Source organism: Schistocerca cancellata, chromosome 1 (genome assembly GCF_023864275.1).
Source record: "Schistocerca cancellata isolate TAMUIC-IGC-003103 chromosome 1, iqSchCanc2.1, whole genome shotgun sequence".
In the NCBI taxonomy this organism is placed as follows: Eukaryota; Metazoa; Arthropoda; class Insecta; order Orthoptera; family Acrididae; genus Schistocerca; species Schistocerca cancellata.
The window spans coordinates 1276643238-1276787416 of NC_064626.1; positions in this window are offsets into that span (position 1 = coordinate 1276643238).

The window sequence follows — 144179 nt, forward strand, 5'->3', positions numbered from 1 at the left end:
ATAATGGTTATTTTGTAAAAAGAATTTTGTGTATGTGGTCAATCTATTGTTAGTCTGATAAGTAGACTGCCTGAAGTAGATATGGGCCTTAACAAAGAATATTCGTTGTTAGGCGCTACCTCAGAAAAATCTTTCATATTTTTCTTTTAGCTGAACTACGAGAGGTGCCGTCGGTTAGGACGATTAATTTTATTTCAGATCCGACGAGACCGGAGGCAGCTACTGATAATTTAACAATTTTATTTACAGATTTTCTTTATAGAACGAGATAACATTCCAGGCAGAAAAGGTCTGGTCACAGTATTCCATTTCCGTTATAGGATTTCATTTGTAGATGCTATTCTTGTTATGTTACATTGGGGAATCGAGAGGAAACCACGATAAGTTACGTATTGCAGTAGTGTTCATCGAACAGACTTGTCAAATATTCTTTGGTGCAATAAGCGCACGACTTCCCACGAACCTGGAACAATATCTCTTGTGTTGGGAAATAAGAAAAGGACAATTAACTATCGACGATTACGCTACTACCCTGAGAACTGAGCTAGTTTACTGAGTGCTTATACACGTCGGGCTAAATTACGCAACGTATTACACTGTTAATAATATTCCTACATTAGTTATTTCTCTTTTATGCTGGGCCATTGCATTAATGTGTGTTTCTCTTTTGTGTAAGTCACGGCTCATATTTTATTTTATTACATTACAGTAATAGTTACAAAACAAATAAAAAATTTTATTTTACTACATTACAGACCTTAGCAGGGGGAGAGGAGCACGCGCGAGCGAGGGTGAGAATTCGGATAATCGACGCTGTATTATATCAGCTGAAATACTCTAACTCCTGAGAGGAGTGAACGCTATGGCTCTCAGAGCCAGTAACGTCAGAGTGGGCTTGAAAACTAGCTTACCAGTACTTGAAAATTGACTGGTCCCATTGATGTGCATTTATATTCAAAATGAAATTCAGGTGCACATTAACGATGTTATTTTTTTATTTAATAAAATTCCAGCCAAATAGCCATATACAGTTACTTTGCTTAGCATTTTACATTTACATTTTACATTTTTGCACATTCATTTATCGATTTCACTCCTTTACTCCACAGTTCTACGTGATATCGTTCACAGGCTTCGTTACACAGTTCACATACACATGTTGTGGTTTTGTTTTTGCAGATTAGATGATCAAAGCCGTGAATAGAAAGTCTAGTTACGACACGTTGCTGTTCGAAGTTTGGTGCTGTCCATGAGCGGTTCGTCATTGCTTCGGTGCCATAGAACTCCGGCCATCTTTTTTCTCGTTTGTCTTCCATGATCTTCAGTTGCTTTCTGGAAGGCCTGGTGTGTGGCATCATATATCGAAGTTTGATGTCTTCAATTAGGAATGTCTCTCTCGCTAGCTGGTACACTAGTGTTGATCTTGTTGTCTTTGAGAGACCTAGTGCTCTTTTTAGATAGGTCGATTTTACCTTTTCTAGTGTTTCCAGATATTTTTCTGTCAGGTGGTCCCATATAACCTCCATCCCATAGGCCAGGATTGGCAAGATTTTTGTGTTGAGTAATTTCATGGCTGTTTCTAGACTGAGTAGGCGGATGTTTTTGATGTCCTGTATTGCTATTATTGCTTGGGCTGCACGTTCTGTTGTATGTTTAGTGAAGCTTTTGGCTGTTGGTTGCAATGCCACTCCTAGGCATTTAAAGTCTGATGAGATATTTATTTTTTGTCCTCTGAAGCTTATTTCCGGGTTCAATTCCCGGCGGGGTCAGGGATTTTCTCTGCCTCGTGATGGCTGGGTGTTGTGTGCTGTCCTTAGGTTAGTTAGGTTTAAGTAGATCTAAGTTCTAGGGGACTGATGACCACAGATGTTAAGTCCCATAGTGCTCAGAGCTTATTTCCGCAGTCTTGGGTGTGCTTCCTCATTTTCTGAAAATTACCATCTCTGTCTTTGTTATGTTTATGTGTAGTTTGTGTTCACTGCAAAAATGTAAAATGTAAATGTAAAAATGTTAAGCAAAGTAACTGTATATGGCTATTTGGCTGCAATTTTATTAAATAAAAATTAACGATGCTATTAACTCTCTCTGCAGAAGCATATTACAGAAGACACACGTTGAGAACTCCTTGCCGCGGGTCCATCGCTCAATGTCAGACCGGGAGCGCGGTATTGGCTCATTCGTTGGGGGAACCTCGGCACGTCGCCGTGTGTGCTGCGCCGGTGGGACATCAGCAGCAGCAGCGGCGGCAGCAGCCATACGTCACACGGGCGGCCCCCGCAGACGCGTGCACCAGAGTCCCGCAGCAGAGCAGAGCAGGGCAGGGCGTTCTGTATTCCGCGGGCGAGTAGACGCCTGCTGGGAAATCCGGGAGGCGACGTCTGCGTGGCGCGCCGAGCCGAGCCGCGGTGTGAGGTCTCACCTTTCCTCCGCCGCCTCACGCCTGCGTCATGGCGGTGGGGGGGGGGGAGGGGGGGAGGTGGCGCGTGAGAAATGCACTCCCTGCCGGCACCTACCGAGGCCGCGCCGCCGGCGCTGATATACGGAGGCGGGGATGAGGGACGGCAGGCGGGCTGCGCGCGAACATCCCGCCTCCGGCGGCAGGCGGGCGGCTGCGGGTATCAGTTAAAACTACAGCCACTGTAATGCAGAAAACACTCTGGAATCTAACTACACCAGTCTCGGCTAATCTTCTACTCATTAAGCATATTTTTCTCTGCTGGCAGCTTCGGCCATGCGAATCATTCCTCTTTTTTCCTTCTGTTCTGAACTGTGTGATCTACTAATTACATCTTATCCTTTCTACACCATCAAAATCACTGTTTCAAGATGGATTTTTCTAGATTTCGGGAAAGCTTTTGACACCGTTCCTCACAAGGGACTTCTAATCAAGCTGCGGGCCCATGGGGTATCGTCTCAGTTGTGCGACTGGATTCGTGATTTCCTGTCAGGAAGGTCTCAGTTCGTAGTAATAGACGGAAAATCGTCGAGTAAAACTGAAGTGATATCAAGTGTTCCCCAGGGAAGCGTCCTGGGACCTCTGATGTTCCTGATCTATATAAATGACCTGGGTGACAATCTGAGCAGTTCTCTCAGGTTGTTCGCAGATGATGCTGTAATTTACCGTCTAGTAAAGTCGTCCGAAGACCAGTATCAGTTGCAAAGCGATTTAGAAAAGATTGCTGTATGGTATGGCAGGTGGCAGTTGGCGCTAAATAACGAAGAGTGTGAGGTGATCTACATGGGTACCAAAAGAAATCCTTTGGAATTCGATTACTCGATAAATAGTACAATTCTCAAGACTGTCAATTCAACTGAGTACCTGGGTGTTAAAATTACGAACAACTTCAGTTGGAAAGACCACATAGATAATATTGTGGGGAAGGCGAGCCAAAGGTTGCGTTTCATTGGCAGGACACTTAGAAGATGCAACAAGTCTACTAAAGAGACAGCTTACACTACACTCGTTCGTCCTCTGTTATAATATCGCTGCGCGGTCTGGGATCCTTACCAGGTGGGATTGACGGAGGACAACGAAAGGGTGCAAAAAAGGGCAGCTCGTTTTGTATTATCACGTAATAGGGGAGAGAGTGTGGCAGATATCATACGCGAGTTGGGATGGAAGTCTTTAAAACAAAGGCGTTTTTCGTCGCGGCGAGATCTATTTACGAAATTTCAGTCACCAACTTTCTCTTCCGAATGCAAAAATATTTTGTTGACCCCAACCTACATAGGTAGGAATGATCATCAAAATAAAATAAGAGAAATCAGAGCTCGAACAGAAAGGTGTAGGTGCTCGTTTTTCCCGCGCGCTGTTCGGGAATGGAATGGTAGAGAGATAGTATGATTGTGGTTCGATGAACCCTCTGCCAAGCACTTAAATGTGAATTGCAGAGTAGTCACGTAGATGTAGATGTAGATGGAAAGTTGTTTATTGCTTCACTACTTCCTGTACCACAGAGAGTAGTGGAGCGATGTCTGGATTGTTAAAGTACAGAACGATAATCGTCACATTTGTTAATGAAGCACATAAAATTTGTTAGTAAAAGTTTTTGAGGAACGAATTAGTAACAGAGAAAAACTGTTCACATAAATGCAATAATACAGTAAACAGCAGTGTGTAACAGGCCTGGGATTGCAAATGGGTGGGGTACCTTAAACTGGTTGTCGTTTCTTGACCGTGCGCCGTATCCACACCACGTACCTGAGAATCCCGCAGCAGTCGTACCATTCTGCTCCACAGCTGGTTTGGCTGAAATTATCTATCGAAATACGCAAGCGAGTTAGGGGAGCCACTCAGCGTCAAAACACAACACTGTTCTACGTCTGGCATCAAGAACTATATTCTGAGACGATAAAAGGAAGTCGACGGTTGCACTGTTTACATTCTAATTCAGAAGTGTTATCCCAATTAATGGATGATTAACAGTCCACAACGGTTAGTTTCGGACGATCGTACGCGTAAGCGACACGACGCGGGTGATTGTTGATGATACGGAAGCCGAATGATCGCACGAAAGTTCTTACGCTCGTCACGCATGCACAGATATTTGGTACCAGCCCTCCCAGTACCTCTACCCTGCATCAATGCTAACTTCTCACATCTAACATCCATCACTGCTGGCCGTTCACCTCCAACTGCCCAACACTACTGGCGAGTAAATTTCAACAACGAGTCCAAGCAGCCACAGAGTCTCTTACAAAGAAAGCGCAGTCAGAGATCCAATACAAAGCGCTGGCAGTAGTAATGATTTTTTTAACACTATTCGTAAAGTTAATTTTTCAGTTCTCAGTTCTCACTTGTACGAGCGTGCGCGTAACCGTCGCGGTGCGGTTGATTGTTGATGATGCGGAAACGCGATGACCGAACGCACTTTCTCACGTTCGCTGCAAGACACTGGCATTGAAATGCTCTCTTTTGTGGTAAATAGTATTACTGATTCACATTAGTTCATTCTTGGAGACCGAACACGGCGCGGATGATTGATACAGTACGGTACGAAACGCAACGAGAGGATACACAAATACGTTATCAGCAGCACTGCTCATTTTTAAATTACTTCTTGACGCACTTTCCTCTGAATCATTTAATTATTTTATCACTTTACTGTAATAACACTTGTAGCAACACTTCAACTTCCATACTAACAATGCCTCTCACATGCAGAGCTACACACTACACAACACATCAGTGCCGTGTCCCGTGCTCGACACGACAGCCGTGGCTGCCCACAGAGATACTCCGCAACCAAGCCAGCGGTATGGCAGTACGCTTACAAGTGGTAGGTGCTTACAAGAGAAACTCCTCTACTCATCCCTCCTCACATAAAGTGGTAAGATGTCCCAGTGGATAGTCCGTCTAAAACTGAACAAAGGTCAAGCTTGAAAACAGGAAGAAAGTGTGCTGGACTGTGAGAAAAAAGCAAAATAGAAACAGTGAACGTCCAAGAACAAGAAATGCAATTAAGAGCAGCCTCAAACAGCAACGGCGTCGTGGTTAAGTGGTCATGGTGTTAGTGGGCTGCTTGTGTGTTGGCAGCGCTGTGTAGCGCTTTTCATTGGATCTGTGACTGCGCTTTCTTTGTGAGAGACACTGTGGCTAGGTGGACTCGTTGTTGGAAGTTAATCGCCTGTAGTGTTGGGCAGTTGGAGGTGAACGGCCAGCAGTGATGGATGTTAGATATGAGAAGTTAGCAATGATGCAGAGTAGAGATCTGAAGTGTTAGCATAGGCTACCGATCTGTACATGTTAGACTTGGAGATTGAATATTATCTATGATTATATACCTTTGTAATAAATGTCAATGACTATTTATATTCGTGTCTGAACTGGATGTCATATTATTAAGGTAAAAAAAATACATTATTCAGTTTGCAACCAAATCTTTCCTTTCCTAACCACATGCCTACTAGTAGTTAGTGTCTTTAGAAGCTAGAATCTTTTATTTAGTTGGTAGTACCGACGCTCGCTGTATTGCAGTAGTTCGCGTAATGAAGATTTTTGTGAGGTAAGTGCTTAAAGAAATGTATAGGTTCTCGTTAAGATTTCTTTTTAGTCAGGGCCATTCTTTTGAATTAATTATTTGAAGTAAGGTTGTAATTTTTTTGAGCAGTCGGATTGCGTTGCGCTAGAATATTGCGGGCCAGTGTTGACATGATAAGAAAAAGTAAAGACAAAGTTGGTTCACTTGCATTCAGTTTCACTCAGCAGTTTAAGTAAAACATTTAATAATGAAGTTTCGATGGTGTTGGACTGTCAAGCGGACGAGCCATGTTTCTAATTCTCCACGCCATTTATTTTTTTCACAACTTTATGAAATGTCTGTCTGGTCATTGAAATGTTTGTTTTCTTTCTGTAGCCTTGGCAGTTGTCTTAGTTTACACTGGTTACAGAATATGAGACATCTTGTAAGGAAACGTTCCCGCTACAAGTAAGTGTGACGAATACCCAGCGTTAGCGAGGTACCACATAGAAGTCTCACGGAAATGAGACCAGCGAACGGGAGTGAACAAAATTACGACAAAAGAATTCAAGGGTCAGTAATTCTAAAAAGGAGCACAACTTCAAAAACGTTAAAAACATAGGCTATGTTTTAACAGAGGACAGAGAAACTGTGTGATTGTGAAAGTGTTGCTTTCATTTGTTGTAGCTTAAGGGAGGTAGGGTGTCAAACGGGCCTACTTGGAGCAGGAGAGGCACCACATGACATTTTAATTTACACTGTCTATACTTTTATAACTAAATACATAACACTTTGTCAACATTACCAGGAAGGATTCAGGATTCACACTCAAAGCAGTTGAAGTTCAGAAACATAACAAAATATTTTTTTTACATGTGAAACTTCATCATTTTTTCACTTACCATTGGCTGCATGTGTTGCTATAGATACACTATTCTTCATAAGTAAGAGAGACGCTTCGATAAATTTTGTACAGCATACAAACCATACTTACAGGTGTATGAAACTCTAGAATTTTCCAAATCAATTAGATACTTTGGTAGAAATTGAGATAATTAAGTATAAAATTTCAGATTTTTCTAAACACGAAGTTTAAAAGGTAACAGCTCATTCATTTTTTCATAAATTAAATAAATTGTATAGTTTCATACACCTGTAAGTATTGTTTGTACGCTGTGCAAAATTCATCGATGAATATCTCTTACTTATGATGAAAAGTATACCTATACCATCAAATGCAGCCAATAGTAAGTGAAAAAATGATGAAATTTCACATGTAAAAAAATTATTTTATGTTTTTTAACTTCCACTGCTATGAGCGTGAATCCTGAATCCTTTATGAATTTATTTGTAAAAGTGTGGGGAGTGGAAATTAAAATGTCCTGTGCTGCCTCTCCTGCTCCAAGTCGGGCCGTTTGACGTCCTACTCCCCTTAAGTGACGAACTATATTGTTTTCATCATTTCCTTGAGAGTTACCACATTCTCATTCATACGAACATCCATATCGGGCAAGGAGGCATATCTCTCACTCAGCAGTCCTGCAAATTAGGTGCATCGGTAAGAGATACTTATCATATGACACACGTACAGACACTAATGCCGTGTATGACACACGAGACGTGTTTCCCGGTGGAGGATTCGGTTGACATCTACATCTACATCTACATCCATACTCTGCAAGCCACCTGACGGTGTGTGGCGAAGGGTACCCTGAGTACCTCTAACCGTTCTCCCTTCTATTCCAGTCTCGTATTGTTCGTGGAAAGAAAGATTGTCTGTATGCTTCTGTGTGGGCTCTAATCTCTCTGATTTTATCCTCATGGTCTCTTCGCGAGATATACGTAGGAGGGAACAATATACTGCTGGACTCTTCGGTAAAGGTATGTTCTCGAAACTTTAACAAAAGCCCGTACCGAGCTACTGAGCGTCTCTCCTGTAGAGTCTTCCACTGGAGTTTATCTATCATCTCCGTAACGCTTTCGCGATTACTAAATGATCCTGTAACGAAGCGCGCTGCTCTTCGTTGGATCTTCTCTATCTCTTCTATCAACCCTATCTGGTACGGATCCCACACCGCTGAGCAGTATTCAAGCAGTGGGCGAACGAGTGTACTGTAACGTACTTCCTTTGTTTTCGGATTGCATTTCCTTAGGATTCTTCCAATGAATCTCAGTCTGGCATCTGCTTTGACTTGTAACTTTGTCACCAAACATTTGCGGTTCCCACGCGAAAGTCACTCCTTTGCGGCTGCTAATGCAGTATTTGTGCAGAATCAACTGTCATTATAGGTACCTACCTTCCACCTAGCTTTTGCACGAATAGACATTAATTTTAATAAAACTAACAGCGAAGAAAAAAAAAACGCATCGAGGTTGGTTTGAACACGGCTCGCTTACTTGGCAATCCAACACCCTTTCTTATTTACGTCTATGCTCGGTATTGTTATTTGCGTTTGGTCTGGGTGAACGTTAGAGTACATCCGTTCAAGTTGGTCGTTGATTCATTGACTGAGGGTTTTTATTACAGAGGCCAGCCAGGCCTCTGACTGAACACGCTGAGCTACCGTGCCGGCGACCACTCAACCATGACGGTATTTTTCTTCGGTGATGCTCTGTATTACACTGCTTATTCTTCGACCGTCCACTGTTTCTATTTTTCTTTTTAACAATCCAGTACAACTTCTTCCTGTTTGCATGCTTGTTCCGTGTTCAATCTTTGACGGTGTGTCCACTGGGCCCTCTTACCACTAAATCTGAGGGGGTTTCGATAGAGATTTCCTGGTTGGACGGAGAGTGCGTCCACCTGACGGAAGTCGTCACTACTTAAAATCCATACTGACCACTCAGTTACGGGTCATACAACAAAATGAGTCTGGTATTCTGAAAAATAAACAATATTAGCATTACCAAGACAATTCTCATCGGACTAACTTGCACCTGTGGCTGTTAACTTCCAAGACAAAGATACTGTAACCCAGTCACAACCTGAGGTTAATCTCTTCAGAAAACAGTAGAGAATTCACAAGCCATGATCCATGAAATAATTATTATATACAAGAGAATATACCTTAAAACAAAACTCACTCAGATCAAGGCTCAAGATTGAACCGCCTTATCAAGAAAGTAACTTAAAATAACTCCTCATTAAATTACTATAATGAGGAACCTCACATTCTAAACCCCCAAAGCAACCAGGTAAATATGAAATAACTCATAAGTTGAATTGCTAAGCACTACAAGACACCTCTCAGAATGTAATAGATAAGACTTCTATATCAGATGGTTCAAATGGCTCTGAGCACTATGCGACTTAACTTCTGAGGTCATCAGTCCCCTAGAACTTAGAACTAATTAAACCTAACTAACCTTAGGACATCACACACATCCATGCCCGATTCAGGATTCGAACCTGCGACCGTAGCGGTCGCTCGGTTCCAGACTGTAGCGCCTAGAACCGCACGGCCACTCCGGCCGGCCACTTCTATATCACCCTTGGCGACCACTGTGATCCATAATGTTGAATTAGTTTAATGCAGCAAGCTCCAGAGAAAGTGTTTACGTCAACATACTACGTCTTACAATAGACAGCATTAAGGCCACAATGGAAACAACTTCACAAACACAAGCACCCATGCCCAGCCAGTGACGTCTCTAACAGCCATTACCAAACTGGATGCGTCGCCTACGAGCTCTGAACAAATTTTTTTATGTAAGCGGAACCACACAAGTTTGGAAAGGAAGCCTCAGAACAGCCAGTATGAAATCTACACTCCTCGAGAAGGTGTACAGTCGAGCTCAGTACAGATTGAACAAGCGATTGCTAGGTAAGAGAAGTAACGTACAACCTGCAATTCCGGCATACGCCATAGCTGTGCACTCTCAGGAAACTGGACACTGAGATCTCTTCTCCAGCCTCCGTATGTGCCCGTGTCAGGTCACCTGTGGTAGAAAGGACAGCGCCAGGGGGAGACTGAACATCATTCGTGTTGTGAACTTTCTCTTTATTTTAACAGAGTTAAGTTAGATTTACTAAACATGTATAGGAAAACCAACTCCAGTGGTATTGACTACTAAGAACGAGAATAATTTATCACAAAGTTGTACCGGTGTGACTAAGATCAAACAGATAAAATACAGCAATAAAAAATGTAACAGTAAAGAGCCAAAAACCCTTTCTCAAAAAAAAACTTTAAGATTTACAATCCGAAATATAAGTACTTCGCAAATAGGCACCACTCGATAAAATTACCATACCACCGGAGAGCGGAGGTGCGCAAGGCTCGCAAGAGAAATAACGGAATGAATTTGATGCTACACATTGCGTCCTGAATGCTACAAATAGTCAGTGAGACCTTTCACGAAATTAAAACATGTTAAATCGTTTATGGTCTGGTCAGCTGTAAAAACAACACAAAATACAAGGAGTAGCATTAATAATCAGTCAGCTAATCTAGCCACATTTGCATAAACACATTTAAGTAAATAAATCTAGTAATTAAATTAAATTAAATTAAAAATAAAGAATGGAAGGAGAGCTCCAGTAAGAGTACAGTGATTAAGACACAAAGAAATACATCGACGTGCTATACAACCTTGTTTTGGTGACGTGTAATGGGCGCTTAAAGATTACGTCGTGCAGGAACACCTGCACCCGGTTGACCTTTCGTGCCCGCATCTCGTGGTCGTGAGGTAGCGTTCTCGCTTCCCACGCCCGGGTTCCCGGGTTCCATTCCCGGCAGGGGTCAGGGATTTTCTCTGCCTCGTGATGGCTGGGTGTTGTGTGCTGTCCTTAGGTTAGTTAGGTTTAAGTAGTTCTATGTTCTAGGGGACTGATGACCATAGATGTTAAGTCCCATAGTGCTCAGAGCCATTTAACCATTCATTTGACCTTTCGTTCGAGCGCAGACTTGGCTCCGCTTTCGGACGCTGCGTCTGCTCTATCAATGAAGCAGATTTCAAGCAAGTCTCGCCGAAAGAAAGACAAATGTAGCCTAATTAAGAGAGAAATGCAGAATTTAGTACAGGAATGGAGCCAGGTCTCTACTACAGAACGAACGTCACTGCACGACAGTCAAGATCACAGCAACAAGAAAAAGCAAGTAAACAATTTTTCAGTAACTTAACGGAGTCAAATTAACGAAATTTGTAAGGTGATAAAAATGTCAACACAGTTTCTGTTGTGGGTTGGCAAGAGAGCTAACCCGGTACTACTAGAGGAAGCCGAAAGGGACGCGTTTTAGCTCACGCAGGCTGGCGTGAGGTCTGGAACAGGACAAGGAAATTAGACTTCAGCAAAAAACGTACGTTGCTGCTGGAATACTTAACTTTAATCCATAAATGGTGAACATCGCTCTTGACGGTACATGTTTTACAGCATCAATAGTAACTGGTAATGGCGCCTTGCTAGGTCGTAGCAAATAAGGTAGCTGAAGGCTATGCTAACTATCGTCTCGGCAAATGAGAGCGTATTTTGTCAGTGAACCATCGCTAGCAAAGTCGGTTGTACCACTGGGGCGAGTGCTAGGGAGTCTCTCTAGACCTGCCGTGTGGCGGCGCTCGGTCTGCAATCACTGATAGTGGCGACATGCGGGTCCGACGTATACTAACGGACCGCGGCCGATTTAAAGGCTACCACCTAGCAAGTGTGGTGTCTGGCGGTGACACCACAGTTTCTAATACAGTTACGGAGCAGAAATTTCAACTGACAACCACTAATTCTACCAAAGTTGCGCCAATTGGGCGAAGGGTAAACAAGTAACAGCCAAGTGGAGCGGAACAGTAAACCCTTAATCAGACGCGTTTGGTTGGCTAACAAACCCCTGAGCAAGAAAAGACAGAACACAACCTTTAGAATAATATTACAAAAAGTGGCTATGAGCACTATGGGACTCAACATCTGTGGTCATCAGTCTCCTAGATCTTAGAACTACTTAAACCTAACTAACCTAAGGACACCACACACTTCCATGCCCGAGGCAGGATTCAAACCTGCGACCGTAGCTGTCGCGCGGTTCCAGACTGAAGCGCCTAGAACCGCTTGGCCACACGGGCCGGCAGTAATATTACAACCACGCGTAAGATAGTAGTAGCAAAAGCAATATAAGGTACTCACTGAGAGAGGCAATAATTAAAATTAAGAGACCCCAGCCTTACAAACAATAAAAAAAACACAGTCGAACTTGATAGTATGAACACCAAGATAGGCGAAACTGTGCGCTCCAGTAATGGTACATGGAGGACGCGGACCATGAAATTAATCCACTTCATGTATAAATTCGCTCCGACATTAATACGACACTTTATGCACCCAACTAAGAATTTGACACCGAACCTGACAAACAACACTCAGTTTGGAGCATCAAATAAAGAAGCAAATTCACTAGTTCTATAGGGATGCACACACAACTTTCCTGCCTAGAGACAAAAGCACCCTCAGTAACCAGTAATCTGCTATCGAACTGGACGTGAACCCCAAACAAACAACCGGAAAACTACCGAAGTATACATTGACGAAACAGTTACAGGAAATGACAATTATAGTTATGATTGGTATCAATGCTCGGTTCTTCCGCATCCGATAAACCAAATCGAAAGCTCACCAGACATACCCGTACAACGAACCAGGAAGGACGGCGTGGAGCCAAAAATGTTCAAATGTGTGTGAAATCTTATGGGACTTAACTGCTAAGGTCATCACTCCCTAAGCTTACACACTACGTAACCTAAATTATCCTAAGGACGAACACACACACCCATGCCCAAGGAAGGACTCGAACCTCCTCCAGGATCAGCCACACCGTCCATGACTGCAGTGCCTCAGACCGCTCGGCTAATCCCGCGCGGCGGTGTGGAGCCGACACACAACTCCAACAAAGCGGCAATCCGCCGGCCGCCTCAAGGTCGGGTCGGTCGTTGTACCAGACAACAACACGCTCTTTCTCTCGGTACGCGCCAGACACGTCCAGTGGTTTGCAGCTGGCCGCGACCGAGGTAATAATGGTTCAAAATCCAAGAACCCACCTGAATTTCTTCCTGGCACCGCTGCCGCGCTCAGAGCCTGTGACTCTTGGCTGCCGAACTTCTACCAGCCATCAACTGCCGACGTATTACACGTCTCGCCACCAGTTTCCAACAGGGCTGCTTCACCCCAAGCGAGCGGTTTCACCTTCTTGCTCTCAATTGTAACGCCGGAAATGCATATCCTCCTATTTCCATCTATTGTACTATAAATTTGTTTTCCTTATTTTTGTTACCTAAATATATGACATTTCTGTGTCTTTACATATTGTAATTGTTTTACTATTTGTATATATATATTTATGCATTTATGTCGCTGTATAATTGGTTTGTTTTGTAAATATTATTTTTATTTTTACGATGGGTCTTGCCTAGGGAAAACTGCAATCGAACGATTACATCGATAGGTCGTGTGAAGAATCAAAGTGTGTAGGATCTTTGGTAGTGTTAACTCTGCCGCGTGGAGCGCGGGCTGAGAGCAGAGAGAGTCTGGCTGGAGTAGTGCAGTGGAGCAGGTGTGTTGTGTGAAGCTCCCGCGAGTTGCCGCGCTTTCGGGGTTTGGCAGAACGTAATTGCGCTCGACTTGTGATGATAGTTTCTTAAATGGTGTCGCGGACGGGAAGCATTAGCTGGCGCACATCAAGAGCCCGTTTCGTCTGGTGACCGTGTCGAGAAGAAGGCGCGCCAACATCCAGATTCAGCAACAGCGACGGCCGACAATGAGTGACTTCGCCACCTCCTCGATGGACGGCTTCAAACCTTCAATCAGCCAACAAGGAAGACTGGAAGCACGTAAAGTTTTAGAACCGTATGGCAGACCTCAGCTTTTCAAACTTTCAAAATTGTTGTATCACATAATTACAGCAACTTAGCATGAACTTTTGTTGCTCATTGTCCCAATTACATTGCCAAGCAGGGTCCCTTCCTTTTCCGGAATGAACCAGAGTGTCGTTGAAATTCAAACGCCAGCTTCATTCGATTTCACTGCTTTAATTTCAAAGTTCAATTAAGGTATTCCTAGCTGGCTACAATATTCAGATTACTCGAGCACAAATGAAGAGTGCGAGTTTTGTTACCGCATTTTAGCTTACCTGTGACTGCAGCTCAGCTTGGTACGTACTAAATTTTACTGTTGTTAATTGTTCAGAATCATTTAATTCAAGTTCAAAGTTAAATCCCTTATTTCTAAATTGCGTAGATTCAAGTAGCTTTAGAAATGATTGTTGAGGTAGTCCGAGACTAACCGTATTTTACTGAATTTCGATGTGCTTCAGAAAGAAAGCTCACTATTAACTTCAGTCACTAAATTAACTTTCGATTTTACGGTTTTATTAATTCTTTTGCTAAATTGAGTCAGAGTTTAGCGAAACTTATTACTTCTGACAAACTTTCAGTTTTCACACTACATGTGTCAACCTTCAGTTGCCACGCTTCTAGTGCTAATTATATGTGTAATCACCTTTCTTTTTCAGTTACTATAGTAATTGTCCATAGGACTGGCGACCGTGATTTCCCCCAAATCTCAAATATCTAATTACCGCTAGTTAATTGTTAACGTAACGGCCGCACATTTACTTTCTTTATTAACTTAACCCCTTTTCAAAATAATTTCCACCAGTTTCATTTGCATTTTTCCTTTCATTTAGATGTAACCCTTTCCTCCCTCTTTACCGACAGATTAACTTCGGTGACGATTGCTTTTCCCAAATTTCCATTAGGTACACGCGGTTTCATTTTTCACTGTCATTAAGGTCGATAAGTGAGGGGGAGGTTACACAATGTCACTGCCTAAGGCCTCCAATCTCTGTGCGAAACACGCTCTACTAAGGTAAAGATGTTCTAGCAGAGGACGTGGCGTGACCTATCGATCGCGCAACAGTTCAGACTTTCCTGAGATAGGCCACTTCACGAAAATGTGAATCAGTGTTCTCCACTGCAGTTACAGGTGAACTTGTGAAACGTGTGGGAGCTGTTACTAGCGCATCTTAATGATCAGTCCTTGTCCGCACATCTCGAAGAACGCAGCATCCTTTTCCATCAACTAAACCTTCAGGTAACTCTAATGTATGAAGAATGACTACAGCCACACATATCCTCGGTACCTGTTTATCTGCTGAGATGTACATTTCTTATGGCTGACAGCCCGAACATGTGCTTTCGATATGTGAGTGTTGGAAATTAAGTAGTCGCAACTATTTATTCACAACCGATACATAAGAGTTAGTTGTTTGCACCTGTTACTGTCCTTGAAAGTAGTCACCAGCGTTGTGTAGAACCCGTTGGCAGCAATGTGGAAGGCATAGTATACCGTTAGCAGAGCCTGTTCTGTTGATGGTGCGGATGCAGCGGTCTACTGCCTGTCAAATCTCTAGAACAGTTCTGAAGCGAATGCCACGAAGTGGTTCCCTTATCTTCGGAATCAAATCAAAGCCACAAGGACTTAATTCCGGAAAGTATGGTGGATGATACAGTACGTCCCAGTCACATCTATCGAGCACGCCGCGGTGGCCAGTCCGGAACCGAGCGACTGCTATGGTCGCAGGTTCGAATACTGCCTCGGGTATGGATGTGTGTGATGTCCTTAGGTTAGTTAGGTTTAATTAGTTCTAAGTTCTAGGGGACTAATTACCTCAGATGTTAAATCCCGCAGTGCTCAGAGCCATTTGAACCCATAGATCGAACAGAGCAGCCACAGCTTGCGCTGTATGCGCCCGCTCATTGTTGTGCAAAATGATGGTTGGGTTGCGCAGAAAGTGTCGCCGCTATTTTCGCAAAGCTAGTTGCAGGTCATGCTCCAAAGCCATAGTATGTTGAACGTTATGGTGATTCTCGTGTACGACTGTGATGGTGTTATCCTAACCCATTACGCTCCTCCACGGCAGACCGTCAATGCACAGTATTTCTGTTCGTTTTTGGAGCATCACCTGCGACCAGCTTTGCGAAAAAAGCGGCGACAGTTTCAACGCAACCCACCCACCATTTTGCACGACAATGCACGGACGCATACATCCCAAGTTGTGGCTGCTCTGTTCGGTCTATGGGACTGGGAAGTACTGTACCATCCATCATATTCCCCAGACTGAAGTCCTTGTGACTCTGATTTGATTCCGAAGGTGAAGGAACCACTTCGTGGCATTCGCTTCAGAACAGAGTTTCGACAGGCAGTAGACCGCTCAATTCGCATCATCAACAGAACAGGCTCTGCTAACGGTATACTACGCCTTCCACATCGCTGGCAACGGGTTCTACACAACGCTGGCGACTATTTTAAAGGACATTAACAGGTGCAAACATTAAACTCTTTTGTATCGGTTCTGAATAAATAGTTGCCACTATTTAAGTTCCAACCCTCATATATGTACGATCTGACCTCAAACCCAAATTCTTAAGCACGTTAATCCCCAAGGAACCAGAAGTGCATAGCCAGTGAGGTCATTAAGCCACTGAAAGTCAGCGCGGAATCATCCCTGTATTCGGAATTACATTCAGTTCAGTGCCAATATCAGCACGTCATTGTAATGAGAGACATGATTATAGACTTGTCGACAGGAACGCTCTTCATCATGTACTTGAGAAGACTGATTCCGACAACTAGCCCATTCGTCCATTGCAACCCACAGTTCACACGATAACCCACAGTCCACACGATATACGGCTCTTATAGAACAAGTCACAAGACAAGTGATTGACTGATTATGACACATGGGTCAAATTTCGGCTGCATGCCTCTCAGCACACGATGTCATATTTACGGTCTATTCCTTAAAAGTCTCAGAGGTAAAATTGCAACACGTAACTTGTAGGAACATAAAATATACAGTTCCTTACGCTCTAACAGCTGACTGCTCAGAAACCCAATGGCATAAAGTAATAAGAATGCCCACAACTGATAGCAAAATTGTTCAAGATATTGATAAAATCACGGCTCTTCACTGCAAACATCACCTATAAGAAGAATATGACTAAGCAGAACTCCTGGTTCCTATTTGACAATCGAACTACGTCAAATGATGAACACCAAGGTTGCCGACAGGCAGTTCAAACGAAATCCGAAACCTGAATATTACGACATAGAGAAAGGTGGGAAATATAGTGGCGTGTAGTGGAAGTCATCAGGCGCGCGACGCCACCCGCGAAACATCACTGCTACGCGGGCTGCAGCAGGCACAGCCCCAGCGGCGCAATGATTCCGGAGTCCAGAGAGCCCAGAAATTTTCAGCTCGGCTGCAGAGAGCATTTGTGTACACCAGACACGATAACTGGCGGCGCGCACAACCACGACAGGGGTCACTCTTGCTGTTGACTTTTTGCTTCATCCGCCGTATCACGCGCGGCCAATCGAATGCTAGAGCTAGTGTGTAGGAACACGCTGGCTCCAATTCAGGCAGTTCCGCCGCAGCCAGCCAACTGATACCTCCCGCTTCGCACCCAACACTGTTTCCGATCACGCCCCACCTTTGCCTCCAGCGCACAGCGCGAAGTTTGGCGGCGTGCTCGCGGGAACTGTTGGATTCATTCGTTACTGTCAGATTCTTCCGGTAAGGCTGAATGGACTTTGAAATTATACCGGTCTCGTCGGAACCTTGAGTCTCATTCTGTTCAGTCTTACACTTCCCAAGGGAAACGTGCACTCAGAGATTTCCGAGCGGTCAGTCAAGTGGGACGATCTTATCACATCTTAAAGAATATTATTGGGTGTTCCAGTAACAAACAGATTGTATCATCAAGCACTTTGTGAATTTCCGTTTAGTTTAAGGTTCTGCTCCAAGTAATTGACATGTTTGCACTTCCTCTTGAGATTCAGCAACAGTCAAAGAAGACCATCTGTAAATAGTTGAGGAAAATAATTTTGTTAAAAAATGGAGACAGACCCTACTTTTCTATGTTTTCTTGTTGGAGTGTTCCGAGCCCGGAACACTTCACAAGGTAGAGAAATGCGTTTGCAGTGCCACGCTCCACCTCATGATGCAACTATACGAACCGTGGGACCCAATCTGGCCAAGATAAATAATTTTATTTATTTATTTATTGCCAATTTATAGACCTGTTACCAGATGTTTTAAAACTGGTCGTACATCTTACAGTTTTCGTTTTTCATCTCTTTAGAGTTTTCTTTCCTTTTGATCTACCTCCAACATTTACAAAGAAAGATACTTTTCGAAAAAAAAAACAATAACTTAAGGTTGAAATATGAACAAATTTTGTTATTTTTTAAGAAGAATATAAAAAGATGATAGGGCATTGGAGAGATTTCCTAGTACCTTCACCGAATGTGACTGATGGTGAATACCTCGGAATGGTTTCTTCGAGCCGTTGACCGCCAGTCACATACACACACACACACACACACACACACACACACACATATACACACACACACACACACAGACACACAGACACACACACACAAGTAGTTATTAGTAGAGAAATAGTATTGCTTATCCTATTTATTACTAATCTTATGTATTAAATTTAGGCGCCCATCCTTGTATAGCATTTGGTGATTTCCTGGCTGCCGCGCGGGATTAGCCGAGCGGTCTAAACTGCTGCAGTCATGGAATGTGCAGCGGGTCCCGGTGGAGGTTCGAGTCCTCCCTCGGGCATGGGTGTGTGAGTTTGTTCTTAGGATAATTTAGGTTACGTTGTATGTAAGCTTAGGGACTGATGACCTTAGCAGTTAAGTCTCATAAAATTTCACACACATTGGAACATTTTTTTTTCATTTCTTGGCTAGATCGCCAACACCTTATACTTATTTACTGTGACATCTCGGCTTCCTCCTCCTGTTCCTCCTCACTGTCACTATTTTCGCTGTCAATGTGGGTATCGCTGTCCACCCACTGGAGATTGTAGTTACGTTGCACATAGGCATGTCTGTTATGTCGTGTCCGCATGTACTCTTCATGTGTTATTTTTGATATACTGTTTGTCAGTACGTTTAATTGTGGCCATTGTTCTTCATCTCTTATTGAAGTGTATATATCTATGCCTGTATCTGTGTAGTCTAAGTGTAGTGTATGTCTATTCTTCGCGTATTGCCAGCAAAAAAAGACAGTGTATTCTAGGGAAACTTCTTCTCCGCAGATGCATGTCGGTGTCTACCTCAGACTCACGCGGTTTGAGTGCGTGTCCGGTTAAAAAATGTACCATATCGCGGCTAGGATCGATATGTTTCATTCTCAACGGCTTCCTTATGTCTGGGAGGAAGTCGTGCTATCTACGTCCCTTATCACTCACATCCCACTCACCTTCCCAAAAGCCAACTTTTAAGGTGACGTATCGTCTCTATCGGCACACCGGTTATTGTGTGTACGTTATCTAGTCTCCACATCTTAAACCAGTACCTTGCATCTCTTTATTTGATCGTGATATCTATTCGGCATATTCCAAGCACCACGCACAGTGCCGACCGCTGTGGCCGAGCTGTTGTAGGCGCTTCAGTCCGGAACCGCGCGCTGCTACGGTCGCAAGTTCGAATTCTGCCTCGGCCATGGATGTGTGTGATGTCCTTCGGTTAGTTTGGTTTAGCTAGTTCTAAGTCTAGGGGACTGATGACCTCTGATGTTAATTTCCATAGTGATTAGAGACATTTTAACCATTCTGAACCACACACAGTGCATCCGCTGAGGTGGTGCCGAAGACTCCAGATAGCCTAAGCAGGGAACTTCTCTGTCCTCGTCTGACCGATGCTTTGTTGGTGACCGCTTTCAGTCTATGTGTCCACGTGCTAGCTGCGAAGCTGATTCGAAGAGCGCACAGTGGTATGTCCGTATGACTGATAGAGGTAATCTGTACTGTTTTGAATTTAGCCTCACCAGTTTGTGTAGTATTTTTTCTGCTTTGTCTGTTGTTAGCCTTATGTGTACGTGGAAATTCGATTTTTCATCTATGTGTACCGCAAGATAGCGCGTTACGTGTGCTCGTCTGATGTTTGTGTCCCCAATTTTAAGCGAAGGATTCCTTTGGAGTGATCCGATAAATAATTCAACAAGTAAAAGTACACATTGATGAGCTTAAACGTTATGATCAGCTGATTAACAACATGGTTGTCCGTCTTTGGAATAAAATATGCCATTTATTCTGTTTATCAGGGACCGACTGTTAGTTGGTAGGTTTTTAGAGGTATGTGGCGTTAGATGATTACGGACAGGTCATGTAATTCGCATGAATAACGGACCACTTATTTGCGTACGCGGTGAACGAGCAGGACGGCGACTCATATGGGTTGCATAGGATTTACATTAGGCGAATCTGGTCACCGAGACATGAATTTGAGTTCATTTAAATGCTCTTCAAACTATTTTACCACGGTTCTGGTTCCGAGACATAGACAATTATACTGCTGAAAGACGACATTGTTGCCACGGAAAACATCAAGCATGAAAGAATGCAGGTGGTTCGCAACTGTCAGCGTGTTTTCGATTACTGAACCGTGAATTTACTTTCAAAACCTTTTCTTATTAATTTACTTTATTAACTAGCGATTCATCAAGAACATTACACATTTAATAACACTATGTGAGCGTGGAAGTAGTTGCAGCGGATAACTGATGAAAACAAATTAAATTTCTTTCAACAAACGGAAATTTTATTCCTAAAACACCTTTTTTTAAAACAGATTTAAAATTGTAATCAGAACGCACCCTCTAACTATCAAGTTACAATCTATTAAAAGGCATAAAGAACCAATTTTGACAGTATGAGGTTTCGGGGTGAGAACCTTGCCGCTTCCTTTTGACATGGCCGTAGTCACGACGGCTCACAACAACCGCTGAAAGACTACACTGGTGCAAGTCTGCAGCACACCAGATTACTTGAAACTAAAATTTGAACAACTCATACAAGCACACAAAATATGCACCCCGTAGGAGGGATGGAAATGGTACAAAACACTAACATTAAAAGATTAACTTGTAACCTCCCCCTCACTTATCGACCTTAATGACAGTGAAAAATTAAACCACGTGTACCTAATGGAAATTTGGGAAAAGCAATCGTCACCGAAGTTAATCTGTCGGTAAAGAGGGAGGAAAGGGTTACATCTAAATGAAAGGAAAAATGCTAATGAAACAGGTGGAAATTAATTTTGAAAAGGGGTAAAGTTAATAAAGAAAGTAAATGTGCGGCCGTTACGTTAACAATTAACTAGCGGTAATTAGATATTTGAGATTTGGGGGAAATTACGGTCGCCAGTCCTAAGGACAATTACTATAGTAACTGAAAAAGAAAGGTTATTACACATATAATTAGCACTAGAAGCGTGGCAACTGAAGGTTGACACGTGCAGTGTGAAAACTGAAAGTTTGTCAGAAGTAATAAATTTCGCTACACTCTGACTTAATTTAGCAAAAGAATTAATAACACCGGAAAATCGAACGTTAATTTAGTGACTGAAGTTAGTAGTGAGCTTTCTTTCTGAAGCACATCGAAATTCAGTAAAATACGGTTAGTCTTGGACTACCTCAACAATCATTTCTAAAGCTACTTGAATCTACGCAATTTAGAAATAAGAGATTTAACTTTGAACTTGAATTAAGTGATTCTGAACAATTAACAATGGTAAAATTTAGTACGTACCAAGCTGAGCTGCAGTCATAGGTAAGCTAAAATACGGTAACAAAACTCGCACTATTAATTTGTGCTTGTGTAATCTGAATATTGTAGGCAGCTATGAATACCTTAACTGAACTTTGAAATTATAGCAGTGAAATAGGATAATGTTACTTTAACGCTGGCGTTTGAATTTCAACGACACTCGGGTTCATTCCGGAAAAGGAAGGGACCCTGCTTGGTAATGCAATTGGGACAATGAGCAACAAACGTTCATGCTAAGTTGCTGTAATTTTGTGATGCAACAATTTTAAAAGTTTGAAAATCTGAGGTCAGTTCTAAAACTTTACGTGCTTCCAGTCTTCCTTGTTGGTTGATTGAAGGTTTGAAGTCGTCGATCGAGGAGGTGGCGACAGTCACTCATTGTCGGCCGTCGCTGTTGCAGAAGCTGGATGTTGGCGCGCCTTCTTCTCGACACGGTCACCAGACGAAACGGGCTCTTGATGTGCGCCAGCTAATGCTTCCCGTCCGCGACACCATGTCAGAAACTATCATAGCAAGTCGAGCGCAATTACATGCTGCCCAACCCCGAAAGCGCGGCAACTCGCGGGAGCGTCACACAACACACCTGCTCCACTCGCACTACTCTAGCCAGCTCCCTCTGCGCGCGCTCCACGCGACAGAGTTAACACTACCAAAGATCCTAAACACTTTGGTTCTCCGCACGACCTATCGACGTATTCGTTCGATAGCATAGCTTTCCCTAGGCAAGACCCAGCGTAAAAATACAAATAATATTTACAAAACAACCAATTATACATAGACATAAATATATATATATATATATATATATATATATATATATATATATATATATATATATATATATATACACAAAAACATTGAAACAATTACAATATATAAAGAGACAGAAATGCCATATCTTGAGGTAACAAAACAAGGAAAAGATTATAGTACAATAGATGGAAATAGGAGGATATGCATTTCCGGCGTTGCAAACTTACCACCAAAAGAGCAACTTGATTAAAAAAAAAAGCTCTTACGGTGGAAGGGTGGCAACTTAATATACTAAAATGACCACTTAAATAAAAACCCATGAAATGCAGTCTTATATGAAATATACAGGGTTGGCCAAAGATTCTATACATTACACATATACCGCCTCTTAAGATGATAGGCAAGATAAAAACATATTTCAGGAATTCGGCTGTTACACTTCAAGCAATAAATTCGTTAACACCGAATCCGACAAACATAACATAGGCAGCTATTAACGTACTGCAGACCGACAGGCAGACAGCCAGCCAGACACTAACTGCCTAACAAATGCGGACGGGAGACTGACCAAGAAAACAAGTAGAATTTAACAAGTAAATCAAACAACATATCACGAATCACTGAACTTATAATAAACTGCGATGTCTGGCGAAGACTTGGAGCAGCACCCCCAACGCTCTCCCGAACCGTCCGCTGCCAGCCGCTTCAACGGACGCAGGAAGGCGCGCCGATCTCCCGTCTCACGGCGTCGCAGCTCGCCCCGGCCACAACGTGTCGTGGGTTGGCTCCTGTTGCTCTCGTGTCAGCCGCGAAGCCACTACCCCTCGCTATACGCCGCGGCCCACTGGACTCATGTGGCGACCTCACATGCGCCGACGATCAAGACGGACAAGTCATCTGGTGTCTCAGTGCGTGACCGACCAGCATATCGATCCAACCGCCAATGCCCATTGCCCGAACCAACTCGAGCAGACTGGCGGCCTAACACATACTAGCACTCCGGACGACAGACAGTCACTCCTGTCCCATACTGACCCGGTTGACCAACTGACCAGACTCGATCTTAGCGAGCTCATAGCGCCCCTTAGATGCACATGAACAGCCTACCTTTCCCCTTTCCCACCAAAGGGAGACACGAAAGCTGCGATTGCCACAGCGGCGTCACCGCCAGAAACGGAGGGCGACTGCTTCACACTACGCGCTGCGGCGCGCTCTTCAAAACAGCAAATTTTACCACGGCTCAGGTCCCATGCAAGCACAGAAGAATGTGGCCCATTACACAATACTGCTCCTATCAGCCTGCAAGCGTGACATTCTACACGTTTCCACCAAATGTTCACTTCGACAGCGGCGTTTGTGGAGAAGACCAGAAACCTATTGTAACAAAAATGCGATTTACACGTGAAGCCGACAAGTCTCCGTTGATCGACAGTCAAATACCGATACTCCTGTGTCCACTGAAATCTTGACTGACGGCGTCGCTGAGTCAACACGTGAACACGTAGGGGTGTTCTGCTACTGAGCTCAATGTTTAACTACGCACGATGAACGGTGTGCTCTGGAACACTCGTGGGTACACCAGCATTGTACACTTTCGACAGAAAAGCCGCGTATCACCATCTATGCTACTTTGGAGAGCAGAGAAGCCTGCGAACCCCACGTTCTGCTAAGAGTCGTGGGCGTCCAGCTGCTTAGCAGTTAGTGGTAGTCTCACTGTCGGATTCTGTAGATGCTCACGACAGCAGCACGACAACATTCTACTAGCTTCGCCGTTTTCAAGATACTTTTAACAATCTCTGTGTAATTATGATCTGCCCTCTCTCAGACACGCTTATCTCAATGGATTTCCCCATTTGCAGCTCATATCCTCGCTAGGGTGATCCCCCGTCCGTGTCGCTCCGTTTATATACTGTCGTTTCCGGGTCATGTGATCGCAATGCCACCAGGTTGCAGCCAAAGTTGCGGTGGACAGTTGTCATAATGTTTTGGATTCTGGCTTATCAGTACACACTGGGTGAGCAAAAACTCTTGCCCTGATTATAACAATGTATTACAGAATAAGCGTTTGACATAACAGTATACATTTGATGCCGTTACATAGGTTACTGCTACTAGTTTTTTTTTAAGACCACTTACGTTAATGAACCTCAACGTGTGCTCCCTCGGTAGCTCGTACAATGTCGAGGTGGTATTCCCGTTCCTACCAGGTGTTTCGTAAAATGTGTTCTGTCACAGTACCCACAGCAGCTTGTATCCTAGCCTTCAGTTCGTCGACGTCAGCAACTGGTGTGACGAAGGCTCTGTACTTGATACAGCCCCAGAAAAAAAAGTCAAGGGGTGTAATGTCTGGAGAGCGGTGTCGCAAGGGTGTTGGACCGTTCCTTCCAATCAACCGATCCGCAAATGTTTCATCCAAGAAATCACGTACTATCAAAGCCCATTGGGGAGGGAGAGGGTGCTCCATCTTGCTGGAAAATTATCCATGGTTGATATTCTTTTAACTGTGGGGCAATGAACGTTGCAAAAGTCTAAGTAAATGTTAGCGGTAATGGATTCTTCCGCGAAGGAAAACGGTCCAGACACCTTTTTATGAATGAGGCCGCACCAAAGATTCACTTTTTCGCTGTCTCACTGTAACTTTACAGTAGCATGTTGAGGCTCTGAACCCCATATACGGACATTATGCCTATTTAACATTCCAATGATATGAAAGGTGGACTCATAGGTAAAGCATATGCGATTTAACTAATCGTTAGCGCCATCAACCCTGTTGACAATCTCAGTTGCAAATTCAGCTCGTGTCAGAAAAACATTCGGTTGCAGGGCCTGCATGATTTGCACTTTGTAGGCATGAAACCTAAGCCTTTCATGAAGAATTTTCACCGCACTTGCTTGCGATATTTGAAGTTCACGTGATGCTTGACGGGTTGATTTAGACGGACTCCGTTGAAACGATTGCCGAACACGATCAACAGTTGCATCACTCACACGAGGCCGGCCACTTCGAGGATGATCTTCAACGCTGCCGGTTTCGTTAAACTTTGCATACCATCGCTTTATTGATTTAACGTCAGGAGGGCTGCGTCTCTAAGAAGCCCGAAATGTACGCTGAACACTGATCGGCGATTTCGTTTCGTGAAACCAAAGCATACATTGCGCTTTCTCCTGCTTCGACGCCACTTGGCCAGCAACTAACGTGACCTAACAGACCGCGTCGGTGTTGTGGAGCACTAGCGCCATCTATTGGTGGTCACAACAACTAGTAACACTAACCTATGTAACGGCATCAAATATAACTTATTGTATCAAATGGTTATTCTGTTATTAATTTTTAAAATCAGAGCCAGACTTTGTGCTCACGCTGTACATCCGTCGGGATGTGGGTTCTTGTCCGTATATCGCTCTCTGTACAGTTTCGCTGCCTGCGTAGCATTGCGGCTACCTTCAACAACAAAAATAAAAGAAACGTTATGTCGATGCAGTTTGTAGGTAGGATAGCCTTTTCTGTATGCCTACTGTACACAACAGTGCTTAAAAGGACTTATAACACTACCGCGTGTCCGCAGCTCGTGGTCGTGCGGTAGCGTTCTCGCTTCCCACGGCCGGATGTGTTCCATTACTCCGAGTACCTGCACTAAGCGCTGGGGGCGTCAACGCCAATGTTGTGTTATGTAATTAATAACGTTGTTTTTCAGTGAATGGTACACTGTGATACATTTTTGAATAAGCCTTTAGGAGAGGAAATGAATTACCGAATAAAAAATTCAGGGAGCCGTTTAAAAAAGTCATGCCGCTGTTGATATCTTGGTAAAAAAACAAAGCTACAACGAAGGCAATTGATGTCCCCCTGACGGCTAAAGAACATTTGCTTGACACATTTTGTAAATTGATACTGGACAAACAGTAATTTAAGTTGGTCAAGGTAAATGGGAAATATACAGTCCTCAGGCTTAAACCGAATCGCCAATGAACAAAGAATCACTAAGCTCCAGAAGGCCTATTAGTTAACATGGACGCATTACAACGAGATGTGCATTTCAACAGAAGCAAAATTAAGACACTATAGAACAGTGATTCTTCCAGAAGCACAGTCTACGAAATTGAAACAATGGTGATTGATGGTCATTCAAAAATTAGGTAGACAGAAAAGCAGGAAAAATTTCTCTGGAAGATTGACGGGGCACGCAACAAGAACGGTATTTCGATGAAGAGACCAAAAAACGAGCACTATGTTGAGACCAAAACAAAATCGGAAAACGCAGAGTCAAATTTTGTACGCATGTCTACAGGATGGAAGACTCCAGAACACCAGCGAAACTTTTCAATATTATAACGAAGAGTAAATGTAGCAGAGAATGGCTGAAACAAGTCCAGAGGGATCTGCAGCAGATGGACATACAAAATCTCGAAGGCCGCACTGAGTGCCGGAATAAAAACACAAGTGTGAAGTTTGAGGAAAGAACATCGCGCCAGCCTGCTAACAAATGGACAGAAGAACATAAGAAGGAGCATTCTGAGAATTCTGAGAGGATGAACAGTTTTTGGGAAGCAAAGAAGGAAAACGTCCGGAGATTAAATTATGAATTTAAGTTGAATCGCTCTCCTGAAGGGGGAAAATCGTTTTAATAATAATAATAATAATATATACAGAGAATGTAAACCATTCACTGTTTATCAGTGACGCCGGTAACGCAAAACGGCGTGTGGCAACACTTTGAAGAGGTTAAGACAGCAGCTGCCTACTACAACGAAAGGGGGAGTGGAGAAATTCGGCTATTCTTACTGTCGAGCATCTGCTTGGTAAATTTGTTCTTCCGCGTGCTGTTCAAGCTGCCTTCAAGAGGTGATCTTGCTCTGTTATTATTACAGGCGAGTGAAAAAAGAATCCAAGAACACTTAGCGCCTATCTAGATATGCAGCATAAAGTAAACTGAGGTCCGTTTGAGGCAGCGAAGGAACTGCAAGCAAGAGACAGTTTTGTATCCGTAGCTTGTTTCACAATGCCTAAACAGAGCTTGAGCGGAATTCTGTCTTCCTGACACAGCATAATTAGAATAACGAGTTGTTGCGGAGGAACGGGCGTTAGTCCTAAAGTATTCGTTTGATTTATGTACACAATAAATGAATACAGTTTGGAACTAAATGGTTGTAGCTCTATCATAAGTTGCATTAAGAAGTGTCTCTTTTCTGATTTCATGATGGTGACTCGTTTCGAACACCTGTGTCGAGCAGGCCGGAGTGGCCGAGCGGTTCTAGGCTCTTCAGTCCGGAACCGCGTGACCGCTACAGTCGCAGGTTCGAATCCTGCCTCGGGCATGGATGTGTGTGATGTTATTAGGTTAGTTAGGTTAAAGTAGTTCTAAGTTCTGGGCGACTGATGGCCACCGAAGTTAAGTCCCATAGTGCTCAGAGCCATTTGAACCTGTGTCGAGTTTCGAACCATCTGTAAGTGTGGTAGATACAGGTGTTAGCACACGTGCAAAAACTGTGCCTGCAGTGTTCACAGCGGTGCCATGGCTGACTCAGCAGCAGCAAACTTCACAACACAGATCGGGCATTTGTTCTCTAACGCCCATCCTTTACGGTGAATTATTCTGTCGCAGAGTCGGCCATAGTAACGCTGTGATCACTGCAGGGGCAGTTTTTGCGCTTGTGCTATTGCCCCTATTTGTCACACTTCCGGATGGTTCAAAAATGGCTCTGAGCACTATGGGACTTAACTTCTGAGGTCATCAGTCCCCTAGAACTTAGAACTACTTAAACCTAACTAACCTAAGGACAGCACACACATACATGCCCGAGGCAGGAGTCGAACCTGCGACCGTAGCGGTCGCGTGGTTCCGGACTGAAGCGCCTAGAACCGCTCGGCCACAGCGGCCGGCCTTCCGGATGGTTTGAAATTGGACACAGGTGTCCGAAACTAGTCACTAGCAAGTAATAAAAACAAGGATAGTTTCTCAATACAACTTTTGACGAAGCTACAACTATTTATTTTAATTATAAGACAAGTTGAGGACCCATCTTTCATCTCCAGCACGCTCCAAGTTCGTGATTACAGTTTTCTTCGAATGAAAATAGTTTTCCTATAATTCGGGTAAAAAATGACATTATTAGTGCAGACTCAAAAAGGAATCGAATACACTCGCTGTGAAAAGCGAGCCCTGAGAAAGCCTACTTGCCAAGTAGAACCAGCATTAAATGATGAATTTAGGAACATACTACAACACCCTATGTGTTGCCCTCATAGGTACGGCGAAGAGAAGATTATTATAGCACGCACGGGGGCGTTTAATCATTCTTCCTGCTCTCCAGACGCAAATGGAACAGGAAGAAACTGCAATAACTGGCACAATGGAAATGCCCGCTGATATTCAGTGCTCAGTGATATGCCGAGTGCGGATGTCGATACAGATGCGTGTGCGCGCCTCGACTCCACGTCCTTGTGGCGATGTGCGGGGCGTAATACGAATTACCTGCGGTATTGCACCACTGGTGGTTGTAATTTCTTTTTGTAGTTTACGGGTTCTTAATTGTGAGACAATCAGCGCCCTTACAAATATTCAAAGAAACGAATGCGCATGAAAGGGCTGAAAACGTTGTCAAACCGCGAGGAGTGAACGTAGAAATGACGCTCACTCATCCCCGTCTTAACCACGTCGGTCCACATAATCACTCCATCTCACATGCCGTAGGAGAATGGAGAATTTGTGAAAGGATCTTGGATTAAAACGAAGAAAACGTCCGAGGAGCTAAAATAACAGCACAGGGAAATGCAACTTCCAAGAAACAAGGGTGAGTCTGGCTGTACAAGATCTTCAAGGTGCTAAAACTACAAGTAAAATAAGAAACACGAGAGAAGAGCTAGGATAACAGCATAGGAAAACGAAGCCAGTCACTGCCCGTCTTCTAAAAGTATCTTAATGAAAGTCGTCAGTCTCGCTATACCCCACGTTAAGATGGTGAAACTGTCACCATTTCTGTGCCAGTGACAAATGTCCTGTAGTTATTTAGCTGCATACAGAAACATATCAAGATCGGACTACTGGAGTCGGAAACGTACACCGCTGCCACCACACAGCCTTCCAGTGGTGCTCGTAGCTTCCGCAGAAATCTTGACAAAGACAAAACACTGTCAAAGGTGTATACGACGAGACTAGCACCTGTAACGCCGGAAATGCATATCCTCCTATCTCAACCTATTGTACTATATATTTTTTTCCTTATTTTGTTACCTGAAGATATGACATTTCTGTGTCTTTATATATTGTAATTGTTTTGCATTTATCTCGATGTATAATTGGTTTGTTTTGTAAATATTATTTGTATTTTTACGCTCAGTCTGGCCTAGGGAAAACTATGCTATCGAACGATTACATCGATAGGTCCTGTGGAGAACCAAAGTGTTTAGGATCTTTGATAGTGTTAACTCTGCCTCATGGAGCGCGAGCAGAGGGGTCTGGCTGGAGTAGGGCGGTGGAGCAGGTGTGTTGAGTGACGCTCCCGAGAATTGCCGCGCTTTCGGGGTTTGGCAGCATGTAATTGCGCTCGACTTGCTATGATAGTTTCTGACACGGTGTCGCGAACGGGAAGCATTAGCTGGCGCACATCAAGAGCCCGTTTCGCCTGGTGACCTTGTCGAGAAGAAGGCGCGCCAACATCCAGCTTCTGCAACAGCGACGGCCGACAATGAGTGACTGTCGCCACCTCCCCGATCGACGACTGCAAACCTTCAATCAACCAACAAGGAATACTAAAAGCATGTAAAGTTTTAGAAATGTATGGCAGACCTCAGCTTTTCAAACTGTTGCATCACAAAAATACAGCAACTTAGCATGAACCTTTGTTGCTCATTGTCCCAATTGCATTACCAAGCAGGGTCCCTTCCTTTTCCGGAATGAACCCGAGTGTCGTTGAAATTCATTCGACAGCATTAAAGTAATATCATTCCATTCCACTGCTTTAATTTCAAAGTTCAGTTAAAGTATTCTTAGCTGGCTACAATATTTAGATTACACAAGCAGAAATAAAGAGTGCGAGTTTTGTTACTATATTTTAGCTTACCTGTGACTGCAGCTCAGCTCGGTACGTAGTAAATTTTACTGTTGTTAATTGTTCAGAATCATTTAATTTATGTTCAAAGTTAAATCCCTTATTTCTAAATTGCGTAGATTCAAGTAGCTCTTGAAATGATCGTTGAGGTAGCCCAAGACTAACCTTATTTTATTGAATTTTGTTGTGCTTCAGAAACAAAGTTCACTGTTAATTTCAGTCACTAAATTGACTTCCAATTTTCTGGTTTTATTAATGCTTTTGCTAAATTAAGTCAGAGTGTAGCGAAATTTATTACTTCTGACAAACATTCAGTTTTCACACAGCACGTGTCAACCTTCAGTTCCCAAGCTTTTAGTGCTAATTATATGTGCATCAATCTTTCATTTTCAGTTATTATAGTAGTTGTACATAGGACTCGCGACCGTAATTTTCCCCAAATTTCAAATATCTAATTAACGCCAATTCATTGTTAACGTAACGACCGGACATTTACTTTCTTTATTAATTTTACCCTTTTCTTAAAATTAATTTCCATCAATTTCATTCGCATTTTTCCTTTCATTTAGATGTAACCGTTTCCTACCTCTTTAGCGACAAATTAACTTCGGTGACGATTGCTTTTCCCAAATTTCCATTAGGTGCACACGCTTTAATTTTTCACTGTCATTAAGAACGATAAGTGAGGGGGAGGCTACACACCAAATCATTGTATGCTTCTTCCATAGATCACAGATGCATTTAATTAAGTCAATTACACCTCCCGAAGAACATCTTTCCTATAACCCCCACCTCCAGGTACGTGGTACGAGATATCTGCTAAGAAATCAGTTATAACGGGAGTCTACTTATCATGGAAGCTGGAAAATCTTACGCACTTTTTTGCGTAACGAAGTTTTATACAAGAGGAAATAGATTTAATGTGGTATACCCGCCTATTGAAAGGTTCAGTCCCTTTATCAATCGATCCATATTATGAACTGGAAATACTATCACGCTCTACATCTGGAGAAATGGTAGTGCTATAATTTCGAGACACATGAACAACAACCTGCACAACATTTACTAACTTATGCGCTGATTGTTTCAACTAACCAACTAGCCTTGAATATTCTTTGTAAATCCACTGAAACGTCCTAAAATAGGGGAGCTACGAGGACGATAGTGAGAAAGTGTGCAGAGTTAACAAATTTCCGCGCTTAACAGTAACTGACAGGATACACTGATGTGAAAGTAACGACACTCATTTCGTGCCGTAGATATTAAACATCACAGTTCCAGCAATGCTTCCTATCTCTATTTTGGGATTCTGTGATGCTCATAACTGTCTTTTATGAGATGATCTATGCGAGGAGCTTTGAGAGCAGTGTTTTGTTATACTTCAGGACCATCACTTTGTGCATAAGCCGTCAGCTGATATCATTCCCTGCCATTTTTACTTGCGGGGTTTCCATAAGTATAGATCAAATACACTGGGCGACAAAATTAAAGGATCGCTTTCTTCAAAATACTGTCATTTGCTGCAGTAGCGCCACAGCAGTTCGAAACGTGCCTCAAACGGTGCGAAAGCGTGACGCACTGCGACGTCACCATCGTTCTCTTCAAGCGGGGATGTGTCGGAACCAGAGCTCAGGTGTTCATGTGAGGTGTGAGATAGGTCAACGATGTCACATTGACACTCAACGTCATCACAGTTCTGCGGCGTGGGTTAGAACTGCGACGCCCGTCGTTGAACTCGCGCAGTTTTCTCACGGGCGAGCGAGGGAAACATTTCGGACACACCAGTGCTCAAAAGCGACTCGAAAAAGTCTCACGAGTTGTCATAAAGTGCGTGAATGGAACCACCCCGTCCCTTGCAGCGTTCACTTGCACTCATTTCGTGGTCGAAAATAGTTTTCAGTGAAATGCGCAAGAGAACGACGATGTTGACAATCTTTGACACTGTTGGGACCCTCGGCGAATCAGCCCTTCTCTAACGACAACACAGGGCTGCAGTCCCATTGAAGATGATCTCTTTGAGTGTAGTGTGTGTCCAGTGTTTTCTCTTCTGTACAGGGTAGAACCACTAGGAGTCTTTTAAAATCATTCAACGAAATCTGAACAGGACCTTGCGTAGGAGTTTATGCTCTTTCATACCTCGTTTTCCGCGCCCTTGTGTGATGCGTCCAAGGGGAAGTGCGAAAGTGATACGCACGTGAATAAAACGACAGAGGGTCTTTGCATGTTCGGCAACACTTGTGGTATCAACGGCGCACCTTTGTTGGTCACTTTGAAAATGTTTCTGCACGCAGATGCCCATCCACCAATCGTACTCGCCGGCGAGATCGGCAATCGTTTCAACACTGGCGTTTGCTCCTGGGTGCATAAAGTGTTCCCACCTCTCGCCTAAGGAAGGCAGACTGGGCGTCAGAGTGCGTTAGTTGTGGGACCAGGCCTGGTAGGACATACAAGAGGTTTGGACGGCGTCAATTGTTGAGTGATTACTGTAAAGGATATGAAGATGCCGTATATTCGTATGAGCCAAGGTTACCAGTACCACAAGAATTTGAGGAACCTCACTGTGGATCTCCATTTGGCCGGCTGGTCGAATAGTTCAATATCCAGACTTGGGAGGCATTCGGCTGTGACAGTGGCTCGATGTTGAATTGCATGGGAACTTCAGGGCACGAATTCAGTGTCAAGAATAAGGTCGAGCTCGCCTGACTCTTACAACGGAAGACCCCCCACTGTCCACTGAGAACAGTGTAGACCGTTCACATTTCCGCCTGCTGTTCGAGAACAAGTAACGCACTCCGTGTAACATTATGTGCCATTGCGGACCAGTGGTCACAGACTGGCAGCATCCGGATTAGCCAGTTACCGTTCCACGCGAAGGCAGCCGCAAAAACGGCTACTTTTGGAGTGGTGCTTTGAGCAGGAAACAAGGCCTTTTTTTGAATGGCATCACTCATATGTTCAGCGACGAATCGCTGATGACCATCTTCAGATGTATAGGGCTGACCTATGGAGAGTCTCATTCTTGCAATGTTTTGGGCATGCGTCCTTGGAGTTATTGTGTGGGGAGCCATAGGGTAGTGACTGACGGAAGTCTGACGGCAAAACGGTACGCTACAGACATCTTGCGTACTCATGTACACGGTGTTCCACACGAAAGGGGCCCAAGAAACAAACATTTGCTTAATTAACACTTAAAGACACTGCATAGAAGTCAGGAAATGAAATGAAATCAACATGTCATACCTCGTTCAAGGGAAATAATGGTGAATCACAAAATGTGCTGGAAGTGACCGGCCTCGACTTGTAAACACAGTTAAACACGACACTGCAGATTCTTGAACGTTGCTGCCAGAACCTCTGGTGTCACTGCCTGGTTTCACGGATGACGTTCTCTCCTTCCAAGTTGCGCGGTTTGTTCTTGTAGACCTTACCTTTTAGGCCATCCCAGAGGAAAAGTCAGGTAGTGTTAAATCAGGTGCCGGCCGAAGTGGCCGTGCGGTTAAAGGCGCTGCAGTCTGGAACCGCAAGACCGCTACGGTCGCAGGTTCGAATCCTGCCTCGGGCATGGATGTTTGTGATGTCCTTAGGTTAGTTAGGTTTAACTAGTTCTAAGTTCTAGGGGACTAATGACCTCAGCAGTTGAGTCCCATAGTGCTCAGAGCCATTTGAACCATTTTTTTGTTAAATCAGGTGACCTTCCGGGTCACAATCGTTTGGAAATAATTCTGCGTGGGAAAAATTATTTGATCTCAGCCATGGTCACTCGAGACGTTGGTACCAGCCGAAGAGAAGTTTTTCATCCTGCAACTGAACTGGTTCACAAAGTGCCGAAACATTTCGATGTAAAGTGCACTTTTCACAGTAGACTCGAAGAAACTGGTCCAGTGATGCGACGCCGTGATATTGCACAGAACACGCCAATATTTCGCTAATGCTGGGGTTGCTCGACCTGTGCACGTGGATTTTCATTGCGTCACAAATACGTATTCTGAGAGTTTACATAGCCAGAGACGTGCAACCACGCCTCACCACTGAACCAAGTGTGCTACAATATGCCTGGTCTCTGACCAATAAACTGCTGAAACCAGCATCTAAATGTTTGTCTTTGTCATTGACATGTGCTGTGTGACATTTCACATTCCTGAGATTAACGACAGACAACTTTGCAGGAAAGGCCAGCAGTCTTTGTTTGATCTCAGTCACTTTTTCTTTTGAGAATGGCGGCCGCCCCTGCCGTGAAGATCCAACACCGTTTACGATCTTTGGCAGTGTTAACTCTGTCGCGTGGAGCGAGGGCAGAGGGGAGTCTGTCTGGAGTAGTGCAGGGGAGCAGGTGTGTTGTGTGAAGCTCCCGCGAGATGCCGCGCTTTCGGGGTTGGCCAGCATGTAATTGCGCTCCACTTGCTATGATAGTTTCTGACATGGTGTCGCGGACGGGAAGCATTAGCTGGCGCACATCAAGAGCCCCTTTCGCCTGGTGACCGTGTCGATAAGAAGGCGCGCCAACATCCAACTTCTGCAACAGCGACGGCCGACAATGAGTGACTGTCGCCACCTCCTCGATCGACGGCTTCAAACCTTCATTCAACCAACAAGGAATACTAAAAGCATGTAAAGTTTTAGAACTACATGGCAGACCTCAGTTTTTCAAACTGCTGCATCACAAAAATACAGCAACTTAGCATGAACCTTTGTTGCTCATTGTCCCAATTGCATTACCAAGCAGGGTCCCTTCCTTTTCCGGAATGAACCCGAGTGTCATTGAAATTCATTCGCCAGCATTAAAGTAATATCATTTCATTTCACTGCTTTAATTTCAAAGTTCAGTTAAAGTATTCATAGCTGGCTACAATATTTGGCTTACACAAGCACAAATTAAGAGTGAGAGTTTTGTTACCATATTTTAGCTTACCTGTGACTACAGCTCAGCTTGGTACGTACTAAATTTTACTATTGTTAATTGTTCAGAATCATGTAATTCAAGTTCAAAGTTAAATCTCTTATTTCTAAATTGCGTAGATACAAGTAGCTTTTGAAATGATTGTTGAGGTAGCCCAAGAGTAAACTTATTTTATTGAATTTCGTAGTGCTTCATAAACAAAGCTCACTATTAATTTCAGTCACTAAATTAACTTTCCATTTTCCGGTTTTATTAATTCTTTTGCTAAATTAAGTCAGAGTGTAGCGAAATTTATTACTTCTGAGAAACTTTCAGTTTTCACACTACACGTGTCAACCTTCAGTTGCCACGCTTCTAGTGCTAATTATGTGTGTAATAACCTTTATTTTTCAGTTACTATAGTAATTGTCCATACGACTGGCGACCATAATTTCCCCCAAATCTCAAATATCTAATTACCGCTAGTTAATTGTTAACGTAACGGCCGCACATTTACTTTCTTTATTAACTTTACCCCTTTTCAAAATTAATTTCCACCAATTTCATTCGCATTTTTCCTTCCATTTAGATGTAACCCTTTCCTTCTTCTTTACCGACAGATTAACTTCGGTGACGATTGCTTTTCCCAAATTTCCATTAGGTACACGCGGTTTAATTGTTCACTGTCATTAAGGTCGATAAATGAGGGGGAGGTTACAAGTTAATCCAATACTGTTTCACAAGGAACGCGCGCTCTTCAATAGAATAGTGATACGTTTTCACTAAACACTGAACACTGAGCTCCAGCCACAGCGACGCGCGGAAACACTGTTGAGCCATGCATGGCTCGTGTTCATGCCGTTTATTGCTTGTCATCTTGTCTTTACCGTTCGGTCGCCTCGTTTCTTATTCGATGTACTGACGTCACTGAGTTACCGGCTTGCCTGTCTGAGAGTGGCAGCAGCAGCACTTATCGATAAGAGCACTGTCGTATTATCTTTGGAACGACCGCTAGTATTTCTATGTGTCGAGAGTTGAGTCGGGATGGGCTTCCAGTGACGTCTGGACAGCCAGTACTCACCCGGCCGCTGGGGTCACACACATGCAGTATCCGACGGAAGGAGGCTTCAGCGGCGACAATCGTTGGTTGGTCGCTGGGTCAGTCGCATCACCGGACGACGTGCATTTGGTCGCACGCACGCACTGTCGGATCGTGAGGCTTTAGCTGCGAGAGTGACAATTTCGTTGCCCACCGAACCTGAACGCTGAAGTTGAGTGATCAGTTGATCTGTTATGAAACCTCAACTATTGTGACACCTCTTTGTTCATTTGCGGGTTGTTGCCCCCTTGGCCGTTCGAGCTAGCAGCATCGTATGATGTGTTGGAGGAGGAGGAGGAGGAGGAGGAGGTGTTTAACGTCCCGTCGACAACGAGGTCATTAGAGACGGAGCGCAAGCTCGGGTGAGGAAAGGATGGGGAAGGAAATCGGCCGTGCCCTTTCTAAGGAACCATCCCGGCATTTGCCTAAAGCGATTTAGGGAAATCACGGAAAACCTAAATGAGAATGGCCGGAGACGGGGTTGAACCGTCGTCCTCCCGAATGCGAGTCCAGTGTGCTAACCACTGCGCCACCTCGCTCGGTATGATGTGTTGGATTCGGCGAAATCTTGCAGCTGTCTTCCTGTCTTCCTATGTTGTAATTAATTATTAAATTGATTGCTACTTATCAGTGAAGTGCACCACCGGTATTTTCTGCCCTGTGGCCTTTAACGCCCCAGTTACCTGCCGTGGTCGTTAGCATAGTTTTCTGGCAGTGTGCCTTCCCTCATCGTGTTGATGCTGTCCGCAGGCCGTCTAGTTCGATAGCCCATTAAGTTTCTTGGTCCATATTTGCTTAGAGTGGTTATTGTTGCCCTGGCTGTTTTTAGACGCCTGTATCTGGAGGCGTAGTGCTGTTTATATCCTCGTCTTTGGCCGATATTCTCCATCATCGTGCCGTAGGTCGGATGGAAGGGAATTGATTAAATTGTTGGTCGATTTATGGGCCGTCCCTAGTCTAGGTTGCCATCCTATTACGTAACTTCAACTCTTGGCTACCTGTCTCACCTCACCTTACATTCGAGCTACCTTCTCTGGCAGACCCTTGGAACATTTCTGAGTACCACTTGTTCTGTTTGTTTTAAATTGTGATTTTCATTTTAGTTGAAGTATTGTGTGAGGCCTTTGGCTGTGTATTAATTCAGTTTGTTAAAATCTTACACAAAGGCCTTCAGCCATGTTAAATTAAAATTTTGAGCATTAATTGTTTTAGAAAAAAATTGTTCTTAGAATTTGTTCTGTATTAATTGTTTGTGATCCAGGCCCTAAGCTGTTAGTTGTTCCATGTGTTACGTGTGGCCTTCAGCCGAGAATTTGCATGAACCCATTAATAGGGCCTTCAGTTGGGTGTGTTATCTAAAGCATTTTTTTTAAAATAATAAGCAAGGGGTTTATTCTAAATTATTGTACAGGATGGGCGTATGGGCAGGCGGTGGGCGTTATGGAATGAATAGGGTAATTTTTAGATAAAGGCCATTTATTGGCGAAAGCATGATGATAGGGGCTACATAGGCCTAGGGAAGTGAGGGTGAGCCAGAGTGTAAAGTATGGCAAAACATAGTTAGCGAAGCTAAGGAAAGTTGTTGTCTGCCAAAACTAAGTCCACAGTGCCGCAGCACCGGGAGATGTTCAATGCTACAGGGCGCGCATCCGACTCGCTGGTGAGCAAGAATACAAGAGAGCGGGCCCGGCGACGGGCGGCCGGGTATATTCGACGCACCACGCGGCTTCCTCCGCCCTGACTGGTCAGGACCGAGAAAACCGTGCGGGCGGCATGGAACTTCCCAGACCATTGCATGCTAAGCGACGCCTGGGGTGGCGTTACCTCGTAAGCACATGAGAGAGGTGCGTAGCCAAGCTGCCCTTCCTCGGTGCTGACTTCCTGTTACTAGACCGTGTGACGGAAGAATTTACAGGCAGCTAAGACTGCCGGCCGTGGCCTGGCCGTAATGGAAAAATGAAGTTACCGTTTGAAAGCTCATATAATAAAGTAAAATCTCCTACTGTCTGGCTCATCCTTCACATTATTTATCTGACTTGTTGTTCAGGCCTTCAGATGTTGTTTCAGATTTGTTTGTGGCCTTCGGCCGTTCAATAAGTTAATCAGGTTTCGGCCGTTCTGTTGTACGAGATTAAAAAGAAATTTTATTGCTTAAAAAATTGTTTACTGATGTGCCTTAATTATAGTTGTCCTTCAGATGTGTAGTGTAGGCCTTCAGCCGTGAATTGTGTGGCGTTCGCTGGGTTATTCAGTGGTTTGGTATTTAACTAATTTGTAAATGGAAATGATAATCTTATTTTGTTGTCTGTAAGTTGTGTAGGTGTCACTAAATCACAGTTCATACAACGGATTCTATACAACTATGGATTATGATGGAAACAGTTATCTTCAGCAAAATGATCATTAAAATCACCGAATATCAGCCGCGCACAACACTCACGTATCTTACCTGAAATAATATTCTTCGCAACTCGTGCGTAATTAATTTCGGCTCCATACATCAGCTAGAAAAGTTTGTTATAACGTTCGTGCTATGAGCACTGTTTTTTAAGAACCAATCTGATTCGAAGCATTTTCATTCAGATGAGTTCGGGACCAACGGTGCACATTTATTTTTACACATTTGTATTAGGTTCGGCATTTATGTCTGCAGAGTTCCGTAATTTGAATATGCCGCTGTGATAATTGTTAAGATGGCGGCAGACAATTGATAGAAACTTTCTATTGTTAGAGCAAACAAGTAAATATTTAAGATTTTTATTAACCGCTATAAACTATACTTTCATATTGTGCAGTATTTAGACCTCATCAAGCAAACATTTGATTTGTTTCTAAGGAAAACACAGACAAAAAACGTGATACAAATCGCTATCATCAATGGCTGCGCTCGTTGTAGCGGAAAGAAATAATTAACACAGATAATGCTTACTGGGAGAGGAATTAAAGTCACACATAATTATTCAGTTATATTTATAATAATAATGAACTCTATTTTCAAGTAATAATTAACAAATAATTACAATTTCTCAACAAACCTCAGTTTGATATGCGTCTTGCGTGCTGAACCTACAAAAGCCATCCAACAAAAGGTAAAAACAAAGGAAGACAAACGCAGATCATAAAAGCAATTTACAATTATCATTGTCTTTGTATGATACACATCGATATGTCCAATTACATTTTTTCATATGTCGAATAGAATATGTTTATAACTGTTACAGGCATAATTTCCTCTCGTCGCACTGTAGCCAAAAATTTATCACGTGGATGTTACAATTGTTTTCATTGCATGGTGTTTTTAATTTACCTTCTATTTTAAATTTCTTTTGATTTCTAAGCCGTTCTTGTGTTTGCTGTGTGGCTTTGGGCCTATCTCAAGTTTTCTTAGCTAGGCCTTCAGCCATATTGTTTAAGTGTGATCTTTTAAAGTGGTTCTTAGAAAAATAAAGTTGTGTGTTTGATTGTGCAACTCACAGTAACTATTTACGTCCCCATCCACAACCTTAACCTTATCCTGTGCGCTCCCTGACTACCTACCAACCAGGTTTCAACAGTGTTGCATCAAAAAATGTTGCACAGTGCAGTGTTGTCACGTCAAACGTCACAAATTGCACGGTGCAGTTTCAGTGGAATTACTACACATGTCAATGGGGCCTCCTTCGAGTGGCACACCGTTTATAAAACTTTAGTCCATAAAAGGTACGTGCCTGTATGAAGAGTCTGCGCGATGCTGAGGTAACCCCCGTGGCCCGCAAGGTGCCCAGATGAGTCGCCGAGAGAACACGTGTGGGACCAGATCGCGGGTCAACTCTGCAGCTGTGTCAAGGATCAGTCAGAACAGTTGTGGGCATGATTGGCTCAGGAGAGTACACAGTGGTTTTGTGAAACTCTTCCCAACCATATATGTATATGCACTGGTGTGTAAAATACATGATTTTTTGGTATGATGACGTCTACTCCACATACGGTCTGTCACCTTTCGGACTATAAAGGAACAGTCACGGAGTTCAACAGTATCCGCTACGGATAAAATTCATTCAAATGTGTTACTGTTGTAGGTAGAAATCAGAATGTCATTCATAACGAGGCGAAATCGTCAGGTATAAAAAGAGATCGATGTCGATGCAGATACTTACAATACACGTCAAGTTAGTTATCAACATTCCTTCTCCATACTCTAAAACAAATACATTGTTATGTTTTCAAGTTTCTTATTTTTCATCTGGAGTATGATGTCCCAGAAGTTCAATTAAAAACAGTTCCCATCCGTCAGTTCTGACGAAGGTATTCGGGATGTTTCCCTTGGTTGCTGTGTAAATGATGGTAATTTTCAAACACCTCCCATTCTTTCCCAATACTGGGAATCCCTCTGCCACACTACCACTGGCTGCGAGATACTCCAACCGGCCACATCTCAAGCATTCCGATGTCTTCAATTAGAAAAGGGAATTTGCCAGGGATATATACTGAAGATCTATAAAAAGCACACATTGGTGAGACTGAGGAAAAAATGGAAGCCCCCCCCCCCCCCAAAGGGGATAAGGAGACGAAACTAAACATCGCAGGTTGACAAGTCATGTGATGTTATTTCAGTGATTAAAAAATCGAGTCAAATTTATAAAGAAGTCAGCAACGTGAGCACAGTTGCACCCCCTCTGGTGTGGGTGCTACGGTGTAACATGTCGATAGTATAGGTTAGCATTTGCCACATCTGACCATTCAGGCCGACGAAAGAAGTTCGAGCAAACCGGAAACGTTGTTTCATGTAATTCACAAGTGTGGGATATCCCACTGTGCGCGATCATCTTTGTTACAAATGCAGGTGGGGAGTAAAAGACGTCAGGCCCGGACATCGACAAGGCACGACGCCGACTAAAGCTCTCCACCTGCTGTGGCGGAGCATTTGTTGTACTTTGGGCTTCGCGGCTTGGCGGTGCCTTTGAGGTCACGGAGCAAAGGACCCGGTGAATGGAAACGACCGAACAACTTAAAGACGCAGAGGAGAGATTTCTCTCTTTGAAATGTCATATCGATACATACACGTGTTAAGACCTACTGAGAGCTACAAATTAACGAAAGATCTGTTCACAGCAGATTGTAATCAAGATTGTAAATTCTTAAGATTATATTGTAAATACAGAAGAGTTTGCGCAAAAGTGAATTCGTCGTTTAGTAATTTGAATAGATCATAGCTTTCTCCGTACATCGCAACAGGGTGAAGAAGTGCAACCATACAGTTCGATGGCACTGCATAGCAGGTCCACTACAATGAATAATTTCAAGAACAGCGGCGGAAGATATTTTACAAGTTAAATAAATAAAAGGATATTTATTCGCCACATGTCCATTTTCGTGCTTGCGCCCATCCTTAGGTGTTTACACATTCATGTACATGCTAATATTGCTGGAGATCACTGTTTAAATACAAAAAAAAAATACTGGTGACTAAACATATACAGTCCGCCCTCGTGGTCTCGCGGTAGCGTTCTCGCTTCCCGAGCACGGGGTCCCGGGTTCGATTCCCGGCGGGGTCAGGGATTTTTCCTGCCTCGACATGACTGGGTGTTGTTGTTTCGTCTTCATCATCATCATTCATCCCCATTTCGGTCGGAGGAAGCCAACGGCAAACCACCTCCATCAGGACTTTGCCTAGTAAGGCGGTGCGCATCGTTCCCCTACGCTCTGTAAAGAAGCATGGGACTTCATTTCCAAACATATACAAGTGGGACCACTGTAAGTGATAAGGCAGCATTTGTCGAAAATATATCTGTACTTACGTTAATATGAAGCATCATTATTACAGTTACGCTGTGGTGACAGTTTTTCCACTTAGTTGCACACTTACGTTTACACGTCCATATTTCAATTTTATAAAGTTTAGCTGCGTATTTCACTATTACGACGTGCACTCGTGAAATACACTGTGTTTACATACAAACATGTGGGCTATGGTCAAAGAACTTAGACGTAGCAGGTGTAAAGACGTTGCTCTTACAGAAATACAGTATGTAGGTCAAGGAACTTAGCCACAGGAAGGGCAAGGGTGTTGCACGTGTAGAAACTTAAGAAGCTATTACAGACTGCGAAGTGTTTTTATACACATTATGAAATTTTTTGATCCACATTTTTGTCGGAGAACTTAGCTCTAGGAAGTACAATGATGTTATATATATGAAATTACTAAAAGCTATTACAAATTTTAAAAATGGCAGCTAGACCTGTTTTGAGCCACACTGTTGTCAGACAACTTAGATCTAGGAAGTACAGTGATGTTACGCACATGAAATTTGAAAGCTATTACAAATTATGCAATGACAGTTACAGCTTGTGTTTAGAATATGATTTTTACCTATTATGATAATGACACTTGAACTGTTGTCTGAATGCTACATCGAAATTCCGTAGAATATTACTTTTTTTATTATATCAGAGGATAATAAGTTTTTGTTTTTGAATATTTTGTGAAATATGTGAAGATAACATTTGTTTGCAAGCTCCACCTGTTCGTTGAGAATAAGGTCTGGTGAGTTAGAGCTGTGCATATAAATTTCTGGCTCTTCGAGCAGATTCATTTTCTTTCCTTTGTTCACAGTGTGTAGTATTTGTAGGTTATTTTTAATGGCTGTGGCTGAGTGACCATGGTCTTATAGATGCATTGCAAATGTGGATTTATCAAAGTTATTTAGCCAGAAGGCATCCATATGTTCACAGTATCTTACAACGAAACTCCTTCCAGTTTGGGCTATGTAGAACTATGTGCAATTGTTACATAAAAGCTCGTAAATACCGGATTTGTGGTGGCATTGGTTGTTTGTGTGCTGTTGTAGCTTGTTGTTAGTGCTGAAAGAAATTTGAATAACAGTTTTCCGAAAGAAGTTGGCAATTTGGTATGAAATTTTACCTATAAAGGTCATGTGAGCGAATGTGTTTTTTCCTTCTGGTGAATCTGATTTGCGCCGGCCGCGGTGGTCTAGCGGTTCTGGCGCTGCAGTCCGGAACCGCGGGACTGCTACGGTCGCATGTTCGAATCCTGCCTCGGGCATGGGTGTGTGTGATGTCCTTAGGTTAGTTAGGTTTAAGTAGTTCTAAGTTCTAGGGGACTTATGACCTAAGATGTTGAGTCCCATAGTGCTCAGAGACATTTGAACCATTTTTTAATCTGATTTAGTAGGTGTGCATTGCACCTTTTTGATTTTGTTGTTAAGTTTATTAATTGCGTCTGGGTTGTATCCATTTCTACGTAGCAAATTTGGTTCGCTATTCCACATGCTCGTATGTTATTCACAGAGCATTCATAACCACGACGGGCCATTCTAATTGCCGAAAGTACGAAAAAACCGGGAACTGGGGAAATGCAAAATTTGTTGGAACGCATTCCCTGTGTGAGGAAATCTACAAGCGCATTTCCCTCCTTCCATATAAACACAGCTCGCGGCGAGCGAATAAAATGGGGCGACAATTTGACTTTTCGCAGCAGCGCGACGTGGTGACGTCACAGTCCCTCTCGTACACGGTGGTTCGACGAGAGGGCTTCCCCTCAAATCCGGTGACCGCAGCCGGTCACTTCAGGAAGGCAGCCTTCAGGAGCGGAGACGGCGGCGCCGTGCCGTCGGTGGGACAGGGAATTTAATATCGGCCTGGCGCACCATAGCGGCGCCATGAAACGCAATATGGCGGCTCGCTACACGGCAGAGAACAGTCTGCTGGAACATCTTTATTGCCCCTCGCCTCGCTGAGATAACTCGCCTCCTCTGCCCTCACAACACATACACACACACACACACACACACACACACACACACACAGCAGCCTGCTGACATTTCCGCACACACAAAACTCACCACAGCAAGACCCGAATTCCTGTCAATAAAGCAGGTGCTTCTACTGCTGCCTGAACGTCCAAACTTAAGGTACCTGCCAGCTTTCACATTTTAACACTGCTCAATAGTGCCGGTCGCTGTGGCCGCGCGATTCTAGGCGCTTCAGTCCGGAACCGCGCTGCTGCTACGGTGGCAGGTACGAATCATGCCTCGGGCATGTACGTGTGTGATGTCCTTAGGTTAGTTAGGTTTAAGTAGTTCTAAGTTCTAGGGGACTGATGAAGTCAGATGTCAAGTCCCATAGTGCTTAAAGCCATTTGAACCATTTGAACCACTGCTCAACATTCACAAGTGGCACCCATTTTTTTTTTACCAAATGTGAAAACACGAAAGTGTTGAGGTTTTCGTGACCACGTGTTTGTGTTGTGGCTGTTTGAGTTCATCTCGGAATCTTACGCCTGTTTGTCTTATGATTTTTCTGCTGTGTTGCTGACTTGGTTGGCGAATATTTGGAGAAAACATTCAACAAACATACGCGCAAGATCCCGACACGAACGGTAATGTTCTCTCAGCGTTACTAATCAGTTTTATTCCTTTTTTGTATGCGTGATCTCTCATAATTATTGGCGTAAGCGAATACAGCTTACAGTACACGATAGTAGAAAAAAAAGCGTCTCACTATTAATGGGCTCTAGAACGAATACATTAAGAGGTATGAGCATTTCTTCATCTTCAGTACTGTGAAAGAAATTTCTTCTCCTGCAGGGTCGCTGTATTCCATATTTTGGGAGGAGGTACTATGTACCTACTAGGGAAAGAAAAGAGCAGTAAACGAGAGCTCAAAGTGCTATGAGCACTTAAAAAGTAGAAACGTGTTTTGCAGTATTTCTAAGGTGAACAAGTGTTGATAGCTCTTAACGTATGCACTCTAGAGCTCATGTTTACTGGACAATTTTCAATTTTCTTTGAGAGGCACCCACATGCCTTGCTCATACTGTGGTATCAAGCAGTCGGGCATGCAAGATGAGTGGTCTGCTAAGCGAGTGGATTTATTCTTATTTATCGAGTAAAATCAGTGACTGATTATGAGCTCCAGTACTCACAATTAAGCTACAGATTATTCTCCTGTTTGAATATTACACAACGGAAACGGATAACGCAATCTGACTATTAGTAATTTACACAGCTCTCATTGTTCACTACGCACTGGCAATACCACATTTTCTTTCTTACCCAACGGCTTTGATCAACACGTGGCCATCGCACTGAATGTGAATGGCTCACACATTATAAATTCTGGATATCGTGACTACACACTGTTCGAAGAACAAGGTCACCAATCTTCTTCTTTTCACTATCTTTTTTATTCCGATAAATTTTATTATGATTTAAAGATAACCTAAACACACCATTACATTTTATACAACAATTACACATAAGAAACTCCGCCCAGTGGGCATGGCTTTACATTGGTGATTCTCTATCTTATGGTCTCGTAATTATTTAATGCTACAGTGCACTTTCTGGATAGGATGGTGGATCTTTTGCTATATCTCACACTTCGACTCTCACACCCATCATCACGAAAATTTCCTCCAGACCGAGCAGTACAAAAGGAACATGCATAACCCACTGCTTCTGAACCTATCCTGCTACTCTCCATGCAAACCACACATCCTTAAATTACATGAAATACATCACACTGACAACATACAATACATCACAAAGAATAGTCACAACGTTAGAATCACTTCACTTTCAGCTTTCCCATTTCAATTAGTATTCATCCCAGTTTCACATGACACTGCCCCACTTCGTAACTTTTCTTTCCTACTACAAACTCTGGAGGATATATGCACGTCTTCCCGTGCAATGCAAGCCAAGTGGCGTTGCTGGATAGACGGCTGACTCACCTTGATTCTCTCTCAGAGTATCAGAGTTTGAATCCAGCGTCACACGGAAACATAACACTCAAAGTAATACTGAGATCATATTCGTCACACACGCGAGTCCTCAACTGATACCTTGGACGAGTACTTCTCTTTATCCTTTGTCTCATACACAGATTGAGACTCACACAGTACTCACCACGTGGAAGTGCTCGTCTCTAATTTCAAGTCCTGCAGACGCCATTTCTTAAATATTTCCAACTTATAGTACACACGCTAGTAATTCAGCTTAACTTAAGCACTCAGAAGTATTTCAACTTATTGCTACATGTGGTTTCACTGTGACCGTTGGTCACTTCCAAAGATTACTACGATCCCCTTAATATAACCTGCCTGTCATTTAATTCTCCCCCCAAAAGTTCCTGAAATAGAGAAATAATTATTCCAAACTACTCTCAAGTATTTCACATGCATACCATTTTCTCCACTCTTTTGTCTTTACGGAGCACACCTACGACAGGTCCTACCAACACAAGATCCAGCGCCAGAGTGCTGAAACATGGCCGTTCTTCAGGTCATCTCGCACCTCCACCGAGGTGGGGGAGCACCTTGCTACCGTATTGGTCAGCCACATTTCAGTCGCTCAAAGCTCAGGTAAATTTCATCTCTTTGGTTCCACCAAAGGTGACCAAAAGACCTTCTCAAAGATGATCATATATTGCACATTCACTATCTGCGGTTAGCAGATGAACATACATTCATTCATTTCACAGATCTCACCAAATTGGATGTAGGGATTTATTTTGTGGGAGTGCACATGTGATCAATTAAATAAATAAATTGTCCTTCTTTCCTACATTGGTATCTGGCTTCGGTGTATTAAATGAAATTGAGTTATTGTTACAAAAAATATGTTGTTCCGACAAGAATAACGAAGAATGTTGTACCAATTTCAATGTCGGGCGGTACTGTACCCTTTCATCTTTTGTTTTGGTCCATACAATCACCTATTAAAAATGGAAGGTAAAGAGCTTTCAGTAATAAATACGTGTTACACAGTGTCGATGATGAAGAATTGCTCATACGTTTTAAGATATGCGTTTTAGAGGCCATGGCTGCTGAGATTTTTTGCTTCTAGTATTATGTACTTTCAACTGTATGCGTTTACCGCATTAGTTATGTCGATTATTAAGTTCAGCAATCACTCTCCCTGTAATTATCACCATACGAGTCTCGTAGAACTCAAAACATGTAGAAACTTTCTTTGAGAAAACGTAGTCCATATGATAAGCAATCCAATCACATCATGGGGCGACCATGTCATTGGATTCTGCGGAAACTGCACAATCATGTATTCGACTTACTCCACCTACAGGAGAACAACCACTGTAGATCAACATCACCTACCTGACATCCAATCTCTGCTAAAGGTAGGTAAGCTAAAGCAACCGTTTGAATTGCTGGACAAGTACAACGTAAATATAGCAGGACTGATAGAGACTCACTTTACGGAGAAGGGGAGAGTCCGACAAATATCTAGATGACTAATCCGCAATTCACAATTAAGTGCATGGCGGAGGCTTTATCGAAGCACCTATAAGGTATTTCTCTACAGTGCCACTCTCGAACTCGCGCTGGAAAAACGAATACTTAAATCTTTCCGTGCTAACCCTTATTTCCATGTTTTATTACAATGATCGTTTTCTCCTTATGCAGGTGGGAACCAACAAAATATTTTCGCATTTGGTGACTGAAATTTAGTGAGAGGATCCTGCCGCAACGAAAATTGCCTTTATTTTAATATTGCCAACCCCATACGTTGTCAACCCAATTCGTGTTTCCTATCTGTGGCAGTCTCTCTCCTATTCACGATAGTACAAAATCAGCATTAGGCAACGGTTGACTAGAACAGGGGAAGTGAATACAGCAGGGGACGTATGGATAGCTTTAAGAGATGATATAGTTAAGGCAGCAGAGGATCAAATGGGTAAAACGACGTCGCCTAGCACAGATCCTTGTATAGCACAAGAGACACTGAATGCAACTGACGAAAGAAGAAAATTCAAAAATGCAGCAAATGAAGCAGGCGAAAGGGAATCCAAACGTTTAAAAAATTCAATTGACAAGAAGTAAAAAATTGCTTAGCAGGAATGGCTAAAGGACAAATGTAATGATCTAGAAGCATGTTTCACTAAGAGGAACAGAGATATCGCTCACAGAAAATTTAAAGAGGCCTCTGTGGAAAAGAAAAGCAGCTGTATGTATATAACAAGAGCTCAGATGGCAAACCAGTCCTAAGCAAAGAAGGGAAAGCTGAAAGATGGGAGGAGTACATAGAGTGTCTATACAAAGGAGATGAACTTGAAAGCACCATTCTAGAAAGAGAAGTAGGTATAACTGAAGATAAGGTGGGAAATATGATACTGCGAGAAAAATTTGAGAAAGCTCTGAAAGGTTTAAGTCGGAAGAAGGCCCCGTCTGTAGAAGATCTCCCGTCAGAACTACTGACAGCCTTCGGAGCGCCGGCCATGCCATCTGGTGCGCGAGATATATAAGACAGGCGAAATATTTCAGACTCTAAGAACAATGTAGTGATTCCAATTCCAAAGAAAAAAAAATTCTGACAGTTACGAAAATTATCGAACTATCAGTTTAATAAGTAACGGTAGCAAAATACTAATAAGAATTCCTTATAGAAGAATGGAAAAACTTGTAGAAGCCGACCATGGGGAAGACCAGTTTGGATTACGGAGAAATGTAGGAGCAAGGGAGGCAATACAGATCCTACAACTTATCTTAAAACGTATGTTAAGAAAACACAAACCTACGTTTTTGTAGAAAGCTTTTGGTAAAGTTGTCTGGACTACTCTATTTGCAGTTCTGAAGGTATCTGGGGTAAAATACAGGGAGCGAAAAACTATTTTCAACTTGTGCAGAAACCAGATAGCAGTTATAAGGGTCGAGGGGCTTGAAATAGAGGAAGCGGTTGAGAAGAGAGTGAGACAGTACTGTAGCCTATCGCCTGTGTTATTCAAAATGTACACTGAACAAGTTGTAAAGGAAACCATAGAGAAATTTGGAATAGGAGTTAAAGATGAAAGAGAAGAAATAAAAACTCTGAGTTTTGCCAGTGGCGTTGTAATTCTGTCAGAGACAGCAAAGTACTTAGACGAGCAGCCCATGGGAATGGACAGCATCAACAAAAGAAAAACATAATGGACTATAGTTGAATTGAATCAGGTGATGCTGAGAGAATCAGGTTAGGAAACAAGACAGTTGTAGATGAGTTTTGCTATTTGGGCAGCAAAATAACTGATGATGGGAGTATATAAAATGTAGACTGGCAATGGCAAGAAAAGCATTTCTGAAGAAGAAAAATTTGTTAACATCTAATATAGATTTAAGTTTTAGTAAACCCTTTCTGAAGGTATTTGTCTGAATTGCAGCCATGTATGGAAGTGAAACATGGAAGATAAACAGTTTAGAGAAAAAGAGAACGGAAGCTGTGGAATCTCGTGCTACAGCAGAACGCTGAAGATTAGATGGGTAGATCATGTAACTAACGAGGAAGTACTGATCAGAATTGGGGAGACATGAAATTTGTGGTACAACTTGACCAAAAGAGGGGATTGGTTGATTGGACGTATTCTGAGATATCAAGGAATTAGCAACTTAGTATTGGAGTAAAGTGGCGGAGCGGGGGGGGGGGGGGGGGGAAGTCGTAGAGGGAGATCAAGAGATGAATGTAGTAAGCACATTCAGAAGGATGTAGGTTGCAGTAGTTACTCGCAGATGAAAAGTCTCGCATAGGATACAGCAGCACGGAGAGCTGCATCAAACCAGTTTTCAGACTGAGGAACACAACAACAACAACAAGTAGATATAGACTTATTTGCTAAAATTTAAATTATTTATAGTTTGGTTCCAAATATTTAATCATTGAATCATTGTTATTAATTTCAAATGTGTAGTGATCTTACTGGTATAAAAGCATTTTTTTACCAGCTGATAAATAATATGCTAATGTGCCAAACGCACAGGTAGAGTGTAGCTTCTCGGTTATCACTTACGCTTGAAAGTCTTTGGACCTTTGTTTAAGTATTTTCCAGGTGAAAGGGGACAGTGGTCACCGTTTTGTGCAAAAATTAATGTGTTTATACAGTTTCAGGATCCCCGGTTGACTCGTAAAAGGACCAAATAAGTTGACCCACTGGATGTTGTGCGGCAGTGTGAAATTAAAGGAGTAGTAATCGCGAAAAGTATTACATCACCATTGTACATGAAAGTAACTCATTGTTCTATCTACTCGTGATTCTGCAATCAATTCTTCTTCTTAACTGAAGGGTAACGCCACAAAATAGTGCTGCAAGATATTAATAGTTACAAATACAAGGAACGTATTAATGGAGTGATCTACCCACTACTAATAGTTCCAACGGCAAAGACAAAAGTATGCTGAGTAACGTGTTTCTTAAAGTTAAGAGTTTGATGAGTAAGTACCCCTAACGATCGGAGCATCCTACCCTTTTCAGTGAATCCTGTTCATACAGTACATTTACTGTATGTCTTGAGAAAACTTTAGTATACAATGTTTATTGTGAAATTAGTAATGAATCCATTTGCCATGTGTTAATTGTTCGTAAATAATGTTTTCAATTTTTCCTTCAGTTACTGCCTCCCTAAAAGGATTAGTTACAGAAGTGTTGTGATCTGCAAAAAGGACACACTCTGCTTTTACATGTTAAGGGTGGCGATATCTTTGTGATATACAGGGTGGTGTTGCTAAGTTTTGTACAAAGTGCAGGACACGATTCTTGAGGGGGTAAGGAGCAAAGAATTTAGTACGGATATTTGGCCGGAAATTCCTTACAAAGGAGGTACACTAACATAAAGCTGGAGCTAAAAGATCTTTGAAGTGTAGGTTGCAGCAATCGAAAGCAAACGTGAGAACACACCAGGGAAGCGTTCTGTCTGTACTAGTGTTTCTGCTCCACACTGAAGAGTGGCAGTGAGTCGAAGCGTCATCGTGAAGTAGCCACATTACCTTTCGTACCGCCAAAGGTATCACCCACAGCAAGTGCAGCTGCTCCTCTCGTGTAAGACGTTGTGGAAACGTTAGTGGTCTCACCAGGTGATAGGCAATAACCACCTCCCGTACATTGAGGCTGAGTCGGCGTTAATGGTCCGCTGCCCCAATACCAAGGGAATGCTACGTAGCCCACAAGTACGTATTATGACAGGCTGATAATACTGGCCTTCATAAAGATACCTCATCTGTGAATAGCAGGGATGATACAGATCCCAGCACCGTAGTGGTCTGTGCGACGAACAGCAAAGAAAGGGGCGACGCAGATGGATGCTCGTAGGTGATATGGTCTGCATGCCTTGTAACTGATTCGTATAATGGCAGTTGTCGTGCAGAATGTTCCACACGATTGTTTGGCGTACCCCTTGCTGGTGGGCTACTTTCCTGGTGCTGATACTAGGGTAAATGTCAAAGATACAGGGTGTTTCAAAAATGACCGGTATATTTTAAACTGCAATAAAAACTAAACGAGCAGCGATAGAAATACACCGTTTGTTGCAATATGCTTGGGACAACAGTACATTTTCAGGCGGACAAACTTTCGAAATTACAGTAGTTATAATTTTCAACAACAGATGGCGCTGCGGTCTGGGAAACTCTATAGTACGATATTTTCCACATATCCACCATGCGTAGCAATAATATGGCGTAGTCTCTGAATGAAATTACCCGAAACCTTTGACAACGTGTCTGGCGGAATGGCTTCACATGCAGATGAGATGTACTGCTTCAGCTGTTCAATTGTTTCTGGATTCTATCGGTACACCTGGTCTTTCAAGTGTCCCCACAGAAAGAAGTCACAGGGGTTCATGTCTGGCGAATAGGGAGGCCACTCCACGCCGCCTCCTGTATGTTTCGGATAGCCCAAAGCAATCACACGATCATCGAAATATTCATTCAGGAAATTAAAGACGTCGGCCGTGCGATGTGGCCGGGCACCATCTTGCATAAACCACGAGGTGTTCGCAGTGTCGTCTAAAGCAGTTTGTACCGCCACAAATTCACGAAGAATGTCCAGATAGCGTGATGCAGTAATCGTTTCGGATCTGAAAAATGGGCCAATGATTCCTTTGGAAGAAATGGCGGCCCAGACCAGTACTTTCTGAGGATGCAGGGACGATGGGACTGCAACATGGGGCTTTTCGGTTTCCCATATGCGCCAGTTCTGTTTATTGACGAAGCCGTCCAGGTAAAAATAAGCTTCGTCAGTAAACCAAATGCTGCCCACATCCATATCGCCGTCATCAATCCTGTGCACTGTATCGTTAGGGAATGTCTCTCGTGCAGCAATGGTAGGGGCACTGAGGGGTTGCCGCGTTTGAATTTTGTATGGATAGAGGTGTAAACTCTGGCGCATGAGACGATACGTGGACGTTGGCGTCATTTGGACCGCAGCTGCAACACGGCGAACGGAAACCCGACGCTGCTGTCGGATCACCTGCTGCACTAGCTGCGCGTTGCCCTCTGTGGTTGCCATATGCGGTCGCCCTACCTTTCCGGCACGTTCATCCGTCACGTTCCCAGTCCGTTGAAATTTTTCAAACAGATAGTTTATTGTATCGCTTTTCGGTCCTTTGGTTACATTAAACCTCCGTTGAAAACTTCGTCTTGTTGCAACAACACTGTGTTCTAGGCGGTGGAATTCCAACACCAGAAAAATCCTCTGTTCTAAGGAATAAACCATGTTGTCTACAGCACACGTGCACGTTGTGAACAGCACACGCTTACAGCAGAAAGACGACGTACAGAATGGCGCACCCACAGACTGCGTTGTCGTCTATATCGTTCACATCACTTGCAGCGCCATCTGTTGTTGAAAATTGTAACTACTGTAATTTCGAAAGTTTGTCCGCCTGAAAATGTACTGTTGTCCCAAGCATATTGCAACAATCGGTGTATTTCTATCGCTGCTCGTTTAGTTTTTATTGCCGTTTCAAATATACCGGTCATTTTTGAAAAGCCCTGTACTTCATATCCACCTTCAAGTAGTGTACTTCGCTTGGAACGTATTTGTGGCCACATTTCCAAATGTCTTTCTTTGGTAGTTGTCTTATTAGTGACCGTTTCCGGTAGTTTTGTTCCTATGTAGCAAAATCACCCCGTCTGTACCACACAAAAAGAACCTTGCGAAAGTCTATTTTTGTTTCCTCTACACTGAGTCACTGTGAATACGGGGCTCGCTTTCGGAACCACTCTCTTGGTGTGCTGACAGCGCAGTACACGCGGCTCGTCAGCTCGGCTGAGCCCCGCTTCTGACAGTGGTGCGCACGGCAGCCCAGTTGCCAGTTTGGAGTGGACCCACCCACTGGGCGGTGGTGAGTCCGGCAGCGCCGCGCGCCGCCCTGCCATCTCATCTCGCAGGTTACCGCCCCCGCCGCATGCGCCTCCGCAATCAGTGCCGCAGGCGGGAGTGGTCACAGGTGCTGCCAACACGCCGCCGATAAATTGCCCACTACAGCATATTGCGAGATGACGCTGCCTATTTGCAGCTGCCGGCGCCCTACTCACGGAATTAACATCGACAGCTATATTTCCTGCACCGCCATGGTGCACACTGTAAAGGCGACATTTGTCATGAACACGGAATGCGACAAACATGAAACTAGCATGAAGAGTACTACTTGCCCAGGTATTCAAATCATTAGCATTTCAGCGCAGATTCGTAAAGAGGAATTTACCTCTGATCCAAGCCAACTTTTTTTTTGTTTTTTTTTGTTTTGTTTTTTCAGTCTACTGACTGGTTTGATGCGGCCGGCCACGAATTCCTTTCCTGTGCTAACCTCTTCATCTCAGAGAGTAGCACTTGCAACCTACGTCCTCAATTATTTGCTTGACGTATTCCAATCTCTGTCTTCCTCTACAGTTTTAGCCCTCTACAGCTTCCTCTAGTACCATGGAAGTCATTCCCTCATGTCTTAGCAGATGTCCTATCATCCTGTCCCTTCTGCTTATCAGTGTTTCCCACATATTCCTTTCCTCTCCGATTCTGCGTAGAACCTCCTCATTCCTTACCTTATCAGTCCACCAAATTTTCAACATTCGTCTATAGCACCACATCTCAAATGCTTCGATTCTCTTCTGTTCCGGTTTTCCCACAGTCCATGTTTCACTACCATACAATGCTGTACTCCAGACGTACATCCTCAGTAATTTCTTCCTCAAATTAAGGCCGGTATTTGATATTAGTAGACTTCTCTTGGCCAGAAATGCCTTTTTTGCCATAGCGAGTCTGCTTTTGATGCCGTCTTTGCTCCGTTCGTCATTGGTTATTTTACTGCCTAGGTAGCAGAATTCCTTGACTTCGTGACCATCAATCCTGATATTAAGTTTCTCGCTGTTCTCATTTATACTACTTCTCATTACCTTCGTCTTTCTCCGATTTACTCTCAAACCATACTGTGTACTCATTAGACTGTTCATTCCGTTCAGCAGATCATTTAATTCTTCTTCACTTTCACTCAGGATTGCAATGTCATCAGCGAATCGTATCATTGATATCCTTTCACCTTGTATTTTAATTCCACTCCTGAACCTTTCTTTTATTTCCATCATTGCTTCCTCGATGTACAGATTGAAGAGTAGGGGCGAAAGGCTACAGTCTTGTCTTACACCCTTCTTAATACGAGCACTTCGTTCTTGATCGTCCACTCTTATTATTCCCTCTTGGTTGTTGTACATATTGTATATGACCCGTCTCTCCCTATAGCTTACTGCTACTTTTTTCCGAATCTCGAATAGCTTGCACCATTTTATATTGTCGAACGCTTTTTCCAGGTCGACAAATCCTATGAAAGTGTCTTGATTTTTCTTTAGCCTTGCTTCCATTATTAGCCGTAACGTCAGAATTGCCTCTCTCGTCCCTTTACTTTTCCTAAAGCCAAATTGATCGTCACCTAGCGCATTCTCAATCTTCTTTTCCATTCTTCTGTATATTATTGTTGTAAGCAGCTTCGATGCATGAGCTGTTAAGCTGATTGTGCGATAATTCTCGCACTTGTCAGCTCTTGCCGGCTTCGGAATTGTGTGGATGATGCTTTTGCGAAAGTCAGATGGTATATCGCCAGACTCATATGTTCTACACACCAACGTGAATAGTCGTTTTGTTGCCACTTCCCCCAATGGTTTTAGAAATTCTGATGGAATGTTATCTATCCCTTCTGCCTTATTTGACCGTAAGTCCTCCAAAGCTCTTTTAAATTCCGATTCTAATACTGGATCCCCTATCGCTTCTAAATCAACTCCTGTTTCTTCTTCTATCACATCAGACAAATCTTCACCCTCATAGAGGCTTTCAATGTATTCTTTCCACCTATCTGCTCTCTCCTCTGCATTTAACAGAGGAATTTCCGTTGCACTCTTAATGTTACCACCGTTGCTTTTAATGTCACCAAAGATTGTTTTGACTTTCCTGTATGCTGATTCAGTCCTTCCGACAATCATATCTTGGTATGGATTAATAATTGTAAGCTAAAAGGAACAGTAGCAAAATTGAAATGAAGTTGACTAGACGGCAAAATCCAGTTGTACACAATCATTTTTGAATCAAGAGCGTCTGCTGAAAACTCGTCAACATGTAACATGCTTCTTGTTATGATAAATAACTGAGCACTTGTCTGTCGTGTTGGAGTGAACGAGAATGAGACTGAGAAATGACTGAACAGTCTAGCACTAGCCTTTTGTATTGTTAAATAACTTATTTGTAAAACAGTATTATACACTGACACCACATAATACTGTCAGTAAATTCACATTAAAGTAAAATCTTTCTGACGTACACGCTCAGTCACTCAAATAATTAGGGTCAGATTATTGTCTGAATTACATAAATTTACATCTGTTGGAGTCAGATTACCTACTAGACAATTTTTGTTAGTAATTTACAAGCGTTCTCTCCTACACAGAAGCTTCAGTTTGTCACTTTCATTGAACAATGGGCTACACGTATTTGTTAAAATGGTTCAAATGGCTCTGAGCACTATGGGACTTAACTTCTGAGGTCATCAGTACCCTAGAACTTACAACTACTTAAACCTAACTAACCTAAGGACATCACACACATCCATGACCGAGGCAGGATTCGAACCTGCGACCGTAGCGGTCGCGCGGTTCCAGACTGAAGCGCCTAGAACCGCTCGGCCCACGTAATTGAACGAACAGTGATAACAGAAGTCACTCTTTCACCATTATATACACACATCATCTTCAGCTACATAGGATCGACGTTTCTCTGAACTGAAAATATGCTTGCATAGTGGTCGATTCACGCTTGACGAAACGAAACGTCCAGTCAACCAATAATGCATTTCAAAAAGCTTCATCCACACTGGTGTACGAAGAAACAGGACTCGAAGCTCGTGGTTTCTTGAAAGGAAAGTTTGGACGTTGACGTTCGTGAGGGAGAGAAGGGGAAGGGGGAGGCGCCAGTGTCGTCATGTGCTAACATCAGAAGTTAACATATTCTCCCAGCGCTCACTCATGTTATAATAGTGAGTTTCGTACTTTTGCGTCTTCTTAGGATATATTATTTTGCACTGACTTCGAGGAATGATGCAAGTATTTCATCAAGACTGAATCTGTCATACGAGAGACACAGATGTCTGTAAGTGAAAATTGATTTAGATTTTACTTCACTGTAATTGTACACGATTATCAAGGGCTCAGATGACGAGCCACTGATAAGCAAAGAAAGGGAAATGTGACCGGAGGCATTCCCGAGGTATGTGTCCTTTCCAGGGTTCTCGGATGTCCAGCTGGATGCGATCGTTGAAGTCCCACGATATTTCAGCGAATAACCTTTCCCCCATCATCAGGTGCTTCCATCAGAACCACCTGCTGATGGCGGAAAGGTTGTTCGCCAAAATATCGTGGGACTTCAACGCTCGCATCCGGCTGGACACCCGAGAGCCCTGGAAACAAAGAAGGGAAAGTTGGAAGGAATATATAGAGAGCCTATGTAAGGGAAACAAACTTGACGACATTAGTATAGAGCGAGAAGAGGAAGGAGGCATAGCTGATACGGGAGATTGGATATTGCGAGAAAAGTTTGACAGAGACTGAAAAACCCAAGTGAAACATGATCTCTGAAGTAGACAACATTCTCACATAATTACTGAGATCCTTGAAAGTTCCACCTATGTCAAAAATGATCCACCTGGTGTGCAAGGTATGTGAAATAGGAGAACTATCCGTAAACTTCTGGAAGAATGTAATACTTCCCATCCGAAAGAAGACAGTTGCTCAAAGTGTTTGCACTACCGAATCACTAGTTCAACACGTGGCCTTTCCAAAATATTGACGGGAACTAATTACAGAAGGATGGAAGAAACTGATGGAAGGCGACCTCAGAGTATATCACTTTGGGTTCCCAATAAATGTAGGAATACGTTAGGCGATACTGAAACTACATCTTATCCGAGAAGATAGTACGAAGAAACGTAAATCTACATTTATAGCATTTATAAATTTTGAGAAAACGTTTGACATCGTTGATTGGACCTCACTCTGAAATTTTAAAGGTAACAAGCATAAAATACAGTGAACGAAAGTTTATTTACAGATTGTACAACAAACAGACAGCAGTTATGAGAGTCGAACGACATGAAATAGAAGTAGTGGTTGAGAAGGGAGTGAGACAGCGTTTTAGCCTGTCTCCGGCGTTATTCCATGTTACATTAAGCAAGAAATAAGAAAAACCAAGAAGAAATTAGAAATGGGAATTAAAATCGAGGGCGAAGAAATAAAAATGGCGTTGCAGTTTCATCAGTGACAGCAAGGAATTGGAAGAGGAGATGAACGAGATGGACAGTGCTATAAAAGAAGCTGTATAATAACCGTGAAGAAAGTAAAACAAAGACAGAGAAATGTAGTGTAATTAAATCAGGAGATGCTGAGGATATTATATTGGGAAACGAGACACAAAAAGAAGATAATAAGTTTTGCTGTTTGGGCAGTGAGATAGCTGATGATGGACGAACTAGAGAGGAGACAGTCACTAGCAAGAAAAATATTGCTGGGAAGGGGGAATTTGTTAACATGAAATATAATTTTAATCGTTAGAAAGTTTTGTATTTATGTGGAGTGTAGCCATGTCTTAATATGAAACGTGGATGCTAAGCATTTCAGGCAAGAAGATAACAGAAGCATTTCGAAATATCGTGCTACAGAACAATGCTGAAGATTAGATGGGCAGATCCAATATCAGATGGGATTTATGACACAACTTGACTCAAAGAAGGGTTCGATTGAAAAGCTACATAACTATTTCCTGACGTATCAAGGAATCGTTAATTCGATAATGGAAGGAAATCAGTAGCCACTCTTTCTAATAAATATATATTGATATAGACAAGGCAAAAGGGGTTAGAATAAAAAAAAATTGTTCGAAATGTACTTGAGTAGTAGCTGAAGACACAATGGATGAACATGTGTTGCTGAAAGTACAATCCTAACAGCATTTACTTTAATCGTAATTGTAAAAGTCACTTAGAAAACAAGTTAATGCTGTGGTGCACAATTTTCACTGCGCTGGATAGCTCTTACGATCTCTTCTCTGATGTTTTCAATGAGTCGTAACGTTGCAAATGCACACGGGGCACAAAATCAATAGGGAGTGTCAACTGCAGTGCACTGAATGCATTTGTAGCTTCAAGACTAACTGACGCGTCCATTAACAGCTATCCACAGCAGTGAACACTGCGCCACAGGGTTAAGAGAGAGACAATGTAAAGTGCTTTAGCAAAAGAACAGGCAATGGAGAACATTCATGTAGCCCAAACCAACTATTGAATGACCAACTGTTTGCTTTGCTGATCGGTTACGTGACCATAATGCGCCCAAACTGTGCTTATAATCTTGACTGATAATTAACATAAGAAATAGAGATGAATAACGAAAACGCTCAACCCGCAAAGCATTTAGTTGTTGCGCAACATGGCCCCACAAGCTCGCTGCTACAGTAAGTGGCTAACGACAAACCTCTAGGGACAGTACGTTCGTATCACAAGGAACCTCGGCATTCGTTCTCTTTTGTTAAATAAGAGGCAGGAAGAAGGCCTCTAAAACCGTGTACAAGAATAATGAAGATTTTCGTTTCCAACTACACCGCTTGTGAAAAGTGGGGTAATAATTGTAGAGGGACACCAATGTTCGAGTACAGTAAGTAGGTAGAAATAGATTCAGGGTGCGGTAGTTAAGCGTTGTGGAGACTGTTTTGCAGTATAAATCAGCGTGGTGAGCAGCATCAAACACGTTTTCAGGCTGAAGACCACAACAACAACAACACCAACAACAACAGGACGCAGGAAAAGTCTCTGCTGTATGTAAATTAGAAAATTTGTTGATAAACCAATGTTCATTAACAAACTTTGTTTAACAATGAAAAATGCATCTGTCCTGAAGGAGAAGGAAACAGTTATTTTTTATGTTATTTGATACTTTGGATAAGATAAATAGGCTCTTCATATTACCTTATAAATATAGTTTGATATGTTTGTATAAATATGTTGTTGTTGTTGTGGTCTTCAGTCCTGAGACTGGTTTGATGCAGCTCTCCATGCTACTCTATCCTGTGCAAGCTTCTTCATCTCCCAGTACCTACTGCAACCTACATCCTTCACAATCTGCTTAGTGTATTCATCTCTTGGTCTCCCCCTACGATTTTTACCCTCCACGCTGCCCTCCAATACTAAATTGGTGATCCGTTGATGCCTCAGAACATGTCCTACCAACCGATCCCTTCTTCTGGTCAAGTTGTGCCACAAACTTCTCTTCTCCCCAATCCTATTCAATACTTCCTCATTAGTTATGTGATCTACCCATCTAATCTTCAGCATTCTTCAGTAGCACCACATTTCGAAAGCTTCTATTCTCTTCTTGTCCAAACTATTTACAGTCCATGTTTCACTTCCATACATGGCCACACTCCATACAAATACTTTCAGAAATGACTTCCTGACACTTAAATCTATACTCGATGTTAACAAATTTCTCTTCTTCAGAAACGCTTTCCTTGCCATTGCCAGTCCACATTTTATATCCTCTCTACTTCGACCATCATCAGTTATTTTGCTCCCCAAATAGCAAAACTCGTTTACTACTTTAAGTGTCTCATTTCCTAACCTAATTCCCTCAGCATCACCCGACTTAATTCGACTACATTCCATTATCCTCGTTTTGCTTTTGTTGATGTTCATCTTATATCCTCCCTTCAAGACACCATCCATTCCGTTCAAGTGCTCTTCCAACTCCTTTGCTGTCTCTGACAGAATTACAATGTCATCGGCGAACCTCAAAGTTTTTACTTCTTCTCCATGGATTTTAATACCTACTCCGAATTTTTCTTTTGTTTCCTTTACTGCTTGCTCAATATACAGATTGAATAACATCGGGGAGAGGCTACAACCCTGTCTCACTCCCTTCCCAACCACTGCTTCCCTTTCATGTCCCTCGACTCTTATAATTGCAATCTGGTTTCTGTACAAATTCTAAATAGCCTTTCGCTCCCTGTATTTTACCCCTGCCACCTTCAGAATTTGAAAGAGGGTATTCCAGACTACATTGTCAAACGTTTTCTCTAAGTCTAATAAATATAAGTCTAATAAGTCTAAGTCTAATAAATATATTGTCGCTAACAAATAAATTTCGATGTTTCGAAATAAAATGGAAATGTCGTGTGGCTAGGGCCTCCCGTCGGGTAGACCGTTCGCTTGGTGCAGGTCTTTCGATTTGACGCCACTTCGGCGACCTGCGCGTCGAAATGTACACTCTTCTTGTTTTATCATTTCTCAGCAGCTTACCACACCGACATCATCTAGAAGATCCATTGTTATGTTTGCTTTCGTCATTAACAAACATTACCATTATTATTTTGCTTCTTATTTTGCTACTGCTTTTATCCCGCATTGTGCGCAGGGTCGTCAAAATTAAGGACGGATTTGGCGTGGTTAATTTAAAAGGGGTGGCGGTGGCCGGATGCCCTTCCTGCCGCCACCCCATACCCCCAGGACAGTATTAGTGTACCCCAGCTGCCTGCCTTTTGTGTAAATCGGGAAACAGTGTGAATGTGTTTCAGATGTCTGCGAGTCGTGTAACTGAGACGGGACGTGGGGACCAGCCCAGTATTCACCTAGTAGGACGTGGAAAACCGCCCGAAAACCATATCCAGGCTGGCCGGCACAACGGTCGTCGTCGTTAATCCGCCGGGTGGGTTCGATCCGGGGCCTGCGCGCCTACCCGAGTGCAGGAAGCAGCGCGTTAACGCTCTTTTTTTTTTTATCGTTGTGTTTGGTCGTTGCGGACGTCACATGACATCCAGTCTAGTTCGTTTTGTTGATCCTTTCACTCAGTTTTTTTTATTACAGAGGCCAACCGGCTCTCTAACCGAACACGCTGAGCTACCGTGCCGGCACACTCTCGGCTATCCTGGCGGGTAACAAACATTACCATTATTAGTCTCTTAATTTTTGTCCTATCTACAACTTTTGTATCACGAATGCTATGTCTTAACCTTAGTTTCACAGGTACTGGGCGAAGCGATGTGAGGTCGTGGTGATATTCTGTCTAGACTGGAGAACTCAATATTTGACGTTCCGTTTCGTTCTGTTCTGTTGGTCTCCAAGCATTTAATCGACGTTTTACAACGGTATGGGAATAGTGGAGAATGTGTTTCGTAGCTTTCGGCCCAGGTGTGTACGGCGCAACACGTTCCATTGTCGTCGCCGTGTTTTGGGTGCTGCAGTGCCAGGTGGACCTCGGCTTAGGCCTGCAGGCCGCTGGTGACGCCACCACGCTGCCCCTCCCCCCTCCCGCCGCCCCTCGCCCCATCGCTGCTGATTAATGCGATTTAATTCCCGGGCAGCGCAGAGCGGCCGGCGGCGCACCGACCCGGAGGGCAATTTGTCGGCGCGGCGTTGGCAGCACCTGCGGCCAGATGAAGCCGGCGGGCTGTCCCGGCGTGATTGCGGCGTCCGCGCTGAATAGCAATCTGGCGTCTGGCGTCTGCCGGGCGGTCCGCTCCACTGGGGAGCCGGCAGACGCCAGCCGCCAGCCGTCACGGCCACCTGCGGTCTGCCGCGCCACACCACACCACTGTGCACCCACCACCTGCTGCCGCCTCTGCGGATCTCGCTACAGCGAAAGTAAAATCGGCGTCCCCCGAGGGTGGGTATAGTCACAGACAAAGATATCCAGACGGGCAACCTCCGTAAGGGCCTGTTGACGCGGACAGGGGTGCGGGACGGGGGGTTACAGCAGTTCTGTCAGATGACACGGGATGGCGCTGGGGTGCGAAACTGCTCGGACAGCGGGCAGCAGGTAACTGCACACGAGGCCGTGGCAGTGGAAATCCCCACCACCACTTCCCCTCAAATGTCGGCACAGGGCACCATCCAGTTCTGAGACATTTAGTCGCTGCGGAAGGTTACGTTATCGCTACCGAGTATTTTCTGGAACTGCACACTGTCTCTGTTAGAGGCTAGATCAACATAAAAGCGAGCATTAGCCAATGTACAAGACTCGGAAAACGAATTAGTTAAATGCCCAGACACCTAACTCAGTCATTAGCAACGATAAACACACTCTTCGTAACAAACCGAACCTAAAATCATTCTATGAATCGGCATGAGCTGACCAAAGGAGCGATTATTTGTGTAATCGTATTCAAGCAGATTATTGATCCTTATGTGACTGATCGGCGTTTTTATTCATTTTATATGTCCTATGAAATGAGGATAAAGTAGATGTCATTAATTGCAACGCATGTTACTGCCGCCAGTTGCAGCTGTATGCAGAATTATGCAACAGAATTGTCTTTTGAGACTATGTTGTAACGTCTGTTATAGAAGGCCAGTTTTCAGCATAAAACCTAGTTATGAATATTGGCTCATCACGGCTCCCTATTAGAGAATCAGCCAGCTGCTACAGCCAAAATTGCGCACAGCGGAGAAGCGCAAAATTTTGTTGCGGCGCTCCTTTCCATTATTTGGCAAATGGCTCTGAGCACTATGGGACTCAACTGCTGTGGTCATAAGTCCCCAAGAACTTAGAACTACTTAAACCTAACTAACCTAAGGACAGCACACAACACCCAGCCATCACGAGGCAGAGAAAATCCCTGACCCCGCCGGGAATCGAACCCGGGAACCCGGGCGTGGGAAGCGAGAACGCTACCGCACGACCACGAGATGCGGGCTTTTCCATTATTTGTTAGAAGTATTTTCCAACATTGCTTATTTCAAAATGTCTGTCTTCACGTACTGTGAAGAACTTGTCTCAGGCTTTGCTGCCTCAGGTAGGGCCCATAGTGTCTGCGCAGAACTGCTCCGATCAGCGCAATACGTCGCCGTCGAGAAGCTCGGCACAGTTCGCGCGCACTGTTACGTGTTGGAGCGATTAAGTTTCATGTTGTTGCTGTTTATTTTTGCTTCTTTCGAGTTCGTTCGTTATGTTTGACATTAATAATGCCGAATTGTCCTACGGCTGTGTGTGAAAACTGTAATCAGAAGACTAAAAGGCAGTAGTATTACTTGTAATAAGTTCCCTCGAACTCCTGAAACATTTGCTCAGTGGATTCAGCTCTGTAGCAGTAGTGACAGCATTAATATTAAAAATGCTACTGCCTGTAGCAAAAACTTTAGAGAGGACGTTTGTTTACAGTATCTACAAGCTGAATTAAAGAAACTTCAACCAAAATAGGTTTTAAAGCCGACTGCAAATTCTATAAGCTTGTGAAACTCGTAAACGTGCACTTAACATGCTAGAAAAAGTAGATCAAAGCATAGAATCAGAGAAGGTATTATCGAGGATGAAATAAAAAAAAAACTTAATGAAGAATTATCACCATTGAGCGAAAACAATTCAGCGTTTAATTTGCTTTTCGTTCTCAGTATATTGTTATCCGCTATTACTGTTCCACGCGTTAAGCAAAGAGAGGAAGTAATGCAAAGCATTAAGTATCTACACAGTGCTGACGACTAAAGTACACAAACGTTTTGCTAAAAGCACTTCACGAGTAAGCAAAAAACAAGCTTAAGTGAAGCAGAATATTTGTGTGTGTTGAGCATTTGATGAAATGATTGGCATATGCTACGACTAAGAAAGTGACGCCATATATGGACCACATAGCCAGGTACAGGTTGTGAGACCTGAGTTTCTCCTGGCGTATACAACTTTCAAATAATTTCCGGGAATTCAGCCAGGTAACACTTTCAGCAGTTTGCCTTGAAAATGGCGGGGTGTTCTGCCGCCGAAATATCGGTGGTCGCTGAAAGTGTTACCTGGCTGAATTCCCGGAAGTTATTTGAAAGGTACAGGTTGTTATTGCATGTGGTTTATATGGAGCCTGCAAGCAGTCTGTATACTGCTGGTCACGAAAGAGACGCAAAAATACATCACTGGATGTATTTTTTCCAGATCCGACTCCATAGAGCAATCACTTGGATATCATAGTGACAAGATAATAGTAATATCAAAAGGTCCTATAAGCTCTGCGGCAACTGAGGAACTATCTCGTCCTAGCTTAATCGTCTCTTCAAACGCAGCTCTCTGTGTAAAGAAGCAGATGTGAATAAAAACCTGCCAAAACTTTTAATCGGAAGCTTCAAACTATTTCTCAAGAGATCTCCGCAATTTACAATAAGATCATTACTGTACCTACATCCGGATAAGGCACCTAACACGTCGGCAAAGACAATGAGGGCTAAACAGCTGCAGAAAGGAGCACACACATGGAGAGCTTCCGCAGTTCATTCCATATGGGATTAAGGTATTTAATTTGTTGTTGTTGAATTGTTGAAGTACGGCGATCAATACTGAAGCTTCAGAATCATCAAACGCAGAAATGACAAGTAAATGGAATTATATCATTTCCTTTCTACTTAATATCTGCACGAAAAAAAAGCTATACATCTGCCAGGAAGTTTCATATCAGCGCACACTCCGCTGCAGAGTGAAAATCTCATTCTGCAAACATCCCCCAGGCTGTGGCTAAGTCATGTCTCCACAATATCGTTTCTTTCAGGAGTGCTAGTTCTGCAAGGTTCGCAGGAGAGCTTCTGTAAAGTTTGGAAGGTAGGAAACGAGATACTGGCAGAAGTAAAGCTGTGAGTACCGGGCGTGAGTCGTGCTTCGGTAGCTCAGATGGTGGAGCACTTGCCCGCGAAAGGCAAAGATCCCGAGTTCGAGTCTCGGTCGGGCACACAGTTTTAATCTGCCAGGAAGTTTCATATCAGCGCACACTCCGCTGCAGAGTGAAAATCTCTTTCTGGATTATTTGCTGTGTTTGTATTTTATGTTCATCTGGTAAATTGTGACGCACTGAAAGTACTATTAATTTCACAGCCGTTTATTCCTTCATTAATAAAATGTGATATCTTTACGTATTGCTGAGTCTGGAATTACCGTTTTAAAATAAAAGTGTGTAATTGCAAAAGAGAACCAATAGTAACTGATTACGGCCCCATCCACAATCGTAACCGAATCCTGCCTTCCTTGACTACCGGATTTCAACGCATGAAGAGCTACGTTTGCGTGCGACAAGTTGAAGCGAAGCGTTATCTGGTGATGTCCATGGCACCACCCATCGAACGATGGCGAATTCTGCTGAGAGACATGCTCACCTCGGCCATCTGGCATGCAGTTTACAAGTTGCATCTTCGACGGAGATGCGCCTGCATGCAGCGCGCCACGTGCGATAAATAGAGACGCCGCCGCTCCTGCACTCCCCTCTCAAACCTGCACCGAGTGTTGCACGGCGTCATCGCGGGCGACGGCGCAGGGAAGATGTGTGGCAAGGTGCAGTTGAAGAAGCTGGTTGTGCGCGATGGTACACAGCGCCAACAAATCCTCGCCTGAACATCAGCTTTGCAAATCACAGCGAATATCTGCCAGAAAACCAGAGGTAAGACAGCAGCGCAGAGGCACAGTCGGGTGCTGCAATGGCGCTCGTGTGGACGCCGCAGGCTGCACAGCCGAACCGGGATCGATGTCTGACTGTCACTGTGAATAGCTGTGGATGCTGTAACTGCGGCAGCAGTGACGTAGGCAGGCAGGAGTCGAACTCCGTGTGAGAACGTCTGTACAGCCATGTGCCCCAACGTGAAGCACGAGCAAAACCTGCTCAGAGGCAGCAGTCTGGGTTACAGGCAGCGTTTCTTGTAACCTCCCCCTTACTTATCGACCTAAATGACAGTGAAAAATTAAACCACGTGTACCTAATGGAAATTTGGGAAAAGCAATCGTCACCGTAGTTAATTTGTCGGTAAAGAGGGAGGAAAGGGTTACATCTAAATGAAAGGAAAAATGCAAATGAAACTGGTGGAAATTAATTTTGAAAAGGTGTAAAGTTAAAAAAGAAAGTAAATGTGCGGCCGTTACGTTAACAATTAACTAGCGGTAATTAGATATTCGAGATTTGGGGGAAATTACAGTCGCCAGTCCTAAGGACAATTACTACAGTAACTGAAAAAGAAAGGTTATTACACATATAATTAGCACTAGAAGCGTGGCAACTGAAGGTTGACACGTGTAGTGTCAAAACTGAAAGTTTGTCGGAAGTAATAAATTTCGCTGCACTCTGACTTAATTTAGCAAAAGAATTAATAAAACCGGAATACCGAAAGTTAATTTAGTGGCTGAAGTTAATAGTGAGCTTTGTTTCTGAAGCACATCGAAATTCAGTAAAATACGGTTAGCCTTGGACTACCTGAACAATCATTTCAAAAGCTACTTGAATCTACGCAATTTAGAAATAAGAGATTTAACTTTGCACTTGAATTAAATGATTCTGAACAATTAACAATAGTAAAATTTAGTACATACCAAGCTGAGCTGTAGTCACAGGTAAGCTAAAATATGGTAACAAAGCTCGCACTCTTAATTTGTGCTTGTGTAATCTGAATATTGTAGCCAGCTATGAATACCTTAACTGAATTAAAGCAGTGAAATAGAATAATGTTACTTTAATGCTGGCGTCTGAATTTCAATGACACTCGGGTTCATTCCAGAAAAGGAAGGGACCCTGCTTGGTAATGCAATTGGGACAATGAGCAACAAAGTTTCATGCTACATTGCTGTAATTTTGTGATTTGAACAGTTTTAAAAGCTGAGGCCTGCCATACAGTTCAAAAACTTTACGTGCGTCCAGTCTTCCTTGCTGGTTGATTGAAGGTTTGAAGCCGTCGATCGAGGAGGTGGCGACAGTCACTCATTGTCGGCCGTCGCTGTTGCAGAAGCTGGATGTTGGCGCGCCTTCTTCTCGACACGGTCACCAGACGAAACGGGCTCTTGATGTGCGCCAGCTAATGCTTCCCGTCCGCGACGCCGTGTCAGAAACTATCATAGCAAGTCGAGCGCAATTACATTCTGCCAAACCCCGAAAGCGCAGCAACTCGCGGGAGCTTCACACAACACACCTGCTCCACTGCACCACCCTAGCCAGACTTCCCCTCTGCTCAGCCCGCGCTCCACGAGGCAGAGTTAACACTACCAAAGATCCTACACACTTTGGTTCTCCACACGACCTGTCGATCTATTCGTTCGATAGCATAGTTTTCCCTAGGCCAGACCCAGCGTATAAATACAAATAATATTCACAAAACAAACCAACATAAATGCATAAACATATATATACAAACAGTAAAACAATTACAATATATAAAGAGACAGAAATGTCATATCTTGTGGTAACAAAAGAAGGAAAAAAAATTATAGTACAATAGATGGAAATAGGAGGATATGCATTTCCGGCCTTACATTCTGAAACATGTTAAACTACATCAGAGTCACCATAATCAAGAATGCGAAGCCGTCGATGAGTGCCTTTTGTGACCAGCACGGTTTAATGAGCTCGGCCTGTCGCCTGAGTGGCGGTGCTAGATTCCTAGTTGTGATGTTTGTTACGGGCCGAGATAAAGGATTCTGTCTTTTGTGTGAAACTTCGTTCTGAAATTGGAATCTGATGCAGTATGTCCGAGTCATGTCGACCATGTAACAATTCCGCTGGCGATGTGTCGTGAAAGACTGCGACAGGTGGTGAGAAACATCAACAAATCATTTACCCTCGAATGCGAAACCTTGAAAGTTTGAACAAAACTTTCAGCATCACCGTTCGACTGAGGTGAGAACGGAATCGTTCTGATACGTTAAATTCCCTTTTATTGGCAAATCTGTTAAAATTCTAACAGAGAAAAGATCGGACCATTGTCCCAAATAATGATTTTTGATAAGTCCTCCAAACAAATTACAGAAGCGAGTGCTTTTATAACAAAAGTGGTAGTTGCCAAAGTGTCTGGAATGACAGATAGAAATCTACCGTATACATCGAGGATAATTAGCCAAGAGTGTTCCAGTAAGGACCAACAAAATCAATGGACATTTGTTGCGAAGGACCATCATGTCGAGGCCAATTGAGAAACACCTTGCACGGCACTGTCTGTCTGTCTGCGCCTGCGTGACTGTGTACAATCTGTTCAGTCTGTTTGGCAAGACCGAGCCACGTGCAGTGCTGGCGCGCAGGTTGCTTGGTTTTAACAATACGCCGATGTTCTCTGTGCACAAGTTTCATAATATTGTGCTGCAGTGAAGAGGAAATTACGACATTAGTTTACTCATTAGAAGTACGCAATAAAAGTTCACCATTCTGAAAAGAAAAGCTGTTGCGTTGAGAATGTTGTTGTCGTACTATTGCGTCGGTAATCGATTTTGGATTACGACGCCAACCCAGCTGAATGCACTATTTGAGCAATCGTAATGAGTAATCCTGTTCTGTAGCTTGTGCCAAATCAGACGCAAAAGCTTGCAGTGCTTACGAATCAGACTGATCAATCTTAAGGCAAGAAACTTCTGATGCATCGAATTCCGCATCCCTTCGATAGGCATCGAGACAGAATGTCTGCATTTGCATACTGTACCGTAGGGCGATAACGAATATTATACAGATAATTTGGGTTGAGTGGCCAATAATTCAGCGGTTATGCTTTAGGATCAGGCACGTTTATCGTCGGATGAAAAGAGCGATAAGTGGCTTGTGGTCAATCACGAGAAAAAATTTTCCCTTATGAAGTCATTCATGAAATTTCGTGACGCCAGAATTCCTTTTCTAGCTGAATGTAGTTGAGATGGAACTTCTCGTTCGTCTTAGACGCAAGTGCTATCAGAAACTCTGTGTTTCTAATCTTGTGAGACAACACTGCTCCTCGTCCATGTGACGAAGCATCAAATACTAGTTCATGTGGATAGAAATGAATAAGATGTGGACGCTAATAAATGTGTTCCTAAACTTCTGAAATGAACATTTAAATTATCTAGTTCACTGGAAAGGAACATTTTTATGCCGGAGGCGATGTAAAGGAGCAGCAATTTGCACTGATTTCGGGATGAATTTTACGTAGTAAGTTAATTTTCCAAGAATTGCTTGTACTAATAGTCCCCGTACATTTTGAGGAGAAGGTGTCCTCGAAATGTCCTCTACATGCTTCGTAGAGATTCTAAATTTTTGAGATGCTGTTTTGGTGTTCGGACACAACGATTTCATCCAAGTAACTTAAAAAGGACCGTTGAAATAAAACGGCAGGAATGTGCTTCCGAAGGGTAGGCGCTAGTATTGGTCCAAGTGGAGATGCATATTAACCACCATAAATGTTTTCGTTTCCTCATTCGGGGAAGCATTGGGTAAATCAGTGTTAGAAAAGAACCGACCACCTGCTACGATAAAATTTTTAATACATCGAAGCGAGAAAGAATCAATAACTGTTTGAAGGTCAACCGTTGCTTTAAAATCCACTCTAAGAATGATTTTTCTGTTCGATATTCTTGCGATAACAAGTGACGATGTGCATTTACTTGTAGAAATCTGTTCCAAAACCACCAATCGTTCAAACCTGTAGTGTTCAGAAACAACTTCATCACGAACGGCGTGAAATACTGGCCGTACGAGATACAACTGATTATGCATCGTCCTTAAGAGTAATGTAATTATTTTTTGCATGATCCAATCTGCCATCGCACAAATGTCCATATTTTTCACACAGATGATGGCAAAAATCAATATCGATAGCATGCAGGGTTAACTTGATTCTCCAATCCAGGCAAATCAGATGAATCCATGCCAAAAATATTGGAAGCAGAGTGCGATTGAACTACCAGTAATAAATCTTATGTGGTCGTATTTCTATATTTTCTTGCAAAGCGCATGTTCCAAGAACAGAGATACTGGCGCCATTGTACGATGAAGGGTGAAAACATGATTTTTTGCAGTATGAAAGAACAAAAAGTCTTGGCTGTTAAAGAGTATTTTTATTTAATTTATACAAATAACTCTGCATCCTATGTGTTTAACCCCGTATTTTGCTAGCCAATCTTAAGATGTCCTGTATAAGGCGAAAAGCGTCAATGGAGGATAAATAAAGTAAAAAAGTCCAGTTTTGCAACCAAGACTGTTTGCTCTTTCATATTTTCACCACTAGTTGCTGTATCACACCTCTATGGGCTGAAAAAAGTTCTACGATTCTTTGCAGTTTTGGGGTGTCCCAGTTGCGTATTCTGATAAAGCACTATTGCTGAAGAATCAGTGTCTAACTGAAACGGTAATGGAGACCGGGGCAACGTGGTCATCTCAAAGAATAAAGGGTTACAACTGACTCATCTTCAGACTTAAGGTCTCTAACTTGTCCATTGGAAATATTGCCGTACACACATTCAAGTTACTGTTTTCCAGTTTTATAAACTTAAACACATTTATGTTAATAACGTTGTTGTGAATGTCTACTCAGTGACTACATTCCACCATGACCCTGGATAACATGGCGTCTTGGTGAAAAAATGCAAATAACATTAAATAATTGCTTCTAAACTGAAAGGAAACCATAATTTAATTTTAATACAAATGTAGGCTAGATATGGCTACAAAAATTACTAAATGAAATGAAATCATTATCACAAACAAATCTGAAAGTAAGTTTTCGAAATTAAATTTAACATTTTCACGCAGCTCTTTGTAATCGTGCATGAGTTTACTTCCGACATTTGTTTGTATAAAAATCGCAAGCAAAATAGTAGCAGTCATCGTCAACTCTAGCACTCTCTTCATGGGACCATTCACGACAAGATGAACCAACGTCCGTCCTTCACCGCTTGCCGACCATTTAGCCTCACAGAACAGGCATTCAGCGTCATCTCCTTCATTTTCATCCTCGCTGCTTGTATCCTCCAGGACAGAAACTCTCCTCCGCTTGGTGTTGCTCCCCTTTTGGTTTTCTGAAGCAGCAAGTTTCCTCTGCTCATTTGTAGTGCTTTGCACCGTCTTCTTCATTCCGTTTTCGTTTTGTTTTGCTGCTTTCAGACTCTTCTCTTCAGTCAGCTGTTGCTTATATGAACTGGTTGTTAGGACGGCAGCTGGGCCCCTTTCCCTTTCTGCGAACGAACTTGAACGGATTTGGGTGACAGGCTGATATCTTCGGGAGTAACCACAAAAGAAGAACTAGGTTGAGATGACATTGGAGCTGGAATGTGTGGTGCGCTATTAGAGGATACAGATAGAACTAGTTCAATTTACAGGGTCTCTGAATTGGTAAACATAGGCCTATCTTCGAAAATAAGAGGTCTGTGAGTAGGAAAAGAAACAGAAAACTCTGATTCCTCAAAAACATCAAGTTAAAAGGACAAATAACATCTTTTCAAATCCATTAATGGTTTTCATGAGTGTTTCTACCCTCAGATATGCTACTCCAGAGAGTCTGCTCAATTGGTTTTGGGTCATTGCTCGTACATGATTTTTGCAAAGAAACTCCTATACAGCAATCACATAAATTGCAAACATGAATGACACATCCAATGGCTGCAATGAGGTGGAACTGCAACATATTGTCACTTCATTTTCTCTTGCACACATAACGACCTCCAGATGCTTGGCGAGAATAAAGATTTTCAAATTGCATCCAGCCTGAAGAATACCTCGCTGATCGAAAAGACGGTTGGAAAAAGCTTGCCAGCTAACAGTCGAGTCTTAGCTTTCACTGGTACTGCCTCCCCTTTCCTCCGCCACTCCTTACTGGCTTGTTTGGATGCTGGAGTGCAGTGGTGAACCCATGTTTCGTCGCAGATGACGATCCGACTCAAAAATGCACCAACTTCTTCCGCAGACCTCGCTGTAAGCCTCCGACAGACCGCCAAATGTCTCAACTTCAGATTTTCGGTCAAACGTTTAGGGACCCATCTGAAACATACTTTACGGAACTGTTGGTCGTTTGTGATGATTGCTTCACAGCTCCCATAACTGATTCCGACTTTTTGTGCAATTTCTGATACTACCTCCCGTCGATCGTCGTCAATAACGTCTTTAACCGCTCGAATGTTTTTGTCTGAAATGCTGGACTGAAGACGGCGATCGCAATGCTGATTTTCCAAACGTTCTTGTCCTTCCTTGAACTTTTTATGCCAGGCAAACACATGCGTCCTTGATAATGTTTTATTACCGAACTGTGCAGTCTGTCTTTGGAAAATTTCCGCCGCTATAGCTCCTTCACGACCAAGCAATTTGATAATTATGCGTTGCGCAATGGACTGGTGCACCTGTTGCTCAGACATCGTGAGCGTTACTGGCGAAACGGCGGGAAATATCTAACAGCACGCTCTCCTAACTTCTAAAAGTCCCGCCTAAGCATAGCAGAAGTGCGGGGCCAGTCCTACCAACTGTTGATGTTCAGGAACAAAAATCACGTTTATATTTGATCCCCCCCCCCCCCCCCCTCGTAGATCTTAAAACGTATGTGCTGCAAGTTAGCGCTAAGTATAAAGCCCTCACAACTAACGTTACCCTGTGGGAGGAATTTTGAAATTTGACCTTGTGTTTACCTAATAGACAGAGGGAATCGAACATGGATTTCATGACTATGGCAGTTAATAAAAAAGCTGAAAGACTTAAATTATGTAAGTAATAAAAGAAGAAAAGTTCACATAAATGAAATACTAAACGGTCGCCAGCCTTATTAGGCACAATACTTTGAAACATCCACAGTGCGACGAACTACGTAGTGGTAGGCAGTAGATAGCTTTTTACACAAACCAGCAAACACAGAGAACCACATAATACTTCATTCATAGTAATAAAAGTTACTATTGCAGTCATTAATTAATTCAGTACTAATTTAACATCAAGATGTTACTAAAGACACACTGGATTGAAATAGGGCACCGAAAAAGTTCTGATGTCAGCTAACACATACATACCACAAATGAAATTATATAATCCTACAGCTATATTTATAATGTCTTAATTATTAGCAATGTCACAGATTTCTTTTAATAGTAACAAAAAAAAGCTACCTTTAGTCTGACTTTCTCATAGTGGAAAATAATATAGTGGGGCCCCTAAAATGTCATTTAATCTATAGGTAAATTTTGTATCTATTTCAGAGACAGATACATTACACTAATGTGGATTTCTAACCCCACTTGAATTTGTTTACATTTTAACACTATATAGCAATTTAACCAACTAATATTTTCAAATACAGCTTCATAAATTAATTACTGTTAATAGTCAAAACAAAGTTAAGTAACATGAAAGTTCAAATTATGTGCCCCATTCATTACCTGTGAAGCAGGTGGTTTATCTAGTATCATTTATATACACTACTGGCCATTAAAATTGCTACACCACGAAGATGACGTGCTACACACGCGAATTTAACCGACAGGAAGAAGATGCTGTGATATGCAAATGATTAGCTTTTCAGAGCATTCACACAAGGTTGGAGCCGGTGGCGACACCTGGAACGTGCTGACATGAGGAAAGTTTCCAACCGACTTCTCATACACAAACAGCAGTTGACCGGCGTTCCCTGGTGAAACGTTATGGTGATGCCTCGTGTAAGGAGAAATGCGTGACATCACGTTTCCGACTTTGATAAAGGTCGGATTGTAGCCTATCGCGATTGCGGTTTATCGAATCGCGACATTGCTGTTCGCGTTGGTCGAGATTCAATGACTGTTAACAAAATATGGAATCGGTGGGTTCATGAGGGTAATACGGAACGCCGTGCTGGATCCCAACGGCCTCGTATCACTAGCAGTCGAGATGACTGGCATCTTATCCGCACGGCTGTAACGGATCGTGCAGCCACGTCTCGATCCCTGAGTCACCAGATGGGGACGTTTGCAAGGCAACAACCATCTGCACGAAAAGTTCGACGTCGTTAGCAGCAGCATGGACTATCAGCTCGGAGACCATGGCTGCGGTTACCCATGACGCTGCATCACAGACAGGAGCGCCTGCGATGGTGTACTCAACGACTAAACTGGGTGCACGAATGGTAAAACGTAATTTTTTCGGGTGAATCCAGGTTCTGTTTACAGCATCATGACGGTCGCATCCGTGTTTGGCGACATCGCGGTGAACGCACATTGGAAGCGTGTATTCGTCATCGCCATAGTGGCGTATCACCCGATGTGATGGTATGGTGGGCCATTGGTTACACGTCTCGGTCACCTCTTGTTCGCATGACTGCAATTTGAACAGTGGACGTTACATTTCAGATGTGTTACGACACGTGACTCTACCCCTCATTCGATCCCTGCGAAACCCTACATTTCAGTAGGATAATGCACGACCGCATGTTACAGGTCCTTTACGGGCCTTTGTGGATGCAGAAAATGTTCGACTGTTGCCCTGGCCAGCACATTCTCCAGATCTCTCACCAATTGAAAACGGCTGGTCATTGGTGGCCGAGCAACTGGCTCGTCACAATACGCCAGTCACTACTCTCGATGAACTGTGGTATCGTGTTGAAGCTTCATGGTCAGCTGTACCTGTACACGCCATCCAAGCTCTGTTTGACTCAAAGCCCAGGGGTATCAAGGCCATTATTACGGCCAGAGGTGGTTGTTCTGGGTACTGATTTCTCAGGATCTACGCACCCAGATTGCATGAAAATGTAATCACATGTCAGTTCTAGTATAATATATTTGTTTATCATCTGCATTTCTTCTTGGTGTAGAAATTTTAATGTCCAGTAGTGTACTTTAGCATTCAAACTTTGGCACATTCAAAGTAGAAACAAATCACTGATAATTCAGAAACAGGATATTCGGTCTTTAGCACATTTAGGATAGGACCCTGAATAGGTTTCATGATCGGGGCAATTTCAAGGTTCAAACACATATTTTATCAGTGAAATTATTATTGAAAAAACACACACAGATGTACTGTTCTATACTAAAACACATATCTGATTCCCTGAAGTTAGCGGAGTAGTGGCGCAATAGTGGTGGGTGTCTGGTCTCACCTCTTGCAGTTTAAGGCTCTTTTCAAATTTCTTTTCGGTGATGTATTAATCATTTCAGAGTCACTCCATAATACAAGAGCACAATACTACGGCCGAAACCACATCCGAGGCAGTTTCAACGTAAATCGGCTTCCGAATGCCTCACGTGGCACTTACTGTGTTGACTGTACATCTGCTTGCCACTGACTGCGTAATGTGCTCTCTACTTTGCCGCCCAGATTGCCCGCCAAATCCACCTTTTCCCGCGCGCCAAGCCCCTTCCGCAGCGGAGGGGGTTCCCTACACCTTTTCCTTCATATAATGCAACTTCGCTAAGTGTGAACGAGCATTCGAAGTAAAATTTCTCTTCTACGAGCATACACATTTTATAAAGTTTCATTATCTTTAAACAGTGTTAAATCTTTAAAATATATATACATCAGAAGCTTCCACTTTCGCTCTGACAATTCAAAGATCTTAACAAGTACAGAGAAATCACTTCATAGTTAAATACACGTAATTACATAGCATGACCTACTTACTATCGATAATGGTGTTACAATCTCCTCTCTCGGTTGTTTGATAATACAGCTGTGAGATTGCTGAAGCACATGTTGACATCGTCGTGTTTCCTCTATGGCGGCCAGTATTTTGACTAGTTGGGCGGCGTGGTCAAGGAAATCTCGTTAGTTCCATTCACAGCCAACTTTTATATGCAGAAATTTATGACATGGCTTTGGACACTGCTCCAATTAAGTTCTTGTTGTTGTAGTCTTCAGTCCTGAGACTCATTTGATGCAGCTCTCCATGCTACTCTATCCTGTGTAATCCCCTTCATCTCCCAGTTCCTACTGCAGCCTACATCCTTCTGAATCTGCTTAGCGTATTCATCTCTTGGTCTCCCTCTACGATTTTTACCCTCCACGCTGCCCTCCAATACTAAATTGGTGATCCGTTGATGCCTCAGAACATGTCCTACCAACCGATCCCTTCTTCTGTTCAAGTTGTGCCACAAACTCCTCTTCTCCCCAATCCTATTCAATACTTCCTCATTAGTTATGCGATCTACCCATCTAATCTTCAGCATTCTTCTGTAGCACCACATTTCGAAAGCTTCTATTCTCTTCTTGTACAAACTATTTATCGTCCATGTTTCACTTCCATACATGGCTACACTCCATACAAATACTTCCAGAAATGACTTCCTGACACTTAAAACTATACTCGATTCAACAAATTTCTCTTCTTCAGAAACGCTTTCCATGCCATTGCCAGTCTACATTTTATGTCCTCTCTACTTCGACCATCATCAGTTATTTTGCTCCCCAAATGGCAAAACTCCTTTACTACTTTAAGTGTCTCATTTCCTAATCTAATACCCTCCGCATCACCCGACTTAATTCGACTACATTCCATTATCCTCGTTTTGCTTTTGTTGATGTTCATCTTATATCCTCCCTTCAAGACACCATCCATTCCGTTCAACTTCTCTTCCAAGTCCTTTGCTGTCTCTGACAGAATTACAATGTCACCGGCGAGCCTTAAAGTTTTTATTTGTTCTCCATGGATTTTAATACCTATTCCGAATTTTTCCATTGTTTTCTCTACTGCTTGCTCAATATACAGATTGAATAACATCGGGGAGAGACTACAACCCTGTCTCACTCCCTTCCCTTTCATGTCCCTCGACTCTTATGACTGCCATCTCGTTTCTGTACAAATTGTAAATAGCCTTTCACTCCCTGTATTTTACCCCTGCCACCTTCAGAATTTGAAAGAGAGTATTCCAGTCAACATTGTCAAAAGCTTTCTCTAAGTCTACAAATGCAAGAAACGTAGGTTTGCCCTTCCTTAATCTAGCTTCTAAGATAAGTCGTAGGGTCAGTATTGCCTCACGTGTTCCAACATTTCTACGGAATCCAAACTGATCTTCCCCGAGGTCGGCTTCTGTCAGTTTTTCCATTCGTCTGTATAGAATTCGCGTTAGTATTTTGCAGCTGTGACTTATTAAACTGATAGTTCGGTAGTTTTCACATCTGTCAATACCTGCTTTCTTTGGGATTGCCATTATTATATTCTTCTTGAAGTCTGAGGGTATTTCGCCTGTTTCATACATCTTGCTCACCAGATGGTAGACTTTTGTCAGGACTGGCTCTCCCACGGCCGTCAGTAGTTCCAACGGAATGTTGTGTATTCCGGGGACTTTGTTTCGATTCAGGTCTTAAAGTGCTCTGTCAAACTCTTCACGCAGTATCGTATCTCCCATTTCACCTTCATCTACATCCTCTTCCATATCCATAATATTGTCCTCAAGTACATCGCCCTTGTATAGACCCTCTATATACTCCTTCCACCTTCCTGCTTTCCCTTCTTTGCTTAGAACTGGGTTTCCATCTGAGCTCTTGATGTTAATACAAGTGGTTCTCTTATCTCCAAAGGTCTCTTTAATTTTCCTGTAGGCAGTATCTATCTTACCCCTAATGAGATAAGCCTCTACGTCCTTACATTTGTCCTCTAGCCATCCCTGCTTAACCATTTTGCACTTCCTGTCGATCTCATTTTTGAGACGTTTGTATTCCTTTTTGCCTGCTTCATTTACCGCATTTTTATATTTTCTTCTTTCATCAATTAAATTCAATATTTCTTCTGTTACCCAAGGATTTCTACTAGCCCTCGTCTTTTACGTACTTGATCCTCTGCTGCCTTCACCACTTCATCCCTCAAAGCTACCCATTATTCTTCTACTGTATTTATTTCCTCCATTCCTGTCAACTGTCCCCTTATGCTCTCCCTGAAACTCTGTACAACCTCTGGTTCTTTCAGTTTATCCAGGTCCTATCTCCTTAAATTCCCACCTTTTTGCATTTCCTTCAGTTTTAATCTGTAAAGTTGCTTCATTGTTACTGCTGTGTACTTATCTGGCGCCAGGTACGTGGAAAACTGAGACAATTCTTGGAACATCTGAACATCATTCACGACCACTTTAGTTTTAGGATGGAAGCAGATCTAGATGGTGTGCTGCACTACGTTGACGACCTCGTTCGCTGGAAACCCGATGGAAACCTCAGCCATAGTGTCGATGTAAAAACAACACATACCGATCGTATCTGCACGCTCTCATCCATCACTATCAGGTACGAAAACGTGGCGTTCCGAACACCCTCGTCCGTCGTGCTAAAGTCATCACAGACGCTGAAAACCTGCCACTAGAACTAAGCCAGGTTCGAAGAGTCTTCTGGAGAAATGGCTGCAATCACCGCTAAGTATCACGCCATTTCTGGTGTAACCCTTTGAAAAAAACATAACCGAAGAAAAGAGCATGAGGTTTAAGCCTTCTACTTTCAGTGGCACAGTGTCGGGTAATATCAATAATATCAACCTTCTCCCGAAGAGACACATTTCCACAGTTCATCAGTCCACCGTCGCCCCCCCCCCCCCCCCCACCAGCAATGGGATAAAAAAAAAATGGTTCAAATGGCTCTGAGCACTATGGGACTCAACATCTGTGGTCACAAGTCCCCTAGAACTTAGAACTACTTAAACCTAACTAACCTAAGGACATCACACACATCCATGCCCGAGGCAGGATTCGAACCTGCGACCGTAGCGGTCGCGCGGTTCCGGACTGAGCGCCTAGAACCGCTAGACCACCGCGGCCGGCAAAAGGGATCCGAATACCAGGATTGTACTAGATACTATGTCAGTTGTGGCTTCTATTACGTCGGCCAAACAGTACACACTGTGGAGCATCGCCGGACGGAACATGTGAGTTGCTTACTAGTACGCTATCCTAAGGGATCAGTTGTGGCAAAACACGATTTAGAAAGTTGATACTGATTGTGTACCACTAAACATTTTACATTACGAGGAGGAAGGTATTTTGGCATAGAGTTGTCAAAGAAACTACCGAAATGAAAATGTTTGGACACACCACCAGTAAGGACGGCTCAGCACTGCGGGGTTTAAAAAGGCGCGACAGACTCGGGACGAGAGCGTTATCGTACTTTTCGAGATAGAGAGCATCAGCGACATCGCAGTCAGCAAACGGTGGCGATGCAGCAGTGATTCACCACTCAAAAACAGCCGAGGAGACTTAAGTCGAAGTCTCGTGTGAATTTAACCGCCTGACACGGTTGTAAGTCCGAAAATATATGACTAATTCATATCCTCGCGAGACCTCGTAGTCATACATAATCCATTACGTTCAACTACTGTTTCAAGTTCTTTGCCTTCTCTGACAGAAATTCAGTGTCTTCAGAAAACCACATATTTTTTTGTTTCCTCTCCCTGAGCATTAATTCCCTTTCCAATTTCTCCTTGATTTCCTTTAATGCTTTCTTAGTGTACAGATTGAATGGAATCGGGTCATCCCATTCTTAACTAATGCTTCTCTTTCATGTCTTTCGACTATTACACATAACATTTCAATGGTTTTAAACATAATCTCTGACGAAGTGCAGCGACTACTATGTAGTGTTAGTATGAAACTGTCTCAATCGCGTAAACGTCTGGGCGCTTAGCTCGAGACAAACACCTTTCAGTATTACCTAGATGCTTTCGTCACTGTTGCCTCTAATTTGTTTGATGATTGCATATTTACCGGAAGCGCTCAAAGCAGGAAATAAACACAGCTGAGACTGACCTTTTTTATGTAACAATCTGGTTGTATCCAAATGTTTCAGGTACCAGCGTTAAGGATGAATTTAACAATATACTACCACTCGATATGTATCGCTCCTGTACGAATCGCGAAATCAGTATTAAACGGATTATAGTAGACGCAGAGGTATGTAACCAAACATTCCTCCCGGCCTCTATACGTGAACTGAATGGGAAGAAGCCCTAATTAACGATATAGTATTGCAGTTTTTACTTCCATGTACCTCACAGTGGTCTCCAGACCATGAATGTAGATCTAGATTTAGATACCTGTTGCAACCTCATTTGAGGGAAAGCTATTGACAATGGAATAAATTCATTGAATCACTAAAATTCTTAAGCTAGCAGATACAAAATACACGAGGAGAAAAGCTAACTTGAATTATGGATTTCCAGCATGTTGGGATGTTGAAGGGTCGGCAACTTGTGATAGTATTTCTGTATTACGAACGGCTGAAGTTACAAAATGGCTCTTTTTATTAACTTGATGATGACTAGCTTTGAATTTTTATTCATAACCCGTTCTCAAACCATGCAACCAATCAAAATAAATATTACTCTACATAGCAAAAGGCCATGACAGTCACTATCAAAAGGAGTGCAACGTAAGTCACTTATGCATAAGTGACTAGTGATGGGCTAACGAACATGAGTGTCTACAGACTATGTTGTTTTATGACATATGGGTACGTGTGATCGCAGTATGTAACAGCATCACGAATGTAGTTAAAAGTAATGACAACGACATATAAATGTGTCAGCTCATTTTAAGTTGACATGGCTTAAAGCCACAAAAATATGCACTTGATAATGGTCTAAGGCCGAAACTGCAATCATGAAGTAAAGTGTTATAGTCACTGACGTAAATATGATGTCTTTTATAAAATTCTACATGACTGTGAATCTCAGGTATAAAAAATTACGTGGATACAGTTTTTCTGAAAGTCTGATCGTATATTTCCAGTTCATTCAACAATCCAACATAAATAAACGTTTTGTTACCACTTCCCCAATGACTTTAGAAATTCCAGGGGAATGCTATATATCTGCTTTATTTGATTTTAAGTCTTCCAAAGCTCTTTCAAATCCTAATTTGAGTACTGGGTCCCCTACCCTTCCATGTGGACTATATTTCTGCTCCTATCACTTCGTCAGCGATGTCCTCCCCTTCGTGGAGGACCCATTCGCTCTCTCCACAGCATTTAACGATGGAATTTGCATTGCACTCTCAATGAAATGAACATACTAACGAGTACAGAACATAGATTGAGAGTAAATCGATGAAAGACGAAAGTAATTACAAATAGCAGAAATTAGATTAGCCAAAAATTTAACATAAGAATTGGCTATCACGTACAGAGTTAAGGCAGCAGAATAACCCATGAAGGACAGGGCAAGAAGGACATAAAAAGCAAATTAACACTGGTTAAAAGGTCATTCGTGGCGAAGAGAAGTCTACTAGTATCAAACATAGGTCTCGATTTATGGAAGAAATTTACGAAAACGTACGTTTGCAGCATTGTATGGAAGTAAGATGTGGACTGTGTGGTAACCGGAACACAACAGAAGACAATAGAAAAATTTCATATGTGGTGGTACAAAAGAATGTCGAAAATTAGGTAGACTAATAAGGTAATGTACGAGGAGGTTCTGCGCAGAATCGAAAAGGAAAGCAGTACATGGAATCACTGATAAGAAGAAGAGACAGGATGACAGGACGTCTGTTAAGACATCAGGGAGTAACTCCCATAGAACTAGAGGGAGCTGTAGAGGGTATAAACTGCTGAGGAAGACGGAGATTGAAACAGCTACAGCAAATAATTGAGGGTTTAGGAAAAAAATACTTAAATATGGAGGACACTAGTAATGGTGTTTCCGAACATTACGGGTTTCTTTTCCCTACTCGTCCACATCAATTTATAAACTTACATTTTTCTACATTTAGGACTAGCTACCATTCATCACACCAACTGGAAATTATGTCTAAGTCATCTTGTATTCATCTACAAAAAAATGGCTCTGAGCACTATGGGACTTAACTTCCGAGGTCATCTGTGCCCTAGAGCTAAGAACTACTTCAACCTAACTAACCTAAGGACATCACACACATCAATAGCCGAGGCAGGATTTGAACCTGCGACCGTAGCGGTCGCGCGGTTCTAGACTGTAGCGCCTAGAACCGCTCGGCCACTCCGGCCGGCCTATCCACCTACAGTCACTCAATGTCGACACCTGTCCGTGTACCATTACATCATAACAAATAGTCTGTACGGTTCTAGGCGCTACAGTCTGGAATCGCGAGGCCGCTACGGTCTCAGGTTCGAATCCTGCCTCGGGCATGGATGTTTGTGATGTCCTTAGGTTAGTTAGGTTTAAGTAGTTCTAAGTTCTAGGGGACTGATGACCTAAGATGTTGAGTCCCATAGTGCTCAGAGCCATTTGAACCATTTTGAAATAGTCTGCAGTTGTATCCTTGACACAGTCACGTCCTTTACATATCTAGAACGGAGTCGTGATAAATGCGAAAAAGTAGCACACACATACCACAATCCGCATCGAGAATTTTGTCAACAGCACGTCGCCCAAACAAGTCATTTGCAAGTAGTTTACCGCATGGCTGAGTTGTTCTAACAACTCACGCACAGTGGCTCACTATGAACACCTCGCGTGTGCTGGACCGTCTCCAGCTTAGATTAGATTAGTACTTCTTCCATGGATCATGAATACGACACTTCGTAATGCTGTGGGACGTGTCAGATTAATAAAAGGTGTCTATACGAGATATTACATTAGACAAAGTATTACATGACACTCAATATTTTTTAATTTTTATTTATTAATTAATTTTTTTTGGGGGGGTTGGGGGATTACCCACTTACTATATCCAAAAATTCATCTAATGAGTCGAAGGAGTTGCCATTAAGAAATTCTTTTAATTTCCTTTTAAATGCTATATGGCTATCTGTCAGACTTTTGATACTATTAGGTAAGTGACCAAAGACTTTTGTGGCAGCATAATTTACCCCCTTTCTGAGCCAAAGTTAGATTTGACCTTGAGAATTGAAGATCATCCTTTCTCCTAGTGTTGTAGCAATGTACACTGCTATTACTTTGGAATTCGTTCTGATTGTTAATAACAAATTTCATAAGAGAATATATATATTGTGAGGCTACAGTGAAGATTTCTAGCTCTTTAAATAAGTGTCTGCAGAATGATCTTGGATGAGTTCCGGCAATTATTCTTTTCACACGCTTTTGTGCAATGAACACTCTTTTACTCAATATGAGTTACCACAGAATATGATGCCACATGAAAGCAGAGAATGAAAATAGGCGTGGTAAGCTAATTTACTCAGATGTATATCGCCAAAATTTGCAATGACCCTAATAGCATAAGTAGCTGAGCTCAAACGTTTCAGCAGATCCTCAGTGTGTTTTTTCCAGTTCAACCCCTCATCAATGGATACACCTAGAAATTTTGAATATTCTGCCTTAGCTACCGATTTCTGATCGAAGTCTATATTTATTAATGGGGTCATTCCATTTACTGTGTGGAACTGTATACACTGTTTTTTGTCAAAGTTTAATGAGAGCCCATTTTCAGAGAACCACTTAATGACTTTCTGAAAAACATCGTTTACAATTTCACCAGTTAATTCTTGTCTGTCGGGTGTGATAGTTATACTTGTATCATCGGCAAACAGTGCCAGCTCTGCATCTTTGTGAATATAGAATGGCAAGTCATTAATATATATTAAGAACAGCAGAGGACCCAAGACCGAACCTTGAGGGAACCCAATCTTCATTGGTCCCCAGTTTCAGAAATCACCAGTTTTTTGCATATTACGTGAACTGTTTATTTCAACTTTCTGCACTCTTCCAGTTAGGTATGATTGAAACCATTTGAGCACTGTCCCATTCATACCGCAATACTTGAGCTTATCTAGAAGTATTCAATGATTTACAAAACCAAAAGCCTTTGATAGATCACAAAAAATCCCAACAGGTGACTTCCGGTTACTCAGAGCATTTAATATTTAATTAGTGAAAGTATATATAGTATTTTCCGTTGTAAAACCCTTCTGGAAACCAAACCGATATTTTGTTAAAACTTTATTTTTACAAAGGTGTGAAGCTACTCTACAATACATTACTTTTTCAAGCATTTTGGATAAGGCAGTCAGAAGAGAGATTGGGCGGTAGTTGTTGACATCAGACGTATCCCTCTCAGCAGCAGGTGGAGCTCCGGTTGTGTTGTGGAGCCCGGCACGGGGCAGACACACACACCAGGCGTCCTGTGTTTGCAGCCGTAATTGACTGGTCATTAATGAAGTCATCGCTGCTGGCAGTTTATTTTGCAAGTTTGTCAGTCAATTAATTCGAATTTGCCGCTGCAATCGCGACTGTTTTGTCTATCGTTATTGCTGGAACAGCAGTAAATACGGGTGATGAATAGGTTTCACTTCTGCAGAAATTGCTCATTAGGAGGTTAACAATACATTTTGCGCGCACTCGCTCGCGTGTATATACACACACACACACACACACACACATACACCAAGCAACAGTGTATAAATACTGAAAAATTTTTACAATCCTTGAGTGTGGATCAGTTTTTGTACTGGCTCTGTCATTTTTTTTTTTTAATAGTTCGCTGTAAATCGAGTTTTCAAACATTCACATAACACGCCGAGAGATGGACGACATAGTTAATTTATCCGCGACGCACGTAATCGATTTATCCTTCTGGTTCGATGTTCGTGGTGATAGTCTAATTTTGATAACTTAATTCTTCCTGCGCTATAACGTACCTTTCACTCCAATCGGAGTCCTTTGGTTTTAAGACGAAGACAAACTTCAGTCCATCAAGGGCACTGAGGAATCCCATCAGAGGAAAACTAGATAGGTATCTTCCTTTTCTTCTTGTTGTTCTTTTGCCTTTTCTGGTTTTCTGTACGGGGCCGGCACTGTTATGTGGGTTGGGGCTTGTGATGGTTGATGGCCGGATAACCTTCGTGACGTCACCACTCCACCCGGACGGAATTCATGTACTCCGTCTGTTGGTGTCTAATCTCACGTTAAGGTGAGAGAACGTTTTCTAAATGTTTACGTAGAGTGCACCTGAGATTTGACGTGGGTACACCTTCATGGATATGGACAGCCGCCCAAAAGACACATGCGGGCTGGCTGACTCACCAGCCCTTGATGTTAAAGTGCGAGGCATGTCCGTTCCGGGACAGGCTCACCTCCCCGTATCCCGGAAGCTGCTCGTTACCGTGCTCAGGTATCCACGCGGCTACACATCAGCCATTATGGTGTAATCACAGCAGTAAGCTGTCGAAAGTCCTGTTAATGTGTCCGTTGTCAATGCCGTAGTGTGCAGGAAAATCTAAACAAAGGAACTGTAGCGGAATGGATAACTAGCACCGAAACGACTATTAACTCAACGACTGCTACGAATCGGCGGAAATGTGTTAGGTTTCAATCACTTTTCGCGTGGTAAATAATTCCAAAATATATAGGAGTTACCGTACAGAGTCACTTAAAATGCAATGACGACTTGAATGAATTGAAGCACAAGCAGATTCCAAGATGCCAATCATTGAAAGAAAAGGAAACGTAATTTATCCAGAAATGTAGTGGCTTACAGAACACTAATTCGGTCTTTTCACGAATATTGCTTATCTGTTAATAAGAACGAAACACAGAATACAAAGGAGAGCAAGGATTTTCCTTCCTGGTCCGGGAGAGTGTTACGGAGCTGCTGCACAAACTCCACTGACGGACGCTTCAAGAGAGGCGTTGTTCATCCCAAGTGGGATTAATGTTAAAATTCCAAGAGCGTGCGTTCCAAAATAGGCCAGGAAAAATATTACTTTCTCTGATATATATCCAGAAAATCAAAGAAATTAGATCTCGTACGGAGACTACCAGCTTCCCACACACTGTCCGCGAATGGAACAAGGATCGGCGGAAATGATAGACGATCTAGAAGTCTTCAACACCACGCACCGCAAAGTGTCTTGTGAATGTAGTCGCAGGAAACGAGATGTGGTAAAATTCGTAGGCTTCCATGGCCGGTGCTAGTTTGAGTAAAATAATTTTGGATATTAGACTGTATTATGAAAAACCAAAACAGGTAAAATCCTGATGTTTCGGTCCCCTTTGCAGCGGTTCTCTTCAGGGTCACTAACAGCTGGTAACACCCTGACGTGGACGTTGCAAGGACAGTCGAATCATCGGTATTTTTAGTGTTTCATAGTGACGCGTCTTAATGCCCAACCTCATGTAATTCAAATTGATGGTTAGCATTTCCTGACATGTTTACTGACAACTGGCAGCCTGCACTGGTTGAACGTCACAATGGACGAACTAAAAGTGTGGCGGTTAAAGCTGCATTGTATACACCAAGCGACCTGAAGCACTGTGCATTGAGGGCAGTCTTAACCGTGAAGTTGCTTCATACTGGCCACGCCACATTTAATTGTAATTGTAATGCTTATAGTACCATGTTTGGAACATTTTGTATAAGTTGTAAGCTATCGTGTATGTTTGTAACACGATTGAAGAAGTTAACCGCCGTTGATATGTAAGTGTCATTTTAGACCTCAAAGCTGTCTAGAAATCTGGCAATTCCACTCACAAAATTTCAGCAGCACAATACTCAGACACTAATAGCAAGGAAGTCTGACCGTTTATTCAAAGATAAATACGAGGATTGTCCAGAAAGTAAGTTCCGATCGGTCGCTAAATGGAAACGACATTGAAAATCAGAAACATTTTATTTGCAAGAGTTAACTACACTTTCCAGGTACCTCTCTACATAGTCGCCGCTCCCACTTAGACATCTGACGGAGCGTTGTACCAAATTTCCAACACCATCGTCATAGAAGGCTCTCCGATAATTCTCTACGCTGGTCGCGTAACCTGCGCCCAAGTGTCGTCTTCGTATCAACGTCAACAGAGATGACACTCAGGACGAGCCAGTTAGGGCTGTGTTGTGGGTGATCGAACACTTCCCATCGAAAAGGCTGCAGGAGCGTCTTCACTGCCCCTGCAGAGTGCGGCTGAGAATTGCCGTGAAGAAGGAAGTGCGTGGCAGTTGTGTCAGGTGGGCTGCAGGCATTAAGGCGAAACCTCTCAGCAGGCCGTCCTACTCGGATGGAGGCATCGTTGTTCTAGGCACCTTTACTCGCTCACAGGGCGCTCACAACTGAAAAGAGCGTCTTGATGCGATCAGCGGTCATACTAGAAACACTGCCCAAAACGTATCTGCAACGCTTCATCAGGTTTTCACTGTGGTGTCCATTTCGCAACCGATCGGAACTTACTTTCTGGACAACCCTCGTATACATTATGGATGCCATTGTAGAGCGCAATGTGGAGGGTACAGCGTTCCGATATTAGCTCATTCCTGTCCCGATCCACTTCCACAGTGAGCGAAAGTGGGTCTGTGCGTCTGTATGTGCCCAAATCTGTACTACTTCATCTATACTTCTCATGTCATGTTATGGTTGGTAACGGAGGGCACTTTGTGTGTCACTTTCACTCCTCTCTTTTTTTCTTCCTTTTCCTTTTTTCAGTGTGCATTGTAAATAATGAATGGGAAGAATGAATTTTGGTAAGCCTCCGTGCGATCTCGAATGTATCTCATCTTGCCTTCATGGTATTTTCGCTTAACATGTGCAAAGATAACCAATGTATTGGTTGACTCTTCTAAGAACGTGCACTCTCGGATTCTTGAAAGCAAACCCCACCGTGATGCTGAATGCGTTTCTTTTAATGTTTACCACTGGAGTTGGCTGAGCATCTCCATGACGCTTTCGCGCTTACTAAACGAACCTTTAACAAATCGCGCTGCTCTTCTCTGGAGCGTTGTAGGGAAGCAGCCTACTCACGCCGTATAAAATTCACACCAGTCTTTCCATTGTGTGCCAGCCTAGTGCGCTGTAACTAGCTCTGACATCATAAATGTTGCGCAATACTTTAAAAATCAAGTAAATAACCTGAAACGTATCTAACATGTCAGGAGTAATACTAAATCAATATGTGTTGAATATCAGATCAACAACTTTAATCATTTTCGAAATTTGGATGTTTTCCTGTAAAAATCATGGGCGCAACAGAAAAGAGCTAGAAACTTAAAAATTTATATTTAGATTCCTTTTGCATAATAATTTAGTAGAAACAGTATTCTGGATCTCATGAATTACAATTTTAGTTGAAATTCATGATTTTCTGGTTTTTGTCTTAGAAATTAAGAAAGCAAGATAGATTAAGTAGGCGAATAAATAAGGCTAGGATGTTTAAATTTAAGTAGAAGGGAGATCCGCTATAATCATAAAGATGTGAGAAGTTTAAACTGAATAACTGTAAAACTATAGCGATAGCGTATCTCCAAAGAGCAAGTTCAGAGCTCGTCTTCTGCGTGTAGTGCAATTAAATTAATTCTCTCGCCCAAAATATTTGACTTAGCCACATCAGACTTTTATTATGATTACTTACCTGTGTGCTGATTACACATTTAAATTGAGAGCTTCATCGCCCATCAGCAAGGGAAGCAACGATTTATTCAATAACTTAAAGTGGTGCATTACTAGCCCAGCAGCAAGTCGGCAGAGCCGATTTGATCAGGCGTTCCCTTAGCCGTCCGCACCGCGGCTTTATATACAAGATCGCTGCCCAAGGAGAAAAGGCCCCAGTTCTCTCCAGATGCTGAATAGCACACCACCTGTGCCGGGAGTCGCGTCGTGTCGGTATCATTGCTATAAACAGCCTCGGATGCCGTAACCATGAAATCGTTTTCGAGTGAAGTGTTAATTCTGGGATGACTTTAATGATCTATCTTCAGTTTGCGTATGTCGTATTTTCACGTGCCGCCGTGCGACAGACATTCTACCATTATTTAGCGTGGCGTTTGATGAACATTATCATCAAATTATGGCGAGCATTCACTTAAACATTTAATTTGAACAGTTATAGTTGCATAAGCGCATTACACTCAGAACTGCTCTGGTAGTTGGATTGTGTGGATTCTTTTTGGTCTGTGACTTGCAGAATATAGTGATCATTTTAGACAGAATATTTTTTTTTAATTATGAATCCCAGACAATCTCCTAATTTCTCAGAGCTATAAGCTGTAGCTATAAATGTATTTCTCAGATGAAGTGGGCACTAGGAATTCTAATTACAGGCTTCATGTTTTGTTAATCACTTTCTGGTTGCCAATATTGTAGTTAGAGAGCCAGTGTTGAGAACGGCAAACAACAGTATTAAATAAATAATAGGAACATTCTACATTTTTATATAAACAATTAATTCCACCTGCCGCCCCACATATGTTTGCTAATCGGCCGGGAAAAACAAATCATTTTAAATAACAACACATAAATTCCACCCGCCGCCCCACATATGTTGCTAATCGGCCGGGAAGAACAAACAACAATAATTTATTTCCGCCGCCCCACAGTGTCCATATTTCATCTACCAGTCTTATACGGTTAAGATTCCACAGTGACAAACACTACTTTGCTATCGGAGAAACGAGGGTTTAGTAAGCTACCCCCCCATGAACCATGGACCTTGCCGCTGGTGGGGAGGCTTGCGTGCCTCAGCGATACAGATGGCCGTACCGTAGGTGCAACCACAACGGAGGGGTATCTGTTGAGAGGCCAGACAAACATGTGGTTCCTGAAGAGGGGCAGCAGCCTTTTCAGTAGTTGCAGGGGCAACAGTCCGGATGATTGACTGATCTGGCCTTGTAACATTAACCAAAACGGCCTTGCTGTGCTGGTACTGCGAACGGCTGAAAGCAAGGGGAAACTACAGCCGTAATTTTTCCCGAGGACATGCAGCTCTACTGTATGATTAAATGATGATGGCGTCCTCTTGGGTAAAATATTCCGGAGGTAAAATAGTCCCCCATTCGTATCTCTGGGCGGGGACTACTCAGGAGGACGTCGTTATCAGGAGAAAGAAAACTGGCGTTCTACGGATCGGAGCGTGGAATGTCAGATCCCTTAATCGGGCAGGTAGGTTAGAAAATTTAAAAAGGGAAACGGATAGGTTAAAGTTAGATATAGTGGGAATTAGTGAAGTTCGGTGGCAGGAGGAACAAGACTTTTGGTCAGGTGATTACAGGGTTATAAATACAAAATCAAATAGGGGTAATGCAGGAGTAGGTTTAATAATGAATAAAAAAATAGGAGTGCGGGTTAGCTACTACAAACAGCATAGTGAACGCATTATTGTGGCCAAGATAGACACAAAGCCCATGCCTACTACAGTAGTACAAGTTTATATGCCAACTACCTCTGCAGATGATGAAGAAATAGATGAAATGTATGACGAGATAAAAGAAAATATTCAGGTAGTGAAAGGAGACGAAAATTTAATAGTCATGGGTGACTGGAATTCGTCAGTAGGAAAAGGGAGAGAAGGAAACATAGTAGGTGAATATGGATTGGGGGGAAGGAATGAAAGAGGAAGCCGCCTTGTAGAATTTTGCACAGAGCATAACTTAATCTTAGCCAACACTTAATCATAAAAGAAGGTTGTATACCTGGAAGAATCCTGGAGATACTAGTAGGTATCAGATAGATTATATAATGGTAAGACAGAGATTTAGGAACCAGGTTTTAAATTGTAAGACATTTCCTGGGGCAGATGTGGATTCTGACCACAATCTATTGGTTATGAACTGCAGATTGAAACTGAAGAAACTGCAAAAAGGTGGGAATTTAAGGAGATGGGACCTGGATAAACTGAAAGAACCAGAGGTTGTACAGAGTGTCAGGGAGAGCATAAGGGAACAATTGACAGGAATGGGGGAAAGAAATACAGTAGAAGAAGAATGGGTAGCTCTGAGGGATGAAGTAGTGAAGGCAGCAGAGGATCAAGTAGGTAAAAAGACGAGGGCTAATAGAAATCCTTGGGTAACAGAAGAAATATTGAATTTAATTGATGAAAGGAGAAAATACAAAAATGCAGTAAATGAAGCAGGCAAAAAGGAATACAGACGTCTCAGAAATGATATCGACAGGAAGTGCAAAATGGCTAAGCAGGGATGGCTAGAGGACAAATGTAAGGATGTAGAGACTTGTCTCACTAGGGGTAAGATAGATACTGCCTACAGGAAAATTAAAAAGACCTTTGGAGAGAAGAGAACCACTTGTATGAATATCAGGAGCTCAGATGGCAACCCAGTTCTAAGCAAAGAAGGGAAGGCAGAAAGGTGGAAGGAGTATATAGAGGGTTTATACAAGGGCGATGTACTTGAGGACAATATTATGGAAATGGAAGAGGATGTAGATGAAGATGAAATGGGAGATAAGATACTGCGTGAAGAGTTTGACAGAGCACTGAAAGACCTGAGTCGAAACAAGGCCCCGGGAGTAGACAACATTCCATTTGAACTACTGATGGCCTCAGGAGAGCCAGTCATGACAAAACTCTACCATCTGGTGAGCATGATGTATGAGACAGACTTCAAGAAGAATATAATAATTCCAATCCCAAAGAAAGCAGGTGTTGACAGATGTGAAAATTACCGAACTATCAGTTTAATAAATCACAGCTGCAAAATACTAACGCGAATTCTTTACAGACGAATGGAAAAACTGGTAGAAGCCGACCTCGGGGAAGATCAGTTTGGATTCCGTAGAAATGTTGGAACACGTGAGGCAATACTGACTTTACGACTTATCTTAGAAGAAAGATTAAGAAAAGGCAAACCTACGTTTCTAGCATTTGTAGACTTAGAGAAAGCTTTTGACAATGTTAACTGGAATACTCTCTTTCAGATTCTGAAGGTGGCAGGGGTAAAATACAGGGAGCGAAAGGCTATTTACAGTTTGTACAGAAACCAGATGGCAGTTATAAGAGTCGAGGGACATGAAAGGGAAGCAGTGGTTGGGAAAGGAGTAAGACAGGGTTGTAGCCTCTCCCCGATGTTATTCAATCTGTATATTGAGCAAGCAGTAAAGGAAACAAAAGAAAAATTCGGAGTAGGTATTAAAATTCATGGAGAAGAAGTAAAAACTTTGAGGTTTTCCGATGACATTGTAATTCTGTCAGAGACAGCAAAGGACTTGGAAGAGCAGTTGAACGGAATGGACAGTGTCTTGAAAGGAGGATATAAGATGAACATCAACAAAAGCAAAACGAGGATAATGGAATGTAGTCGAATTATGTCGGGTGATGCTGAGGGAATTAGATTAGGAAATGAGACACTTAAAGTAGTAAAGGAGTTTTGCTATTTAGAGAGTAAAATAACCGATGATGGTCGAAGTAGAGAGGATATAAAATGTAGACTGGCAATGGCAAGGAAAGCGTTTCTCAAGAAGAGGAATTTGTTAACATCGAGTATAGATTTAAGTGTCAGGAAGTCGTTTCTGAAAGTATTTGTATGGAGTGTAGCCATGTATGGAAGTGAAATATGGACGATAACTAGCTTGGACAAGAAGAGAATAGAAGCTTTCGAAATGTGGTGCTACAGAAGAATGCTGAAAATAAGGTGGGTAGATCACGTAACTAATGAGGAGGTATTGAATAGAATTGGGGAGAAGAGAAGTTTGTGGCACAACTTGACTAGAAGAAGGGATCGGTTGGTAGGACATGTTTTGAGGCATCAAGGGATCACAAATTTAGCATTGGAGGGCAGTGTGGAGGGTAAAAATCGTAGAGGGAGACCAAGAGATGAATACACTAAGCAGATTCAGAAGGATGTAGGTTGCAGTAGATACTGGGAGATGAAGAAGCTTGCACAGGATAGAGTAGCATGGAGAGCTGCATCAAACCAGTCTCAGGACTGAAGACCACAACAACAACAACTCATTCGTGGGTGGGCGATGGTTCTTGAGGATTCTTTCAGTGGATCTAGGTCTGGCACCTACTTTTCTTACCATCAGTTTTATGTGGTGGTATCGGCATTTGTCATTTCATGGAATACACGCTATTCCCTAACTACAATTATTGTGATGACAAATTATAAACCTTGTCAAAAATGTGTAACAATGCTGGCAATAATTTAAACAACTTGAACACGATCAGTTCATTAATAAAAAAACTGTAATAATTTATACCATTAACAACAGGGCTTAAAACCAGGAATATACATAAGTACCAAAATACAAGTAAGAAGTCACATCAACTTGGTGTGAGCGCAAGCTGCTTCAAGAAAATGAGTTTTACCAGTAAAATGAATTACAAATGACTGCACTAAAAGTACTAACAATTCCCAACCAAGGATAAAACTTAACAAAAAGGATAACGCCCACCAAAATGCGGAAGCATAACAAGTCATGCCCCTGATTTTGGCTGTTGGAAAGGCCTTAACAATTTATAAACCTTAATAAAATCCCTTAAACAATAAAATATACAATCCCCATAATACAAGCAAAGCTGGAAAGGCATACTATTTAAATGTGAGTCCCAACCGGTACACAACAGCAGAATCGTTGATAATGACACTCAAACAGACACACAATCACCCTAAAATCCAGAAAAGCTGGGAAGGCATATAATTTAAATGTGACTCCCAACTCCTACACACCAACCAAAAACATAAATAATGACCTTTAAATAAATATACAATACCTCAAAATAGAAGAAAGATGACAAGTTACAGAAACCAGTTATCACAGCAAACTGAAAGCAACCACGCGACTTTAACGATGAACGGAGTTAGCTAATGGCTGCGAATAAAAGAAGTCAATAGTTCTTATTCATGAGTAAAAGCCTTTAAGACTTAACGCGCTCCAGAACTAGCAAATAGGGGCTGAAAGATTTAAACAAGTTGTTAAAGGGAAATAATAGTCACAAGGAAATTACGACTTGAAGAACACACCTTTAGGCTTGTGTACTTTCTTAACTCTGAATATTTGAATAGATCAAGGATTCTGGAATTAATTGGGCGACACTCCGCCATGACGCGTACAGAAACGATCAAAAACTGGAACGCGTCGTCCGCTGCCAGAAAAACCCTGGCAACACGCATCAGAAAGGAAAGAGTAATCTGCCCAAATAAGGTTAGAAACAACAATATCTAAGACGTAGGAAATATCAACTTATTGCGATAATGGCTACACATATAACTTAAGCCTTCTTCAGCAGAAGACTAGCCCCAACAATTTAGTTAGGAGTATTATGACCACCAACAGGAATCCAACCTTTCAATCGTATACAAATTCCATTAATCTTGACGCTCCTTAATATTACCTGAAAATTGATGACGTGAACTTCAACCACCTGGAAATCCAAATACCAGACTGTATTGCACTACCCATTACATCAACTCAATTGACAATAGAGAGTATTCATACACTTGTAATGAATATGATCTGGAAGAAGCGTATTAAAATCATTTTCGTTAATCGGCGACCATCCAGACAATCACTCGGAGGTGTAATGAACATGACTAGTCTAAGTCAACATTAATACTGACGGGGGCTTTCGACAACAAGTACCAACAAAAGATCAACGCTTAACTTCATTCAGGTGCGAAGCAGCCATAACTTCCAGGATGCCAAGCAGGGGCGTTACTGCCTCCAACCCGTGTGTGTGATCTACAGGTGCCGTAACGTTTAAGCCACCAGAATCGGCCCTGTGCTTGTTGCCCTTCCCGCAGCTCGCCGCTATCAGTACTTAATACAGCGGGAAATCTTTGGCTGCGACCATCTTAACAACTCGCGGATTCGCGAGCATCACGTCCGGGCAGCAGGAGTGGCGCAAAAACCAACTCGCCAGCCACGTCACCTCCCGCTAGCTGCCTGTACCAAGGCCCGCCAAACGCAACAACAAGTACTTCGACCAAAGTCCCTAGCCCTGGCATATGACCGGGATCTATATCGACTGTACAAGTAGTTAGTGGCGCCAGTGAAGTGGCAGGCGCACCAAAACTAAAGCCACCAAGCCTCATGTAGTAGCTCCACTTTAAATCTCTCCGTACGCATGCTCCAGGATATTTGATGGACGTGACGACTTCCAGACGCTCTTCGGTAGTCACGTAATCATACCATAATGGGTCTGTAGCGGTGACTTAAAACCTGTAGAACAGGCTCTCACTTTTGATTAAGGAAGTACTAGGCCCAAGTTTGCACATATAATAAATTTTATTATAGTGTAGTTCCTCAGCATATGGTCACATTCCTTGGTACTCAAAAAGATACACTGTGCAATTTACATTCATTACACTCTTTATCCTCTAGCAAACAAATTTTGAAATAAATGCGATCACTATCAAATTCTCTTTAAACCATTTCAGTAACACAAAAAATTTAAGCAAAGGCTTTCGAAGTGAACTCAGAAAGAAACTCGCCTCACAACCAGGCTAAAGTTTACCTTCCCCTTAAAAAAATATACTAAAAAACTCAACGTTAAAAAGAGACAAGCATAACTGCATTTAAAAAATATTTACCAAATTAATAAAATTATTGAACGTTTAACATTATCTTAGCAAACCTTGAACAAAGGAAAATTTCTGCAAGCTTAATTACCACACGTTTAAGCATAAGCTACTCAGACAATTATAGCTCAATAAGAGAGCTAAATTACCGGAAGAAAATACAATTTAGAATTTTACAGTCCTGCTCGGGACACGTGTCCTTCTTGCTCTCCGAACGGACCCACACGACAAGCGTACTCCTCCGGGCCAAGGTACATAAACTTTGGCCAGCCGGAGTGGCCGAGCGGTTGTAGGCCTTACGGTCTGACACCGCGCGACCGCTACGGTCGCAGGTCCGAATGCTGCCTCGGGCATGGATGTGCGTGATGTCCTTAGGTTAGTTAGGTTTAAGTAGTTCGAAGTTCTAGGGGACTGATGACCTCTGAAGTTAAGTCCCATAGTGCTCATAGCCATAATCATTGAAACCAGAACAGGAAGGCCTTCTAGAAGACATAGAAATCTGCTATTAGAAACATTTCTACCCACGACCTTATACATACGTTGCAGTCTTTAACATGCAAATAAAACACAATAAAATAGTGGCCATACAATTAAGAAAACGACCCCGCAACTTAATTACGAGTAAAAAACCTTAGCAATTACACGTCTCTCTTTAACTAATGAAAGGAACATTCACTGATATACACATACGAAAACAAAAATGCCTCTTTCGCTACCAATTAGCATGTCCCGGCTTAGTCGAATATTAATTAACGACAAGTAATGAGCAGCACCAGCATCATAATCGGAATCTGAATTGAGAAAGTTTTGATACGACGAACGAGCCTGCGCACTTCTTTAATTTTTGCGATAACCGCAGTTGTCGTTGGAATGATGCTCACTAGAAAGATTACCGGCAAGACTGAAACTCCAGCAGATGGAAACGGAGCCCCACAACCGACGTCTGAGGGCCGCAGAGCAGATCAACGTCCGGTGTTAACACCGAGGCAGACCAGCCGCCACTCGCCTCACTCGCACACTCTGCTCCAGCCGCAGCGCACCACAGCTGCGCCCCCTGGTCGCTCAGTTCCGTCAGCCCCACTGCTTGTTTTTTTTTTTTTTTCTTTATTGAATTTCAATTCCCCCCGAAGGGGGCGGGCTGGCAGCAGCTTAGTATGCCGCTCTTCAGCCTACAGACTTTGTGTGAGAAAGATCAAGAGAATAAATAATAAAAAACAGGCGATAAAATCGGAGACTTAAAGAGTAACATGGCGGAAAGAAATCGTCGAACTTAAAACAAAGAACAGAGGGATGATGATGCTAATAAAATACGTACGAAGCAGACAGGTAAAACAGTAGACAGACAATTAAAAAACACGGCGACAGTCTGGATTCTGTTCGCAAACGACATAAAATTCACACCTAGCGACAGCATGGTTTCTGTTCGCAACACGAGAAAGACGAACAACACTGAATAGTCACTGGAACACTGCACTAAAAAGTTGGCAAATGTGACGTACCACAGTCGAGAGCAGGTGGGGGGAAACTGGACAGAAGATGGGAAAACAAAAAAGGGGGGAAAGGAGAGTAAAAGCGAAGGGGGGAACTGGGAAAGGAGCTGATGGAGAATGAGGACCCATAAGAGGGGTGGGGGGCAGACGTGACAGGGAGTGGGGTACGCAGAGGAGGGGAATACAAAAAGACTTGGGGGGGGGGGGAGAACGGAGGTAGGGAGAGGTTTAGTGGGAGCCCCACTGCTTGCCTCGGGCAGACGCTATATACCCAGCCAGCGCGAGACAAAAACGATACTGGCTAGCTTACATAGTCTTTGAACCGGAGGAGAAAGATTCTATTACCTCGATGTGAACACATCAGGGTCTCTCTGCGTATTTGTAAGCAGTACTTTCCATTCGTTTTTGTTGAGAATCAGCGGCCAAGCCTTGCACCAAGCGTCGATCCTTTGCAGGTCTTAAAACACTACCTAGTATGCCATTCATTTATGGGGAGCCGGAGGTGGTCAAATCCAAAAAATTACCATTTTCTTTTTTTTGCTACCGAAAATAATTGGAACATTGCTCTTTAATGTAAACTTTGAATTATTGTTCTACTCGCCCTAGAAGTGGAGTTATTACCATTTTCCCCCACGCCTGCAGAGGAACTGGGCGGCCGCTGAATGCATCTAATACCCTCTCGTGACTTCCTGGCGAACTGCTTGGGATTTTCTCGGCCTTTGACGCATACAGCGCCTTATGTTACGTATACAGCGAGTGTGCAAGGTATGGCTACATTGTTTTCTGTGACAAATGAAGCACTAAGAGCGCGGAACATCGTCTCTTTGCTGTTTACCGTTTCGGCTTCGATGATGATGATGATGATGTTTGGTTTGTGGGGCGCTCAACAGCGTGGTTATCAGCGCCTTCGGCTTCGAAGGCTCAAACAAACTTTGGGTTCAAGTAAGCTCAGTGATGAAAAGACAATAGGAGGGAGAGGCAGGCTTACTGATGAGGTGCTTGAACGTCTACAGAGATACTATGGGTATGCTATAAGGCAAAATACTAGTAATGTTAGTGACATGCGGAAAGCAGTGTGGGCACTGTTCCTTCATACTGCCTCTTCCAATAAATACCCTCAACACAGCCTGTGCCCAAAAGACTCCTGGTGCATATATAATGCAAAAAAAGGACTATGATCACAAACATAGTTTGCCAGCAGCTGTAATAAATGCAATAAAACCAATTTTTCATGACTTATCACAGCCAGAATTGTTACACAAATGTCTACACGGAAAGACGCAGAATCCTAATGAGAGCGTAAACAATTTGATTTGGAAAGTGATTCCTAAAAGGGTGTTTGTAAGCATAAAAACACTGCACTTTGGCATTTATGATGCAATAGAAACCTACAACCAAGGGAACAGTATGAAGTGTGAAGTTCTGAAGGCTTTAGGATTTACAGCTGGGGTGAACACTGTACGAGCACTAAGAAATATTGACAGAGAAAGGATAAGAGGAGCAGAAAGAAGAGAAAGGCATATGAAGTATGATGGAACAACAGGCCAGAAAAGAAGATAGAAGGGGAAGCTTTAGGAGGATGAAGAAGAAGACCCTGATAATCCATCCTATAGTGCTGGAATGTATTGAGAAACTTTGATAGCCATTTCCCGTAAATTATAATTTTTCGAATATAAGGAACAATTTCTCAAAATCCACTCAAGCTAGAGAGATGAAATTTTTATACAGCACTCCTAGTGGTCAACCTTACATTGTAACACAGCCATTTGGCAATATGTTCAGTAGTTTCATTTCAGTTTAATTATAAAGCAATTATTTGTAAAAAAATTGGGTCATTAATAAAAAAAATAATTGGAAGGAAACTTGAAAAGATACGCCAAAATCCATCTGTCATAACTGCAATACTAAACCACTCTATATGTAAAAAAATTCAAATTTTTCTATTTGGTAGTTTATTCATAAATGTTCCTCAAACTTAGTGATTTTAACATTGGCAGCACAGGCACCTCCGGCTCCCCTTACATTGTGAAGGCCGCTCTCAGTGGCCGCGCAGTTTGAGGCTTCATCTCACGGACAGAGCGACCCCCCCCCCCCCCCCCCCGGAGGTTCGAGCCCTCCGGCATGGATGTGTGTGTTGTCCTTAACATAAGTCAGTTTAAGTAGTGTGTAAGTCTAGGGACCGATGACCTCAACAATTTGGTCCCTTAGGGATTCACACACATTTGAACCTTTTTTGGTTGTCATCTTTGGCAATCTTGCAGCACAGCGGTGTTTCTAGTGTACTCTACTCCCCGTTTTGCTGTCCTTCATGGGAAGCTGTCCTGGGCTACTACCCACTGCCTTACTGTATCTATTTGGTGTAGAGCAAGACAGTTATGTGTAGACGAATGAAAGGGAATGTCGTACTGTAAAAAGTTGCAACAAACTCTTAAGAGAATCTTCAACGCCACACGTGGTATACTTGCAGATGGTATGGACATAAACGGAGTAGTTCAGTTTTGTAGTTGTAGGATTCTGAATAATTGACAGGAAGTGGTGAGATTCTGTCAGTACCGCGTGCACATATCTCTAGTAATCATATGCGGGACCGAAGAACTACATTCTCGCATTGTCATGCCCGCCAGAGACATGAAAATAGGATATTGTGTGCTCTTCCAACAGTCTTTGGAAGTTTTACATATGTGTTTGCGACGTAAACGTATCAAAAATATATATTGACTTTAAATACGTCCTAAATACTTCCTACCAAATGATTATTAGTGAAAACCTTTTCCTTTCGCTATTACAGGCCTGTTCTTTAGCTTTGTAAAGTACATTTCTAAGTGGAAAATACTACGCATTGCAGGGTGGATCCTGCGTTTTGTGTCCAACTCTCTAAGTGTAGCAGTGTCATCGGCAACGGCCCCGTCTTGTGTAGGACAGTTGATGATGAAGTCCCATACTCCTTAACAGAGCGTAGGGGAACGATGCGGGAGACCCGCACCGCCGTACTACGCAAGGTCCTAGTGGAGGTGGTTTGTGTGTAGGACAGAAGCTGCTAAGTAGTTATTTCCACTTTCAAAAACTGGCAGTAAATCTCATATCCTTTTGGATTTCATTACAAGCGATAAATCGTTGTGGCCAATGGTCTCAGCCAACAAGCAACAATACTTTGGTGAACGGAGAAAAAGTGCGTACTTGTTACTTATATAAATGATATGCCTTCTAGTATTACAGGTGATTCAAAAATATTTCTGTTTGCTGATGACACCCGCTTGGTAGTGAAGGATCTTGTGTGTAATATTGAAACAGTATCCAGTAATGTAGTTCATGAAATAAGTTCGTGGCTTGTGGAAAATAATTTGATGCTAAATCACAGTAAGACTACGTTTTTACAGTTCCTAACTCACAATTCAACAAGAACCGATATTTTGATCAGACAGAATGGGCATATTATAAGCGAGACGGAACATTTCAAGTTTCTAGGCGTTCGGATAGATAGTAAGCTGTCGTGGAAAGCCCATGTTCAGGATCTTGTTCAGAAACTAAATGCTGCTTTATTTATCATTAGAACAGTATCTGAAATAAGTGACAGTTCAACACGAAAAGTAGTCTACTTCGCATATTTTTATACGCTTATGTCGTATGGTATTATCTTTTGGGGTAATTCTTCTGATTCAAAAAGGGTATTTTTGGTTCAAAAAAGGCTGTTAGAGCTATATGTGGTGTAAGTTCGAGAACCTCTTGTCGACCCCTATTCACTAGTCTGGGAATTCTGACATTGTCCTCACAGTATATATTTTCTTTAATGTCGTTTGTTGTTAGCAATATTAGCTTATTCCCAAGAGTTAGCAGCCTTCACTCAGTTACTACTAGGCAGTTACTACTAGGCAGAAATCAAATCTGCATGTGGAATTGTAACCTCCTCCGGACACAATACTCGTTAAAGCCTGTGCTATGGTAAGTGAGCGGGTTCACCTTATGAGAAAGGATTTTCGTGTAGATATCGACCGCGTGTACCTGAATGGTGGCAAATCGGACTTACACCCACTCAGTAATAACAATGATCCGTCAAGTAAGTTCGAAATGCAATTACACGTCAGGATGGACCAAAAGCAGCCCTGAAGATGCTACCAATGTGATAATAATACGGTCGCCAGCCTAATTAGGCATTAACTGAGTTTCTTCCCTGTACAAGTTGGTGTATATTCATGCAAAACAACAAGTTGTAACACTGCATAATATAGTACAATTTTAGAACCAGAAAATCTATTGAACTGATAGTTTCACGTTCTGTACTGACATGGAAAAACCATGAATACACAACACTACACTATAATGTATACTACAAAACTTTATACTGTCTATTAATCTGATTAAAATCGGGCATAGTTTACCCTAGAAATAGCACTTTCGTGCCACACACAAAATGTCAGATTTGATAAAGATAAAACACTGATCAATTTTGACTTTTATATTGACTTTAACTTGTGTTGGTCAAACCAATTTAGAACACTTCAGAATTCAAATGAATAAAAGGGGGGGGGGGGACCCTGAAACTGTTATGATCACTGTTTAAAAAAAAATGGTTTCTGAATTTATTATGCGTTCAAGATTTCCAGTATATAAGTTACTACTCTTTTCATCTAATTTACTGCTCATTTAAATAACTTTATATCTGTCTCGAAATAATTAAACTTCATCACTATATCAATATTAAAGTTATCTTTCAACTTCGTTAGACCTTCGTTATTCATTTACTGGTTCATTAACAAAACACTTCTTTAAACACCATTCTAACATAGCTAGATCTGCAAATAATTATTATTAACCCAAAATTTAAATTTTCATTTCGGGACACTCGGATTGCACAATATTTGAAAGGACCCTGTCTGGTAAAATTTAGGTTGTTATTGCACAGTTCACTCTCTGGTCCATACGAATACAGTACTAAATGTTTCAACCTGCTTGTATCGGTGCGGCGGTTGGCGGGCGGCGAGATGGCGAGGCACAGAGCACACATACAACCACAGCTATGGCTCTTGACGTATCGGCACTTTAAATCTTCTTAGCGCCGCAGTACTTTTCCATTTAGTGCCTACTGAATTTTGCCATGCTGTGTGGGCGTTGGAACGGCATACCCGAGGCTCAGTGAAGCTATGTCTTCCAGGAGAGCCTCCTCGCTTCAGAAGGTGTTGCTCAAACCAGTGCCAAACTCCAACTACTACTGCTGAGCCCGTTGTGCCGTGCAGTGCCCGCGTGCATTTTCCCGCTCTCGCCTGCCATCCACCTTTTACCGCTCCCTTACAGACAGGGTATTCACCTGAGGTTTTGCATTCTACATATCGTAACACATTGCCTACGTATGGACCAGACGCACAGTTACAATTTTAAACATCTTACAACAGTTTCAACATTTGTTGCATTTCAATTCTATTACAATATTGCTTGACCTTTGACATAAACATTAATATTCACATTGAAACTTATTTACAGTTTTCTTAACACAATGGCATAAAACAAAAAAAAATTGAAATCAGAACATCAATTACACAAGTTTAGCGAAAAATCAGATGGGAATAATTACTTATATATACAATATTACAGCGTCGTTGTTGTTACAGAATGCACTTCCTTGACTCTTGTGCAGAAGGGAGTGCACTATTCTGCTGCATCCATTTTCAATAAGCTACCACAAGACTAAAAAATTTTAGCAGTAGCACAAACGCTTTTAAGTCAAAACCGAAGAGTTTCCTCATGGCTCACTCCTTCTATTCTGTCGAGGAGCTCCTGGAAGAGCTAAAAAATTAAGCAAATTCCAGTGTTACATTGTTGATTTTCTTTATTTAAACTTACGACTTGTTGCCTCAATATGTTTCTTATATTTCATTTTATCTGTTTCTACAATCGTGTTATAATTTCATGTATTGACTCGTTCCATGACCATGGAGACTTCTCCTTAATTTGGTCCAACGGAACAATAAATAAATAAATAAATAAAACTTCCGTGCGAGTCCTTATTTCCCATGTCTTCGAGGTCCTTACGTCAGTCGTGAAACGTTCTACTGCCTGTCACAGACGTATGTTCTGTAAACTTTAACATTAATGTGTGGCAAAAAGAACGTCACCCACCCAGATAAGCAGTGGCTGGTTTTCTGTCGGTGCACAGACGTAATGAATGTGTCAGTCCACGCAGCACCCAGTTCTGAAACTGAGGCATGTTTAAGGGCTTAGGAAAGCGGCTTTGTAACCGCCTGCTCAATGGGGTTCTTTGTTTGAACACACTGTATGCCTCGACGTGCCCAAGATTATTGTGATGGGTGAATGCGGGAGGAGATGAGGTCATGGAGCATGGGCGGCAGTCACAATATGTGAGGTGGTCCAGCGAGCGGCATAACAGGACGCCATATAGTTCTCAAGTACGAAAGCTTGTTGTCAGCTATGGTGGGAGTGACAAGCATCTACTCGTGTTCCGAACTGGACTTAAAGACACAGCAATACAGGCAGGCACCACGTAACCGCCTGCGGAGCTGTGACGGCCAATGAGTGAGAACGGCAGCAGAATGACACACTGTGCCTGCAATCGGGTGAATTGCGGTGTGGCGTGGAGCCGTGACGCAGCCTCTGTAGATACAAAAGTGTTGCCCGCGAATTTTATGTGACTCAATGGCAGTGGCGCGAAATCTGCAGTTTGTTTAATGAAATAAAATGCAAGTGCGTACGTCTCCCATTCCATTGCAACCACAGTACACACGTGACAATTATGGGTGTTTGACATCACACAGGCTGCAAAAGCGACCTGTCCAATTTTAAAGTTAAGACAAGTACTCTGGTACTGACCAAGGGGCTCCAGATTATTTTAAACTGAGGGTGAATGGAAGTTCAATTTTTCACCATCGTTTTGAACTGTACCACGATTTTAGACTTAGGAGAAATGAGAGCTTGAGTTCCAGACCTGGAGTGTTCCAGAATTGGAGTGTGTTTAAACTGCGACATCAGAAGGATGAGGGAATTGTTTGAATTTAGGACAGCTTAAGTACGAACATTTTAGACATAGCGCAAGCGAACTGTTATCAAAACCAATTATTTTTTGTATTTACCATCATTTTCAACTTAGGTCTGCGATTAGTAATTAGCACAAGTGACCTGGCATCCATGCAGGCTGTGCCAATATCCGCCAGGTCAACCATGTTGAATTCTATGCATAAGTGATTTGATAGCCAACCAGACTTCGCCAGTATCCAACAAGTCTCCTATGTTTTCTTCTGACATCATAAAGCTGTGCCAATATCCCAGCGTGAGCCTTCTTGGATCGCCTTTTTATGATGTCATAGAGGCTGTACTAATACCTCCAGGTGCGCCTTCTCAAATGGGCGTCTTCGATTCATTCGTCATAGAGCCTATGCCATGTTGCTTCGCCATCTTGAATGTGATATAATAGAGGCTGTGGTAGTATTTTCAGGTCCGTCATCTTGGATCGTCAACTGGCAGGATTATTGCCCAGTTTTGATTTTTAAATTTTCTACCAGTTCGTATTTAGGAGGAGCATCCAGCTTTGACAGTGGCATCACAGGAGTGGGGCTCTGGCTATTTTGAATTTTCCGTCAATTTTTGAATTTCCCGACATTTTATGCACGGGGCAATTGGCCCATGCCGGAGGGGTGCTGAAGCAAAAGAAAAGTACTCTAACTTCAGGTACATTGACTTTACCTCATGGAAATTTTACCAGGTATTTTCTCTTCTGAGCTGCTACAAAATAATGATAGTACGTATATTGTAAAACAACTATTATTAACTTGGAGCGATTACGCAATTGAAATGACGTGAAGGGGCTCAGGTCGCAGACTGCATGAGGGAGCAGAAACAGTATGCAGTGCAGGTCGATTCAACAGCGCGTCATCTTATTAGGAGAGTTAGCGACGTAGGGAAGACCACACATGCTTCCTAACAGTATGTCAACCTATGCCTTCCGCTTTGCCCGATCGCAATTCTTCCAAAGCTGTTGGAACTTGTTTTCAATCTTGTACATAATCTAACTGTTCTTAACTGAGGATCACTGAAATGAATAATTTGCTTTAATTTTTGACAATACTTGGTTGTAATAGCCAAGAAACTAGCAAATGTCTGAATGATGGATTTAATGAAAGCAGATGTAAGTATTAAACCTGTAAGTTTAAATTTAATTCATGTACATAATTTTACTGTTTATGGACTCAGGAGCATTAAAATTAATGAAACTCAAGTTTTTCTAATTACATTTTTGTAATGTGTATCTACCATGTTCCACACCCAGGAGGATTCTCTCTTTTATGGGTCTATGGAGTGAATAATTAATCTAATCTAATCTAAACTTTCATTAATACCAGCTCACCTATTTCATCAAAAATGATACCCAAATCATCTGTCGTTTTCAGACACATCCTCCACTTATGGAGGCTCTTAGTCAATTCTTTCTACCTGTCTGCTGTCCCCTCCGAGATTTACAGTGAAATTTCATTGTGCTGTTAACTTGAGTTTAAATTCTAGAAGGGTGACTTTGAGTTCTGTGTATACTTAAGTTCCACTTATCGTTCGGCTTCTTGAAAATTTTAATTCAAATGTAGAAAACGAGGAAAATACCAGTGCCACAGCACAGTTGAAGCTGTGAATACGTGGAGCCGCTTTCGCTGCGGCAGTCGTCTACATACATTGTCAGAGGAGAGGACAGGCCAGACAGCTATGACAGAATCAGCAGCAGCAGCAGCAGAAGTAGGAATGTATGGAACGGCTACCACAAAGGCGACTCCTGCGTGGAGAACGAACGGCAGCCGCCACGCTATCTTCGCTGTCCTGTCGGCTCCGAACGGAAGGTCGGCAGAGAAAGCAGCGGCCAACGGGGGAACAGCACAATGGTCGACTCGTTCCCCAGAGCTGGTGAATACCCACTGTGGGCTGTGGATGAAGCCGCGACAGCAGGGGCCGCGGCGAAGCGGAAAACCAGGTGTTGCTTTCTGGTATCCGACGATACCACAAACATACCAGACGAATGAAACATTTAGAACTGTTGGAAGGTTTGGCATAGTTGAAAGTGCTCCAAAACGATTCTAAAGAACGCTATAGCTTCAACATGAATGATGACAAATACGGGGTGGTTAAAAATAAACTTTCGCTATTTGAGCTAGTGTAGGCGGATAACTATGTGCCATATGGGCATACCACCATATACACTACTGGCCATTAAAATTGCTTCACCACGAACATGACGTGCTACTGACACGAAATTTAACCAACAGGAAGAAGATGCTGTGATATGCAAATGATTTGCTTTTCGGAGCATTCACACAAGGTTGGCGCCGGTGGCGACACCTACAACGTGCTGACATGAGGAAAGTTTTCAACCCATTTCTCATATACAAACAGCAGTTGACCGGCGTTACCTGGTGAAACGTTGTTGTGATGCCTCGTGTAAGGAGGAGAAATGCGTACCATCACGTTTCCGACTTTGATAAAGGTCGGATTGTAGGCTATCGCGATAGCGGTTTATCGTATCGCGACATTGCTGCTCGCGTTGGTCGAGATCCAATGACCGTTAGCAGAATATGGAATCGGTGGGTTCAGGAGGCTAATACGGAACGCCGTGCTGGATCCCAACGGCCTCGTATAACTAGCAGTCGAGATGACAGGCACCTTATGCGCATGGCTGTAACGGATCGTGCAGCTACGTCTCGATCCCTGAGTCAACAGATGGGGACGTTTGCAAGACAACAACCATCTGCACGAACAGTTCGACGACGTTTGCAGGAGCATGGACTATCAGCACGGAGACCGTGGTTGCGGTTACCCTTGACGCTGCATCACAGACAGGAGCGCCTGCGATGGTGTACTCGATGACGAACCTGGGTGCACGAATGGCAAAACGTCATTTTTCCGGATGAATCCAGGTTCTGTTTACAGCGTCATGATGGTCGCATCCGTGTTTGGCGACATCGCGGTGAACGCACATTGGAAGCGTGTATTCGTCATCGCCATAGTGGCGTATCACCCGGCGTGATGGTATAGGGTAACATTGGTTACACGTCTCGGTCACCTCTTGTTCGCACTGACGGCACTTTGAACAGTGGACGTTACATTTAAAATGTGTTACGACCCGTGGCTCTACCCTTCATTCGATCCCTGCGAAACCCTACATTTCAGCAGGATAATGCACGTCCTGTACGGGCCTTTCTGGATACAGAAAATGTTCGACTGCTGCCCTGGCCAGCACATTCTCCAGATCTCTTACCAATTGAAAACATCTGGTCAATGGTGGCCGAGCAACTGGCTCGTCACAATACGCCAGTCACTACTCTTGATGAACTGTGGTATCGTGTTGAAGCTGCATGGGCAGCTGTACCTGTACACGGCATCTAAGCTCTTTTTGACTCAATGCCCAGGCGTATCAGGGCCGTTATTACGGCCAGAGTTGGTTGTTCTGGGTACTGATTTCTCAGGATCTATGCACCCAAATTGCGTGAAAATGTAATCACGTGTCAGTTCTTGTATAATATATTTGTCCAATGAATGCCAGTTTGTTATCTGCATTTCTTCTTGATGTAGCATTTTTAATGACCAGTAGTGTAGGACCGCTGTAGTGTTTTTGTAGTGTTGGTGTCATGACTTGCCGTTGGGCGCCGGTAGTATTACACCGACGTAGGGTTCAAACATTAGCCTCTAGGTGCCTTACAGTTGCAGACAGTCAAGATAGGTTATAACACAAGGTTGCAAGTTCGCACCAAATATAGCACTATACTCAGACTAGTGTTACCCTCTGGGAGGATTATTGTATTTGGCCCTGTGATTACTAATGGACAGAGGGTATCGAACATTACTTTCGTGTAAGTGGCAATTAATAGAAAGGCTTAACGGGCTTTACTTTGGAGATGGTACAAGTAGTGAAGTTCATGGGAATGAAACAACAAACGGTCGCCAGCCCAATTAGGCATAATAGTTTGAAATGTTATATTGAAAGAACTTTCATACGATTTTGCAAAAGTAACTTTCATTAATTCCCTCTTTGAGTACTGCACATGATACTCACGACTACAGGGCGGACTAAGTTGTGGATAGCAGTAGTTATTATTTGCATAAATCATTAATCACAGTAAGACAAATGGTGCTTTACACATAATAATAACAGCTACTATAGCAATCATTAATCAACTCTGCACTCAGATGTTACCACAGTACACACTGGACTGTAGTTGGGCATGAAGAGAGTTCTGATTTCGCCAACAAATACATACCACAAATGAAATTAAATTATAATACATGTATATACTTATTAGGCTCTCATTCTTAGAAATGTCACACATTTCTTTTAATAGCAACAAAATCCCAATTATCTTTCAATTTGAGGAGAGAATACTGTGGCGGTCTACAGGCAAACTCTGTGATTATTTTACAAACAAATTTTAATTCACTAATCTTTATATTTTTTATTCTTTCTAGCAATATACTCAAACACTAAGCTTAATTAACTGCAGAGAATGGTTCATGGTAATAATCAATGCATATTTACGTTTCATGTAAGTTCAAATTATGTGCCTTTTTAATCACCTGTAAAGCAGGTGTTTTACATTAACACTTACACTCTCTGGCAGTGATATTTTGCACCTTTAGACCAAAATCAAATTACCATTTAGTTAGAAACAAGATGCTCGTATTTCTCCGCACTTGGGATGGGATCCTGCATCGGTTCTTGACTAGGGTAATGTCAGGGTTCAAACACAGGTTCATAGCACTTGAATTATTATTGAAAAAACACTCACACAAATATACCGGTCCATCCTATGATACATATCTGTGTTCATATAGTTGGCGGAGCAGTGGCGCAATAGAGGTGGCAATCAATGTGGCGGCTATCTGGTCCCACGCTCTTGAAGTTGAATGCTCTTTACCAATTCTTATTGGCGACGTATTTTTCTCGTTTTAGAGCCATTCCATAATACCAAGAGCACCATCCGACAGCTGAATCCACATCCGTGGCAAGTTTTCAGTATAGATTAGCTTCCAAATGCCTCAATTGTCACCCTCGATGTTAACCGTGCAACGTCCAGCCACTGACTGCGTAGCTTTCGCACCCAGTGGCCGCGCAGATCGACCGCCAAAACCAACTTTTACCTTGCGCCAAGCCAGTACAATTTTTGTTTTATGAGCAGACATATACAGGGTGATTCAAAAAGAATACCACAACTTTAAAAATCTGTGTTTAATGAAAGAAACAACCTTCTGTTATACATAATTACAAAGAGTATTTAAAAAGGGTTTTTTCACTCAAAAACAAGTTCAGAGATGTTCAATATGGCCCCCTCCAGACACTCGAGCAATATCAACCCGATACTCCAACTCGTTCCACACTCTCTGTAGCATATCAGGCGTAACAGTTTGGATAGCTGCTGTTATTTCTCGTTTCAAATCATCAATGGTGGCTGGGAGAGGTGGCCGAAACACCATATCCTTAACATACCCCCATAAGAAAAAATCGCAGGGGGTAAGATCAGGGCTTCTTGGAGGCCAGTGATGAAGTGCTCTGTCACGGGCTGCCTGGAGGCCGATCCATCGCCTCGGGTAGTTGACGTTCAGGTAGTTACGGACAGATAAGTGCCAATGTGGTGGCGCTCCATCCTGCTGAAATATGAATTGTTGTGCTTCTTGTTCGAGCTGAGGGAACAGCCAATTCTCTAACATCTCCAGATACTGTAGTCCAGTTACAGTAGCACCTTCGAAGAAAATGGGACCAAAATCTTTATTGGCTGAAATGGCACAGAAAAAGTTCACCTTAGGCGAGTCACGTTCATACTGAGTTGTTTCCCGCGGATTCTCAGTGCCCCATATACAGACATTGTGACGGTTGACTTTCCCGTTAGTGTGGAAAGTTGCTTCATCACTAAACACAATCTTTGAAACGAAAGATTCATCTGTTTCCATTTGAGCAAGGATAAAATCACAGAAATCGATTCTTTTAATCTTATCAGCTGCAGACAGTGCTTGAACCAATTTCAGACGATAAGGTTTCATAACTAACCTTTTTCGTAGGACTCTCCATACAGTTGATTGTGGAATTTGCAGCTCTCTGCTAGCTCTGCGAGTCGATTTTCCTGGGCTGCGAACAAATGCTTGCTGGATGCGTGCTACATTTTCATCACTCGTTCTCGGCCGTCCAGAACTTTTCCCTTTGCACAAACACCCATTCTCTGTAAACTGTTTATACCAACGTTAAATACACCACATATCAGGAGGTTTAACGCCATACTTCGTTCGAAACGCACGCTGAACAACTGTCGTCGATTCACTTCTGCCGTACTCAATAACACAAAAAGCTTTCTGTTGAGCGGTCGCCATCTTAGCATCAACTGACGCTGACGCCTAGTCAACAGCGCCTCAAGCGAACAAATGTACAACTAAATGAAACTTTATAGCTCTCTTAATTCGCCGACAGATAGTGCTTAGCTCTGCCTTTTGTCGTTGCAGAGTTTTAAATTCCTAAAGTTGTGGTATTCTTTTTGAATCACCCTGTATTATAAAATTCAATTATTTTTAAATATCCTTTAGCTATAACAATAAATATATTATAAACTTCAGCTTTCTCTCCGACAACTCAATGACCTTCATTGGTAAAGAACAACCACTTCATAGTTACATACACACAGTTGCATAGTATAACCTACTTACAATCGATATTGGTGCTACAAGGTCTGGACGATGTGGGCAGGGCCTTAACCGTAAAGCTGTTATATCAGGAGAGCAGTATTGCTGCTACTCTTCGCGAGTAAGGAATACGGAGAGGTCCTCTTTCCGCATCGAGGTTGAAGAAAGTGATTCCGAATTTAGAATCCACTGGCGATTTTGGAATTGTTCCTGCGAGAGGCCGAAGGCCAACTGCCCCAAAAATTATTGAAGAAATTACTGTTGCCATCGCTGAGAATTCTGAAGGCAAACTGCGATCTTCAAGCAGTGGACGAGCTGTACCGCGAAAGCTGAAAATTCCATGGCCCCTCGTTCGAAAGTTCTGCGAACAGTCGTGAAATGGTTTCTCTAGTGCGGCTGCAGGCTGTCGTGGATGCACGTGGTCGTCACACTGAACAACGTTTGTAAGTTGGATTGTGGAGATTAAAACACATTTATTTCAATAGTTTATACGTCATTTCTCTTCCGCACGTTCTTGCAAGGCTGTCCAGAAAGTTCCATTGTCCTACGGCCACTCATTTTTAATGGAGGCCATCTCAATTAGAGTAAGGTTCATTATAAACACGTGTACTTGGGGTAAATTTTTTAGGTATATGATAGATCTTTTATTTTCAAAAGAATGATCGGGGATTATGAGAATATGTCTTCTACATACAAGCCGCTATGGCGGGTAGTAAGGCAGTATTAATTACCAGTTCAAATAATAAAATTACGTAATTATTTTTGTTTGTTTTTAGCCAAATTTCTGCAGTCCTGCCACACATTTAAAACCCCGCTCCGTTGTACCGCAACACCGGCCCTGGTGGTGTAGTGGTGAAGCGAGTGCACAGGAACCCAGAGGTTCCATGATCGATCGCCGCTCGGACCATAGAATGTTTCACACTGTCTTCAATGAAGCCTTCACTTCTCAACCGCGGAGGAAGTTCTAGGAACGACGTGTGCTTCGGATTCCACCTTGAACTGTAAGTCTCTTTCCTTCGTTATACGAGGGCAGTTCAATAAGTAATGCAACACATTTTTTTTCTGAAACAGGGGTTGTTTTATTCAGCATTGAAATACACCAGGTTATTCCCCAATCTTTTAGCTACACAACACTATTTTTCAACGTTTTGTCCATTCAATGCTACGGCCTTACGCCACCTTGAAATGAGGGCCTGTATGCCTGCACGGTACCATTTACTGGTCGATGTCGGAGCCAACGTCGTACTGCATCAATAACTTCTTCATCATCCGCGTAGTGCCTCCCACGGATTGCGTCCTTCATTGGGCCAAACATATGGAAATTCGACGGTGCGAGATCGGGGCTGTAGGGTGCATGAGGAAGAACAGTCCACTGAAGTTTTGTGAGCGCCTCTCGGGTGCGAAGACTTGTGTGAGGTCTTGCGTTGTCATGAAGAAGGAGAAGTTCGTTCAGATTTTTGTGCCTACGAACACGCTGAAGTCGTTTCTTCAATTTCTGAAGAGTAGCACAATACACTTCAGAGTTGATCGTTTGACCATGGGGAAGGACATCGAACAGAATAACCCCTTCAGCGTCCCAGAAGACTGTAACCGTGACTTTACCGGCTGAGGGTATGGCTTTAAACTTTTTCTTGGTAGGGGAGTGGGTGTGGCGCCACTCCATTGATTGCCGTTTTGTTTCAGGTTCGAAGGGATGAACCCATGTTTCATCGCCTGTAACAATCTTTGACAAGAAATTGTCACCCTCAGCCACATGACGAGCAAGCAATTCCGCACTGATGGTTCTCCTTTGCTCTTTATGGTGTTCGATTAGACAAGGAGGGACCCAGCGGGAACAAACCTTTGAATATCCCAACTGGTGAACAATTGTGACAGCACTACCAACAGAGATGTCAAGTTGAGCACTGAGTTGTTTGATGGTGATCCGTCGATCATCTCGAACGAGTGTGTTCGCACGCTCCGCCATTGCAGGAGTCACAGCTGTGCACGGCCGGCCCGCACGCGGGAGATCAGACAGTCTTGATTGACCTTGCGGCGATGATGACACACGCTTTGCCCAACGACTCACCGTGCTTTTGTCCACTGCCAGATCACCGTAGACATTCTGCAAGCGCCTATGAATATCTGAGATGCCCTGGTTTTCCGCCAAAAGAAACTCGATCACTGCCCGTTGTTTGCAACGCACATCCGTTACAGACGCCATTCTAACAGCTCCGTACAGTGCTGCCACCTGTCGGAAGTGAATGAAACTATACGAGACGAAGCGGGAATGTTTGAAAATATTCCACAAGAAATTTCCGGTTTTTTCAACCAAAATTGGCCGAGAAAAAAAATGTGTTGCATTACTTATTGAACTGCCCTCGTATAATTGGGGTATCAGGGACTCGTCTGTCACCGAAAGGCGTCCAATTAAAAGACTTGCACTTTGTCATTGAGCTGCACGAATATTTCATTATCAGTATCCTAGCATTAAGCTGGCGCAGCCAAAAGAAGATGGTGAAGCCCTTTAATAAAGTGGAGATGGGTTACGCCATTACGTTTGGACTCCTCTACTCACGTACTGCGGTACTTTGGCGCGGAAATTTTAGTGTTTCTTAGGACAGCAGACATGTACCTGTAATTAAAGAAAAAAATAATTATGTAATTTTATTTTTCGAGATGATAATTCTTTATGACCGGTTCTTGTACAACCTTGACATACGTTTCACAAACGTCGAGATAACAGGCACGTCCGATTATCTGTCACTTCCGTCTCAAACCTGCGTTTGTGCTCCTTTCATCAACTGACCGTCGGGTCAGCGTTATGGTCTGATCTTTCTTTCCATTCTATAGTGACCTTTCGAAGTATTCAGTATAACATGATTGCTATTTAGAACTTTTCTCCAAGAGATCCACCAATTAATGCCTCTCTAGGAACGCTCAACGGTTAGAAACTACAGTAATACCAGTGGCAATTACAGTGACACTCTCCATAAGCTGAGAACTAGCTCTTCATGCATACAAAAGCAGAGTTCCACGACACAGGGAAGATAAAACTGTTCTCTTTGGCTGTTGGGTCAATGAGTAATAGTTCGTAGCAAAAAAGAGAACATCGATATAGGCTGAGTTGTAAGTAAGGCAAATAGCAGATTGCGATTCATACATACGTACAGGCACACTTCAGTTGGCCTTCGAGAGAGTTTGTATAAGAACATTTTCAGCATTGCAACGTGAATGATGCTCAAGTGTACAGGAAGCATATGAGAGTACACGAGAGCTATTCGTCGATTAAGATCCAACACATCGCGGGAAGAAAACGATAATGAAAATCCGATGAAGCTTTACACATATGAGTTAGACAGTGTGTTTAGTGTGCCCATCGACCGCGTCACGTTGTCCTTTTCAGTTCTGAGCCCACAGTGAGTGAAATCTGCTTTCTCAGGACAGGGCGGATCAGGTTGTGGAAAGGGGCCAAGGTCACTTACTGTTAGCTATACAAGAACACACACAACTTTATTCCTGAAACCAACGCACAATTTTCTCTTTAAAACAACAAAGATCAATTCACGGCCGAGGGTCCAAGTAACTTCTCGAGAATGAGGTTAAATGATTGTCTTTAAACAGCAGGATTTAGAGTAATGGCTGAAGGCCTTACTTAAGTAAAATTACAGTATCTTCTTGGCTGAAGGCCGATATAATACTTCAGATCAGCTAAAGAAATTCTTTAAAAGCCAAGCATTTACATATTCTGGCTAAAGGCCATATTAAGGAAAATTCAAGTTAATTCTTCGTCCGAAAGTGCAATAAAAAAATTTGTCTTTACACAATAAAAGAGAGACTTTAAAGATAAGCTTTTACTAGTACAACAGAAAAAGCTCTACGAAAACTTGAAGTATCTTGTCGGCTGAAGGCTCAAACATTTACTCAAGAATAGTAAAAGACTTCTTTAAGACAAACATTTACAGAAAACGGCCGTTTCAAGAATTCAAGATAATAAAAGAGAAACTTTATAGATAAGGATTTACATATTGAAGCCACAAATTTTGAAACAAACGCGGCTGAAGGCCTAAATACAGAGCAACAAGAATTTCAAATTAAACACGGCTGAAAGCCTAATCTTAAAATAGTTGCCACGAAGTTCGACTGAAGGCCATATATTAAACATAAAAAAAGACAAGATTAATACACGGCTGAAGGCCAGGCACAGTACCTGCGACCAAATAAAGTGACAATCACAAATAACAAACAGTGGTGCTCAAAAGTGTTCCAAGGGTCGGCCTTGCAGGAAACTCTAAGCACAGTTTAGGTGAGGCAGGCAGGTAGTCGTAACACTAAACAATCGCGTGGCAACACGACCTAGGGGCGGCTGAAGGACCAGCCAACAGCCTGATCAGTTCCCTTCCACCCGACACACTCGCTGCTCTGTACCAACCGACCAACTGACTACTCCAGTACGCAGACAGCATTGACATGATCAGTGGAAATCACAGAAGCTACACACGGTTCCACGTAAACACACTAGCACAAGAACTCGAACAATCGTAAAAGCAAGCACTGAGAAACAATAAGGACGAATCAATTCCACACCCAGAGAGTTTCCACAAGCAGTCGGAGACCAAATACTTTATTTATTTATTGTTCCGTGGGACCAAATTAAGGAGAAGTCTCCATGGTCATGGAACGAGTCAATACATGATATTATAACACGATAGTAGAAACAGATAAAATGAAATATAAAAAAAACATATTCAGGCGACAAGTCGTAAGTTTAAATAAAGAAAATCAACAATGTAACACTGGAATTTGCTGAATTTTTTAGCTCTTCCAGGATCTCCTCGACAGAATAGAAGGAGTGAGCCATGAGGAAACTCTTCAGTTTGGACTTAAAAGTGTTTGGGGTACTGCTGAGATTTTTGAGTTCGTGTGGTAGCTTATTGAAAATGGATGCAGCAGAATAGTGCACTCCTTTCCGCACAAGAGTCAAGGAATTGCATTCCACATGCAGATTTGATTTCTGCCTAGTATTAACTGAGTGAAAGCTGCTAACTCTTGGGAATAAGGTAATATTGCTAACAACAAACGACATTAAAGAAAATATATACTCTGAGGGCAATGTCAGAATTCCCAGACTATTGAATAGGGGTCGACAAGACGTTTTCGAACTTACACCATATATAGCTCGAACAGCCCGTTTTTGAGCCAAAAATACACTTTTTGAATCAGAAGAATTACCTTAAAAAAATAATACCATATGACATAAGAGTATGAAAATATGCGAAGTAGACTACTTTTCGTGTTGAACTGTCACTTATTTCAGATACAGTTCTAATGGTAAATAAAGCAGCATTTAGTTTCAGAACAAGACCTTGAACATGGGCTTTCCACAACAGCTTACTATCCATCCGAACGCCTAGGAACTTGAACTATTCCGTCTCGCTTATAATATGCCCATTCCTTCTAATCAAAATATCAGTTCTTGTTGAATTGTAAATTAGAAACTGTAAAAACTGTGTCTTACTGTGATTTAGCATCAAATTATTTTCCACAAGCCACGAACTTATTTCATGAACTACATTATTTGATAATGTTTCAATATTACACACAAGATACTTACGTCGTCGGATGAGACGACCGACCGAACGACCAACCCAGGTCGTTCCCACAGAAGTTACGTGTGTCGGCAAAGGTCGGACGAGTCTTGACCGTCCGAAGCTGACTGCAGCTCCAACCTGACTCAACTCGATGTCCGTTCGGAATTCGGAGACACGGCGACGCGGGCACAATGGGTCGGACCCAACCATGCAGAAGTAACTCTTGCCCAGTGGCCACGACATCTCAGCACAAGAGAGGAACCTGTAACCTCCCCCTCACTTATCGACCTTAACGACAGGGAAAAATTAAACCGCGTGTACCTAATGGAAATTTGGGAAAAGCAATCGTCACCGAAGTGAATCTGTCGGTAAAGAGGGAGGAAAGGGTTACATCTAAATGAAAGGAAAAATGCTAATGAAACTGGTGGAAATTAATTTTGAAAAGGGGTAAAGTTAATAAAGAAAGTAAATGTGCGGCCGTTACGTTAACAATTAACTAGCGGTAATTAGATATTTGTGATTTGGTGGAAATTACGGTCGCCAGTCCTAAGGACAATTACTATAGTAACTGAAAAAGAAAGGTTATTACACATATAATCAGCACTAGAAGCGTGGCAACTGAAGGTTGACACGTGTAGGGTGAAAACTGAAAGTTTGTCAGAAGTAATAAATTTCGCTACACTCTGACTTAATTTAGCAAAAGAATTAATAAAACTGGATAATCGAAAGTTAATTTAGTGATTGAAGTTAATAGTGAGCTTTCTTTCTGAAGCACATCGAAATTCAGTAAAATACGGTTAGCCTTGGACTACCTCAACAATCATTTCGAAAGCTACTTGAATCTACGCAGTTTAGAAATAAGAGATTTAACTTTGAACTTGAATTAAATGATTCTGAACAATTAACAATAGTACAATTTAGTACGTACCAAGCTGAGCTGCAGTCACAGGTAAGCTAAAATACGGTAACAAAACTCGCACTCTTAATTTGTGCGTGTGTAATCTAAATATTGTAGCCAGCTATGAATACCTTAACTGAACTTTGAAATTAAAGCAGTGAAATCGAATGATGCTGGCGTTTGAATTTCAACGACACTCGGGTTCATTCCGGAGAAGGGAGGGACCCTGCTTGGTTATGCAATTGGGACAATGAGCAACAAAGGTTCATGCTACGTTGCTGTAATTTTGTGATTTGAACAGTTTGAAAAGCTGAGGTTTGCCATGCAGTTCTAAAACTTTACGTGCTTCCAGTCTTCCTTGTTGGTTGATTGAAGGTTTGCAGTCGTCGATCGGGGAGGTGGTGACAGTCACTCATAGTCGGCCGTCGCTGTTGCAGAAGCTGGATGTTGGCGCGCCTCCTTCTCGACACGGTCACCAGGCGAAACGGGCTCTTGATGTGCGCCAGCTAATGCTTCCCGTCCGCGACACCGTGTCAGAAACTATCATCGCAAGTCGAGCGCAATTACATGCTGCCAAACCCCGAAAGCGCGGCAACTCACGGGAGCGTCACACAACACACCTGCTCCACTGCAGTACCCCAGCCAGACCCCCCTTCTGCCCGCGCTCCACGCGACAGAGTTAACACTTCCAAAGATCCTAAACACTTTGGTTCTCCACACGACCTATCGATGTATTCGTTCGCTAGCATAGTTTTACCTAGGCCAGACCCAGCGTATAAATACAAATAATATTCACAAAACAAACCAGTTATACATCGACATAAATGCATAAATATATACAAATAGTAAAACAATTACAATATACAAAGACACAGAAATGTTATATCTTCAGGTAACAAAATAAGGAAAAAAATTTGCAGTGCAATAGATGGAAATAGGAGGATATGCATTTCCGGCGTTACGAACCAACCCACGTCCGGCAAGGTGACCAACTGACGAGGCCCAGGAACTGTCTAAAGACCAAGTACACGTCGCCCGATGAGTCGCCAAACCGAACGACCAACCAACGGTCGTCCCACTCCAATCTCCCCCCATCGGACGTGTGTCGCCAGCGGTCGGCGAGCACTGGCTGTCGGCGCCTCACGGGCGCTCCATACACGACTGATTCGTTCCGACTGCTGCTCCGTGCCCGACTGAATTTCCGTCCTGCTGCATCCTGACTGCCTTCCAGACACACGACGAACCGGCAATACTGTTGATCGCTCCAGAGATGGTACGACAGTGCGCTTATCGATAAGCGCTGCTGCTGCCATTCACGGGCAGGTGAGACAGAATGTTAGTGACGCCCATAAATGGAATAAGAAAACGAGGCGGCAGTACCGTAAGAGGAGATGGTAAACAATAAACGGGATGTACACGAGCCGCACACGGCTCAGTGAGAACGTAAAGATGTTTAAAATAGTAGTATCAACATACCTGCAATGCATTTCCTTCTTCATGCCTTACTGCAAGGGCGATGAGGAAGTCCCCGAAGCGTTTTCGATGCCATGTGTTTGATCTTCCAACATACAGTCCGGACTTGGCTACCTTTAATGATCGTCTCTGCTTACTTGAACCGCTGGCTATAAAGACTACACTTTTGCATAGGGAAGTAGCGAAAGCACATGCGCTTACGTTCTTTGACGAACGTATTGGAAAGTTGGTGTAACACTAGGACAAACGTCTAAGTGGAAGCGGCGATTATATAGAGCTGTAGCTGCAAGGTGTACTAATTTGTTGCAAATAAAACGTTTTTGATTTTCGCTGTGGTTTCCAGTTGGCGACCGATTGGACCTTACTTTCCAGAAAAGCCCTCATAGTAACCGCACAGAGAGGAAGTGAGGGAGGAGGGGCGGGGGTTGAGAGAGAGAGAGAGAGAGAGAGAGAGAGAGAGAGACCACATACAAGAGGATTTGACGAATGCCGAGAGAATGTAATGCTAAAAAGAAAAAAAGAAACACGAAGTATGGCACCGCACATATCGACTTGACTGCTAAGAAGGCCCAAAGTACCGTCTTTTAGGGCTGAAACTACTAACAGTCTTGAGCTTCATGAATATCCCCGTATCTGTAACAAATCTTTAGACAAAGTCGGACAATTAACAACCCTCGCGAAGCAGCCATCGTTCCCGTAGCCCTATGCGTGACTGGAACGAGGAGAAACTTTGATATGTGGTCAGATCAAAACTACCCTCTGCCATCAACCAGACAGTGAAATTTCCTGGCTGGTTAAAACTGTGTGCCGGACCGAGACTCCAGTTTTGGACCTTTGCCTTTCGCAGGCAAGTGCTCCACCGACTGAGCTATCCAAACACGACCCACTGCCCATCCTCACTGCTTTACTTCCGCCAGTACCGCGTCTCCTAACTAAACGTCTGAGGAGGAGTCCTGAGTCGTGCTTGGGTACTTCAGTCGGTGGAGCACTTACCCGCGAAATGTAAAGGTCCCGAGTTCGGGTTTCAGTCCGGCACACAGTTTCAATCTGCCAGGAAGTTTCGCATCACTCCCGCGCAGAGTGAAAATTTCATTGTTAAACTTGACAGTGATTCGCATAGAACTGATCTACATCTCTATAGCGTAACAATTCAGCTCTCTTAAAATAAAAAAATAAAAACTGACGAACGGAACTCGATCCAGCGGCTTGAACGCCAGACACTTTTTTTAAAAAAAATACATTCTGTTCTGTATTGTTCGTTGAACTTGTTCAGGGCGGACGTCCCATGACACCCGTACAGTTACTTCGATGACCCGCTCGCTCAGTTTTTTATTGTAAAGGGAAGTTAACGCTCTGAACGAACACGCTGAGCTACCGTGCCGGGACCGCTGGGCTGTAGTCGCTTCATTGTAAACATGGCCACGCACAGATATACAGGGTGATTCAAAAAGAATACCACAACTTTAGTAATTTAAAACTCTGTAACGACAAAAGGCAGAGCTAAGCACTATCTGTCAGCGAATTAAGGGAGCTATAAAGTTTCATTTAGTTGTACATTTGTTCGCTTGAGGCGCTGTTGACTAGGCGTCAGCGTCAGTTGATGCTAAGATGGCGACCGCTCAACAGAAAGCTTTTTGTGTTATTGAGTACTGCAGAAGTGAATCGACGACAGTTGTTCAGCGTGCATTTCGAACGAAGTATGGTGTTAAACCTCCTGATAGGTGGTGTATTAAACGTTGGTATAAACAGTTTACAGAGAATGGGTGTTTGTGCAAAGGGAAAAGTTCTGGACGGCAGAGCACTTCATCACTGGCCTCCAAGAAGCCCTGATCTTACCCCCTGCGATTTTTTCTTATTGGGGTATGTTACGGATATGGTGTTTCGGCCACCTCTCCCAGCCACCATTGATGATTTGAAACGAGAAATAACAGCAGCTATCCAAACTGTTACGCCTGATATGCTACAGAGAGTGTGGAACGAGTTGGAGTATCGGGTTGATATTGCTCGAGTGTCTGGAGGGGGCCATATTGAACATCTCTGAACTTGTTTTTGAGTGAAAAAAAAAACCTTTTTAAATACTCTTTGTAATGATGTATAACAGAAGGTTATATTATGTTTCTTTCATTAAATACACATTTTTAAAGTTGTGGTATTCTTTTTGAATCACCCTGTATATTTGACGGCCGAAATTATCTTGCGATTTTCTCAATAACGCTTGAGAAGTACGCGCTACTGCTTACACATTTTGTTGTCTTCATGAAGTACTACGAGCGTACGAAGTTTGCAGTAACTCCGCGCTCAACGTCGTGGCATCCCCAAGTGAGTAAAACTCTTCCGTATCCGGCCTAATAAGTGTATAATGTCGTTAGGTATGTCCTACATCAGGAGTAACTTCTGAATTTGTCATAGCCGAGTGAGGGGTAGTTTTTAATTGCCATGGTGTAACAAATGGAAATATTTTGCAACTGAATAGAATTCCGAGAGTGAAATTAAATTTCTGAATGCGGAAACAAGCAATAATCGAACGGAAGTCCAATTACCAATGCAAACCACGTCTATCAGTGATCAGATTTTAAATCTCAATTACTTTTAATATCGTTAAGCTGCTACAAAATTAAAAAATATTTGCGTAATCATCGAACAAAAAGACTGCGAATGCGCTTGCCTCTAAAACGCGAGTTACGGAAAATGTTTTTGGCTTCTATCGAATTCGCATTAACTGCGTTGTCCTCAGTTTGTCTTGTTGTGTCTTATTTTCAGACTTGGAGTAGCATTAGATCTACGGATACATCTGTACTCTGTAGGTCATTACTCGGTGTATGGCGGAGGGTGCAATATGTCTCTGTACAGCCCACCCCCACTCCCACTACTTTTACTAACGGTAAAAGTAACGCCATCTTGGGCTCAGGAGCATTGAATAGCGGCTGGTCGATGAAATGTAATGAAACTGCACCAACTGCCGTTATTTTGATATTTTTTTAGGCAACCAGTTTCGACCTTCCAATCACGTCATCTTCAGCTCTGTCTCATGAATGACACGAAGTACCACTTGTACATGCATAAGTGCTCTGGTTCCGTAGTTATCCAAACTTTATACTCGTAAAATTCGGATATCTGTACCAGATACAGTTGGTTCCTTGTCTTCCACAGTCAATCGTGCATGCAGAAGACAAAGCATCAATATTCGTCTCTGGTTCTGTAGATATCCTTATTAAGTTTTGATATCTACGGGAACCAGATGCCAATATTGGTGCCTTGTTCTTATACGTCCACTAATAGTAGTTTGTGTCATTCATGCGACAGACCTTCAGATGGCATGATTGTAAGGTCGAAACTGGTTAATTAATAAAACAGTATCAAAATAAAGGCAGCTGGAAGAGCATTATTACACTCCCTTAAAGCGTCACCATTCGTCGGTATAGATCCTAACTTTAGCATTGCAAACCAGTTCGCGATATTTGTGTTGGAGAACTTCGGATGATTCTTGATCCGTTATGAAACACGGATCCTCAATACTTTATGACTAAGGATGCGTTAATACTGCAACCTCGTTGCTCGCATCTTGGCCGGGAGGCGGTGAATCAAATCCACTGGGTGTTACCAGACCAGCGCATACAGCCTGCTGCATGGCTGCTCGCTACGACTCTCACCTGGCGAGGATGTCAGGCTGGTTTGTGTTTGGAGCAGCGACCAGCGCCGCCCGCTCTGAAACCTGAGCTGTCGTTTGCTGTTTCGGTGTCACTCTGGTAGCGCTGTTTCCTAGAGACCTGTCCCGCGTTTACCCAGTTTCTCAAACACCAATCGTTTCCATGTTCATTTACGTCCATACTTCACAAATCACTGGTAGTGCATGGCAGTGGCTACTTCCCATTGAACCATATATGAACGCTTCTTCCTGTTCCATTTAGATATGGAGTGTGGGAACAATTACAGATTAAATGCCCCAGTTCAAGCTGTAATTAGTTTAATCCTGTCTTCCGGAACACTGCAGGTATAATACAAGGGAGCCTCTATCAAAAAACTGGTGCATGAAACATCGTAAATACTCTCCAGCTAGATAGTTTGCCCGTGTCTTTAAACATTTTCCAAATCAGGTTTTTCTGCATTTCTGTGACGCTCTCCCGTGAATCAAACATACATGTAACTATCGGTGCTGCTCTCTGTATGCGTCCAATGTCTACTGGTAATCCTATCTGCTATATACCCCGCACAGACGATCAGTATTCAAGGACGACTCACACGAATGTTCTGAAACATAGTTACTAAGTTAGTTTCATGTTCCAAGGATCTTATACATGATAAATTGCAATGACATAGAACGAGACATTTTACATTCATAGTTTAATAAGCCACGTCTGCAAAACACTAATGCGAATTCTTTACAGACGAATGGAAAAAATTGGTAGAAGCCGACCTCGGGGAAGATCAGTTTGGATTCCGTAGAAATATTGGAACACGTGAGGCAATACTGACCCTACGACTTATCTTAGAAGCTAGATTAAGAAAAGGCAAACCTACGTTTCTAGCATTTGTAGACTTAGAGAAAGCTTTTGACAATGTTGAGTGGAATACGCTCTTTCAAATTCTGAAGGTGGCAGGGGTAAAATACATGGAGCGAAAGGCTATTTACAATTTGTACTGAAACCATATGGCGGTTGTAAGAGTCGAGGGATATGAAAGGGAAGCAGTGGTTGGGAAGGGCATGAGACAGGGTTGTAGCCTCTCCCCGATGTTATTCAATCTGTATATTGAGCAAGCAATAAAGGAAACAAAAGAAAAGTTCGGAGTAGGTATTAAAATCCATGGAGAAGAAATAAAAGCTTTGAAGTTTGCCGATGACATTGTAATTCTGTCAGAGACAGCAAAGGACTTGGAAGAGCAGTTGAACGGGATGGACAGTGTCTTGAAAGGAGGATATAAGATGAACATCAACAAAAACAAAATGAGGATAATGGAACGTAGTCGAGTTAACTCGGGTGATACTGAGGGAATTAGATTAGGGAATGAGACATGGAAAGTAGCAAAGGAGTTTCGCTATATGGGGAACAAAATAACTGATGATGGTCAAAGTAGAGAAGATATAAAATGTAGACTGGCAATTGCAAGGAAAGCGTTTCTGAGGAAGAGAAAATTGTTAACACCGAGTATAGATTTAAGTGTCGGGATATCGTTTCTGAGAGTATTTGTATGGATTGTAGCCATGTATGGAAGTGAACATGGACGATAAATAGTTCGGACAAGAAGAGAATAGAAGCTTTCTAAATGTGGTGCTACAGAAGAATGCTGAAAATTAGATGGGTAGATCACATAACTAATGAGGAGGTATTGAATAGAATTGGGGAGAAGAGCAGTTTGTGGCACACCTTGAGTAGAAGAAGGGATCGGTTCGTAGAACATGTTCTGAGGCGTCAAGGGATCACCAATTTATTATTGGAAGGCAGCGTGGAGGGTAAAAATCGTAGAGGGAGACCAAGAGATGAATACACTAAACAGATTCAGCAGGATGTAGGCTGCAGTACGCACTGGGAGATGAAGCAGCTTGCATAGGATAGAGATGCATGGAGCATTGCATCAAACCAGTCTCAGGACTGAAGACCACAACAACAAACAACATCGCAAACTGATTTGTAAATAAGCCTGCATGCTGAACATTTATGTTTTTTAGTATTTATTTTATTGTGTGTGTGTGTATTTCCAGAAGGTGAAGGGGGAAGAGTTTTTTTGTTTTATCATATCATTTCCTGTGCCTGTGCCTGTGCCGAGGTATGTTTGTTCATTTATCACATGTTTGTTTTCTGCTATGGCTTTCCGGCTGTGGAAGTTTTTTTGCGTTTGTATAAGATGTTTGTCATGGCTGCTTATTCTCATTATTTTCATTTCTTGTTCCTTGTTTGTATGATGATGGTTATGGTGTTTTAAATGTTCTGCAAATGTGGAATGGTTTGTTTCATACTTGCAACATCTGATATGTTCTTTGTATCGTGTTTCAAAATTCCTGCATGTCATGCCTATGTATGACATGCAGGAACTTGTGGGTCTGCCACAGTCCATTGGTTTGCAAATTAGAGATTAGATCAGATTAGTTTTTCGTTCCACAGATCCGTGTTGAGGAGATCCTAGTGGATGTGGAACATGTCAATTTTTTTAAAGCTGAAATAACAATACCAATAGTATTTATATAGTCAATACATGATTTGTTTCTATTAAAAAATTCATCAGTGGAGTAGAAGGAGTTGGCCACTGGTAAGTCTTTCAGGCTCCTTTTAAAGTGATCTTTATTTGTAACTAAATTTTTTATGTTTGCTGGCAAATTATTGAAGATGAGTGTTCCTGAGTAGTGGACCCCTTTTTGAACTAAAGTAAGTGCTTTTAAGTCCTTGTGCAGATCATTTTTGTTCCTGGTATTGTATGTATGAACTGAGCTGTTTCTTGGAAAAAGAGATGTATTATTTAGGACAAATTTCATTAAGGAGTAAATATACTGAGAGGCAGTAGTTAGTATACCCAGTTCTTTGAAGAGTTTTCTCCAGGACGTCCGTCAATTTACTCCACAAATAATACGAATTACACGCTTTTGTTTGACTTGAAGAGTTACTCCAAAATATTATACCATATGACATTATGGAATGAAAGTAGGCAAAGTATGCAAGCTTTTTCATTTTTATGTCGTCTATGTCTGCTAACACTCCAATTGCAAATACAGATTTGTAAAGGCGTTACTGCAGTTCTGTGGTGTGCTCCTCCCAAATGAATTTATTATCAAGTTGTAATTCCAGGAATTTAAGACTGTCAACTTCTTCCATCTCCTCTTCTTTATGCATATGCTGGGTGGAAACCTCTTACAGGTTCTGAATTGCATATAGTGAGTCTTTTAGAAGATTAATGTCAGTGAGTTGACTTTAAACCATTTATTAATATCCACGAAACTATCATTAGCAGATCTTTCTAGAACTACACTCGACGTACTATTTATTGCAATACTTGTGTCATCTGCAAAGAAAACGAACTCTGCTTCTGGCAGTGTAACTGACGAGAGGTCATTAATGTACACTGTCCTTTACCAAAATCCAGCAGAACTACCCACTTCTTTGACTGGACCATAGATGCATGCATTGTCACAAGAATGTGTGCTACCGTAGCGACAATGTTGTATGTATAACAGTATGGACGTGGTTCAAGAGTTATGAGTTATTCGGTGTTATGTTCCATTGTCCACGTCATACCATATTCATTAGGTTTCAACATAACTCCTTGATGTGCAGCTTCATTCAAATGCTTGAGCAGTCAGAATTTTGATTAAGACTACCCACAGGGCCACCGTGCGATCTACAGGGTGGCGCACGAAATGTGTTACCGATTGTTCCTTTCACAATTTACGACGCACATTAGATAACCTGCTGGGATCTCTACAACAGAACCAGCAGAACTTGGAAAAACAAATGAGTTACGAAATGACGTGTAATTCTACATCTACATCTACATCCATACTCCGCAAGCCACCTGACGGTGTGTGGCGGAGGGTACCTTGAGTACCTCTATCGGTTCTCCCTTCTATTCCAGTCTCGTATTGTTCGTGGAAAGAAGGATTGTCTGTATGCCTCTGTGTGGGCTCTAATCTCTCTGATTTTATCCTCATGGTCTCTTCGGGAGATATACGTAGGAGGGAGCAATATACTGCTTGACTCTTCGGTGAAGGTATGTTCTCGAAACTTTGACAAAAGCCCGTACCGAGCTACTGAGCGTCTCTCCTGCAGAGTCTTCCACTGGAGTTTATCTATCATCTCCGTAACGCTTTCGCGATTACTAAATGATCCTGTAACGAAGCGCGCTGCTCTCAGTTGGATCTTCTCTATATCTTCTATCAACCCTATCTGGTACGGATCCCATACTGCTGCTAGGAGACTAGTAAGCAGCAATGGCTGACAATGGAAGACTGACGACACAGTAACGATCGGCAATTGTGTTACTTTTTCATGAAACGAAAAGCTTGTTGTGACTCAGAGGCGTTTTCGACAACAGTTTAACACACGATGGGTCCCTTGCAAGCAGACCATCCACAGGTTGTACGACAAATTTCTACAGGAAGGAACAGTATTGGAAGCGAAGCGACATCGGCCTAAGCCTGTTTGTTCGCAAGATAATATTGAAGCGGTACGAGTTGCTGTACAGAGAAGTCCCGGGAAATCGTATAGAAAGGTAGCAAGACGCTCCGTTCAACGCATTCTTAAAGGTGGCCACCATATGTACCCATACAAGATGACCAATGCACAGAAGCGCACTGAAGAACACAAGCAGCCGAGACTACTGTTTGCTCAGTGGGCGGAGGATAGGGAAGAAACTCTCAACAACGTTAGGTTTTCAGGCGAGGCGCATTTTCATTTAGACGGAGTGGTTAACAAACAAAATGTACGCTTTTGGGCCACTGAAAACCCACAAGTGCTTCATGTACGACAAAATTATGCTCCGAGGATTACAGCGTGGGCAGAAATTTCCAGTCACGGACTTATTGGACCCTTTTTCTTTGAAGAAACTGTGAACATCGATGGTTATTTGAGCATGCTTCGCAATAGCTTCATTCCATAGCTTCTTGCTGCTGCCTTGCCCTTCAATATGCAGTGGTTCATGCAAGATGGAGCAAGGCCACATACTGCAAACACTGTGTTTGAGTTTTTATACGAGCATTTCGACATGCGGATCATTTCACTCAGGTTTCCAGGTCGCTTCAATGACGGACAAAATTGGCCCCCCAACAGTCCAGACCTCAATCCATGTGACTTTTTTCTTTGGGGGTAACTAAAGGAAAAAATTTTCCCCAAACGTCCACGTGATTTAATGGAGCTCAGAAGACTTATTCTTCAAGCTTGCAGTGAAATTACGGAAGACATGTGCCGTAGGGTAATCACTAACTTCAGTGTTCGTTTGAAGGAAATTAGGAAACGAAATGGTGGACATATTGAGCATGTGCTGAGTTAGAACAAATCTCCATGGACGGCTATTCATTGTAGTATATGTTCCTTTCAGATTGTATTGACAATAAGTTTATATTCAAAAACAAAATGGTAACACATTTCGTGCGCCACCCTGTATTTTGTGATTAATACGAAGCCTAACTACGTGTATATACGGTACAAAGCCATCCTCCATCGTTAAGAACGTTCAGGAAGTTTGACGCAAGTCTCTCTTTTTTCTTCTAGAGTAGGAAACAAGACGTGTTCTTTTTAGCAGCTGCACCACAGCGCCTCGAGAGGAGATGACGCGGTGAATGGGAGGTGCGCTGGGGAGGTGTTGGGACGGCGCGCTATTACGCAGCACAGCTGACGACGCGCCCTGCTCCATACACAGCGCGCTCTTTGGGCGCCTCGCTTCCCCTCTCCGCCACATGGAGCGCTGCTGCGCTGTACCCACACCCTGCATTCAGCACGCGGGCGCTCCCATCAGCTGCCCTGAAAGCCCGCTGCCAGCAATAGCACGTCCAGGACCAGACCTCTCGGCCTCTGATGCCGTCCAGCATCCTCCACCCAACACGAACCACACTTCTCTTTCTCTGCACGTACTAACACTTGACGGCGGTCACTCACCACCTGGCCAAGAAGTACACAGGTGGAAACAAAGCAAAAGTTAATTACCCAACTTTATGATTACTAAATAGTTTGGACAAGAAGACAATAGAAGCTTTCGAAATGTGGTGCTACAGAAGAATGCTGAAGATAAGGTGGTTAGATCACGTAACTAATGAGGAGGTATTGAATAGGATTGGGGAGAAGAGAAGTTTGTGGCACAACTTGACAAGAAGAAGAGATCGGTTGGTAGGACATGTTCTGAGGCATCAAGGGATCACCAATTTTGTATTGGAGGGCAGCGTGGAGGGTAAAAATCGTAGGGGGAGACTAAGAGATGAATACACTAAGCAGATTCAGAATGATGTAGGTTGCAGTAGGTACTGGGAGATGAAGAAGCTTGCACAGGATAGAGTAGCATGGAGAGCTGCATCAAACCAGTCTCAGGACTGAGGACCACAACAACAACAACAACATGACTACCGCACAAAAATTGGAGACCTGACAGGTATTAATTCAAGAAATGTTAATGTACTTTCGTCAATGCTAGATGTGCCATCACAGATTGTAAGCATAGCAGGAAACTCATCGCCGGCCGGAGTGGCCGAGCGGTTCTAGACGCTTCAGTCCGGAACCGCGCGACCGCTGCGGTCGCAGGTTCGAATCCTGCCTCGTGCATGAATATGTGTGATGTGCTTAGGTTACTTAGGTTTAAGTAGTTCTAAGTTCTAAGGGACTGATTACATCAGATGTTAAGTCCCATAGTGCTTAGAGCCATTTCAATCATTTGAACCAGGAAACTCATCGAGGAAACAGGAGTTAGGCAACGGATTCCACAACATGAAAACTCTTCTCAGTGTGCAAAGAAGAACTTTCCGTAAATTGGGGAAAAAGACCAACGAATACATTTCGATGGAAGCTATCTGAAAAACCCTCATTTTGCTATAACCTTTGCATGGGGGTTTAATTAAAAAGAAAAAGGACTAATATTAATGAATAAATGCAATAATTTTAGTAGCTGTGTGACCGGTTACGAAGTTTCGTATTCGGTTGGCCCTGACAAGTATTAGCATGCAATCAAACTGCGTAAAATAAAAATAAAAAATGACAAGAAATTTCCATTAACACAGTTGATTAATCAAGTCCCCTGCAACTATAAAAGCTACGAAACAACAAAACCCAAGTGTAACTGTTCTGTGTGTGGTAGTGTGACTCAACGTACATGTATCTGGCTCGGTTCTTTCTCAATACGACAAAATATTTTAAACACCGTTTACAATGAACTAGCTGAAAAACCAGAAATACTATAATTACATATAGAAACCAGAATTACAAGTCTACTAAATGAACACGAGCCAGATGCTTTGTTAACTGTACCTGTGAGCGAGAGGCATTGTCATTAAAGAAAACTGTAATACCTCATTATATATTGACGAAAATATTCCATTACACCAGCATCATAAGTCAAAAGCGCATCTCTTTTTCGCATTCGGGAGGACGACGGTTCAATCCCGTCTCCAGCCATCCTGATTTAGGTTTTCCGTGATTTCCCTAAATCGTTTCAGGCAAATGCCGGGATGGTTTCTTTGAAAGGGTACGGCCGATTTCCTTCCCCATGCTTCCCTAACCCGAGCTTGTGCTCCGTCTCTAATGACCTCGTTGTCGACGGGACGTTAAAATACACTAACCTAACTCATCTCTTTTCTCAAACATATTCTGACAATTGTCACTTCTTCAATCTATACATTCGACCAACCGAAAGCGTCTACTCTCTCGCCCAACAGAACAAAAGCTGCCCTCGACATCCTCTGAACTACTACTGCCCAGTGGAGGTGGCGGAATAATAATCTTTGGCGCAATCTCTGGCGCTGTGACTCAGTGTTGCCACCTTTCAACTTGTCATGCTTGCGTCTTCGACAGACGAACTACAACGACTGGAATAACAACGTAATTATGAAAAAATTCAATAGTAATAATACTGAAGTAATGTGTAACCAACGAACGCAGAAAACTATTGTAAAGATTTTTGATGATAGTCATAGCAACAGTTAATGACTTTCTGTGTTCATGACAGTTGAAGAGAACGACAGGGAGGAAAGGAAAACTGAGAAACAAGAGAAAAAATGTACATACGCATTTTTCATACTAAACTGGGTTTTCATAATTACGCTTGTGTGAATTTGAAAGCTTGTGATGGATTTCGATTACGTTTTGAGTAGCGATATTGAGCATGGATTAGGGTCAATCAATAATATTGGTCAAGATGAACAAGCAAACGAATCAGTAAACAATCTGTACTGGAGATGTAATTATGAACGCGAAGAAAATTAAATGGGGCTAAGCGCGACATGTATCCACGAGAATGGGTGGTAGACAGACGAGGGAAGTACTTTATTGAATTCGAAGAAATAATGTCTGGAAACGTGAAGTAGAATACACACTGGTAAATGAGCCATTGAAAAGCTGAAACGTTTGCTGACAGCTGAAAGAACCCAAATGGAACTACAAAATGGTTTCGACGAGAATTCTGATTGTTGTGTTATATGGCAGCAAATCAAAGGAAGTCACTAGGGAAGAAGAAAAATAGTTATAGTATTGAAATGTGATTGTGGAAAAAGAATTCTTATAGTGACTGGGGCTGACAAAGTGACAAAGGAAGAACACATTTTAAAACTTCCTGGCAGATTAAAACTGTGTGCCCGACCGAGACTCGAACTCGGGACCTTTGCCTTTCGTGGGCAAGTGCTCTACCGAGTTCGAGTCTCGGTCGGGCACACAGTTTTAATCTGCCAGGAAGTTTCATATCAGCGCACACTCCGCTGCAGAGTGAAAATCTCATTCTGGAAACATCCCCCAGGCTGTGGCTAAGCCATGTCTCCACCGTATCCTTTCTTTCAGGAGTGCTAGTTCTGCAAGGTTCGCAGGAGAGCTTCTGTAAAGTTTGGAAGGTAGGAGACGAGATACTGGCAGAAGTAAAGCTGTGAGTACCGGTCGTGAGTCGTGCTTCGGTAGCTCAGATGGTAGAGCACTTGCCCGCGAAAGGCAAAGGTCCCGAGTTCGAGTCTCGGTCGGGCACACAGTTTTAATCTGCCAGGAAGTTTCATATCAGCGCACACTCCGCTGCAGAGTGAAAATCTCATTCTGGAAACGTCCCCCACGCTGTGGCTAAGATATCCATTCTTTCAGAAGTGCTAGTTCTGCAAGGTTCGCAGGAGAGCTTCTGTAACGTTTGGAAGGTAGGAGACGAGATACTGGCAGAAGTAAAGCTGTGAGTACCGGTCGTGAGTCGTGCTTCGGTAGTTCAGATGGTAGAGCACTTGCCCGCGAAAAGCAAATGTCCCGAGTTCGAGTCTCGGTCGGGCACACAGTTTTAATCTGCCAGGAAGTTTCATATCAGCGCACTCTCCGCTGCAGAGTGAAAATCTCATTCTGAACACATTTTAAATCTAGAAGACGAAAGTAAACTAGTGAAAACGGAAATAATGAGTAAACCGTATTGGCTGTGACGCGCACTGTGAAAAACCTGTCTATAACGAATAGTCATTGAAGGAAAGATTTCGGGGAAAGAGGGAGAGAAAGAGTACTTGAAACGATGGATAGTAGCAAGTTGAGAGAAAGACTCAGCACGGAACAAAGTCAAGAGTTTCCATCGATATCTGTCCTAAGGCAGGTGTACCAGAATTGATTATATACAGAGAGTATATACCAGTAGCCCCACATGCTAGATTCTTTAAAGGGTCGACCTCCCTTGCACAAAACACCTTCAAAGTCTGGTGGAAGCGGCTAAGTGTTCTCATTATGATATACTGTATGGGTATAGTCTGGATAATTTCCGCTTCACGTATCTCAACGTTTATGACGTTATATCTCCTAAACGAAGTGTCGTATAGTGATACACTGTAGAGCCAAAGAAATTGGTACACCCGCCTAATATCGTGTGGGGCCCCTGCGAACACACAGAAAAGCCTCAAGACGACGGACTAATGTTTGAATTAGTGGTGGAGGGTAGTGACACCACGAATCCTGCAAGGCTGCCCACAAACTCGTAAGAGTACCAGAGGATGGAAGGATATTGCAAGACATCCCCGATACTCTAAATAATGTTAATGTCTGGGGAGTTTGGTGGACTGCTGAAGTGCTTAAACTCAGAAGAGTGTTTGTGGAGCCACTCTGTATCATTTCTAGACTTGAGGGGTGTCGCATTGTCCTGCTGGAATGCACAATGGACACGAATGGATGTAATTGATCAGACAGGATGCTTACGTACGTGTCAACTGTCAGAGATGTATCTGGTGTCCCATATCACTCCAGCCGCACACAATTACAGAGCCTCAACCAGCTTGAACGGTACCCTGCTGACATGCAGCGTACATAGATTCATGAGGTTGTCTCCATATCCGTACACATCCATCCAAAAATGGTTCAAATGGCTGTGAGCACTATGAGACTCAACATATGAGGTCATCAGTCCCCTAGAACTTAAAACTACTTGAACCTAACTAACCTAAGGACATCACACACATCCATGCACGAGGCAGGATTCGAACCTGCGACCGTTGCGGTAGCGCGGTTCCCGACTGAAGCGCCTAGAACGAAGCGCCACACCGGCCGGCACACATCCATCCACTTGATACAATTTGAAACCAGACTCGTCCAAACAGGCAACGTGTTTCCAGTCATCAACAATCCAATGTCGGTGTTGGCGGGCCCAGTCGAGGTTGTGTGGTGATAAAGGGTACACGAATGGACCTTCGGCTCCGAAAGCCCATATCGATGATGTTTCTTGAATTGTTCGCACGCTGACACTTGTTGAGGGCCCAGCATTGAAACCTGCAGCAATTTGCGGAAGGGATGCACTTCTGTCATGTCGAACGATTGTCTTCAGTCGTCGTTGGCCCGGTTCTTGCAGGATGCTTTTCCGGCCACAGCGATGTCGGAGATTTCATGTTTTACCGGATACCTGATAATCACGTTACGCTCGTGAAATGGTAGTACGGGAAAATCCCCACTTCATCGCTACCTCCCATCGCTCGTGCACCGACAATAACACCATGTTCATACTCACTCACATCTTGATAACCTGTCACTGTATCAGCAGTAACCGATCTAGCAACTGCGCCAAACACTTGTTGCCTTGTTGTCTTATGTAGTCGTTGCCGACCGCAGCGGCGTATTCTGCCTGTTTACGTATCTCTGTACTTGAATACGCGTGCCTATACCAGTTCCTTTGGCGCTTCAGTGTATAGTTTTGCAAGCACATTCACTGGTTTATGTGAATACCGTCTGAAAGACCTGTTCCAAATAGAATTATAAGTAAAGAAGTAATGAAGCGAAATGTCATTTCTTACGCTGAGGATTTACAGCGCGAACAAGTAAAATGAAGTTGCTGTACATCGCCCATAAGCCGACTACGTTACGCTTCCAGAACAACACCTTCGCCCTGCGGGTTGCTTGCTCTTGTTCCGCAGGTGTATCTCCTCCGGAGACTACAAACAGCCGAAGGTAATCGCGTGTTGCAGAAACGATACTGTGTACAGACAGTCTACTGATACACCGTCTGTTAAAGGCTCCACCAGGGGCATCGGGCACGCTTCCGAGCAGCTGCGCGCATCAGAAAATCGGTAGCGCTGATGTGGAGGAAACAAAACAAGTACGTTCTCACGACAAGTGGCCGCGCACGTGCTTCCGACCGCTGGATACGTGCGGCGAAGCGCACCCTCCAGCGGCAGCATTCAATTACTCAGAACCGGGTCAGCAGACGGATAAACTGGACGCTCGGCTGGACACCGCACCGCCTCCCTCCTGCTTCACGCTACTCCGCGCTCAGCGCCCGTCACGGACATCGTTCTACAGCCACTCTTGATTAGGGTTCCCTCGGAATTGGTACCACGCTTTCAAACTTTGTTTCTGTTATTCTGAAGCGATGACGTTAAATCTTACACTTTTATTAGAGCTAAACTTTATTGTGAACTTGCTCCCTGAAAAAGGAAAGGTTTCTTTACTTCCTGGAAATCATCATTCACTGCAGCGTGTAACATCCACTCGTGCCTTAAAATTAATAAGTAAAATTTTCCCTTTCGTTATTGGTACGGTCAATAAGGGCATGTACCAAGATAAGGGACACAAACAGTCAGACAGGAAGAGCTTGTAAACTTATTGAACTTCGCTTGTTACTTAGCAATCCTTTATTGAACGTCGAAACTCTGAAGTAACATGTTATGAGGTCCAAGCGTAAATGTCTTTTCTTTAGAACAAAATAAACATTAAAGAACGCCTAGAATAATTGTCTCTTTTCCTTAACACCACTAAACTTTAAGGAAAACAATTTTACTCGAGCCTCACTAAAGTTTAATCATGCTTGAAGATTTTCGTGTCACAAGAAGGAAGTATGTCAAACACGAATAAATTACAACTGGTCAGGCCGAAGTCTGCTCGTGGCGCAATCCTGGGGGCGACACAGCAGAGCTAGACCTCGGGCATCAGTCTCCGGTCCCAACGTGACATGCAAATAGTAACGCGGGCGCTGCAAAATTCAAAAATTACTAAGTCATTAAACATAGAAAGCATTAAACCCACCTTAACGAATGGAAAATTTGGCCTCAGAAAATAATCCCCACAAGCTGCAAGGACCTAACCACAACCGTTTGGCCCTCACTAATGATACCGCACTTAAGGCAAATACGAATGTGTGTGCTGCTAAATTATTAAAACGTTAAACACAGAAAACATTAAAGCCATCTTAACAAATGTAAAGATAGACGTCAAAAAGTAATCCCTACAAGCTGCAAGCATACAATCATAAACCTCTGACCTGCCTCAAGGATACTACACCCAAGGCAAATGCAAATGCCGTCAGAGCAAAATTCAAACGTTATTAAAACATTAGACATGTTGTTGTTGTGGTCTTCCGTCCTGAGACTGGTTTGATGCAGCTCTCCATGCTACTCTATCCTGTGCAAGCTTCTTCATCTCCCAGTACCTACTGCAACCTACATTTTTCTGAATCTCTTTAGTGTATTCATCTCTTGGTCTCCGTCAACGATTTTTACCCTCCACGATTCCCTCCACTACTAAATTGGGAATCCATTGATGCCTCATAACATGTCCTACCAACCGGTCCCTTCTTCTCGTCAAGGTGTGCCACAAACTCCTCTTCTCCCCAATCCTATTCAATACCTTCCCATTAGTTATATGATCTACCCATTTAATCTTCAACATTCTTCTGTAGCACCACATTTCGTTAGCTTCTATTCTCTTCTTGTCCAAACTATTTATCGTCCATGTTTCACTTCCATACATGGCTACACTCCAAACAAATACTTTCAGAAACAACTTCCTGACACTTAAATCTATACTCGATGTTAACAAATTTCTCTTCTTCAGAAACGCTTTCCTCACCATTTCCAGTCTACATTTTATATCCTCTCTACTTCGACCATCATCACTTATTGTGCTCCCCAAATAGCAAAACTACTTTACTACTTTAAGTGTATCATTTCCTAATCTAATTCCCTCAGCATTACCCTACTTAATTCGACTACATTCCATTATCCTCGTTTTGCTTTTGTTGATGATCATATTATATCCTCCTTTCAAGACACTGTCCATTCCGTTCAACTGCTCTTCCAAGTCCTTTGCTGTGTCTGACAGAATTACAATGTCATCGGCGAACCTCAAAGTTTTTATTTCTTCTCCATGGATTTTAACACCTACTCCGAATTTTTCTTTTGTTTCCTTCACTGCTTGCTCAATATACAGATGGAATAACATCGGGGAGATGCTACAACCCTGTCTCACTCCCTTCCCAACCACTGCTTCTCTTTCGTCTCCCTTGACTATTATAATTGCATTAGACATAGAAAATATTAAAACAATCTTAATAAATGAGAAAATTGCCTTTAGAAAGTAACCTTGACAAGCCACCAATCCCCTTCACCATTGCTATGTGCTGGATCAGTTCAACAAGAAACATAGCAGATGTTGAAACCTTCATAGCATTAAACAGACTCTACTACTGGCCGTTCTATAAAGCGGCTGTGGCACGTGAACACACGTTATGCTACTAAGTGCAAGTAAGTTGGCTGGCACAAGGCAGAGCGGGCTGCTCTTCTTAATGCAACATATTTGTAAGATAAGATCTCACTTACAGCAGAGCCTGACCCTATAGGTCTTAAAATTGAAAGCCAAGTACAGTTATTTAACAGTTACTTACAACGGGGCGGCTACAGTTTTCATAAGAGCAAAAGACTCTAATAGGTAAACCAGTTGTTGTACGGGAGAGATCTGAGGACGTGTTGGCGATTCGTTTAGCAAAGAACCAATGCATCACTGTATGGCCGTATGACTGCTTACTTCAGACCACACGGGAAACTAGGCAGCAAGCTGCCCCAACAAAAAATGTTTCCGATGACACGGACAGGTTTTTCGAGATCTTCAACAGTGACAAAAATGTTAATTAAATAGCAAACATATGTACATATTCCAGGCCACTGATGATGCCTTGCAGAAAACAAAGGCGAAACGCGTATGGCACTAAAATTGAGTTTTATTCAGTTGCTGTCAGACGGTCCATAAGTAAAAATTATCAATATACCGTAATAAAGTGCGGCGGCGCGGTTCCTTCCGACTCTTTACGACGGAGCTGCACCTACCTGCGAACATTGTCTCAGCAGATCATCAGTAGCAAAGCCAGTGAAACCTACCGTACTTCGACGTGAACCAGGCTGCTGTTTAAGTCACTAATCTACGTTTCGGGATAAAGTTTTCACACAATTGAAAGGTTCGAAATTTTTTCCTCAATTAATATGTTCTGAAACTTAGGTGAACAAGTATCACTGCCAAGCCCGTGCTAGTCTTAACACAGTCACTCATAATCCCTTTCACTCCCGTCAGCAAGTTTATGGTGTTGCATTTCCCGAAAACGTAATAGCTACAAAAATAATGATTGATTCGATTGAGAATGCTCGCCAAATATTAAGTCTGTCGGTACCTAATGCAGTCACAGTTTTCAGCCACAGACCTGCTCAATACGCCACGCGGAAGTTATGTCCTTTCTCGTCACAAAATTCACTTAAAAATTCCGAAATTTCTACACGCCAATCGGAACAATTACGCCGTCAGTTTACCACACCTTTTGATGTATGAAACACTGCTAGCTCTGGCAACTTATCGTTTCCATCGGAACTACTACTACACACGTCCGAACTGTTTCATGGCTAGGCTCCCACTCTTCTCTAGAATACTCTAAGTCTTCTCTACCAGCAGAGAAAGGCGCGCGAAGAATATTGCTCTACCATTGGTCAGTTTACTCAGCAGCCAATAGCAAAACAACAGTTTCCCGCGTCAGTCCGCGCTTTTCATCAATAACTAATCGCAAAATAGTAAACCTAACGTCTGCACTTTTTACCGACGTAATTATCTAATATGCTGAAGTTTTGCTTATGCATAAAGTTATTTACTATTGTTATTTATACCTGAATTAACCTTCCCTTTACCATAAACTCACTTTACAAATCTATTCTACAAAAATCCCCTTTGTCCATATCCATACTTCTTCGAAATGTTCCCACACTAAATCCAACTACATAACTCATCAAACAATTGTCTTCATATTAACCTTAGAACACACTCACGCATCACTCATACTGCTGTAACATATTTATAACATTTTACATACACAAAAAGAAATAATAAGACTTTATGAAAAAATTAGAACAGTTTATGAAAAACATTCTATTAATTTAGTGCACTCTAGTGGGCACAATCGAAACTAAATCAGTCTCCTATCCAATATTGTCCTCTACCGGCTGACACATAAACTACGTGCGCGTCCAGTCTCGCGTCAACATCTGTCAATGTCCAGCTCTGAGACACATCTCCCGCCTAACCGCCTCCAAGGCCGGATCGTTATACGGGCTACGCCTCGAAAAGTTTTTTGAGAATTTTCTCAACGATGCTGACTTCTGAGTAAATCGTGGCCATCTCGGGGCTCAGTTCCGAGCAGTAACCCAAGAAAGATAAGGCCTGATGCTGCCCGGGCAGCAATAATACTAGCAAGCAGACCACGGTAACAGCCAAACTGCTCCATACCAGGTCGGCTCTCAGTACTCCATTAAAAGTGCTTGCGTCGGAAGTACTGGCCATACCACCGGAAGAAACAAGTACACTGGCCCCTGCACCCTCATGTCCAGACTCTGTACAGTCAAAGATCCTGTCATGAGCGAAGACAACAACCTACTGGATGCTTGGTAACGGCCAGGCTCAAAGGCTGATTTTTTTTGTTGGTAGGATGTATCGGCGAAAATGAATTTCGAACAGGTGCGAAATTATGAGTAAATTTAGTTAGAATCTGGACCGTGGTAGCTCGTTTCACTTCCCAATATCGATAGCTTCTAGCTGGCGTCTCAGCTAGACTGAGACTCATTGGAAGAATCCTAAGGAAATGCAATCCGAAAGCAAAGGAAATAGGTTACAGTACGCTTGTTCGCCCACTGCTTGAACACAGCTCAGCAGTGTGGGATCCGTACCAGATAGGGTTGATAGAAGAGATAGAGAAGATCCAACGAAGAGCAGCGCGCTTCGTTACAGGATCATTTTGTAATCGCGAAAGCGTTACGGAAATGATAGATAAACTTCAGTGGAAGACTCTGCAGGAGAGACGCTCAGTAGCTCGGTACGGGCTTTTGTTAAAGTTTCGAGAACATGAAATGGGAGATACGATACTGTGTGAAGAGTTTGACAGAGCACTGAAAGACCTGAGTCGAAACAAGGCCCTCGGAGTACACAACATTCCACTGGAACTACTGACGGCCTTGGGAGAGCCAGGCCTGACAAAACTCGACCATCTGGTGAGCAAGACGTATGAAACAGGCGAAATACCCTCAGCCTTCAAGAAGAATATAATAATTCCAATCCCAAAGAAAGCAGGTGTTGACAGATGTGAAAATTACCGAACAATCAGTTTAATAAGCCACAGCTGCAAAATACTAACACGAATTCTTTACAGACGAATGGAAAAACTAGTAGAAGCCGACCTCGGGGAAGATCAGTTTGGATTCCGTAGAAATACTGGAACACGTGAGGCAATACTGACCTTACGACTTATCTTGGAAGAAAGATTAAGAAAAGGCAAACCTACGTCTCTAGCATTTGTAGACTTAGAGAAAGCTTTTGACAATGTTGACTGGAATACTCTCTTTCAAATTCTAAAGGTGGCAGGGGTAAAATACAGGGAGCGAAAGGCTATTTACAATTTGTACAGAAACCAGATGGCAGTTATAAGAGTCGAGGGACATGAAAGGGAAGCAGTGGTTGGGAAGGGAGTAAGACAGGGTTGTAGCCTCCCACCGATGTTATTCAATCTGTATATTGAGCAAGCAGTAAAGTAAACAAAAGAAAAATTCGGAGTAGGTATTAAAATCCATCGAGAAGAAATAAAAACTCTGAGGTTCGCCGATGACATTGTAATTCTGTCAGAGACGGCAAAGGACTTGGAAGAGCAGTTGAATGGAATGGATAGTGTCTTGAGAGGAGTATATAAGATGAACATCAACAAAAGCAAAACGAGAATAATGGAATGTAGTCGAATTAAGTTAGGTGATGCTGAGGGAATTAGGTTAGGAAATGAGACACTTAAAGTAGTAAAGGTGTTTTGCTATTTGGGGAGCAAAATAACTAATGATGGTCGAAGTAGAGAGGATATAAAATGTAGACTGGCAATGGCAAGAAAAGCGTTTCTGAAGAAGAGAAATTTGTTAACATCGAGTATAGATTTAAGTGTCAGGAAGTATTTTCTGAAAGTATTTGTATGGAGTGTAGCCATCTATGGAAGTGAAACATGGACGATAAATAGTCTGGACAAAAAGAGAATAGAAGATTTCCAAATGTGGTGCTACAGAAGAATGCTGAAGATTAGATGGGTAGATCACATAACTAATGAGGAAGTATTGAATAGGATTGGGGAGAAAAGGAGTTTGTGGCACAACTTGACTAGAAGAAGGGATCGGTTGGTAGGACATGTTCTGAGGCATCAAGGGATCACCAATTTAGTATTGGAGGGCAGCGTGGAGGGTAAAAATCGTAGAGGGAGACCAAGAGATGAATACACTAAGCAGATTCAGAAGGATGTAGGTTGCAGTAGGTACTGGGAGATGAAGAAGCTTGCACAGGAAAGAGTAGCATGGAGAGCTGCATCAAACCAGTCTCAGGACTGAAGACCACAACAACAGCAACAACAACCTTCACCGAATAGTCAAGCAGTATATTGCTCCCTCCTACGTATATCTGACGAAGAGACCATGAGGATAAAATCAGAGAGATTAGAGCCCACACAGACAGACGTTACTCAAGGTACCCTCCGCCACACACCGATAGGTGGCTTGCGGAGTATGGATGTAGATGTAGATGTAGAGGTAGATGGCACCTGATACATTCTTGTGCAGTTACCGCTGCCTCGACTTGGGTTCAAAAGCGGCTGCGAGAGGGGCGTCGACAGAGGTCAGTACAGGCGGCTTACGTGCGGTCTTAGCACAGTACGGAGTGTGGGCAGCCGACAGCAGCAGTACTTGGATCAACACACACGCGGTGGAGATGGGCACGACACCATTTCCGAGTCGTCGTTCACTCGTGTTCGCTAGGACTGGGTGGAAGGCAAAAGGTTTGGTTCACCTACATGTACTTTTGTACTCCGCAAGCCACCCAACGGTGGGTGGTGGAGGGCACTTTACGTGCCACTGTCGTCACCTCCCCCTTTCCTGTTCCAGTCGCGTATAGTTCACGGGGAAGAACGACTGCCGGAAAGCCTCCGTGCGCGCTCGAATCTCTCTAATTTTACATTCGTGATCTCCTCGGGAGGTATAAGTAGGGGGAAGCAATATATTCGATACCTCATCGAGAAACGCACCCTCTCGAAACCTGGACAGCAAGCTGCACCGCGATGCAGAGCGCCTCTCTTGCAGAGTCTGCCACTTGAGTTTGCTAAACATCTCCGTAACGTTATCACGCTTACCAAATAAACCTGTGACGAAACGCGCCGCTCTTCTTTGGATCTTCTCTATCTCTTCTGTCAACCCGACCTGGTACGGATCCCACACTGATGAGCAATACTCAAGTATAGGTCGAACGAGTGTTTTGTAAGCCATCTCCTTTGTTGATGGACTACATTTTCTAAGGACTCTCCCAACGAATCTCTACCTAGCACCCGCCTTACCAACAATTATTTTTATATGATCATTCCACTTCCAATCGTTCCGTACGCATACTCCCAGATATTTTGCATAAGTAACTGCTACCAGTGTTTGTTCTGCTATCATATAATCATACAATACTACTATGCATTCGCAATATATTACATTTGTCTATGTTAAGGGTCAGTTGCCACTCCCTGCACCGAGTGCCTATCCGCTGCAGATCCTCCTGCATTTCGCTGCAATTTTCTAATGGTGTAACTTGTCTGTACACTACAGCATCATCCGCGAAAAGCCGCATGGAACTTCCGGCACTATCTACTAGGTCATTTACATATATATATTGTGAAAATCAATGGTCCCATAACACTCCCCTGTGGCACGACAGAGGTTACTTTAACGTCTGTAGACGTCTCCATTGAGAACAACATGCTGTGTTCTGTTTGCTAAAAAAATCTTCAATCCAGCCACACAGCAGGTCTGATATTCCGTAGGCTCTTACTTTGTTTATCAGGCGACAGTACGAAACTGTATCGAACGCCTTCCGGAAGTCAAGGAAAATGGCATCTACCTAAGAGCCTGTATCTGATATTTTCTGGGGCTCATGAACAAATAAAGTGAGTTGGGTCTCGCACGATCGCTGTTTCCGGAATGCATGTTGATTCCTACAGAGTAGGTTCTGGGTTTCCAGAAATGACATGATACATGAGCAAAAAAACATGTTCTAAAATTCTACAACACATTGATGCCAGAGATATAGGCCTATAGTTTTGCGCATCTGCTCGACGACCCTTCTTGTAAACTGGGACTAGCTGTGCTCTTTTCCAATCATTTAGAACCTTCCGTTCCTCTAGAGACTTGCGGTACACGGTTGTTAGAAGGGGGGCAAGTTCTTTCGCGTACTCTGTGTAGAATCGAATTGGTATCCCGTCAGCTCCAGTGGACTTTCCTCTGTTGAGTGATTTGAGTTGCTTTCCTATTCCTTGGACACTTATTTCGATGTCAGCCATTTTTTCGTTTGTGCGAGGATTTAGAGAAGGAACTGCAGTGCGGTCTTCCTCTGTGAAACAGCTCTGGAAAGAGGTGTCTAGTATTTCAGCTTTACGCGTGTCATCATCTGTTTCAGTGCCATTATCATCCCAGAGTGTCTGGATGTGCTGTTTCTATCCACTTACTGATTTAACGTAAGACCAGAACTTCCTAGGATTTTCTGTCAAGTCGGTACATAGAATTTTACCTTCAAATTCATTGAACGCTTCACGCATAGCCCTCCTAACGTTAACTTTGACATCGCTTAGCTTCTGTTTGTCTGAGAGGTTTTGGCTGCGTTTCAATTTGCAGTGAAGCTCTCTTTGCTTTCGCAGTAGTTTCCTAACTTTGTTGTTGAACCACGGTGGTTTTTTTCCCGTCCCTCATAGTTTTGGTCGCGTATGCCTTTCGCATCTGGTTGTTGAGCTCTGTGCACCGATTCCTCCCTCCACAATCTGCTTGAGCCGATGCTCGTGTTTATGATTATTGACTTGAAATACACGCCTTTGTTATTTGCCTCTGAGTTATTCTGTGGACCAGTTTATTACCATGTCCGTTCTGTGTGTTTTTGAAGGGGCTGTGTTGAGCTGCTGACCAGCGTTTTCTGTAAATTTATGGCATGTGAGCCGCGTGCGGCTCGCGTTCATGCCGCTTGTTCTTTGGCATTTAGCCACATCGAGTGGCGGCTTGTTTCTACCTTACTTTCTGGTCTCAAGAAGATGCTGGATTACCTCCTCGAATGGCAGCAGCAGCGCTTATCGATGCTAGTGCTGACGTACTATATTTGGTGTGACCGCTAGTACACTCCTGGAAATGGAAAAAAGAACACATTGACACCGGTGTGTCAGACCCACCATACTTGCTCCGGACACTGCGAGAGGGCTGTACAAGCAATGATCACACGCACGGCACATCGGACACACCAGGAACCGCGGTGTTGGCCGTCGAATGGCGCTAGCTGCGCAGCATTTCTGCACCGCCGCCGTCAGTGTCAGCCAGTTTGCCGTGGCATACGGAGCTCCATCGCAGTCTTTGACACTGGTAGCATGCCGCGACAGCGTGGACGTGAACCGTATGTGCAGTTGACGGACTTTGAGCGAGGGCGTATAGTGGGCATGCGGGAGGCCAGGTGGACGTACCGCCGAATCGCTCAACACGTGGGGCGTGAGGTCTCCACAGTACATCGATGTTGTCGCCAGTGGTCGGCGGAAGGTGTACGTGCCCGTCGACCTGGGACCGGACCGCAGCGACGCACGGATGCACGCCAAGACCGTAGGATCCTACGCAGTGCCGTAGGGGACCGCACCGCAACTTCCCAGCAAATTATGGACACTGTTGCTCCAGGGGTATCGGCGAGGACCATTCGCAACCGTCTCCATGAAGCTGGGCTACGGTCCCGCACACCGTTAGGCCGTCTTCCGCTCACGCCCCAACATCGTGCAGCCCGCCTCCAGTGGTGTCGCGACAGGCGTGAATGGAGGGACGAATGGAGACGTGTCGTCTTCAGCGATGAGAGTCGCTTCTGCCTTGGTGCCAATGATGGTCGTATGCGTGTTTGGCGCCGTGCAGGTGAGCGCCACAATCAGGACTGCATACGACCGAGGCACACAGGGCCAACATCCGGCTTCATGGTGTGGGGAGCGATCTCCTACATTGGCCGTACACCACTGGTGATCGTCGAGGGGACACTGAATAGTGCACGGTACATCCAAACCGTCATCGAACCCATCGTTCTACCATTCCTAGACCGGCAAGGGAACTTGCTGTTCCAACAGGACAATGCACGTCCGCATGTATCCCGTGCCACCCAACGTGCTCTAGAAGGTGTAAGTCAACTACCCTGGCCAGCAAGATCTCCGGATCTGTCCCCCATT